Source organism: Cyprinus carpio, chromosome B7 (genome assembly GCF_018340385.1).
Source record: "Cyprinus carpio isolate SPL01 chromosome B7, ASM1834038v1, whole genome shotgun sequence".
In the NCBI taxonomy this organism is placed as follows: Eukaryota; Metazoa; Chordata; class Actinopteri; order Cypriniformes; family Cyprinidae; genus Cyprinus; species Cyprinus carpio.
The window spans coordinates 22,576,671-22,717,781 of record NC_056603.1 but is presented as its reverse complement, the minus strand read 5'-3'; the positions used below and the strand labels follow the sequence as shown (position 1 = coordinate 22,717,781).

Below are 141,111 nucleotides of genomic sequence, written 5' to 3'. Positions count from 1 at the left end.
TTGACAGTCTGAACAAGGCTTTAGTGACTAATGTCACCACTGAAAACTACAAAAGCATATTATAAGTGCCCCATTACATTTTATCCCCTTTATGTTTGTTCAGATATGTTCATGATAAGCGCTGTGTGGCAACCACTGGTGACATCACAGTATCAGTCTCTACCTCCTTCCTGCCAGAGCTCAGTTCAGTCCATCCACCACACTTTTTCTTCACCTATAGAATCAGGTACTACATAAATCCACACGTTAATTTGGCTTTATCTGAATATTTAAGAGCTAATCTATGCATGAATGCTTACCCAGGCCTTTGCCGATAGTGATAAAAGATACACTGTGATAATTTTGCCTTTTGTTTTTTGTTGTTTTTCTTTGGCGTGTAGCGTACAATTTTCTGAGATTTTGTCTATAATGATCACAGACATGACATATTTGTCCCTTTTAATCTGATTTGATCTGATTTCAAAGCAATTTTTACCTTTTATAAGGGCATTTCTGATCTTATTAAATGTATGCATCATGTTTTTTTTTTTTTTATAGAACGGTTATATTTAACCAATAAATCCAGTTAGAATAATGAGATATTATGAATTTTGATCCGAAACTGATTTTTAACGAATTTTTAAAAATCTTTATGGTTCAAGGCTTCTTTACTTTTGTCACACTTGCACCGGTAAAACACACAAAACAAATTCTGTGGATTCGAGGAGTTTATGTGCGTGTTATAAAAAAGTAACAAAGGTGTCCTTCGCGGGTCATTTTGACCGCCATAGGAATGAATGGAATGTACGAAAAACAGTGTATTATATTTGATTTTTATTATTTTTTTGGATGTACAAAATCTGGCACAATCCAGTAAAGATTTGTATCTATTCCCATAGAAACACATTATAACATGTTTGATGTTTCTGCTGGAAAATATGCCCATATCTTAAATTTTTCACTTGTTTGGCACAGTTAAAGGGGTCACATGATGCGATTTCAATTTTTCCTTTCTCTTTGGAGTGTTACAAGCTCTTGGTGCATAAAGAAGATCTGTAAAGTTGCAAAGACTAAAGTCTCAAATTCAAAGAGATATTTTTTTATACAAGTTAATAGTCATCCACACCCCCCTTAAACGGCTCGTTCTAACACGCCCCACATGTCTACGTCACGATGTGGGAAGATTTGCATAACGCTGCACAGATGTTCACACAAAGAGAGAAGGTGTACCTTTTATTCTCGTTGTAGTATTGTTGCCGCCACCGCCATGTCGTATAGACGCTGTGTGTTTCACTGTGAAAGCGAAACTACTTTGTTTGGCCTTCCAAAAGAGGAGGTTATCTGCTTCGTCATGCCTGGAGCTGATCCGTGCTGGTCGCTGAGGAAATACATCAACTTTGCACTGTGGATCGCCAGATCGGCTTTCCAGCCCGGGGTTGTCACATGTGGTTTGCTGCAAGCCTTTTTGTCGAATCCACTGGCCACGCCGTTCTCAAGCCACCGGCCTCCGCTCACTCTAGACTGCAGCTCACTCTAGGACTCCGGCCTCTGCTCACTCAAGGCCGCGGTGTGTGACGCTGTTTCGTTAAGAAAGCGAAACTGCTTTGTTTTTGCCTTCCAAAAAAGAACATGAATAGAAATCATGTTTATATCACTTTTATAATGGGTTTTTCTGTTTATGTCTCGTCGCTCCAGCCACACAGGGCATCAAAATATGTTAACGGGCGTAACATTTCCGTCACACGCTTGAGGAATTCAGCCAATCACAACGCACTGGATAGCTGGCCAATCAGAGCAAACCTCGCTTTTCAGAATGATGAGCTTTGTAAAAATTTATGTTTCATAAGGCGGGGCATAGAGGAGAAACAATAATGTACAGTTTGTGGAAAATAATGTGTTTTTTGAACCTTACACCTTACATAAACACATTTCATTACACCAAATACACAAAATGATGTTCTTTTTAGCAACATCATATGACCCCTTTAAGAGTCTCCATAGGATCCTATAGGCCCCTCTAGTGGCAGTAACCATAAAAGGCAATTTTATGACTTTTTTCAAGGTCATCTGTTTTTGATTTTTTTTTTTTTTTTTTTTTTTTTTTTTTGAAATACTGTGACCACCAAAAAAATTGCTTATTTGCTAATATTTTCTTAGAAATATAAAAAATTTAATGTACATAAAAAAAAAAAAAACTACATAGATAATTAGAAAAAAATATATAAAAATGGATCAAAATGAGCTTTCTGGACTAAAATAATAATTAGTGTCATTTTAAGCCTTCGGGTCATTTTGACCCGTGAGGGACACCTTTGTTACAGGTACGAGAGGGACCACAAAGGTCAAATAAATTTACAGTAGCAAAAACAATGTGATGTTTAATTGTATATTTAACTATGAAATTAAATTTAACCGCCAGTTACCAACAAGTCACTTTTTTTTTAATGAGTTGTTTCATTAAGTAATTTAAATGGTTTGTTTAAACGGCTAATTAATTCAGTCATTGAATCATTTATTAAACTGATTTGTTCAAATAGCTGATTCATTCGGTGGCTGAATTATTCATTGAACTGATCATTCTCTATGTGGATTCATTCAGTAATGAAGCACCTATATGTGTTACTCTGAAAAGCAAAACAGTTCTGCCTGTTGTTTCAGTTATTTAACTGCTTTATAAATTCACTATGACTTTTGCAATTGCGCTTTTATTTGGTGGAGAACAGCACTGTTGCTCATGTGATATTGCTTAACTATCTTTTGGTGTAAATATGAGACAAAAACTCAGGCATTCTACTGGCATTAAATATCACAATGTGAAAGGCAAGTTTTTGTTTGAATTTTTTTTTTTTTTTTTTTTTTTTTTTTTTTTTTTTTTTGCAAAACGAGTGACATTGTTAAATCAATAATTTCGTTATTATCATAGACGATACATATCACACATGTGGCACACTTCCTCTGTTTATTCTCCCAGTGTCTTACCAAAAAGTAGAGATCTCAGAGCTTAATTTATACACGTAGTTCTTACTAAAATGATCAAGCTGCTTTATGCTGTAACTTGCTATAATGCAACACAGCTGTACAAAGACTTGACATAGGATGATACAATGAGCTGTACCATCTTATGCATCAGGATTGAAATGGCAAAGTCGGCCCTGCCAGAGAATGCATGCCAGCTAGACAGTCGGTACTGGAAGATCACAAATGCAAACGGAAATGTGGAGGAGGTCCGTGGCCCTGGTGTTGTGGGTAAGAGCACATCCCTGTAAGTTAAGAGTAAATCAGAACAGTTTGCATCGGTAACAGAATTATCAAGTTAGGACATTCTGAGTCTGATGATACACAGGGCAACTTTTTGAGCAATTTTGCCGTCAATGGGCAACCAGGTGAGACACAGGGCCTGCAACCGCTCTAAAATATTCAGATAGAAATTTGTTACACATTCTTAATGTGAAAGTGCTCAAGCAATATTGTTTAAAAAAAAGTTTCCCCATGTATCATCAGTCTAACAGTATCTTTCTGTCCATATAATTCATTGTGACAGCTACTGTACTTTCTAAAGCATGTCCTGCATCTGTTTTTTGCTTATGATGTACATGCAGGTGAGTTTCCAGTGATGACACCTGGTAAAGTTCATGAATACGCCAGCTGCACCACATTTTCCACCACCTCCGAGTACATGGAAGGCCACTACACATTCCACCGGCTCAAGAACAAAGAGGAAGTGTTTGACGTTGCAATCCCACGCTTTCACATGGTGTGCCCAGCATTCCGTGAATCAATGGTGCGGTCGGTAAGCTGCTATTTACATCTTTCTGTAATGTCCAAGAAAAATGAATATCCAGGATGCTAATGTGTATACATTTGTCCCTCATTCTGTGTTTGCCTCTCTCATTTAGAGCTCAGTCACTGAGGTGTCTGCTCCTTATGATGATAACTCATCGGACACAGACGACTACGAGGAGGGAGAAATGCATGGCATGAACATGGCTGACCCAGGAGGACGCTGCCCTCGGCATGTCTGATGCACTTTTACATGCCCCAGCAAACCCCCCACACAGATACTGACGCACAGACACACTCGCACAAACAGGAGAGCAGGAGGACAAACAGCGCTTTTAGGCATCCATTGTTTATTGTACCACGCTCTTGTGCCTGTCACCTCTTGAACGTTTTCTCCAGTTTCTGAGGGCATGTGTCTGGTTGTGGCATATCTGTGTCTCGTGTGAGATCATTGTACGTGTGTTTGAGTCTGCAAGTGTGTTTTGTGATTGAGAGTGAGGGAGTTTATTGAATGTGTGTGAGATTCTGTGAGATTGGCTCATGGTTTCACAATGACCTGCCACTAAGCTAAAGAAATAGTTCGGCCAAAAATTGAAATGTACTCATCTTTATGTCGTTCTAAACCTGTATGTATTTCTGTCTCCTGTGGAACACAAAAGAATATTTGAGTATATTTTGTCCATGCAGTGGAAGTGGCTGTTTTTGACTTATTGTTCAAAAACAGACAAAAGACATGTTCGACAGAAGAAAGACAATCATACAGGTTTGGGACGACATGGTGACAAAATTGTTATTTTTGCTTGAACTATCCCTTTAAATCCTGACAATTACAGGGCATGAGGAGAAATTATGACACTACTATTAGCAGAAAAGTACACACACACTGTAGCACTGTGTGTGTTTATATATATATATAAATATATATATATATATATATATATATATATATATATATATATATATATATATATATATATATATATATATATATATATATATATATATATATATATATATATAGTTTGATAAACGCTAAAATACATTGATCGCATTCATTTCCTCCACTATGCCTCAGGTAGCGTGTATGTGCTTGTGTATGTAAGTTTGTTCTTGTGTTGTCTGTACTAAGGATTTCGGGGACAGGCTGAGGTCCAGATCTTGTGAAGTGAGGCTGATTTATTTAAAGAGGAGTAAAAAGCACATAGTACCAAACCAGCCAGTTCACCAAACATCCGCTAACCTGTTCAAGCAATCATTTAGCGTTTGGTTTAATTTTTTTTTTTTTTTTTTTTGTTACTTGCTCTAGTTCTCCACTTGTTCAGAGGTGATTTTGGCCTGTTCTCAGAAACGCTGGATGGATGTAAACTGAACGTCAGTCAGAATACATTGATGTAGTGTAAAGGATCGTTTTAGCTCTGATTATCTTAAGGGCTGGAGGTTACACAGACTGGTGTGAATAACAAAATAAGATAATTTTATGAGAAGTTTATGGCATTATTGTGACTTTCTGCATTTTTCTTCTTTAAATCCTGTGCAAGACGTAAATGATCAGAAAAATGTCTTTGTTGTACAGTTCAGTTTTTCAGAATGAAATCTAGGCGGACTTAAGAATTTCTCTGCTTTTTTTCTTCCCTTTCTCTTCCTAATGGGAATGTGAGCTAATCTTGCCTGGAGATATGTACGATTTTGATTTCCATGTTTATGACTGCAATTATATGTTATCATCTTTGTAAATGAATGCTGTGCAGTGAGAATTTTCAACAGTTTGCTATTATGTTCTGTTTAGGCCTATATTGAACCTCTCAGATTAGTTTAATAACTCCTGTTTTGTTTTTGTTTTTTTTGTATGTGAGGTGTTTTTTTTTTTTTTTTTTTTTTTTTTGGAGTAAATAAAAAGGTAATGGTGTATAAATACCGTGTTTCACTACTACATTGTTTATTTGCGTTATTGTTGTGATCAGGATGCTTTCTACCATCGCAACACAAAGAGGCCGTTGATCTATTTTTCACCAGCCAGTCTCAGTGCTATGGTCTCATGCTCTGGAATGTCTCTGAAAACACTTATTGTTCTCACAACACAAACGTAGTCATTTCTGTCACTCCGACCCTAACCCTATCCCTAATCCACCCTGATAGTGTCAGTTGTCATGGCAACATGTTGAAGAGGCCTTGTTGTGGTCAGACTGATGTTCCTTTGTTAAGCCGTTTTGTTTTCTGGCACACATCTCCTCCATCTCTTTAATCATTCATTTCAACTATTATGAAAGAGAGAAAATGCTAAATTTCTGTAACATATCTTAAGTACTTTGACAAACAATTCATTTTGAAGTGCCCACACTAGGGCCAATACATCAGACATGTAGGCTTTTCATGCCAAATCACTTCAAATCACATTTTGTTGCACACCAGTGTATATTTAATGGTCCTTTATGCCTACAGGTGAGTGATTTTGATCATGTGTGTTGGTTGCTAACAGCCTCACATATTTCAGCTGTTCTTGTGCTACAGCAGAATGAATCCTTGTGTGACCCTGTGTCCAATAATGGGCCATTCACTAAGCCACTGTCTACTGAAGCCTGAACTAGATGTGTGGTTAAAATAATTGTGTTTTTTAAAAATTGCATATACATAAGAATGTAACTCTTATACTGCTTCATCATTTTATAAAAAGGAAACAAAATCTTCAAGAGGAACTGAGCGTATGTGCATGTAGCATAAAGTCAGGAGTCAACAGTCAGAAAAGGTTAAAAACAAGAATTGTTAAGAGAGATGAATGACATTAAAGTAATGTGTCTTGTTCATGCAAGTAAGAATATAAACATTGTACATGTATGTTGGGATTTTCCGCTCTTAGTATATTGATAAAGCTGAGGAATAGAAAACTTTAATATTCAGCTTTCAACCACAGGATACTGAGAAATGTTATAGAAAAGGTTGCAGGTTCATTTGTAAGAACAGAATAGCAATGGAATTCGGTAGTTACAGAAATCACAATGACACTATCAATATTGTACTACAGAATAGCTCAGTTTTTAGGTGACCTCTCCCTGACTCTAATGTACAGTTGTGATTAATCAGTTCTTTTAATGATGAATTGTTATAGCTATATTATTTATTCTTTTTATCTCTTAAAATAAAATGAACACACAATACCCGATAATATATTTCATTTAAATATTTTAGGACAGTAGAATGGTATACAATAAAAGCACAATAGATTAATTGAAGAGCATTGTGGGCGTGTTTACGAAAGCTTAAGTGGCTCAAGCTCTCCAGTTTTCAGACTGGTTTGGATGTGTCTGTGGTTGGATACCTTCTTCACACTGGGGTAAGACTACAGAAGAGTAACTGAGAGATTAGGGCATACTGCTATGTATATTCTGTGCTTGTGAACCAGGCTGATTTAAATGGCATTTTTACAACTTTTAAAAATATAAGCATTAAATATATTGACTTTTCCAGGGACACTATGTTTTTTTCTGAGGTTAAAGTAGAAAATTATGATAAAATGTGACATTTGATTTAAAGTAGTCATTGGTTTCAGTCTTATGAATACTATTGATTGAAAAGAAAATCAATCCATAATTTCATGAAAGGGAGACAAGCTGTCACGGGGTCAGAGAGTCAAATAAATTCTTATCTTTTTGTAGTTGCTTATCTCTCCAAACATAATTTTAATTTTATTATTATTATTATTTTTTTTTTTTTTTTTTTGTGAATCCTACCGAAATTATAATTTAAATGAAGTTGTTGGGTAAACAATAAAACACTGGTGTACATTGTGTGTATCGTATAGTTATATTTTATATACAATAAGTATATTGTAAAGTGTTCTCAGAACAAGCATATTTCTTCTTTTTTTTTTTCTTTTTTTTTTTTTTTATAAATGTCACATTGTGGCAAGTGTTATGCCATAAATTAAACATATGTTATGTATAATATATGTTGTATTTTTATGATTCAAGATCCAGGATGTTGACAAAAGGATGTTGACATTTTCAGAATGAAGTTCAAAAGAAAAATAATACAACAGAATAGATTCCATAATGTCTAAAGCTTTATGATGATGTCAAATAACAAGCAAATAACAATTATAGTTGTGGTCATAGTTGCAGTAATAATAGTAGTAGATAGCCTAATACAGGCCAGATAATCGGTCAAAACGGGATGTATCTCAGCAAAACTATGTACTCCTTAGATGACCCACAATTCTTTCTCTTATAATTATGAAAAAAAAATGTCAAAATTCTCATCATATCCTCATCATCATGTGGTTCCAAAACTGTATGATTCTGTTACTTCTGCGGACAAAACAAAAACAAATAAATAAATACATACATGCAATTTTTGAAGAATAATGGTAACCAAGCAGTTTTGGTGATGGTTGACTCACCAAACATTAATATGTTGAGATCAGTCTACAAATTTATGAATGAAATTTAGGATGAATTTGATTTTTAAATCTAAATATTGAATGAACATATCATGCAGTCACATTCAGACAAATTCAAATTGTATTTTACTCAGATTCCTCTCTCTCTCTCTCTCTTTATCAGGATTAGACTGGTTAACCAAAGGCATAATGAAAGCTTCTGTTGGAGTGTGTGTGGTGTTCGTTCTGGCTTTGGTGGGGCTTGGTATGTATTGTCATTAAGCCTGTTTGCACCATCCATAAGATGTGTTTTTGTCGTATTTTGTGTTATAATTCTTGCAAAAAATGTATCTCTGTCTTTGTCTTTTAGGCTCTGCCATTAAATGTTACAGTTGTAAGGACTACATGGGCACATGCTCTAAAATTCGAAACTGCTACTATGATGACGCCTGTGTGTCTGTCTACGAGAGAGGTGCCAGCTCACTCACTCTTTATAATAGTGTCTTTCTGTATTCTAACAAACCATTTCCATGACCCTTTGACTTTGCATGACATATCTCTCTGCTCACCCCCTTTTCTTCTAGGTGGTGACACACACAGGCAGTGTATAAAGTACTCTGATTGTAACTACAATGTAATCAGCGAGAAATTTCCAGAAATTTCCAGCTTCAAGTTTTCCTGCTGTACCACTGATCTGTGTAACACAGCACCTGTGTCCGTGTCCAGCCGCTCTGTGGTGGGAATACTGCTCTCACTAGCACTCTTCTGGTGGGGTGTTCTCTAAAACGCTTCTGCATCGTTCCTCGTAAAGCTGGTAGTGGTATCATGCAGTGAGAATGCAGAGATCTTCTATATCTTGAATTAAGTGGTCAAAGAAGCATTCACAGCTTAAATCTCAGCTGTATGTTAAAACTGTGTGTGCTCACTGCTAAAGCTTGTAAGCTAAAGCTTGTATTTTTTTGAGTTTTGCACTTAACAGTGAAAGTGAAACCATCTGATTATAATTTATTGTATTCAGTGCTGCTTTATGTATGTGTACTCTTTCACAGCTAATCCTGTTACCCAGAAAAGTGGTACGACTGAGTGGGTTACGGGGGATGCTGACATTCTCAAAGGGTTAATGTATTATATCTTTGCCATTTAAAAAAAAAACCTTTACGCCTGCTTTTCCTCTGCCTTGTTTACGAAAGTCTCTTTTAAAACTTAAAATCTCTTGAAAAACATTGTGTACAATATGTAGACATGTAGTCTTTTCAGTGTGCTGATTAGCTTCTTGTTACCACTATAGCCAGCGAAACTTACTGAACCTTTATGTGAACAATAAAAGGAACATGCAGTTTTATGCAAATTGAGTTTGAGAATTTTGTTTAATATTTCGAATGATTCCTTATAGCTGTTTATTAGCAACTCAATATGCTGGAGCTTGGGGTTTAGTGTGTAATTTATGTTGTAAGACAAAATATGATGTCTCTTCAGCTAATGTTAACCACCAGAGTTGGGTATAAAGCACATAGTCTGTTACACAGGAACGCATTACTGTAATCAAATTACTTTTCCTGGTAACGCAGTAAAGTAATGCGTTACAATTTAAATTTATGTAAATTGATTACAGTTACTTATGTCAATAAAATTACGTTACTTTTAAATGACAAATGCAATGTTAAAAATTATGAACTAAAAAATCATGTTTTGCGGGTCAGTATTCCCTTTAATAAACCACTGGACAATGTAAGCTAAAATGCAGACGAGTCCTACAACATTTAGATGCAATGAAAGGTCGTAGCCTATTTCAATTCATATGAATCATATTTCAAAATGTTGCACTCGACATATTTTAGTCTGGCATTATAGTTTGGGAAAAGTTCTACAAGTGAATGTGTAAAAGTTTATGTTACAGTAGCCTAACACTAATAAGTAAAAATAAATGACTCCTCAGAATGAGATCATCCTCTGCATTAAGCCGCGTCGGCATCACAACTGCTTATTCCTTAAGAAGCACGTCTTCTTCCAAAAACGAAAAGTAGCCGAGATGAACTTGAATCTTTCTTTGTATACAGAGGTCATGTGGACATTTACATGTCCGCTCGTCTCAAGTCTGGTTTCGCGTGGATGATGATCTTATAGCGCGCGATGTGCGTGGGTGTGATATAGGTGAGCTCAGACGTGAGAGACTGTACCTCGCGTTGGTTTCATACAGATTATTTTATCAGAGAATATTTGTTTTAGACATGACTTACTTCATTTAATAATAGACACTTAAAGCTTTCTTTAGATATAGCCTACTGTATTTCTCATGTCATTTTCGTTCATTTTAGTGACAGGTATCAGGAAGATATTTGCAGAGACTGCGAATGCAGAAAGTGCACCCAATTTGTTTTCTTTATTTTACAAAAAAATAAAAAAAATGTTGGTAGTGTAGGCTATAAAAATAATACTTTTCTCCCCCTGTCAATATTAAATTAATGAAAGAACTATGAGTTTCACTTTGTAGTGCATTTTTTAGTTTTGATAACTTGAAAAGTAAAGTAAACTTGAAAGTAATTTAAGTATTTAGTAATCTGATTACTTTTTAAATACAGTAATCAGTAATGTAATCAAACTACAGTTTTAAAAAACTAATTAGTAATTTGTAGTGGATTACTTTTTTTAGGTAACTTACCCAACACTGTTACCCACATTACTTAACCATTAGAAAAACCCATAGGAAAAAGATTCAGCCGAATAGGGTCTTTAACAGCCTTGACTAACAAGCATCACTGCAGCACCCCAAACTGGGCCGCTGAATGCTTGAATCTGATTGGCTGACGAACGTTCTGAGGCGTGCAATTATTTTCAGGGAAACGCACGGAGAATGTAGTTCCAGGCAGCTCTCTTGACCGCATTGCAGTTCCATATCACTTCGCATAGTAAAACTATAATAACGGAAATTAGCATTACAGCACACAGGACTAACAAAAACAACAATATAGACGATTTTCCGAAAGTAAATACACATGACATTTCTCACTAGCGGGGTAACAGCGCTGTTTAGAGACGCTGCAGCAGAACACTGCTGAGGGAGTACAGAGGTAACCTTATTCACACAAGCTCTCTCTCTCTCTCTCTCTCGCTCTCTTTCTAATAACTTCATTAATAACTGCATTAGAATGCTATCAACGGCTCAAGCCTCCATTACCAGCTTTAAAATGACGTTTTGGTACTAGCAAAAGAGGCGTTGGATGAGATGCGGAAGTAATAATCCTTCTCACAATAGCGATTTAAGTACAAAAACTGGACGAATCCCTTTAAATATATCATTTGATCGATGTCTTGAGGTGTGGTAACCGTAGTATAAACGGACGACCGGCCGTTGAATTATTAGAAAAATAATGCACACCCGAGGTGTAAAGGCCACTCCGCGCCGCATCACCACCTCGGGTGTGCATTATTTTTCTAATAATTCAACGGCCGTTGTTGTGCCCAATTTTGCCCCCCTGCCAAATTATTACCCTCCTCGTTCAAATCGCTACCTGATTGCCTAATCCTAACCCCACCCCTAATCCTAACCCCTCCCCCAAACCTACTCCTAAACCTACCAATACTAGGGGGGTAATAATCTAGCAGGGGGTCAGAATTGGGCACAAAACCGGTCGTCAATTATTCATTACATAATAAATATACACAGTACACACACATATATTACATAAGCAAAAACTTTTATTTTGGAAGCAATTAATCCATTTAAATGCATATACAGGTTATATAAAATATATAGAAGCCCCAAACCATAGAGCCCCCCCACATATCAAATCCCAATTTAACCCTTGGTTATAAATACAAGAATTGAATATACACAATTATTTATATTGTTTGTAATTTTTAAAATAAGAACTTATCTTGTACCACTTAATGTTTATACATCTCCAATTATGCATGGCTCTAAAATGCATAAAAATGGTCTATCAGTTATTTTCTGATTGGAGTTATTGGACACTGATGCAAGAGATGGTACATAGTTCTGCTTATGTACAATTTATAGTTTGACCCAGTGCTCTGCAAACAGAGTGCGTTTAACTCATGGCATACATATGACCTCCGACCTTTTTATAGACCCTCACTATTTGTACAGCTGAGATCAATTGGGAACAAGAGAGAAAAATCTGTGAACATTTCTCTGGCACTGAGTGGCTAGTGTGAAGTGTATAATCTACATATATATGCTATGCAGTAACCAGGACAGTCACAGGACAAAATCTTTCGGGTGGGCCTCCCACTGGCTTAGTGTTTTTTGTTTTGTTTTATTGAATAATAGGTCTAGACTAGTTCAAATAGAGATGCAAACAGGAAATTTCATCTGCTTCTTCCACTGCAAATAAAAGTCTCTCTGAGCAGCATCTCATCTCCTGACTATTGTACTCTGCACATATTCATTACTAGCTTGAGGTACACATTACATTTTTAAATATTTGCTGTGTGTCATTGCGTTGCATCATAAATAGCTGTCCTGTTGACTCTGTCAAGATTTTCTTCAAGACAAAAGACTTTCCCTTTTTCATTCTTATTGAGTGTCCAAACACACAAAGCCCACAACAGGGAATCCCTGAGATTTAGAAGTGTTTAAACAACACAAGACTGCTCAAATAGTTCAAACATGCAGCTGAGATCAAATACAACCAACACAATTCATTTATTAGTTAAACAGAGGCAGGTGAACAGTTCACATAATTGTACATTATAATGTGAGACTGACTGTTTATAAGTTAATCTGTTATAAATTAATCTTGGATATGTTTCCCTCTAGTGTTATTCAATGAACAGTCTGTAAAACAATGGGCCACACATAATGTCTCAGATTTCCTGATCTCCCAATGTTTCAAGTAAACCATTATTTGTAAGAATGCATACTATATTTGCTAATACAACCTTATGTATTCAGTGGTAGTGTTGTCCAGGGGTATGCTGTTTGCTACAGTGAAAGACATTGTTATGTGTATAAAGCTTCTTTCAAGCCTGAGGTGTTCTGAGTTTACTCAGTCTGTTTAAGACCAGAGGGACTGTTTGGAGATCTCACAAAACTGCTACGGGGTGGTCCTATGAGAGAGGAAGAGGACAGAACAGAAAAGGGAATGGACACAAAGAGGAGATGGTCTTTAAAGAGCAGACACTTCCCAGTAGGTGAGACACAGAAAGAAGCGTTCGATTCTGGGAGAAGGACAGAAGTCGACAGAGATCAAGAGAAAACCATGGATACATAGTAACTTGTGTCCTTCTTTTAAAAAGATCATCTAAAAACAGAGAGACCAACCACAGAGAAGAGAACACTGGGCACATGTGTTAACAGAAGCAGAGGCAAACTCTTAAGAAAAACAGGTATGAGATTATTTGGTTTTGATTATTTGAGGTGTGATAGAGAAGCATTGATTTTGTGGGATAGATTTTATTAGTTTTTCTTATATATGTAGTATGTACATCACTATATTAATACACAAAAGAGAGAATGAGATGCAATTATTTTATTTGTATTTATTTTTTATTGCAGAATTATTACTGTAGGGCATGTATTTACTGATGTGGATTATCTATGTCCACGTATAACATACTCTGCCTGGCAAAAAAAAAAAAAAAAAATCACTATATTTAAATAAGCAAATACTTCTAATTCTGGCATGTTATATGTTTGACAAAAGTTCTTTTAACCCTACCTGATGCATTGTGTAGCATATCTGTCAAACAACCACATCAGAAGAAGTATCCCATGGCCATATTCCAAGAAGACAATGCCAAGGTTCATCAGGCTCAAATTGTGAAAGAGAAATCGTGAGAAGAGACTTTAACCCTACTGAAAGTCTCTGGGATATATTGAAATAGACAAATATAAACATAATAGATCAACAAGATCTCAGCCAAAAATGTATGTAACCTTGATGGAAATAACTGCTGAAAAAATGCAACAATGAATGCAGAGTGAAACCTGAAGGCAATCCAGCAAAAGCATATATAGAACATTTTATATGATAGAACTTTGCATATAATTTCTGGTTGTTTCTCATCTGTTTTTAATGCACAGCTTTCAGTAACCTTTTTTCTTGTTTATGTGATATCCCACAGAAATTGACAAGGACAGAGGAGGAAGGAAGTGTCACTGACTCTTCCAACTGTCGTGGGAAACTCCCAAATATAGAATCCAAGGAAAAGTGCTCCCATCATCATTCTTCTCCTCTCAAGCCCTTAAAAAAAAACTCTCAGTTCTCTTTCCTGTTCATATCATCCACTTGCTCTCTGCATTAGGTGCAAGTGTGTGGCTCTCAGATGTCCGGCTCTCTGCCCTTCCCTTCACCCTCGCCCTTTCCCTCATGTGACTACAAAGAATGGTCTGCAACCTGGGTGCTGATTCCGAGCGTGTACCTCCTGGTGTTTGTCGTGGGTTCCCTGGGTAATGGCTTGGTGCTATGGGTGTACCTGGACCGCCGAGCGAGAGGCCGCGGGAGGACCGGAAGCGGTTCCAAATCTTCCCAGACCACCGATTCACCTCCTTGTCCCTCTCCTACATCTTCTCGTACAGTAACAGAGTCTTTAATAGCCAGTCTAGCATTGGCCGACCTGGCCTTCGTCATGACCCTGCCGTTGTGGGCGGCATACACAGCGCTGGGCTTCCACTGGCCCTTTGGCCATGTCCTGTGTCAGGTGAGCAGTTACATTGTGGCACTAAACATGTATGCGAGCGTGTTTTCTCTGACTGGGCTCAGCGTGGAGCGTTACTGCGTCATCACACGAAAGTATGGCAGCGGTTCAAAGCAGGGACGGTCAACTACTCGTGCCAAGTGGATTGTGGGTAGTGTGTGGCTGGCGGCTGGAATCCTGGCACTTCCTGCTCTGCTTCTGCGGACTGTTAGGGAGGTGAATTTGGAAGAGGGAGATGATGGCGATGGGGAGGACGGACATGTGTCTTCCTGCTTATGTGACATGGACTACTCCAGCTTGATCTCAAGTGAGCTGGACCCAGCAGCTTCGGAGCAGGTGGAGCTGATGTGGTCAGCAGCTTTGGGGTTAAAATCAACTCTGCTTGGCTTCCTATTACCTCTTGTAGTGCTCTTGCTCTGCTATGGCTGGCTAGGGCGGCTTCTTTCCCGACACTTCAGCCTAGGCCCACGTCCAGATCATACGCGCCAACGCAGGCTCCTCCGTATCATCATCACCCTTGTGCTGGCCTTCTTTCTCTGCTGGCTTCCCTTCCACACCAATAAGACACTATCTGCTATGGTGGAACTGGGCATCCTTCCCTTCTCCTGCAGTTTCGACCAGTGGTTGGTGGCGGCCCATCCATACTCCATCTGTCTGGGCTACGTGAACAGCTGTTTAAACCCTCTGCTGTACGCTTGCTGTGATCCAGCTTTCCGGAAGCACTGCAGCGGTCTGCTTGTGTGTGCACGGGTCAAATGCAGAGATCAGAAGGGAGAAAAGAGAATGAACACCACAAAAGTTCACCAATACCATCTGGGACACATGAAGTGACAGTTAGTAAAGAAGATCAATGAAGAGATAATTATTTAGCAGACTCTATGACAGATGAACTGTTTCTGTGGAAATTTTTTAGAGGACTGTGAGAATCAGCTTATTCTTTCCATTCATCTGTGAGATTTAGCATGAACTTCACCCCCTCAAGAAAACAAGATGCCAACATAGTGTGGGAACTGATAAACAGACAGGATCCAGTGAAGGTTTTCCCATGACATTATGCCCGAAGAGTAAAGTGGAGCTTTCAAGTTCTAGATGAAATAGAGCTGCATCTCCCAACAATATGATGCAATTCAGACTATTTGCGCAGTGTGGGCATGTTGTTGAATTATGAACTACTTAAAGCATGATATTAGGCCCTATATGCAATCTTTTTTTCCCTTTTTTTTCTTTACATGTAACCAAACCTGTTTAGCCCTATCAGTGATTTCAGGATCAACAGGCATGTATTTTTATATTTATGAATGTACATTTCTAAAATAAAATTAGAAGAAAAAAAGTTGAAAACTTTCTTCAAACCCAGCAACGTAGATTGATTCCTACAAAAGGTTTAAACACATCAGCACTGTACTTAAGTACTTAAAATCTACTTAAAGTGCTGTATTTTCAAGCACTACCTTTGTACTTAATATAGTAAAAATTATTCTTTAGTAGTTCGTAAGATAAACTTAAGATCAATTAAGTGTACTCAATGGTGCTATTTTGGGACACCATGAATATGAACTTCACGAGTTCGCCGGCCCATCCAACCCTGATGGTAAATATACTGGGCTTGCTGTCCTTAATGTAGGCTCGGTTTGAGTACAGAGTTCAACCCCCCTCATTACGGTAGGCCTACTACCCAGAGGGAGAAAAACAGAAATAGAGGAGGTGGGGAGATGGAGGGATGCCGGAAGAATTGATGTTGGGACAATGCAATGAGAGCTGCTTATATAAGCTCCTAATGATGATTTACAGAACTGAATGATTAGGCTTCTCCCGAACCTACCTTTGGAACTTTATTAAAATGCACTATTTAAAATGTAAAAAAATTATTTAGTCACCCTTTGTAGTACACTTGAGTGTACAAGTGTATGAAAGATGGGTTCAAGTGTACTAGTGGTAACTAAATACATTTTTAAATACAGAGATAGTATGTTAAGTTTTAGTTCATATTCATGGTGTCCCAAAATAACACTTAGTTGATCTTAAATTTATCTTAAGTACCAAGGGATCATTTTTAGTTTATTAAGTACAAAATAAGTATGCAAAAATAGAGCACTTACAGTACATTATGGAAGTTAGCTTTTTTTTTCTTCGCAAAACCAGTGGTGTGAATTTGGGGGAAGACTAACTGTATGAGCAATGGCAGACGGGGAGCGTTTGTGAACAGTCACTTTTGCAATTAGTTTTGACACTTGTGGTGCAAAATGAATGGAAGAGCTTGGTTACAAAACTAGGATTATTCACTAGTGGTTTTCCCATCACTATTAATAAAAAAGGAACGTGCAGAAACAACACTTGACACCTTCATAGAAAAAAAAGCACAAATAATGAAAAAAAGGTTTGTTTTAATGAACTGAAAAACAAAAAGTTTAACTGAAAAATATTCCATAAGTCATCACTGTGAGGCAGTCCAATCTGATTTCGGTTGATCGGTCTCCAACAGAACCAGGTAATTACACAGTACAGTAATGGATCCCAGTAGCACAGGTTAACAGGTCTACGTGATCCTGCAGTTGGACCTCTTTCACGCCCCCCCCCCCCACACTCACACACACTCACACTCACTCACACACAGTCCTCTACTGGGTTAAGCATAGTACTGCAGATTGGCTTTCTTCTTCGCCTGCACCTCCAGAATGCCCTCCATATAGTCCTCATGGTTAAGTTCAGTGGCCCCACGGCGCAGAGCAATCATGCCCTAACACACAAAAGCGAACAATACACATTTAGCTAACATGCAATAACAATCAGGCACAATGACTATTCCCATAAGAAAAAAAACCCACAATGTTTAAGTGGAGCATTAAAGTGCGTAATTTCGATTCAAATTCCTTTTTGCAAATGAATTAAAAAAAAAATCTCTTTTTGTCAGGTATCGTCAGACAGATTGTATCTTGCATTAAAGCATGTGAATGACTGAAACACTTTTTTGGTACACATGTGCCCCTTTTTGGAATCAATATTGTAACAAATGACATTCAAGTCCTGGGCCTTAACCACAATGTTAATACCACCCTAAAAAAAAGAGGTACTAGCAGTAAAGGTAATTAATTTTAATACTTACAGCTTCAACGCAAACTGCTTTACATTGAGCTCCATTGAAGTCATCAGTACAGCGTGCCAACTCTTCATAGTTCACATCAGGACTATAGCACACAAAGTCAAAGACAGCATCATGAAATAAATGGTGGGAGAGAACACAATGCTAATTTTAGGGAATTATTCAAATTTACAAAGCTATTGATCTGTTGAGCAGTTTTACAGATAGAGCAGACAACTGACTATCATGCAATCCAACGGAACATTAAATAAGCTCTGAAAGCTCTCGTTTTGTTGCTTTAACTTTATTCTTCATTACCTTCTTGCCCACAAAAACTGTGCTCTACCACTGCAAATGTCTCATTAGTTGATGTGGAAAAATTCAAAATGACCATTTAAAATCAAATGCGCAACCTAACAGTAAAACATACCGTATATTAACTCAGAACAACACCCCGGACCAGCTGAAACACAAAAGAACAAATGTTCCATACCAGACATTCATCTTGCGTGAGTGGATCTGCATAATGCGAGCACGAGCTTCCTCGTTGGGCATGGGGAACTCAATCTTACGATCCAGACGACCTGAACGCAGCAGAGCCGGGTCAAGGATATCCACCCTGTTAGTGGCAGCAATCACCTTGGGGGACACATACATAAAACACACCTGAAAGGGCTGACAGGTCCACAGTTATGACAGAAGCATATGGACTCAAGTGTGTACCTTCACTTGCATGTTGGGCTGGAAGCCGTCTAACTGATTGAGCAGCTCCAGCATGGTCCTCTGCACCTCTCTGTCTCCAGCCTTCTCACTGTCAAAGCGCTTGGTGCCGATAGCGTCCAGCTCATCAATGAAGATGATGGAGGGAGCTTTCTCCTTGGCAAGAGCAAATGCGTCACGTACCAGTTTGGCACCATCACCAATAAACATCTGCACCAGCTGAGGGCCAGCCAACTTCAAAAACGTTGCCTGAGAAAGGACAGTAAAATAATTTTAAAGTTTAAAGCATCAACACAAAAACTGTAGTGCAGGGGTGTCAAACTCAATTTCTACTCAGGCCATATTTGCATTATTTGTATCCCCAAAAGAACTGACTATAAATCAAAGGCAAATTTAATTACCTTTTTTTGCCTCTCTTCCCTTTTTTTTTTTAAACCGCAACAGTTTTTGGAAATAGACTTAATTTATTTATTTATTTTCTTTAATAATATTATGTAACAAACATGTATGTGATGCAGATCATTGGTTCAATTTAACAATTTAATTTGCCATGATGTGATGCCATAATATGTGTTGTGTGTTTGAGAGCGAAGCACTGTGTTGCAGGCAAGCAGCTCATGATGATGTTTTCTGTATCTCAGAGCGGTCCGGTCTGCAGTAAATGCAGAGATAGATTTTATGAGGAGGAGCATCTGTTCGAATTTTTTGCATTTGGGAATGCAACATCCACCAAACAAAACTTGTAATGAGAAGTGCTTGAAAATAAATGAGACGCTTTAAGGGTGCCTGCAGTTTTGCATCAAAATAAAAGTTTGATGGTTTAACATTTGAAAAAGAAGAAATTAGTAATACTGATACTGATATTTGTAGTGTAAAATAGTTATTTTTGTCTTAAATACTATAATTGTCAGTGAAATATCACAACAGTAAGCAATCACAATTGATTTCAGAAAAATTATGAAACACAGAACACAATTTTTTGTTCATCAAATCATGCAGCCCTAACACTGACGGTTCTCTCTCACTCAGAGACACTGCACCTTGGTTTGGGCTGCACAGGCTCTGGCCAGCAGGGTCTTTCCTGTGCCTGGTGGTCCGTACATCAGAACTCCTTTTGGTGGCTGGATCCCCAGATTCTCAAACTTCTCTTTGTGGTTCATGGGCAGAACAATTGCCTCCACCAGCTGCAAAGAGCAAAGCAGTGAGCTCAGAAATAAGTCAGCTAACATTCTGTCTACGATACGATCATTGTGAGCAACTTCGATACCTCTTGAATCTGTTTGTCAAGGCCACCAATGTCACTGTACTGCTCTGTAGGCCTCTCATCCACTTCCATGGCCTTAACTCTAGAGTCATACTCAGTGGGTAGAGTCTCCAAAATCAGGTAAGAGTCTTTATTCACACCCTGTGAACAGCAGCAGATGCAAATTCAACACATTTCACAGCAGAAGAGACATTTCAAACAACATCATTTAAGGTTTTGAATATCCAGAACTAATTCGTCAAGGGAAATTAATTCTCACTTACCACAAGATCACCAGGTTTCAGTTTCTCAGCATCCACCAAACCAATCACAGGCAGGAAATAGGTCTGCAATTATAGTACTATGTCAAACACTATAAAACCATTAAGATAAAGTTATGAATCAGTATTTAAAAAGAAAAACACAGAGGAAAATGTTTGTGATGGAGGAAAGAAAAGCATAATGGCCACACAATAACAATGCTGAAGCTGTAGAAATTACATAATTGACTCACCTGCCGCGTGGAGGTTTTGATGACGGCACACTTGCCCTTCCTCTGCGAGTCCAGATCAATATTGGCTCCATCCTCCTCTTGGTCATTAGGATCTACATCTAGCAGCTTCCATTCAAACACACAACACATACAAACTTTAAATCCCATACACATACTAGACGCAGACAAAAAGCTCCTTATGTCCCATTCTAACACTTTAAATGAGACGTCTAGATGTCATCTTACCTCTATGACGTTGGAGACGAGGTAGGGCAGAGTCTTGTTCACTTTGATTTTCTCTGTGTTTTCCTTGATCTTGTCCTTCATGGCTTGCAGCTCATGAGTGACACGCAGAACCTCACTCTTCATGATCTGATATCGTAAACATCACAATGAGGCACAGAGCTGCAAGAAGACACTGAAAACAATCATCTGCACACTACATGTGAATCGCAGTATGAAGGTTACCTTAATCTCACTGTCCAAAAGACGAGTCCTCTGAACAATCTCCTCAGTGGACATCTTAAGGACTTCTTCGCCGATGCCATCCTATAAAATATAACGGAGGAGTCAAGTTTGAATACAAGCTGTCTGTTTTCAAGTCTTCCGGGCTCTAACCTCATAAACATTAGGTATCCTGTAGAGTTCCCATACTCAAACAATATCTCCCGATTAAACTTGATGTGAGGAGCAGGAAACCTCAGTTGCCATGATCACCATTAGCTCACCTTGCTAACGCTGTCCTAGCAAACCACAATCACAGTTTTACTAAAGATGTATTGCGATCGTTACGTAATTTTAGACTGAATTCATATTTGGAGTTGTCCTGGCATTATACACCACGCTGAATGCTCGTATGGGCGAAATCACACACTTATAAAGAATGAAGGAAAGTGAAATTCACTGTGTCATGCTACGCTCTTCCATCAGACCCGAAGCCAGCGCTCGAACATGATTTAAACACGCCACTCCTGATACATATTTCTGCACATGTGTACAATATTTACCGATTTTGGAAAATAGTATAGAACCACGGGAAAACCATATAACAGACCTCCACTTCATCCCAAACTGATCTGTCATTCAGCGACGACATCTTGAAATGTTGTTTCTGCTCTTTCTCTTCTTCTTGTAGACTTTTGGCGGTTGGCAAACTTGCTCATTGTGCATTACCGCCACCAACTGGACAGGAGCGTAGCGTGCCAAATTAAAGTAAAAAAACAAACAAACAAAAAAAAAAAAACAAATCCTCCAGTTACTTAACAGTGTGTGTTTATATTATATTAAAATCTTTAATCTAAATCTGTGGTCTTGGACACTACTAAGGACACTTTGTAATGTGAGGTGTTTTTTTTTCTTTGTATAGAAGCACGTTCAACAGCTGTTTTACATACTCCTGTTTCATGTTTTCATATTCTGGTTATAGAACAATTGAATCCAGTTATTATTGTGTTGTTTTTCCCTTTAACCCCTGTCTTGCTTATCAACTTCAGGACACTTGTTGCTTGTTTTGTTGGATCATCAGCTTTGGATTCCCACGAATCTGAGCAGTTTTTACATATTCTGTAATTTAAGCAGATGCAGAAGGATTTCATAAACTATATTTGATTGTGATGTAGACTGTCCACTGTGAATCTGAGCATATTACCACATTCAGTGACCTTCCTCTGCCCGTTCAAGTGCTGAAGATAATTCTGTCGTAAAAACTGAAACATCATTAGATGTCCTCTACTTTAAGCTGACTTTGAATTTTGGGATATATATTGATGAAGCTGTATGACCAGACCAACATTGCATTATGGTCATTATTAAGTGAAATGAAATGCTTTCTGTACTCTCCATACTCTAATAGTATTTAGCACAAATAGTACTGTATAAAATCTGTTTAAAATTACATCTACTCACATAAAATTAAGACTCCAGCCATATCGATATTTTATCACATGACCAACTGACTACTTTATCTGCCATGTTAACCAGAAAAAATTAAGAAATACTGAGTGCGTCTCTAAACGTACCAAAAAAAGTATATTATAGCATATTAATATATGTAAGCACTCAATGTGGTAATATCAAAGGCATTGAATATGATTGATGTACAAAGTCATATACATTACTTTATAATTATACATAATACATAATTGTAGACAGGACACTTAAACATTGAGCTTAGCTTAGGTTGTTACTAATTTTAATGCATATTTTTATCTTTTTGAAAACATTATATATCATCAAATCTGGCAGACCCCTAGTTTAAAAATCCATAGTGGTTCATAAAACCCTATTTAAAAAATCAGCTTTCATACTTTCCTGCTTGCACCATATGTGACTAATATAGACATTATTCACAGTTCTTGTTAAACTGTATTTCATTTACTTTGTTCTCCAGATAATTACAAATTTGAAAGTGAAGAACAATGTTAGATAGCTCCTGAAATGATTTTTTATGTATAGCACCCGTCTGTTGCGCAGATGATGGACGACTAAGACACAAAGACCAAAAAAGCATTCTCACATTTATTTGGATCAATTAGAACATCATTAGAAATAAAAATCTCAACTGATTATGATTGGACCAGAGCTCTGGTGGAGATGCGGCTGGAAATGCCCTCCACAACACACACTATTCTAACTCCCTCACTGATATGAATCCACAGAGGCTCTTACATGTCAAAATCACCAGGGCACAGGTAAAGCTTAAATTTATGCAAGACGCATCTGCTAGACATCAGATAGACAGACAATGCAGTGGTACAAGGTGATGCATAACCTTCCTCTCACATGAACACACACACACAATACAGTCTACTATTAACAGGGAAGAGAAATTCATGTTTCTCAGTCAGTCAGTGCATGAACCAGTAGAGACAACAGCAGGTGTATTATTACTGTTTTACAGACAAGCATTATGGTCAAGCACAAAAACGTGATGTAAGGGGCCTGTACTGGACTCAGGCACAGATGGTCTGGAGCGCCCTCGAGTGCTCCACTGAAATTATACTGCAGTTTGTTTAACTTGTTTATGTATACAAATCCCTGGGTATTAAAATAAAGCTCTTTACGTTTCATGATTTCAAATCAAATCATACCACAGTGAAAACAATGTACTGATAAAATAATCCTGGAGGCTGATGCGGACTGATTATCAAAAAAAATTGTCATCTTAAATAAGTGCATACGAAGAATTAGGAGTCCAACTTTGTGGGCCAGCTCAGTTATATTATTATAATTTTAGTCTATGCTGATAGCTTCCCATTCAAAAAAATCTCTTCTGCTCAACGGCATACGTCTTCCCTGCAGGCAACTTTCTGAAGAACAGACTGTTGCCTCTGCTCATATTGCCCTGAGAGACACAAGAAGAGAAGAGGGAATCAAAATTATATTTTCTGACAGTTTCTTCAAATGTTACCCGTTGCTAAAGAAGTCATGCCTAATAATGAAATGTCTTAGTAAGTCACTGACAAGTTTTTTTTTCTGTTGCTCAAGATGTTCTGTAACTCATCCAGTTTAACACATTAACTTGTTTGGATGACAAGAGAAACATCTTGATACTGAGCAACATAAAATGAAAAAACATTAGCATTAACATTAGGAGCTCATCAGTGGAAGAACTAAGACATTCAAGAAACGTTTAAAAATTAAAATCCCCATTCCCAGTAACTCATATCATGAAAAACTGCTCACCTCTCGGCTCAAGTGACTCCAGCAGTGGAGCCAGTTGGGATAAACGGCAGCATAAGGTGGCAGACCTCCAGCCAGCCTGGGTCAGATCAGGAGAAACATTAGTTACAACAATTCCTCCATTAAGTCTTAAATACTTTAAGGACATACAGGTAGCCTACATGCCAGTACATGTCATTTTTGGGAAACGGGAAGAAGCTGAATAAATGAACTATAGTCATAGAATTTGATCATTTGAAAGGGGTGAACAAGTTTAAGATTACAAGCTTCTTATGAAGAAACCAGCTCTCTGACTACTGAGTCGCTATTCAGTAAAATCTCATGTAATGCCATTCAAAAAATGCTTCCACTAGATTCAAACAACATCCCTTACCCACAGTTATTTACTGCCATCAGGTTGGACACCAGTACAAATGGATACGTCAGCATACTTGCAAAAAACTAAGCAAAGATGAAAAAGTACAAAAGGAAAATACATTAGAATGAGAGCAATAGCACAACTTAGTCAAACAAAACAACACTCTAAAGACATACTTAATAGAGTTGCCATTGGCTGATACAGTTTTTTTATTGTACTTGTCAGACACAGACACAAACACACATAGAAATCAAAACATAGGCTATCTTTCTAGCGTTTTCCAAACCAAGAGCTGTCTTGTTTTTTACTTTTGCATGTACTTTTTTATTGTTACAATTATATTACTATTTTTATTAATACAATTGAGACATGTAGAAACTATCTGATAAGTCCTAATCTCTTCAGCTTTTTAAGAGTATACATACATTAATACATTAATAAAAATGTATAAAGCATATTTGTTATTTTAAACAGAAATTACAGGCTGGTGGTGGGTGCTTGAGAGACTATTTGTCATTTAATGTTTCTGTAAAAAATAACTTACCCCAGTCACAGCTTGAGAGCAGTTTTTGATCTCTCCTGTATGACTCGTCTGAGACAGGCACAACAGGACTATAAACTCAGTACATAACATGCAACTACAATTGACACAAATGTTGTTCTAGCAAAACAGTATGCAACAATGAATCGGTAAATACTGAAGATTAAAAGTATCTCACATACATAAAATTTAATTTTGTACAGATTCAGGGTCAAGATGTTTTGTTGTTTGTACACAAGTTTGCATGTTTACGTACCGAGTCGTCTATAGCATATGTGTTTATGAAGTGAGCAAGCATGTTGCAGATCCACAGGGAAAGAACATCACCCAGTAGACGAGGAATGAGACCACTGTGGGTTGACAAACACATAAATGCTGAAGGTAAAGACAAACAGTTGTATAATGGCCTGACAGCATTCATGAAAATATTTAGCACATAAAAGGACAAGTACACAAGTAAGGTTGACTGAGTTTTTTTCACATGCGTTTTTAACATTGTGACACATTAAAAACAATTTACAACTTTTAAAAATGCATCATGAGGCAACCTATAGATTACCTCACGCTCATGAAAATATGTAATTTTGCACTTACGCAAAAAACCCCAGGATTCCCTCTTCTCTGTAGATGGTAACTATAGAGTCAAAGACACCACTGGAAAGAACAAAAAAAATTATTAAATGTGCAATACGGAGAAGAAAAACCACTGAAAAGAAAACAACTGACCTGTATTTGGCTTCTCTACCAATAAACTGGACCATGCATCTGAGTGTGATTACTGGGATGGGGGAAAAACAACAGGTGACATTCACAGACTGAGAGAAAAGTGAGATTCAAATCACAAAACCTGTTATTTATTGTATTAACTGTATTTACCATGAAAAGGGTGTGTGATAATTGTAGCACATGAGCGTGCAATCATCTCTTTAGTGGTCTGAGAGGACAAAGAAAAAATGGAAAAAAACATCAAAAACACACACAAAACATTTTACATTTCAGTAAACAATAACTGGTGCAAATGAAAGTCTGTTTGCAAATATTTTCTAATTGTGTCATTCAGTCACATCAGACTCATTACTATGTAAACATGCTCTGGCTGACATACAAGAAGGTATAAAAACTAGTGCAAAATTCTGCTTTAAGTGTCTCACCTCATTTACTACATGTTGCAGAGAACCATCCTCTGCTTTCTGACTGCTTGCCACCATCTGAGAAGGTGAAGAGATGAGATATGTGCTATTATATCATCTCACATGTCTAACTAACTGCAGCAATGCCACTCAAAGTTTAAATGGATTCAGGCACTAAAATAATACCTTTGAAATCAAATACGTCTTCCTACCTCAATTTTTTCATCCTGGCATTTCTGTGGGTTAAAACAAAAGGTTAGAGCCATTTCAAACAGAGCATAAATAATAACTTCTGCTTAACTGTAACCAGCCAGATAAACTCAAAAGTCACACTGCAACAGTCTGAACACTGCAACATACAGCCAGCAACACCCTGCACACATCACGGTTACTGAGGCCTGTCTAAAGGCTGGAAAACATTACATGGAAACATGCACTTTACTGACTGCAAATGTTTACAGAGGAAAAACTGGGCATCATACACCAAACAACTAAGGATTACACACTACCAGACTTTCAGAACAAAACAAACTCACTCACTCAGAAACATGCACATTTCTTATCAAAACTAAAAAAAAAAAAACCCTGAAGAACCTGGTGTGCATACTGTACCTGCAAGACTCTACTGTGAACAATGGTGCCAATGGTCCCAGCACAAAGCCTTGGGGTGAGACCCTTAAACAGGCCTGATTTCCCATCGATCTTGATGATGTGTTTGGCTAAATGAAACAAATGCAAGTCTGAACTGCAAGCATTTTTTCTTTTCTTAAAATCAAATTAAATATCAAATGAAGACTTCAATTAATGTCTACGGACACAAAAAAGAAGCAATCGGTCCCTTGATAATCTCACCGTATGCAAAAAGCCCTGGAAGCTGGTACACCTGTCGACCAAACATATTTCTTCCTAGAGTAGGAGAAAGAGGTTCATGTCCAACCTATATTTGCAAAGATACAAATACGTTAGCTCACCAATAAAAACAGGTAAACATGGCAGCAAAAACAAAAACCACATGTTGGCACTCGGTTCCCTCTTGTAGAACTGTTATATTAATATCTGTTATATACAATATCTGACTACGATATCTGAAAAAAGAAACAATCAATCTATATATATATAAACACACTATAATAACCTGCAGTAACATATATCAATAGCCCGAAAGACAGCTGACATTGTTGTAAAAATGGTGTTTGCATTGTTTTCAGTGAGCTTATAATGCATTAACACAGTACGACTTGTAAGTATATTCACTGAAACTGTCATAAAATGACATCTGCCAGACCTAACAGACTGCCCTTTAGACCATTAACTCACACACAGCAGACAGACAGCGGTCACCAACGCTGCTAGTCCAGTTAACTACCCCCACAGGGATGAGCATAGACACTCTTATCCCTCTGAACAAATGTACTCCACACAACGATGCTCGTGTCTCAAAAGGACACAGTGCAATATGTATTAAGCAGGTTACCGTTCATAAACGAACTGGCTAACGTTTATCAGCATGCTATCGAAAATACTCGACAGCAGCGCGTGAGAAGGCGTCAACTTGCCACTGCTGTCATTTTTGCGTGTATTGTGTCAATCCTACCTGAACTAAAACCTTGATGTACATAAGAGGGTGGGAAAGGACTGTTAATCCAGACCCAAGGAGGACTTGGCCACATGTGTCCGCCATTACTAAGACGATATGAAACGTCCCCCTCCTTGACAGAAAAGGTCCGTTGGTAATACGCGCAAAACAGGGTTGCCAGATCTGCTGTGCCGCGTTCCGACTCCCCTCGCGTGCGCGCGCATGACGTCATGCGATGCCGCCAGATGCGAAAACAGACAGGCATTAGACGGCGTACTGTAAGTAATACATTGCAATTTGTGTATTGGTGTTTGATCGTGTATTTGTCTTTGATCATGTATTTAACTAAACTTTTATGATTTACAACTTGGACTGTCTATCTGTGCTTTTATCGTTTGTTCTTACTACAGTAAAAACAAAACTGTGTTTTTTTAAAACAAACAAACAATTTCAGTAGTTTTATTAAATCTGCCCTTTATTACTCTGCCCTTATGCTGATAACACTGAAAAGCTGTGGCCTGAAGACCTTGTGCTTATAGTTAGTTTATAGTTACATTGAGCATATCAATAGAATGCCATTATCAGTTCGGCAGTGCTGCCAAAATCATACCCCCCAATATTAAATGGTTCCTGTTGAATCTAAACACTTGTGTTTTTTTTGCAGGTATTCTACAGGATGAGATGTGTCATCAGAATGAGTTTTATGGGTCTCTGACTGCCATTGTGGAGAATGGTTTGCTATAATGGGACTAAATTTTTTTTTGCTAACCTGGACAAATAGCCAGTGAAAACAGGAAAAAGTACTAGGATAACTGCTAGACACCTTAAGGCCCATTCACACTGATCCAACTCCAACTAACTCCAAAAAGCTCCAACGCATTCTTCCCACATACTGACGTAGATATGTGGGGGCGTGTTGGAACGAGCCGTTTTAGGGGGGTGTGGACAAGTCTTAACTTTTATAAAGAATATCTATAGATTTGAGACTTTAGTCTTTGCAACTTTACAGATCTTCTTTATTCACCAAGAGCTTGTAACACTTCAAAGAGAAAGCAAAAATTGAAATCGCAGCATATGACCCCTTTAATGGAGATGGTCGGATGGTAAATGGATAATAATGATCTGTTTTATTTGTATTTTTTTTTATAAAACTATTGAAATTAATGGTGACTTTCATTGAAAAACAACACAAGGAGATGTTAGGGAAAGTGTTACTACTGACAATTTAAGTTAAGGGGGACTTTCTCGTAGTGACTAGTGACATGATTGTTTAGAATTCCCTCACTTGTATTTTATTTAAGAAGGACAGCCTAAAAAACACCATCAAGAGAATAAATTAAGAGAAAATTGTCATTTTGCGGTGAACTATGCATTTTAACAAACTTGACAACCCCTTGGCAATCCCTGTGACAATTTTTTGTGGTGTTCCAACAGCTTTTGACAAAAGTGTTGGATAATGTAAAATTTCAGTTAGCTGAACGAGTAATTTGGAGGAATGCCATTCAGCCACTACAAATGCAACCTTTATTGCAACATAACTATTTTAATTATATAGCAACCCATTGTTGTAACTGATTGTAATAACACATTGTTTACATTACAGCCATATCATTCTCAATTACATAATCACTTTTTCTTTTTAGTTTGCAGAATGTTTCTTAAATGATGAGTCGCTTCAGTTTTCCACATCTGAAAAAAGTGTGGCTGCCCTAAGAATGACTATAGCTGCTTGTCTCCTGCAGAACACTGGTAAGTTTTATAGATACTAGCGCTTGTTTCAAAACACATAAAAATATTTCAAATATTCATTCATTCTTTGGTACTCTAACCATTTATCAGTGTTTGTAAAAATGTGATTTATTTGCCTGTAAATACTTGTGATGAAATACCTATGCTTGATTCAAAATTTGTTTGCCAACATGTTTAGATTGGCTGTGACGTGTGCCCACGTTGGTTTCACTGCAACTGTGTCCAATGCTCAAGGAAACACAGACGTTCTGTTTCTCATCTCATTTCATCATTTCTTTTAAAGTTTTGTTATTTTAAAACATTCTGTTTGCTTATTGTAATTTCTATGTAATTGTAACACTATGTAAACTGTAAATAAAAACACTTAATGATTTTACCATCTCGTGTTATTCACAATAGAAGAGTGAAATCATTATAAAAATATGATGAAAAAGTGGTACTAAAAGTAAACTGATTAGGACAACTGACAACAGATCAGTAACATGACATGAGTTGATGTTGTGTATGTGGGTCTGTGAAGGACAGTATAAGTGTAAGTGGCAAAGGAAAATAATGATGTACTGCCTTTAACTGTCATTTTGCATTACTGACACTGTTTTCCTAATTAATGTTGTTCAGTTGCATTGACACAATCTGTTTTGTATAAAGTGCTATATAAATAAAGGTGACTTGACTTGAAAAGCCTGAAATCAGTTCTAAATAGTTAAAAATAATATAAATTTACCTAAAGGCACAGGGTCCTCAGGATACTATAGTCTATAGTCAGAGGTAGCAGAAAGACCTTTATTGCCAAGTAACAGAAGGAGCTTGACAGTACACAGAAACAACAACAGCAGTACACTGAACTTCTTACACAGTACAATAAAATACACAGATAGTGTGTACATGGTTGTATGCACATGTATGCTTCATACAGCAGAACAGAATAAAAATTACATGAAATACATCATATTTGACAGCATTTTAGCAGCACTGCTGAATTGATAGGGCATTCTATTGATATGCTCAATGTAAAACTATAAGCACAAGGTCTTCAGGCCACAGCTTTTCAGTATTATCAGCATATAGGGCAGAGTAATTTGGGCAGATTTAACAAAACTGTTGAAATTGTTTTGATCCCTAACAAACAATCCTGTATCATGAAAAGGAATATTGCAAATAAGTCCAAGTTGTAAATCATACAAGTTTAGATATATACATGATCAAAGACCAATACACAAATTGCAATGTCTGATGACTGTCTGTTTTCGCAACTCGCGGCATCGTATGACGTCATGCGCGTGCACGCGAGGGAGACAGGGAATCGGAATTTGGCACATTTCGCTAAAAATGCCCTAATAAAATTAGCCTAACTTAACTAAGCCTAAAATAACCAACTACCTACACGAACAATAGGCGATCTCAGTTTTGTGCTGCTGATATTTGCTTGATTTCGTTCATCTGATTCCATAATTAGAGCATTTTACAAACAAATTAAAATGTTTCACAAACAGCCTACAGCTGGCTAACTAGCTAGCTACAAGCATCTAAATCACAAACACCAAAGGGTAAAGATGAATAGAAACAGAAATGAACTCGAAAAGCAGGTGGGGATAATTGACAAATGTTATTGTTTTCCTGTACTACATAGGCCAAGTAAGCCCTAATAACTGAATTTATCCTAGAAAGATTAATAAAAAGAATGACTAAAAATTGCCACACGACTGTCTATATTTATAACTGATTGATAAAAACCAAGAACAATGTTGCTTATAAAAATCGGATATGGCAACATCGGCTCGTCACGTGATGAGGTACCTTGTCTACATAGGTCACCTGATTAGGAGTGTTTTCTCCAATCGCCGGCAGGTGGCGCACTCTGACATCATATTATAACAGCTGTTTGCAGGAATCTTGGGTCTTGCGGATTTGCTGAATTTTCTACTCTTTGAAGTTGAAGTAACATGAAAGTATTTTATGAACAAAATATTATAGGCCTATGTCCTTAAAAGGCCAGTGCAGTTTGTCATGTAGCCTAAATGAGAGTTATTTGACATATTTGTAGGGTGTCTTTACACATGCAGAGAGTTCTTCAGGGACAGGGGCTCAAATGAAAGAAAGAGACACCTTTAATAATTCCAGTTTAACATTTATAGTAAAATTTTATATAGCTTACATAATTATAAAAATAAAGTCCTTCGCGTGCTCTTGGACTGCTCACACTTTACACAATAGGCCTGCTGTTGGCACTTGGTCTTCTTTTAACCAACTATATTAATAAGCTCTCATGATGTTGCTGTTGGTGGAGGTCTGTTTTCTTCGGAGCTCTTTTCAAGCTCAGAGTCGCTCTACACTCAAAAAAATAATTCAGTGGACTCAGTTTAATTGAGGGCAGGATTTCCATACAATAAATATGTGTAGCCCTAAAAAACTAATTCATGCAATGAAATGTAATTGAGCTTAAATTAAATTGATACATTGATGAAGTGATTTTTTTATGCTTGTTGAATTCAAACTAAAACATTTAACTAGATAATAGATTATTCTACACTCAAAAACATGATATATTGATTTACTTAACTTTAGGCATTAGCCAACTTCTTGGGTATAAAATGGTTTTGTTATATCCACAACATACCCAAAGTAACTGCTTTTTTATTACAACAACTTTGATTCATGTTAGCAAGTCCTAAAACCAAGCAGTGAACACAATTTCACCAATCAGAATTCAGGAATACTTTTCCAGAAAATATCTGTTTTAGGTTTACAATCAGAGTTACTTGCTTTTATTCTTGTCAATCAGCTATTAATCCACACTCATTAAAAAATAAATAATGAATAAGAGTAGATTTAAAAGTATAAGTTAGGTTTAATTTATATTTTTGGGCAGTTATGTTGATCTCAGATCAACACAAAATTTTGATCCAACCATATATTTAATTTAGCAAACTCACGGCAACCACCCAAGCACATGTGCTACACTTTACCACATTGGTAACCCCCAAAAACACTCACATACCAGAAACTGTTTTAAATACAAACATAAAAGAGCATTAAACATTAACCAGTCTCCCAATTTTATCATCTTAATAAAAAATGCATAAAATAACATTTTATTTCAACATTTACTCTCCTTATCCAGCCCTGTGCAAAGCATGATGGGAAGGGGAAATCCACTTCCTAGTTACACAAGTAAAATTATTTATGTACTCTCAACTCAAATGAATCAAGTAAAGTGGTCAGAAAGAACTGTGTTGGATTAAATTAATTTACTTAAGTAAACTGAACAATCATCAAATGTTATTTTTGGCCTACTTAATTGAAAAATGTTCTTTCAAAATAAAAATACTGAGTTGAATGAAAGTCAGTTTAACACATTGCAATTGTTTAAATGGGAAACCTAACATAATGGTGTTAAAAGAAAATGATTTTTTTTTTAATAAACTGAACAGTGTTGGTAAGAACAGACATGTCAGTAATATGTGAAACAATATCAGTAGCAGCCTCCCACTGTGAACTTTTTCATTTGTATTCAGGGATTTCTAACCAACATATGTTCAAATGTTTATGCATAAACAGGATATCTTGGAAAAGAGCTGTGAGGAGAATGGTAAGAAATTATCTTCTATAATCTGACTAGTGGCCATGTTGAGTTTTATTAAAATCTTTTACAGTTTAGTAAAAATGAACCAACACTGGTTCTCAGAAAACAGCACTGAGCAAGATGATATATCAATGTCAGCTAGAATCGAAAGGGCCAACAAACATACAGGTTAGACTGTTTGTGGAATATATTTATTTTAGCAACTCAGTAAGAGAGATAAATATGAATAATATTAAATAAGACTTGATGAAGAATGTATTATCTTACTTTTTATAGTAGGCAATCCCTCACATGTACAAGCTAAAAATGATGTTCCTAGAATTAGTGTTTTGAGTGAATTACTGTGCTTTATAAACTTTTGAATTTATGCTAATTAAACACACGTCAGAACACTTTACAACAATAACTAAACTCACCCAAAACAACACCGCTGCTACCAGTGTGATCGAGCTTATGCCTCGGGTTCGCTTAAACACTTTTCAAATAATAAAATAAAGACAGCGAAACTCGGGTATTATATGTATGATGTACTTTTTATTCTTCTTAACTCCAAAGAAACTCATATGGCACAACTGGGCACTCTCATTATCAAGCCCCGAGGGACAGAAAAGCAATACACTCACAAACGCAAACCTAGGGTCGAAAATAAGTATATAAGTTTTAACAGAAAAATAATAGCCAGTTTCTTGCACTGTTGGGTCTTTCTTTATTTATTTGAAGAATTTGGTTCCAATTTTTTTTTAAATTGAGTTTCCGCCAAAATCAGTATTGTAAATTAAATTTATAAAAAAACACAAAATTAAATATACGCAAAATTATATAATCTCCTATCCATTAATTCACAATTTACCCCCATAAGACCAACCCTTGGCAAACGCCAGTCTCCCTTTATTGCAGAACGCGATATATCTGCTCAACCAATCAGAGCGAACCATTCCACGCACTCTAGACAGTAATCTGGCATCCTAGTTTTCATCATCTACTTTGTACTTCGTGATTAACAAACAAGGACAGCGCAATAAATCACATGTGATTGTCATGCGCATCTCGTCAGTAAATCCGGTTCTGTGATTAATAGTAGGCTACCGGTAAATCTTTATGTGCTTTCAGATGGAAATTATTTCAATGCATTTAATACACAGAGCCGTAGATCACTGACAAGCTACGCTATATCGCGTTCATTAGATTAACTGCTTTCGATTATGAACGCGATATTGTGTAGCTTGTCAGTGTTAGTGTTTTTATTATTGCCATTTATGTTTTTGTTAATACAGCTTATAGCACTAGACAATTAAATGAATATATCATGGCAAAGATGAATGCACTTTTGGAAGTTGAATGTAAGGGAAATGTCATTTTGGAATTTCTGTGGTGTAATGTAAACAAAAATGCATAATACATGATATGTAACATTCAGTCACAATAATTGCAGTCTAGATTAAATTTCCCTGTGTATTTACCTGGTTTACACTTATAATGTTTAACACTTTTCTGTGCACTGTAACAGAAGAGCAGCACAATTTCAAGAAAACAGAAACCAATAATCTGGCAACCCCCTATGACTACAACTCTGTGATGCACTATTCAAGGTAAGTGTTCTTGTAGCTCAGTGCAGATTTGATTTGATTTGTATTTATTTTATTTTATTTCTTTGTTTGTTTTTTATGGGGGGGGGCGGGGGGGGGGGGGGGGGGGGGGGGGGGGGGGGGGGGGGGGGGGGGGGGGGGGGGGGGGGGGGGGGGGATGAAAACATAATCTTCAGAGTTTACTGTTGTTTCTTTATGTGTGTGGTTTTAGGAAAGCTTTCTCCAGGAACAATGAGACAACCATGATTCCCATTCCTGATAAGAAAGTTGTGATTGGTGAAGCTCGAAGTATGAGCTGCAATGACATCCTGCGAATTAACCAGACTCTACTGCAGTATGTTAAGTCTTTACTGTTATTTGAATTAAAACAGCATTTTGTAAGTCTTTGCTGAAAACACCACCTTAGACCACCATGAATTTACACACAGTTCCAGGGTGTTTTATGGTGGTTAGCAGATGGGCCGCCATACCCCTGCTGTTCACTAGCAATACCAGAATTTTATTTTATTTTTGGTCTAATAGTACCGGTAAATCTCTGTGCTTTCAGATGGAAATTATTTCAATGCATTTAATACACAGAGCCGTAGATCACTGACAAGCTACGCTATATCGCGTTCATTAGATTAACTGCTTTCGATTATGAACGCGATATTGTGTAGCTTGTCAGTGTTAGTGTTTTTATTATTATTGCCATTTATGTTTTTGTTAATACAGCTTATAGCACTAGACAATTAAATGAATATATCATGGCAAAGATGAATGCACTTTTGGAAGTTGAATGTAAGGGAAATGTCATTTTGGAATTTCTGTGGTGTAATGTGATGTTGTTCTTGTTCATGATGTAATTTTGATTTCTGTAATTAATTTATAGCATTAATAAGATGACCCGTTGAATTCATTTTGGGAGCCATGACTGATGAATGTATTTTTAGTCCAGTGCCTGTAGGCTATATAAGATTAGTATTGACCAAGTTCAGAGGCTGTCATATGTGGATCAACTTACTATGTTGTGTATTTTCAACAGTTTCAGTATGAAAAATAACTTTCATATTGATTTAATGGATTTATTGCATTTAAAAAAAAAAAAAAAAAAAAAAACCGCATTTATTGCATTTTGGGCGGAAAAAATAATACAATTTTATAATAAATCTTTGAAAATCAAAATCTTGATTTGAATTTTTAATGTTATTATAACCGAAAGATGCTATGTGAAAGTTTGAAACAGAAGATAGTGGTTTTCATCTTGCCACTAACACATTTTTACTTAAAATTAATCCAAATGGATTTATTGGAACCAAACTTTTCATTTATTTTCTTTACTTGGAATTTCACGTCTGCATTCTCTCTACACACACACACACACACACACACAAATACGTGCTCATTCCCTCCAACCACCTACATTTCCTGCCAGTACTGGGAATCTAACCCACAACCTTCGGATTACCAGTCCTACACGCAAACCACAACTGCCCACCACCATTTTGTCATGAATGACTGTACAGAGTGTGGCGTCAAGCTGAGTGCTGATTACCTTGACACAGCCAGATCAGGGCCCAGTTGCATAAACTTAGCCTCTATGTTAAGACAGTATCTTAAGAACTAGTTTGACCAACTAGCATTTAACCTATGGGTAAAGAATTTCAGTTGAGTTTCAGGCCCCACCATAGCACAGAAACTGCACTTGTTAAAATTACAAATGACTTTCTTCTTGCGTCAGACCAAGGCTGCATCTCATTGCTAGTTTTACTTGATCTTAGTGCTGCGTATGACACCATAGATCATGACATACTCCTAGATCAATTACAAAACTATACAGGTATTCAAGGGCAGGCTTTAAGATAGTTAAGATCCTACCTGTCCGATCGCTATCACTTTGTTTATTTAAATGGGGAGTCATCTCATTTATCACCAGTCAAATATGGAGTGCCACAAGAATCTGTCCTAGGTCCTCTGCTATTTTGAATATACATGTTGCCCCTTGGTAATATTATTAGAAAATATGGGATTAGTTTCAACTGTTATGCTAATGATACTCAACTATATATCTCAACAAGACCAGATGAAACTTCTAAATTATCTAAGCTAGTTCATGCATTCATGACCTCTAGACTGGACTATTGTAATGCACTGCTAGGTGGTTGTCCTGCATCTTCAATAAACAAGCTACAGGTAGTCCAAAATGCAGCGGCTAGAGTCCTTACCAGGTCAAGAAAATATGATCATATTACCCCAATACTACAGTCTCTGCACTGGCTACCTCTTAAGTTCCTTATCAGTTATAAAATATTACTACTTACTTAAAAGGCCCTTAATGGTTTAGCTCCTGCATACCTAACTAGTCTTCTACCACACTACAACCCATCACGCTCCCTAAGGTCCCAAAACACTGGACTTTTGGTAGTACCAAGGATAGTAAAGTCCACTATAAAGGAGGTAGAGCTTTTTCGCATTTGGAATAGCCTTCCTGATAATGTTCAGGGTTCAGACACACTTTCTCTGTTTAAATCTAGATTAAAAACACACCTCTTTGGCCAAGCATTCAAATAATGCATCTCATAATTTTGGACTGCAGTTATATCTGATCAAATGCACATTATTATTCTTTAGCTTGGGTTAAACTAATTAATTTTACTTGGCTGGACAGCAGCTACGCTAATTATGTCTCTATTTGTTTCTCTGTTTTGCCACGGATTTACACAAGCTCCAGTCTGGATCCAGAACACCTGAGATGAGATGATGCCACCCCCTCAGAGGACCTCAGATGATGCTAACCCAGAGACAACATACAGAACTACCACATTTTGCTATAAGTTTGATTGCATAATTGCTGTTAATAGTGTTAATCGTCAGTTTGTTTACGTGTTTTATTGATTTTTCCGAACATTTCTGCCGTATGCACATAAACTGACAGTCATCACTGATAAGCTACTACTAAATATTATAGGAACTTAATTTTCTGTAAAGTTGCTTTGCAATGATTTGTATCGTAAAAAGCACTATATAAATAAACTTGAATTGAATTGAATTGAATAACCAATCTGGTATTTTTTGATTCAACCTAGACTAATCAAAGATTTTATATAACCGAATTTAAAAAATTGACCAAATTTAGATGATTTACATTTAGTCTAAACAGTTTATGCAACCTAATGGTTAGAGAGTCAGACTTGTAACCCAGAGGCTGAGCAAGGCGCTGAACCCCCAATTGCTCTCAGGCTGCTCAGTAAAAATGGCTGCCCACTGCTCTGGTGGTGTGTGTGTTTACTACTTACTGCTGTGTGTGTGCATTTGGATGGGTTAAATGCAGGGCACAAATTTCAAGTATGGGTTACCACTTCGCTACACACTGTGTCACCTTTCACTATACAGTATGAAATTACAATGATTTTTGCCATTTTGTGTGTGTGTGTGTGTTTTACTGTCAAAGAATGTAACAATTTATATACTGTATTCTAACTGTATAGATTTGGTAATGTGGGTAAAGCACAATAATGCTAAAAGTTTTTTTTTTCTTTTTTTTTTTGAAACTCAAAATATTGAATTGCAAATGCTAAGCTCCATAATTGTATATAATTTTCATTGTGTGGTTGACTGAATCAAAACTACTCTCAATTACTCTGCTTTTATACCACGTGGTAATTTGGCAATGAATTCATGAAAGCTGGGTTATGGCACAATAAAAGGAAGTTAAGACTCTCAGAAGAGTATATAACTCCCAGCTCTGCTTGATCCAGAGCAGTTTCTCAGGAAGATCTCATCATGTACCTGTTGGTGGTGGTCGTCTCTCTTCTGCTGAACTCTGTTCCTGCTCAGAGCCGTCCTGTTGAGGTGAGAACAGACAAAATTGAAATGGAAAATTATATCATCAGTAGCAGCAGTTTCCTATTGGGAGCAGCTTTTCATTTTTACCAAGAGTTTTGACATACTTGTGTTTAAAATCCATCAATAGGATTTAACTGAAAAGATCTCTGGGAAAATGGGTAAGATGCTCAAAAAAAAAAAAAAAAAAAAAACTAACTTGTTATTATTTAGCATTTTATTGTTAATTTACTGATTCATGCCTCAGGTAACATCACTGAGAAAGATGACATGCCAGTGTCAACTATAATCGAGACCAACAAACATGCAGGTGATAGTATGCAAAATTTAATAGTATATATTTTTTGTGTAGCAGTTGATGGCAAATTCCTCTTCATCCTATTTATTCAATTATATTATCAGTGTCAATAGACTGAATAATTTTGTGCATTATACTGTACCACACAGGACAGCAAGTGGATGGGCCCTTGATCACATTTGGAGACATCGCCGTATCAACAGGGTTCAAGAATGCAGATCCTTGCACAGCTCGTGGGTGCAAATGGGAGAGAAGCACAGATGGATTAGTCTATGTGCCATACGTAATCTCCAAAAAGTACAGTAGGTGACGATCACTACTTTTGATATTATCTCGTCAGTGTCACATGATATTTTTTAATATTTTACCCTTGCCACAGCTCCAGATGAACTACAAGTGATTAAACAAGGCTTGCAGTCTTTTGCGGGTGTTTCCTGCATTCGATTCGTACCACATGAAGGGCAGAGGCACTTTCTCTACATAATGTCTGATTCTGGGTGAATCTTCTGATTTAAGACTCCTTTCTATCCCATTTCTGTGTATATAGTAAATGTGCTTTCCCAAAACATAAATATACAAACCGACTGCTGATGTGTCATGTGTGATCCACAGTTGCTATTCATATTTGGGGCGCCAAGGTGGAGGACAGGTTGTTTCTCTCCAGCGTCATGGGTGTGTCTATCACCGTACTGTTCAACATGAGCTCCTTCATGCTCTCGGGTTCCATCATGAACAAAACCGCAGCGACCGTGACAAACACATCAAAATCCTTCTTGAGAACGTCATACCTGGTATTTTTCTTTAGAAAAAACAAAGATGATAAAATAAAATGGTTACACTTTATTTTGATGGTCCCTTTAACACATCCTGTTGACTATAAGTAATGTTGCACCTACATATCTACTAGCTCTCAATAGAGTGCTGGTAGAGTATTAGCAGACTGGCAGGGTTAGGGTTAGAATAAGTTAGGGTTAACACGTACTTGCAAAGTTACTGATAGTCAGTAGAATGTCTTTTGGGCCACCACCTCAAAAAAAAAAAAAAAGAGTTAGCAGATATTAACCAGGCAGTCTACTAATACTCTAATGAGAGTTAGTTGACATGTAGGAGCAACATTAGTTATTGTCAACAGAATGTTTAAAAGCGACCATCAAAATAAAATGTTAAACAGAATAAAGTATCAGAAAACAAAAATGCATAATACATGATATGTTACATTCAGTCACAATAATTGCAGTCTAGATTAAATTTCCCTGTGTATTTACCTGGTTTACACATAATGTTTAACACTTTTCTGTGCACTGTAACAGAAGAGCAGCACAATTTCAAGAAAACAGAAACCAATAATCTGGCAACCCCCTATGACTACAACTCTGTGATGCACTATTCAAGGTAAGTGTTCTTGTAGCTCAGTGCAGATTTGATTTGATTTGTATTTATTTTATTTTATTTCTTTGTAAAACATTCATAAAAGAAAACATGCTGAAAACATAATCTTCAGAGTTTACTGTTGTTTCTTTATATGTGTGGTTTTAGGAAAGCTTTCTCCAGGAACAATGAGGCAACCATGATTCCCATTCCTGATAAGAAAGTTGTGATTGGTGAAGCTCGAAGTATGAGCCGCAATGACATCCTGCGAATTAACAGACTCTACTGCAGTATGTTAAGTCTTTACTGTTATTTGAATTAAAACAGCATTTTGTAAGTCTTTGCTGAAAACACCACCTTAGACCACCATGAATTTACACACAGTTCCAGGGTGTTTTATGCTGGTTAGCAGATGGGCCGCCATACACTAGCAATACCTGGTGTATCAGAATTTTATTTTATTTTTGGTCTTCTTGCTTGACCAAGGTAATCTTGCGGGCTAAACTAGTCAAGCGGGCTGGTGGCCTTTACAGTGGGATTTATAATTATTGTAACTCTTATGACAAAAAAAATCTTGTCTTTCTTTTCATGTTCATTGTTTTTTTATTTTTTATTTTTTTTCAGGTTGAAGTGCTGCCAGGCTGCATGAAGGATGTGTTTGATGATAGTATTCATCTTTTCATTTTAGCATTCATCATTCACTATCATCCTTTTTGGATGTTTTCTTTTTTGCACATCACAGTTTCAAATGATTTTTCGCATTCTATCTTTTAAAAATGAAACAACTTTTAAAATCATTTTTCAATCAGACACCTCAGTACACATTCAGTATCAGAGGTTTGTGGAAAAACAAAAGGTGCATATATTATACACTCAAAATGCTTTTTAAATGGGTCCAGTTATCTTTTTTTAACTTTTTCAACTTTAGTTAGGTTGCCATTTTTGAAAATACAAACTGTTTCATGTATAATATTCTATCAAATTGTGTACCGTCGTAAACATGAGTACATTTTTAACATCAAGTATTACCCAGGTGAAAAATAAATATATTTAAATTGTGCTTATTTGGACACACTTAGTATATTTAAATTATACTATACTAAGTGCATATTAAACATATTATTTTGAAACAACTTTAAGTATATTAAGTGTATATCAAGATGTTTAAGTTCGATTTTAATCTATTTGTAATATACTTAATATATTGAAATTGTTTTAAATTGGAACCACTTTAAGTACAGTATGTTTAGTGCAATTAAAGTGTATGTCCTTTTAATACTTCATGAACTACAGTTAGAGTATATTTGAAGCATCATTTTAATGTGCTTCAAGTACATTTCAATTGTATTTCAGCTCATTAGAAATGCATTAGCATTACACTAGTATATTATAAAGCTGCTTTTTTCAGTATATACACACATATACACACTCTGATATCTAGAAAACTTTAATGTATTATATATTGTTGTGTACATTACAAATATTCATAAAGTACACTAAAAAAAGTACAGCAGCATGTACACTTTGGTGAAAAAAAAACATACTATTAAATGTATTAAAAATGCACTTGAAATACAAGTATGTTTATAGTATATTTGTATTACTACTAACATACTCAAGTACATTTTAATACATCATACAAAAAAAAAAAAAAAAAAAAAAGACTGAACTGCTATGGCAGAGCTATCTTATTAATTTGTAGAACATTTCAGTTATACCGGTCTTACTAAAAAGTACAGAATTTTACATCAATGAAAAAATAAAAATTACAATGCAATTTTCAGAAGAAAAAGAATAATAAACTACTGAAAAACAAAGTGCAGAAGTGAATAGCTGTGTGTGTGCAAAGACTGCAGATGATAAAGTTCAAGCAACAGAACAGGGAGGGATGGAGGAGGTTTTGGAGGTGGACGAGGAGATGGTGTAGGGATGGTGAGAGGCAAAAGTGTGTGGATGATGGCAGGATGTGGCGAATGGATGGTGATGGGAGGATGACCTGGCCCTGGCAGATTAGATGGTGTCTGGCACATGGCACAGACCCAGAGCATCCCAGTGCTGACAAAACATGGCAGAATCGAAGGAGGGAGGAGCCAAGATGTAGATGGTGTGACTGGCAATGATTGATGATTTGTTTTCTTTTTAAGAACGACAGTACGCTGAGAACAATGTACCTGATCGGTAATATAGTCAAAAACCTTCCCAACCTCATCGGTTTCAGATGTACTGTATGCTCTCTTATAAGCAACCCTTCTTACAATTTTATCTTTGTTCTTGTCTGTAATGAGAAATATATATTAGAAAATAAAGTTGTCAAACTTGAACAAATATAAACACCATTTAACGAACACTACCACAGTTGGCTAATCAGTAATTATGTTCATAAACATGGTTTTTCTAAGATCATTAACCTCATTACAAAGAAGCCAAATTGTTCAGGAAATCAGAAATAAATACACAACTTCATTTTGCAAATAAAAGAATGTTAATGTTGTACATGTTATAATGACTAATTTTCTGTTATTTATTTTTTTCTGCCAATGCATGTGTCAAAAACACGACTGGCACAGACGTATAACGTTAATTAAATCTTACCTGAAGTCAGTGAGGTTCCAAAAGCCAGACGCCATACACGCTTGTAGAAGCTGGTAAAAATAACATACCGCTATATTTTCTAATTAATTTCATAGTTCCCCCGAAACAATTTGAATTCTGTAATCACTCACTCCAAACCATCTAAGACTTTCGTTCATCTTCGAAAGAAAAGGTGAGATATTTTAATGAAATCTGAGGGATTTATGTCCCTCCGATGAAAGAAGATTCACCAAAGATATTCACGTTACAAAAAGTTGAAAAAAAAAAAAAAAAAAAAAAAAAAAAAAAACAATCGCCAAAGTAATCCATATGAATTACGTGGTTTCCTCCAAGTGCCCTAAAGAGACGGCAACCGCTCTATATAATACTGTTTAAATTTAGATTTATATTCACATTCAAGAGACATTTGCACGCACATCATATTTACGAAGCTCTATGGTGGGAGCTCATTATCATACGGACCAATCAGAGCCGTTGAATGGCTCTGGAACCTATCAGGTCCCGTTTACACTGGTGCGTTTTCATTTTAAAAAGGCGTTTTAGAATGAAAACGATTCTCGTCTACACTGGCGTTTCAGCTGCGTTTCAGAAACGAACTTCGTTTACACTACACACCCTAAAACGTATGTCACGTGACCACTCATGCAGGTACAGCCATAGATATGAACAGGTAGATTCCCTATTATTTAGATCCAGTGTTGGGGTAGTTACTCAAAAAATGTAATTAGTTACTAGTTACTAGTTACTTCTGTAAATTGTAATTACTTTACTAGTTACTGCATTTGAAAAGTAACTTCACTACTTATTACTTTCCTTTCCTTTTTTAGGGCCCTATGAAATCAGTTTTATTTTTTCCCAAAAATTCCGTTTTTCCATTTAAATTTTTCTGGATTCCATTTGTTTCTGTTTTATTTTTTCTCAACTCCTTTTTAATGGTTCAGTTTAATTGTATTTAGCAAAAAGCATGTCTAATTAATTTAAATCATAACACTTATACATTTTCACAACAATTTATTAAAAGTTTAACAAAAATTACATTCGGCGCATGGTCTAAACAGGTTGTCCCTATTCTCTTAATAAGTAATGGGTGTTTTTTGGGTGTAACGTGCAATAAACCAACCAGAGTCTCATCTTCCATTCCCTTTAAGAGCCAGTTGCGCTTGTGCCATGACGGATTTGCTATTTACACAGCGGAATTTGGAAAGCACAAAGACAGAACGCATCTCCGAGATGAAACGGAGCTGCTTGTGTGCGAGCAAATAGATAGTCTAATTCTGATACATGCGATGACTATCAATTATGACATGTAGGCATTTTTATATTTAATTAGCCTACAAAAAATTAGTATGCATTGCAATCCTTTAATTTTTAATATTTGGCATGTTTGTGTGCTGCTGTGCATCCCTGTGTTTAACAAGCAGCGTGTACGTGCATTGTGGACCCGCCTATACTAACACGCTCTTTAAATAAAGAAAAAACATTGCGCCAGACTTTAGACCAGGTTTGAGTTGGTCAATGGTGCAGTCTATTTTCAGCTCCTTAAAATAGCATTGCGCCAGCAATGCGCCTGAACGCACCTCTTTTTTAGACCAGCACGCCCATGGGCGCACAAATGGGCGCAAATGCATTTGCTAATTAAACGACGTGGCGCTGGACGGGAAAATGCGAACGGCGCCGGACTGAAACTAGCAAACACACTTGCGCTGCGCCTTGCGTCTCATTGCGCCGGGTGCATGATAGGGCCCATAATATTGTATTGTATTATAGTTATTATATACAAGTTGTCTGGAACGCAGCATTAGGTTAACATCAATAAACTATCGTTTACTACAATTAAGAGCCATTCTTTAAGGTGACGTTTCAGCACTTGACAAACGGATAGCGTCTCCTAAGTAGCACTTAAAGCACAGCTACGTGCTATTGCTTTACGTGCATTGTTGGGAAACGCAGGTGAAACAATAACGAACGATCGTAAAATTACTCGTAGAAAACGTTCTTAAGCGCCAAGATCAATCCTTATCGGGAAACCCGGCCCAGAACTTTACACACAGGCAAACACGGCTTGTATAACGCAGGAAAACGCATTCCTATAGTCTAGTAAAGTAGTGTAGTTACCAATATTATTAGTGTAATGCATTACTTTACTACATTACCAAAAAAGTAATATAGTTACTGTAATCCGTTACTTTGTAACTCGTTACCCCCAACACTGTTTAGATCGCGGACACGTCTATGTGCTTGGAGCGATCGAATGGGGAATCTACGTATACATCTATGGTTACAACAATGCATAATGTTATTGTTTACACGGTCGTCAAGGATACGCAGAGCGAATGTGGACAGCCATGCCATCGTTTTCAAAAGTCTCTGTTTTGGTTTGTTTACACTGAAACGCAACCCCAGAGTTTTCAAACTAAAACGGGGTCTGCAGCGTTTTCAGAAGTCTCCGTTTTCAAGGGTCAGGTTGATCAGGGCATCTAGAATTGATGGCTCAGAGAGACTCAGGGTGGGGGTACCGTCTCTAGCATATATTTAGGCCAGACAATTAGGACCCCCAAAGTTTGGAAGAGCTGATTTAAGCGTGAGCTCGGAATGCCTGATCATACGGAGAGGATGCGGAGGCTGTATAGTTCAGGTGTTAGATGGTTAATGCAGGTTCTTGTTTTCGTAAGCCTTTATTAGTAAGAATGTGTGAGAATGAGAGAAGCTGGGCAATCATAGCCAGTGGTTATTAATAGGAGTAGTTGATCCCTGACAAGTAGGTTTAGAAATGCACGTGGGGATCTTAGGAAGGAATGAGCGTACGATATTAAGTTTTGAATGGACGGCGGGTCGGTTGATGGAAAAGGAAGCTTTGAGACAGTTCCAGCCTGAGAGGTATTCTGGAGATCATGCTTGGAGCAAGGCAATTAAGAATGGCTTCTTGGGAAGCATGTTTGGTGTTTGATCTGTGGTATGACTGGCGAGGGATGCATGTTTATTCTGGAGCCAAGTCTAACTTCTGGAAATGGGAAATGAGACAAACAGTCGGTTACGAGATTGAGGAATCCTGGTATATGAGTAGCTCGGAAGAGGAATTGTTGTTGAGTAGAGATTAAGTGGGCCTATGCATGAATTGCATAACTGCCAAACATAATCATCCCTTGTTTATAGTTTCAACTTCTGCTGCATTGTCTGAGCGGATGAGTAGATTCGGAACATTGAACCCCCCAAAGGATGGCTATTACTATGGGATATGTTTCATTATGCTGTGGAGACTGCTCTTGACTGTGGATTGTGGGAAATGAATTCCGGAGGCTGTTCAGAATCAACCCAGCAGCCACCATATTAACTGCTGAAGTCTATTTAGGGTGTTGCACCAGTATACAGTTTGATGCAGCCGGGATGAAAGATGTAGATATTATGTAATGAAATGTTGTTCCATGATGAGAGGTGTTGCTGCTGGAGGCACATTTCCATTACGTGCTTATCTAATGTGACTCTGTCATAGGGGAAGGGATGGTTTCTGCTTTTGACAGAATGTCTGACGCGAAGGATTTCCTTTGAGGTATTATCTGGATGGCATTGTTAAGGTGGCCTAGAAGTCCTGGTAGCTGACGCTTAGTACATCTGTCTAGCTCAGATGAAGTGTGAGGCTTTGAGGTTTCTACTCTGATAATGGAAGGCAGAGTTAAGTGAAAACGTAGATTGGTGTGGATACCCTCATTATGGTGGTGCAGCTGAAGGTGCAACTATCTGAAGTCTTCGAGGAGGTGAAGAATGTAAGGATTCTGTGGTTGTTAATAAGAGTCCATTGTAGCTTCGGAAAGAGAGTCTAACATCCTAGGGCTGCTTCTGCAATCGAATGTGGCTCACGGTGAATTAATGGCACCTTCCCAGAAGCCTCACCGGATTCTAGGTGGATAGGCAAGACTTGGCATTAGTGGTATCGGCTTTGGCCAGCCAAGCTCCGTGGCTTGCCAAGTGAATGAGTATTCTGGAGTTGTGATGATACTGTTAATGGTTGGAATGCGAGTGTCATGGAGAGAAGATAAGTTGATTTAATTCAGCCTCTTCAGCTAGTGGCCTGTCAACTATATCAGGTTCTTGATAGGAGTGTGGAGGTGCTTTGCAAGTCAGTCTGCTGGTGTCGTAGGGTTATGAGAGGAGTTTCTCGCATGGGCTCCATCACAGAATGCGCAGGTGTGAAGGCGCCTGCAGTTAGCCGAGAGGCAGCCATGAAAATGGCTTAAAGAAGGGTGGAAGAATGGATGCTAAGATGAAAGGATGTCTTTGAGCGGGGGGGGGGGGGGGGGGGGGGGTTGGAGGATGAGAGGATATTGGAGGTGGGAGGAGGTAGAGGGAGGTGAGGAGAGATGAAGGAATGGTGGAAAAATGGATGTTGGGATGAAACATGGTCTTTGAGTGGGGGAGGGGTGGTCGAGGATGAGAGGATATAGGAGGGAGAGGAGGTAGCGGGAGGTAGGGAGAGTGTGCGATTGGGAGTTATAGAGAGGGAAAAAATAAGATGCTATTGAGTAATATATTTTAATTTAATGCCAGATCAACATCTTATGCTATTTCCATGGCAAACGATTAAAATACAAGTATAGCAAATGCAATAAAACCTCTTAAATTCTAAAATTTTCTAAATCGCTATTGAGAATTATTAGAGATGCGAGGCCTGTATTGCTGTAAATGGCTGAAGGAAGGGTGGAAGAAGGAATGTTGGGATGAAAGGATGTTTGTGAGTGGGGTGTGTTGCAAGATGCAGGTTGGGAGGTGTTGCAAGATGCAGGCAGGAAGGAAGGGAGGGCGGGAGGGGGAGAATGAATAGAAGATGTGTAAATATAATTGGAGGTTGAAAGAGACTGACTGGTCTGTGAGAGCAAAGACTATAGAATACCCAAGACGTGTCACTCCTTTAGTTTTGAATGGGGAAAAAATGCAACGCTCAACATGGCCGCTCAATCGCAGGAAGCCCCGCCTTCTGAATGAAAGAGCTAATCGCTAATCTGAAAAGTGAGCTCGTCACTGCAGCTGCTGTTAGAAGCGTCCCGGTTGCTATAGAAACAGTCAGCGGTCTTAGACATGCGCTTAGGACTGTGCATGCGCACTGACTGCTCTAGCCTGAATAAGTAAGCCGTGGTGGTGCTGTTGTTAGCTGCAGACATGCACACTGACTGCTCTAGCCTGAATAATTAAGCTTTTAATAATGTTATTTGAGCAAAAGTAACAACATTTATGACACAGTTGTTGTCAGATTTCTTTGGTGATTTCAAATATGAAATTTAATCATAAGCTTAGTGAACAGTTTTGGAGAATTTGATGTTTCCCCTTACAAAGAGATAGGAGTTGCTCTTGCATGCCTAAGAGGCATTTCAAAGATGGCCGCCGAGTGACATGACTTGTTTTAAAAGGACTTTGGCGTGAGGGACAGTGAATGGGCATCTGGAATTTAGAAGTAGCTATAGATAATTATTAGAAAACATGAAGCCGTATTGCTGATTGTTTGTTTATTTAATTATTAAGCATATTTACATATTTCATGGCGAAAATCAGTAAATACATAAATCAATCCATACACATGTCTGTAATACATACGAGTCAAGGGGGAACAATTTAGAATGTTCAATTTAACCAGCCTGCATGTCTTTGGGCTGTGAGCCGTATTGCTGTAATCAGCTGAAGGGAAGGGTATAGGAAGGATGTTTGTGGGTGGAGTTTTATGAGCAAATTGTGAGCATAAAGAGGAGAAGAATTTTGGGAGAGATCAGATTGAGCGAGTGCAGGTGGAATTACATCTTGCCTGCCGCTAGAGGGAGCTGCTGTCTGATGCTTTGGAGGAGAATTCTCGTGACGTCACGTGTTACGGAGAGTGACTCCCTAGGTGTTGCCAGAAGTGCTGAGGGCTCAAAGTTTGTCATGACAGAAGTTGTATTGATACTGAATATAGTTGAAATAACTGTTTGTTATTTGCACGATTGAATTGGATACCTTGGATTTAAGTGCGTGTTAAAGGCGACCCGCGGTTCAGTTGTCCTCGGCTCTGGATTCTAAAAGACGTGCAATGGGAGCGCTGAGGAAGCGTCAGAGAAGCAGCTCGCGAGGGGAGCGAAAACTCCGTTTCTGCGTCCACCACGCAAACGATGATGGCGATCTCGGCCCGCGGATCCCACTGACGGAGAGGGTGGAGACTGGGAACAGCTCAGAGTCCTCCCGAGATGAGCCTGGGAGTAGACACTCGTGGCCCGGAAATGTGCGCGACCAAACGCGACCGCACGGAAAGAGACTGCGATCGGGACGATGAGAGGTGATCCTCAAGTGTCGCCAGTGACACTGAGGGTGCTTTCACATCTCTAGTTCGGTTCATTTGGTCCGAACCAAGGGCAAACAATTATACATTGTAGCATTTTTCAGCTTTTTTGGTCCCTTTTCACACCACACTGATTGCTTTGGTCTGAACCAGTTGAAACGAACCCAAAATGCAGTCACATGACAACATCCACATCACTCATTGGCCATGGCGTATTTCCAAAAACGACTTCCCATTCTTCTTTTGTCCCTGGCGGGAAAATTCCAACATAAGAGGAAAAGCCACTTAAGCCAGCAAACAACACGGAGACAACACAACTATGGAGAGACGACTGCGCGGGCTGGTTTTGTCCCTGGCCATAATCTATTACATTGTTTGTATACACCACAATATGCAAACGATACATTTCTATAATGAAACGCGGATGCGGCTTGAAAACAACGTTCTAATGCACTGCAAACGGCGAGCGGGCATCGCTCGTAACGTCAAGCAGAGGCGTGCATTAATCCACGAGCTGCCATGCTAAAGCGCAAACTGTCAAGAAACACACAAAAAAAAAAACTGTCAACAAACACTTCCTCATCCCATAATGCACAGCGCAGCTGACTACGGCAGCTGGTTTAGTCCAAAAATGATCAGTACTTTTTGCAGTTGGGTCTGTTCGAGGTCAGATCACGTTCTCACCACAAACGAACCGCTCCAGAGTTCGTTTGCAAGCATACCGAGACCACCTCTTCAAGCAGGTCTCGGTACGCTTGGTTGGTCCGCCTTTGGTGCGCACCCGAGTGCGATTGCTGCTTTCACACCTGCCCAAACGAACCGCACCAAAGGGGGAAACGAACTCTGGTACGATTCAACCGAACTAAATGAGGCAGGTGTGAAAGCACCCTGAATCGAACAGAGCGCCATCCAGGCCAGGCATGTCCATCCGTCCTTCTAGAGAATGAGACTAGCAGTACGTATGGTATAAGGTGGCCCGATATAAATGGAGGATTCGTCAGGTGATTGTTTGGGGCGTGCCCCTGCTCCTGAACATCTGTTAACCAATTAACTCCATGAATTTCTCAGAGAAAAATTGCAAAGAGTTTGAAGTTATCATCATCTACAGTGCACAGTGCCACTACATCTACAGTGTAGAAGACCTTGCATTTTCCAACATGACAATGCCAGACCACATACTGCATCAATCACAACATCATGGCTGCAGAAGAAGGATCCGGGTACTGAAATGGCCAGCCTGCAGTGCAGATCTTTCACCCACAGAAAACATTTGGCGCATCATAAAGAGAAAGATGCAACAAAGAAGACCTAAGACAGTTGAGCAACTAGAAGCCTGTATTAGACAAGAATGGGACAACATTCCTGTTCCTAAACTTGAGCAACTTGTCTCCTCAGTCCCCAGATGTTTGCAGACTGTTATAAAAAGAAGAGGGGATGCCACACAGTGGTAAACATGGCCTTGTCCCAACTTTTTTTAGATGTGTTGATGCCATGAAATTTAAAATCAACGTATTTTTCCCTTAAAATGATACATTTTCTCAGTTTAAACATTTGATATGTCATCTATGTTGTATTCTGAATAAAATATTGAAATTTGAAACTTCCACATCATTGCATTGTTTTTATTCACAATTTGTACAGTGTCCCAGCTTTTTTGGAATCGGGTTTGTAAAATGTGTTATTATATAAGTCCAAATCAACTTACAATTAAAGGGGTCATATGATGCAATTTCAAGTTTTCCTTTCTCTTTGGAGTGTTACAAGCTGTTTGTAAATAGATAAGATCCCTAAAGTTGCAAAGACTAAAGTCTCAAACCCAAAGAGATATTCTTTATAAAAGTTAAGACTCGTCCACGCCTTCCTGAAACACCTCATTCAAACATGCCCCACATGTCTACATCACTGTCTGCGAAGATTTGCATAACACCCCCCAAATGTTCGCGCAAAGAAAGAAGTCGTAACTTTGATTCTCACTGTATTATTGTTGCTGCCGCCGCGGCCATGTCGTGGAGACGCTGTGTGTTTCGTTGTGAAAGCGAAACTACTTTGTTTGGGCTTCTAAAAGAGGGCACAACTAGAAATCAGTGGTTAAATGGGTCATATGATGCTTTTTTAAAGATCATTATTTTGTGTATTTGGTGTAACAGAATATGTTGGCATGCTTTAATGTTCAAAGAACACATTATTTTTCAAATACTGTACATTATTGTAGGTCCTATGCCCCGCCTCTCTCAAACGTGTCGTTTTTTATAAAGTCCCTCCTTCTGACAAGCGCAGTCTGCTCTGATTGCCCAACTGACCCAGTGCACTGTGATTGGTCGAACACCGCAAGCACTCGTCGGAAATCTAACGCCACTTTCCATAATCCCGAGCTTGTGTAATAACAGTTAATAATGTCCTTAGTTTTACCATCAGTTCAAGCCCGAAAGGGGAAAAGAGTCGAGTGACAGACACAGTGATGAAGCTCGTATGTGTCTGCAGTACACAAGCCACAGACAGTTAAGACAGCTGACTCCACTGTGTGACCCTGTCTCTCTCTCTCCCACACACGCGCACGCGCACACACACACACACACACACACACCGCAAACTCAGCATTTGAACAGTCAATAGCAAATACTTTAATAACAAAACATACAGTAGCTGATTCAGAAGCGCCAGATTGTCGTAGCAAAGTCTGAATTACCTCCTCTCCTACGTTCACGAAATGGTCATCCATAAAATGCATTGCTGTTCTGTTGTAAGTAATCTTAAAGCTTCCTAAATGCATCTACTTTTGGAAGGCCAAATAAAGTGCTTTTGCTTTCACCTAGATACACACAGCATCTCCCTGACATGGCTGCTTCAACACTAATTTCGGTTACTGAAACCATGCCTTCTTTCTTTGCATGAAGATTTGGGTGGCATTACGCAAATATTTCCACATAGTGACGTAGACGTGGGGACATGTTTGAATGAGCCGTTTTGGGGGGAGGGGGGGGTGGGGTGGCAGTCTTAACTTCGATAAAGAATATCTCTTTGGATTTGAGACTTTAGTCTTTGCAACTTTACAGATCTTCTTCATGCACCAAGTGCTTGTAACACTCCAAAGAGAAAGGAAAAATTTAAATCGCATAACATGACCCCTTTAAGTTTCTTATTTAGAGCACTGCTCCAGAACAGTTCAACCCAAATATTCAGATGTGTGCAGCGCATTTTAGAGAGGACTGTTTCTTGATCCTGGGGAGGCTGTGCACAAAAGCTTTTTCTATAAAGTGGGGCAATTCCAATTTTGCAAGGACAGTCTGGTGCTCTCAGACTCACAGCCAATACGTTTTCATATTTAAAGAACTTGCCACTGACGAATTAAACGCGAGTTTTGAGCAGTGTAGAGTAGCGCTTGTTGTTTGTCATTTCTCCGATCACAAATGCAGACATGGTTTTATGTTTACATGGCACGATACACAGCGCAACACATAAAAAAGACGGTATAAGTCATTATAATCAGTAATTATGTCCCCACTGGATGCAACAAATTCCTCGTTTGTAAGGGGTTTTATTGGTTTTGAGTCATCGTGCAGGGACACGGTATCAAAGTATGGTAAGGGCATAACATTTCCGTCACACGCTTGAGGAATTCAGTATTCTCAAAATGGTATTTATTAGCAATAATATATTTTGATCACAAACATCTCTTTGAGTATCATTTATAGAGGAAATATGAGCTCTAACTCTGTTCACGTTAAAATGTTGTTGTTGTTGTTGTTTTATTTAATTTTTTTTTATAAAAAATTTCCACAAAGTTCAACATTTCTGTGGGGTCTTCGGAAACCTGATAATTAATTTTAAGTTTATATATACTGTTAACACTAGCATTTCTATTCTCTAAGTTATGAAAATATTTGTTATTCCTTATGTTTTATCCATTTTCATCTAGAACAAACGAAAACTTCCTGCACCAAATTCCAATAGTAATTCAAAACATATTGATATTAGTTCGAGATCTAGGCCTAATGGATCCTTCATGGCCCAGACTATCCCAAAATTCATTAAGTGCCAATGAGGTCAGTGTTCTGTTCTGTGTAGTTTCTGTAAGGCATATTTCCATATTTGGGCATCACACATGGTTGCACACACATATGAGAGAAAATTGATTTTGAGGAAGTCTATCACCCACAACCACATAACTTAAATACTCAGATGACACAGCCATCATCACTCTGCTTACAGACAACAACTTTGTACTGCATTATTAACAACCATAATAATGACTCACAGCCTGTAAGTGTGTGATCAAAATATATTCCTGTTAATAAATACCATTTTGAGAATACTGAATTCCTCAAGCGTGCACCCCTTACCATACTGTGATACCGTGTCCCGGCGCGCCGACTCAAAACCAGTAAAACCCATTACAAACTAGGCTTTTGTTGCATCCAGTGGGGACATAATTACTGATTATAATGACTTATACTGTCTTTTTATGTGTTGCGTTGTGTATCACACCGCGTAAACATAAAACCATGTCTGCATTTGTGATCGGAGAGAGACAAACAACAAGCGCTACTCTACACTGCTCAAAACTCGCATTTGAATCGTCAGCGGCAAGTTCTTTAAATATGAAAACATGCTTACAGGCTGTGAGTCAGAAGCTCCTTATTAACAACCAAGTGGTAGAAACTAGAAACAGTTGATCATTTTGAATACCTTGGGGTTACACTGGACAATCAACTTACTTTTGATCAGTGACATTCAGAAAAGGAGCCATCAGAATGCCAATTATCTGTAAATTAAAAGGACTTTATTTTGCTCCTCATCTTCTTTTGCTGCTGTTTTAGAGAATGATTCAGTCTATTTTTTTTATACAGCTCTACCTGTTCCTTTGGCATGTTATTGGATAAGAATAATGTCAAACTCATATGTATAACTATCATAGCTTCCAAAATAATTGGTCTTCCCACATCAAATTTGACAGAATTAAATAATAGGGCCACTTCAATTGAACAGGACATTACTTCTCCATTAAATTGGTACCTCACCCTATTTCCTTCAGGACGTAGATACAGGGTTCTAATAGAGGCCCTGAACAAAAGGCCTCGATGAATAGGCCAGGATGCAGACAACGATATAATGCAGACTTTGCTAACATAGTTTTTTGACATCTAGATGGTAATACTTTTGACATGATGTTGTGTCATGGTGACACTGTCTGTGGAATGGAATGATGCTGTGAAGAAGAATTTCCCTAAATGGACAATAAAGTCTAAAGTCTAGAGATGTATGATGCAAGAAGATAGATGTAAGTATAAATGACAAAATGTTGAGAAATTAAACTGATAGTTATATATACACTAGTTCCCCTTTGAAATGGTCTTTCACATTGTGTGAATCATGCTTGGGGGAAACTACATTTTCTCTGAATACTGAAGCCTGATTTGTTAACATTTGTGCAGCTGCAAAAACCAATGGAATTTTAGTCCACCAAAATGTGCATGACTGACTGCCTATGTTCTGATGAGTGCCATTTCATTAGAATCTTTCTCCTTCAGTGTGAAGATCATCTCCTTGCTGACTCCAAAGAAGAAGCCAAGGATGCTGAGGATGGAGTGGTCAGTTTGCACCTAATTTTCAGTCTTGGCCACCCTCACTTCCCTATAGCAGAGCCTGAGCTCAGACAGCACTACCCTCTTCCCGAACCCCAGGTTGGTTCCAGGAGTGATGAGGGAAAGGCTGTGTCCCACTGCAGTGAAACATCCTTCCAAGAAGTCTTGTGTGTGCCTCTCATCTTTTGGTCCAGATCTGGGTGTTGGAGCATCCGTTTATCGCCAATGCTGGGTATGCCCCATTAGATGTGTGTACACCCACACAATCCATCACTATTGTAGCGGACACAGCACTTCTATTTACAATGACAAGAATGTCAGCCCCTGTTCCCATGCAGCGATCTGCCAGTCAACAGACTCGTCCCCTTTGCTGCCTGGCTTCATGTCGAGTTGAGTTCTGCAGATTATAGAATGAGGCTATTTACTCCAATTGGCTCACTTCAGGGGTATGATCAAAACCTTGGTCCAGGACAACAATGATTACATTCTCTGATCTGAAGTAAAGTGTTTGCTGGCAAAGAGTGCTGTGGAAATGCTCCTACCAGTACTCAACGAGTCTGGCTTCTTGAGTCAATGTTTCCCTGTTTCAAAGGATGATGGTGGGCTCAGGCCCATCCTTGATCTCTGACATCTGAACCACACCTGTCAGGGCAGAAAAGGACCCAAGAGCGGATGAGGCTAAAAAAAAAATAAATTTATTAACAAAAACAGGTGATGGCCTAATTGTCCCAAAAAAAAAATCAAAGGCTACTCAGTTCGAAAAACGGACTCAGCCCTTAGCTCCAAATGGCACCGAGTACAGGCAGTGCGCTCAGCCTCCGTAAGTGCCAGAAGAGAAAAGATGTGTCAAATCCAAATCGGAAGGCAGGAGAATGGTCGAGCAAAGAGGGTCGAGCGAGGTGCAAACAAGGCTGAGGACAGCGGGCAGCAACGGGGTCAAAAACAGGCTAGGTCGAAATCCATGAGAACAGTCCAAGAAGCTCTGAGGGGAAAACACACGTTACACCAACTGGGCAGAGAACAATCCAGAGTCTAGACCAGATGAGAGAGACAGGACAGAACAGAAGCTGACAACGCCAAATCACAGAACACACTGACAAAGAGTGTTGAAACCAGGCAGAAGACTTTAATATTTAGATAGCCCCTTATCACAGACTGTTATTGAGATTCACGTTCGAGAAGATGGCTTACCCAAGAAAAGCGACTCACTGGCAGGGAGAATTTTTGTTTGAATTGATTCTGAGCCCAAGGCATTCCAGATGACTGAGGAGCAGAGCTATTGCTCTTCCAACCAGGCTTATACTAGCCAGTCATTGAGATAATTCTGTCTCAGTGACAAGAGATCCATGACCATTCACTTCGTAAAAGTGTGTGGAGCCATGGACAGTCCGAATGGAAGGGCTGTATACTCGGAAGTTCTCGACTCGGCACAGATACGGGCCTGCTCATGCAATAATGCTCACTGATCATTCAGTGTTCAAATTAGAGGCTTTTCAACTGCATATTCTGTGGTACCACTGGGCCTGCTCCATAAACGGCCCCTACAATACTGGCTGAAAGCCTGTGTCCCATCCCGTGCTTGACATAAGTGACGGTGACCCATTGCTGTTTTAGAGCCATTGCCCCTTAGAAGGCCCCATGCCTGTACCAGGCAGACGTCCAACTGGGACTGACCTCCAGAAGAAAGGTAGTCATGACAGATGTCTACAACTCAGGTTGGGGGGCACTGTGCTAGGGCAGACGGTGTTTGGATCCTGGTCCAGCCTGGAGCAGCACCTGCATGTCAACTGCCTGGAAAGGATGGTGTTTTTTCTGGTACTCAAAACCGGACAACATGACTATGGTAGCCTTTATAATTCACCAGAGAGGTCTAAGGCCATGGTGCCTCTACAGAATGGTGAGGTGCCACCTCTTGTGGGCACACTGAAGGGAGAAGTCCTTAAAGGCAGTGCACATGCTGGGCAAATTGAATCAAGGAGTGCACATGTGGTCCTGGGGCAGTGTGTCTCCTCTACACGGTTCAGATGATTTTAGAGAGAAGTTAGATAGGTCAGGTGCTCAGTCCTTCTAGTGGCACCATTCTGACAGAACCAATCATGGTTCCCTGAACTGGTACAGTTGTCAGTGGCGGCTCCTTGGCAGATCCTACTGAGGAAGGACTTTCTCTCCCAAACGAGAGGATCCCTATGGCACCCCCAACCCGAGATGTGGAGCCTCCATCTCTTATCCCTCAATGGGAGCATTTGCAGCTCCCAGTGAAGGTAGCCAACACTGTTTCAGAAACTAAAGCTCCATGTGCAAGATGCCTCTATTCCGTCAAATGGTCTGTATTATATGACTGGTGTGCCGCTGAGGATGAAGACCCATCCTTCTGTGATGTATCGTCCATCATGTGCTCAAAGTATACGTTGCAGCCATTGCAGCGAATCACGCTCTTCTGGCAGCCAGTCTGTAGGTAGGCATGGTTTAATCATTAAGTTCTTAAGAGAAGCCAGGAGACTGAACCCACCTCACCCTCATGCCATCCCGACCTGATATCTGTCCACTCTCCTAAGGGCCTCTCCCTCGCATGGCACTTTTGGTCATCATTCCCTAAGCGTGATTCACACAATGCTTGTTCTTGTTATCTCTAGGTTTGCAATAAGTAGTACAAACAGCAGAAAATCTTGCTATTTTAACAGTGCAAATAGAATAATTGTTTTCACTTTGTGTAAATAGCATCTAACTAACATTAATAAATGCTGTAGAAGTATTGTTCATTTTTAGTTCAAGTTATCTAAAGTAGTTAACTAATGAAACCTGGTTGTAGAGTGTTTCCAAAATATTGTTTAAATTGTTACTGCCTTTAGTTATAATTGTGGAATAAATGTAAATATTCACAAAAACACTATGAAATGTATTTTGATTTAATGAAAATGATGTTAATAAAATACAAAATAGAATTGTATTTGTTTTCTCTTTTTAATATAATGTTTAACAAAGAAAATGTAACAACATTAAGTGTATCAGGGACATGAATGTGTGTGTGTGTGTGTGTGTGTGTGTGTGTGTATATATATATATATATATATATATATATATATATATATATATATATATATATATATATATGTGTATGTGTGTGTGTGTGTGTGTGTGTGTGTGTGTGTGTGTATATATATAAATATATGAAACTGCCTCCTTATTTTAAAACACTACCGCACCCCATTGATTCACACCATACACATCATTTGTAATAAGAATAGCCAGTTCTTTGGGAACCTAAAAAGAGAAGTACTCTAAAATTCCATTCTCTTTCTGCAGTTCCTGAAATTACTGTAATTACGATAATATGTGCACAGTTTTTTTTTTTTTTTACCACATCTTGCTTGACCACAGTCTAAAATGCTCAACACACACATACTCACATGTACATCTTACTTGCATCTTAAAACCAACACCTATATTTATTTCTATCCATATAGGGTAATATGTAACTTCTGAATACTTTGATTGGATGTCTGAGACATCTGGGCTGATATTGTTTGTATAAATATTAACCATCTTCCTTAATAAAGTTGAGAATGCTTTGGTAGTGCACCGACTCTCTGTGTCTGCTCATTTATTCTTCCAGGCCTGCACTGCAACAGAGCACACTGGGGTTTGTGATAAAATAATAAATAACTGATAATCTTACAGGCACATAAAAGGAAGTTAAGACTCTTAGAAGAGTATATAGCTCCCAGCTCTGTTTGATCCAGAACAGTTTCTCAGGAAGATCTCATCATGTACCTGTTGGTGGTGGTCGTCTCTCTTCTGCTGAACTCTGTTCCCACTCAGAGTCGTCCTACTGAGGTGAGAACAGACAATAATATCTGAAATGAAAAATTACATCATCAACAGTTTTCCATTAAGAGTAGTTTTTCTTTTTCTTTTTTTTTTTTTTTTGTTTTTGCCAAGAATTTCTAATATACATGTTTAAAATTCATAAACAGGATTCAGTCGAAGAGATCTCTGGGGAGACTGGTAAGATGCACAGAAAGAAAAATAAAAGCTAACTTGTAATTTTTATAGTGTTTTATTAATAATTTATTGATTCATGTCTCAGGTTACATCACTAAGAAAGGTGACATGTCAGTGTCAACTATAATCCAGTCCAACAAGGATGCAGGTAAGAGTATGAAAGCTGTATGATTTGATAGTATAGGCACATCTTTTGTATAGCAGTTGATGTTAAATTCCTCTTCATCCTGTTCATTCAATTATATTATCAGTGTCAATAGACTATATAATTTAGTGCATTATTCTGTACCACACAGGACAGCGAGTGGATGAGCCCTTGATCACATTTGGAGACATCGCCGTATCAACAGGGTTCAAGAATGCAGATCCGTGCACAACTCGTGGATGCAAATGGGACCGAAGCACAGATGGATTAGTCTATGTGCCATACGTGATCTCCAGCCAGTACAGTAAGTGATGATCACTACTTTTGATATTATCTCGTCAGTGTCACATGATCTTATTAATAGTTCACCCCTACCACAGCTCCACATGAACTACAAGTGATTGAAAGAGGCTTACGGTCCTTTGCGGATGTTTCCTGCATCCGATTCGTACCACGTGAAGGGCAGAGGCACTATCTTTACATAATGTCTCATTCTGGGTAAATCTCCTGATTTATGGCTCCTTTCTATCCCATTTCTGTGTATATAGTAAATGTGCTTTGCCAAAACATAAATATACAAACCGACTGCTGATGTGTTATGTGTGTTCCACAGTTGCTATTCATATTTGGGGCGCCAAAGTGGAGGACAGGTTGTTTCTCTCCAGCGTCATGGGTGTGTCTATCACCGTACTGTTCAACACGAGCTCCTTCATGCTCTCGGGTTCCATCATGAACAGAACCGCAGCGACCGCGACAAACACATCAAAATCCTTTATGAAAACATCCAACCTGGTATTTTTCTTTAGAACTCTTCTGAGAAATTGAAACAACAAGAACAAAAAAATATTAATTTTATTTTTAAAATCAAACAAAATGGATAAAATATGGCATGTTACATTTAATCACATTAACTGTAGTCTAGATAAAATTTCACAGTATAATTACCACGTTTACATTTATAGTCTTTAATATTCACTGTAACAGCACAGAGGTACAATTTCATGAGAAGAGAAACCAATAATCTGGCAACCCCCTATGACTACAACTCTGTGATGCACTATAGAAGGTAAGTGTTCTTGTAGTTCTGTACAAAACGGTTTTTTTTTTTCATCAGAGTTTACTGTTGTTTCTTTATGTGTGTGGTTTTAGGAAAGCTTTCTCCAGGAACAAAAAGGCAACCATGATTCCCATTCCTGATAGGAATGTTGTGATTGGTGAAGCTCAAAGTATGAGCCGCAATGACATCCTGCGGATTAACAGACTCTACTGCAGTACGTTAAGAGTTTACTGTCACTTGCATTTGTGATTCTCTGCTGAGACCACCATGAATTTACACACAGTTCCTGGGTGTTTTATGCTGGTTAGCAGATGGGCCGTCATACCCCTGCTGTTCACTAGCAACACTTACCTGGTCTAAATGGTCTTTATTTTAGTCCTTCAGGCTAAACTCGTAAACAAGTCTGGTGGTCTCTTCAGTGGGATTTATTTTTTACTGTAACTCTTATAACAAATGCTTGTCTTTCTTTTCATGTTCATTGCTATTTTTTCCCCCTCAGGTTGAAGTGCTGCCAGACTGTATGAAGGATGTGTTTGATGACAGTCTTCATCTTATTTTCAGTCATCTTTTTAAGCTTTCCCTTTTTGCCCATCACTGTGTTAAATGATTTGACTTATTCTATCTTATTCATTCAGACATCCTTGAAATCACACACCTCTCAGTAGCCTACATAAACCATAAAGATAATACTATGTTCCAGTACAAGAAGTTTGTGACAAATAAACAAAAGTTGCAAATAGTGTGAACTCAAAAAGCTCTTTAAAGCTAGTTAAAATGTTAAAAAAAAAATTCAACTCCTATGATTGATGGCTTCTGTGAGAGAACTGTTGTTGTTTTTTTAACCAATTTATAATTTAGAAAAGCTTTTCTATTTCTCATTCTTGGCTTTTGGTAATCCTTTTGCAATAGTAAAACTGGTGAATGCAATCAACATTACTGTGTCCTTGTCTTTATATTAATATCAGTAGTTCATGCAGAAGTAAGAACCAAGCACTAAATCCATACTGTATGTACATCAATAAAACTATGATACAATAACCATAATACAGTATGTTCTCAATACAAAGAACAATACCACACTTTCTAAAAAATAGCAGCAGCAATTTTATATGACATAAAATACCTTGAAGAAAATTAAAATATAATCTATATAACCTAATTCATTCACTAATCACACAAATTCACGTTATTTTCTTATCTAACCAGAGAATCATATATTATAACATGAATAAATCCAATAAAATAAACCACAAACTATCCAAATCAAGATGTCTGGCTTTTACAGGGATGTTAAAGGTACAAATATTGTATATTTTGTGTAGTTTTTAAAAGACTTTAAACACACACACACACACACACACACACTCCCATATTTGTGTATCACACAGTGCACAAAATAAATGTCACATACAGTAAAAGTATTCATCAGACCAGATGATCCTTTCTCTTGGGTTAGAAGCATTGCTTAGCACACACATATGAAAGAAAAATGATTTTGTGGAAGACAGATGTAGATATATAGGAAATGACAAAATATTGAGAAATTAATGTTTAAATGACTCCCTCAAACATCTGTACCTGCAAAAATCAGCTGACTGCATTAAAGGCTATCAATTTGGTAGAAAATTATTGGGTAATTTTCATTCAACTGTCCCTAAAGTAACAGATTAAAAATGACAAACAATTGTCAATGTATTGTGAACAAACAACTAAAATTTGAAATTAATTGATAAATAATGTTTGAACACAGCAGAAAGTGTATACACATTTTATTAAAACACAACATTATACAATTCACAGAATTATCCTGTAAGTAAATAAAAGGGCATTTTAAAAAGTTTTCATGCTTATGCACGGGCACGCTGAAGTTATTGTATGATAGCACTTATTCCTAATGACTTTCACACATAACAGCATAACAGTACAGTAAATTCAATGCCTGTCATTAAATTTATATGAAAACAACATTAATTTGGCTTTGTCTTACTAGCACATCTCCAGATATGCAGGGGTATGTAGCGAGTTACTCAATAGGATTCTCTAGATATCTGAGCTATAACACCTAAATGAATTGATGATTAAATTCAAAGAAAATAATAGGAGATTTAACACAAGTAAGGATGACAGGATACTTAATGAAGTAAAAACTCTTACTGTTTCTGATTCATCTGCATGTGAAGGCACCATACTGTGACAGGGAAATTCACACCTGTTCTTGATTGAAGACTGAAGGTTACACAAGACTGAACTCACTGACTAAAGAAGAAGAAAAAAAACACTTGCATGTTTATCATGTTTTCCTCAAATGTTTTAGAGATAATGTTTCTATTCATACCAGCATGTACTGTTCTGAGCATTCCCCACCTCTGAACATCTGGCCACAGAAAAATTGCTGTGGTCACAATTTTAAGAAAATGTCAAGTATTTTTATATTATTGCATTTGCACTACACAGATTTGAGCTGATAGCTACAGATTTACGTTTACGTACACATAAAAAAAAAATATATATAATAATAATAAAAAGAAGGCAACAGCCCAAATGTAAAAGCAATAGTTCACAGCTGTTGGTAGTTTTGTTTGCAGCTATATGATTTTTGTGGTATAGTGTCAGTGCAAAGTGAATGTGAATTGAACAGCTTATCCTTTACCCTCTCAGACTCCCATGATCTGGATTCCTCTCAATCTAACCTCTGTGTCCAGAGCTGCATCACTAAAAGAAACTACAACAGCATTCAGTCCTGTGGTACACAAAAGAATCTTAGACAAGACCAGTTGCTACAAATTTGTTACTCACTGAATAAAAGTAAAATAAATTAATGAATAATAATAATAATAATAATATAGATACCTAAATCTAATGTATTGCAAATACTTTTCTATATGGTGGACAGAATACAAAATTGTAACATATCTTCATGTTAATTGTTTTGGTTTTATATTAAAATGTTGATCGACTTTTAAAATAAAAAATACCATATAAATTACATATGAAAATTATATATTGTTTTAAGAAGGGACAAAACAAAAATAACAGATACGTTCTGATGCTTTCATCAGAGTTGTTTATGACACGTGTTCCAATGAAGGGAATCTAACACCTGTTCTTTTTCAAACAAGGTTAAACAATCTTACCTCTTTTGCCCATATTTGTAAAGAACATTGTGATATAAACTCGCACCTGGGTATAAAACGTGTTGCTCTATGAATCTCGAGGGATTGGGGTGAGAATATTGGTATGTTTGAGGTGTCTATTTAAGCTGAATGCCATTCATGTGGTTGCTAGATTGTAGGAAAGGTGGAAAGGAACATATATTTACTGAAAACTTAAATAAGTTGTGTACCATTTGATCAAGTTATGGCTATGTATTTGATTTCAGACTTTGGTTTCATATGACATTACTGTATTTACAGTATCTGTAAATGTCTTACCAAACAGCTGTGCCCTGGTTCTTTCTGCAGGTCTTTGGCTGCCATGTTTGTGACTAAGGTTACTTTTGGCCTGTTGGCCTTCCTGCTGGTTTTCTCAGCTGAGGGGAAGGTAAAACACATTTTCATATATGCACATACACATATATCACTTGTTTGCAAATGATGCATGCAATTTCTTCATACACTAACTCATGTAATATTTAAAGAATTAAATGTAATGACCTGATCAATATCAGTCCTTTTGTTATTTTGTTTATTTCTGAAATATGTGGGTTATTGTATTTTGTTTGATAAAGTGTTTAATGCATATGCAAGAAGATTTATCATTTAATTATTTCTATGCTGTTCAGATGTGCCTGGTAATTTAACAGTTGAGTTGTGTTTTCTTTAAAATGTTTTAAGGATGGTTCATTACATAAGAGAAGCTCACTAATCAATATGTTAATGTTAGAGATTTAGTGATTAATAAAGTATCCTGTTGAACTACGTGAAATCCCGTGAGAGAGGAGAACGGAAACGGGAAGTGGGAGAAAAAAAAACCGAAAAACTGAGCACGAGAGTGAGCACGAGGGCTAGTCTGCTATTAACACAGAGTTTGTGGGCTTAACGCTTTAAGTTGGACTATAATTTGTTTCATCAGAAACCGCGCTCTCTGCGTAAGTGAAAGTGAAATACTGCCGGAGGTGTGGGTTTTTGGACTGTGACGTGAGCTTAGGCCTGTTAGCCTCTCTGGCTAAATTAGCTCGTGGTTTTGCAGTAACGTTACTGTCATACGGTCGCGGGAGTGACCGCATACACTTTGTTTGCCTGGTGGACGAGAGAAGACAACATCGAGAAGAGAGTCGCAGGCTGACGCAGATGTTTTCTTCATTGGGGACCGTTTGGCTGTCGATGCGGGACGGATGACGCTGATTAACCCTCGCTGTGCCGCTTGCAAACGGAGTTCGTCTGACGAGAAAGAGAGTTACAATCGCGGTAGGATCCGGGTTTTTCACTCTACACCAGGAGGTATTGTTGCTTTCTTCATTTTATGAGCTCCAACATTAAGCGCGCCAACGAACTAACTTAATGCAGGCCTGCTAAAAGAACTGAAAAATAAGAGTGCACTCAGGTTATCACAGACTATTGACTTCATTACCCAGGTTTTTTCCCCCTCTAAATTGGGTTTTATTTTCATATTTGCTCTTTGCTGTTCAATTGTTATGTGAGTTTGTATAATACAAAAGGAGGAAATTGAGCTATGGCGTTCTTGTTGTTTATTCTTTCACCAGCCATTGTATTTGTGTAGCTCAGTGTTTTCTGTGGTAATATTCTATATTTTAAAACCAAGAATATTCTTTCAGGTACCCATTGATAAGCAAAGAGATAGTGAGAATCATAGTGTTCTTAGACAGGGTCATTATACAATGGAATGTCTCTTTCACCATTTTACCAAGCATTAGGGTTAAGAGGGTTCAATACTTTATACGCTGCTGTATAACGTACTTGCCTCATCACGAGCCTATGGTGGAAAGGGTTACATTTTTGGGGGCTCGTCCGGGATATTAGTAGATTTGTAATATTCCCCAGTTCTCACTTATCTATTCTAAGCACACAAAATGGATGTTGATGAGATTGAAGCTTGGTGTAAAAGGAAGCAAATAGCTCGTGAGAAAGCAGTAGTGTTAAGTGGTTTTGATGCCAATGTCACAGATGATGTTCTGCTTCAAGCTTTGAGTCTTGTTAAAGCTTTTGGAATTGCTAAAATAGTGGATCGCTGTCTAGATGTAGCTTCCAAAACCCAGTTTGTGCTGATTCAGACATCCACTGATCTTACTAAGCAGACTATACCTGACTGTGTTGGGCTCCCTGGAAAAGCTGGTCCTTGGCCTGTTCATGTGCTCCCTGTTCTTGCGGAAGGTGAAGATTTCGAAGCCAAGCTGTTGTCCTTTTTGAAGCATGAAGGAAAGACTATCACTGATGTTAAAGGCTTGCTTAAACCTTCGCCTCTTGACATGAACACTGCTCTGATCAATGCCATAAGTTCCCTGGTGGACAAATGTAACACTGCACCTGCTGATACTCAAAGTTACAGGAAGCTCCGCATGTTTTCTGGTGTGAGGCCCACCCCCAGTGGGGAAGAAGAGTATGACGCTTGGGCAGAGCAGACTATGCATTTATTGGAGGAATGGCAATGCAGTGACAATGTGAAAAAACAGAGGGTAGTGGAAAGTCTTAAAGGTCCAGCTGCTGACATAGTGAGGTTTCTACGAGCACAGAACCCTTCTGCTACTTCATATGACTACATTCAAGCTCTGGAGACAGCTTTTGGAACAACTGAAAGTCCATCTGATCTTCTTATTAGATTCCGACGCACACTCAATGTGAAGGTGAGAAGCTGTCCGCCTATTTGATGAGGCTAGATAAACTGTTACACTGTGTGTTCAGGAAAGGAGGGGTGCAGCTGTTGGAAATGAATCGACTTCGCATCGAGCAGATTGTGAGAGGTGCCTTGCCACAAGACATGATTGCCCTTCGCATTCGCATGACACATAAGCTGCGTGAACCACCTACCTTCAGTGACTTATTGAAAGAGGTCCAAGAGGAAGAGGACATGCTTCAGAGTAGGAATGATGTCAAAAGCCCAGTGACGTCACTGACTGTTACTCCTGTCCCCAGGACCACTCCGGAAACTAAAGTTGATCCTGAAGTGGAACAACTCAGAAGAGACATTACTGTTATGAAAGCAGAAATGATTAGCCTTAAAGCTGCTACAGTAACATCCCCGCCAAAAACCCAAGGTCCACAATTTGAAATCCCTGCCAAGGTTAGAAACAGGAGGAGTGAAACCTTGCAAAGAGCTGGCACTGAGGAAGATAGACCAGGGATATTTTGCTATAGATGTGGGGAGGATGGACATTTCAAAAGGGAATGTGATGGTGAAGAAAATCTCAAGAGGGTCAACAAGCGCCTCATCAAACTGACAAAGAAGTCGGGAAACTACCGCGGGAACCAGTAAAGGAACGGCCTGGCTTCCCTGTGGTGAAAAACACGTTCCACCAAGTGCATTAAACCAGATGAGAAAGTGGAGGACACTATACCTGAGGGCTTAGTGGGGCCAAGTTCTGCTGTACCAGTACAGATTGAAGGCATCTATGCTAAAGCCATACTCGATACTGGTTCTCAAGTGACTTTGCTGTACAGATCCTTCTACGACAGATACTTGACACACCTGCCATTGACACCTATCAGTGCCTTGCAGATATGGGGCCTCAGTCCTGCTGATTACCCATATGATGGCTATTTGTCACTTAAGCTGGAGTTTTTGGAAGCTGACGTTGGAGTGACTGAGATTATTGATGCACTTGTGTTGGTGTGTCCTGACCCAGGTTGTGAGAGGTGAAGCGTTCATACTCGTTGGCACAAAACACACCGACAGTGAGACGACTACTGAAGAGCTGTAAAGAGAGAATAGGAGAGAATTTCGTCAGTAGCATGCACATTCATCCCGCTTTCAAAAGGGCTTTTGAACAGCTGTTAGAATGCCTACCTGATGATGATGATGACAACCACAAGAGAGGAACTGTGTGGTTCACACAAAGTAAACCCATTACTGTGCGCCCTGGAGGGGTAGCTCGAGTGACAGGTGTGCCAAAGTTTCAAGGGATTCCACGTGCTCAAGCCATTCTGGTGGACTCACCTGAAGAACCCGGCGATGATCCAAGGTTTTCAGGAGAGTTTTTGGTCAGATCAGAGTTGCAGGTACCCACTGTTGTAATGTCAAAGAAAATCACTGTGCTGGTCAGGAATGTATCGAAAAAAGAAGTTACATTGACCAGAGGAATGCCGGTTGCTCACCTGTTTCCAGTAGATGTGGTGTCCTCGTCTTCTGTAAGCCAAAATCCTAACACCGAGTCAGCAGGAAAATTGACCCCATCTTCCTTGAACTTCGGAGATTCACCAGTCCCTGAGGAGTGGAAGGAGAGATTGGTGGGCAAAATGATGGAACGACATGAGGTTTTCTCAACCAAAGACATTGATACTGGTTGCTGTAAAAGTGCACATCACGCTATCAAAACCACCGAGGACAAACCTTTTCGAGAGAGGTCTCGCCGACTGGCGCCTGCTGATTTAGAGGCATTGAGACAACATCTGTCACAGCTTAAAGATGCTGGGATCATCACCGAATCAAGAAGTCCGTATGCCTCACCTATAGTGGTGGTGAGGAAAAAGACAGGTAAAATAAGGATGTGTGTGGACTTCAGGACCCTAAATCGACGCACTGTTCCAGATCAGTACACCGTACCGAGGATCGAAGACGCACTGGCCTGTCTCAATGGAAGCAAGTGGTTTAGTGTGTTAGACCTCCGGAGTGGATATTATCAGGTGCCCATGAGTGACTCTGATAAAGAGAAGACAGCTTTCATCTGCCCAGCGGATTTCTACCAATTTGAAAGGATGCCACAAGGAGTGTCAGGGGCTCCAGCAACCTTTCAACGAATCATGGAACAAACTGTTGGGGATATGAACTTGCTTGAAGTCTTGGTATATCTGGATGATCTCATCGTGTTTGGAGAAACACTCGAAGAGCATGAGGATAGGTTGTTAAAGGTGCTGGACCGCTTGAAGGATGAGGGTCTCAAGTTGTCGCTGGATAAATGCCAGTTTTGTCAACCATCAGTGACTTACGTGGGGCATATTATATCTCAAGACGGAGTGTCTACCGATCCAGAGAAGACTGAAGCAGTAACACCATGGCCCCGACCAAACACTGTGACTGCTTTGCGATCATTTCTTGGTTTCTGTGGATACTATAGGCGCTTTGTGAAAGATTACTCCAAAGTTGCCTATCCGTTGAACCAACTGTTGTCTGGTTACCCACCAGTTGCCAAGAAATCCAAGGGAAAAAAGGATAACCTCTACCTGAACCCATCAGAGCCTTTTGGTAGTAGGTGGGATGACAAGTGTGAGGCAGCCTTTGTAGAGTTGAAGCAGAGACTTACTCAAGCCCCGGTGTTAGCTTTTGCAAACCCTCAGCTTCCCTATGTGTTACATGTGGACGCCAGCCAAGAAGGGCTAGGTGGCGTGTTATACCAGGATCAAGGTGAAGGGTTAAGACCTGTTGCTTTCGTCAGTAGAAGCCTAACCCCATCTGAGCGACATTACCCTGCTCATAAATTAGAGTTTCTGGCTTTGAAGTGGGCGGTAGTGGACAAACTGCACGATTACCTGTATGGGACGAAGTTTGAGGTGAGAACAGACAACAACCCATTGACCTATGTGCTGACGTCGGCCAAGCTGGATGCCACAGGTCACCGTTGGCTTGCGGCATTGTCCACGTATGACTTCAGTCTCAAGTACAGGTCAGGAGTTCAAAACATAGATGCAGATGCTCTGTCTCGTCGGCCACATCCTACGCTCACTCAAGTACCGGAACGGAAAGACATATCTGCAGCCGGTGTGAGAGCCATGTGTCAGATGGCTGAAGTGAATAAACGTAGAAATCCATGTCCTAGTAGGGCAATTGACCAATTGGGACCCTCTTCACATGCTATCCCGCAAGCCTACTGTAATATGTCTACCTTGAGTGTAAAGGAGATGCCCATTCTGAGTTCTACCGAGCTGTCAAATGCTCAGCAAGAATGTCCTGGCATTGCCGAGATATGGTCAGCTCTCAACAAAGGAGATTTGACACGAGTTGACAAGACAAAGCATCCAACCTGCTCTCTGTTGTTGAGAGAATGGGATCAGTTAAAGATACGGAAAGGAGTCATGTATCGAGTCACAAGTCCTCCTGGAAAACCCCCTCGCTCTCAGCTAGTTTTGCCAGAAAAGTATAGGAAGATGGTAACCACATCTCTGCATGATGACTGTGGTCATTTAGGCCTTGACAAAACCTATGGCCTAATTAAAGATAGATTCTACTGGCCACGGATGAAGTCAGATGTGGAAGACTACTGCAGGTCCTGTATCCGTTGTATAAAGAGAAAGACGCTACCCAAGAAAGCTGCTCCGCTGTCTCATTTGCAAAGTGATGGACCACTGGACCTTGTATGTATGGACTTTTTGTCCATTGAACCCGATTCAAGCAATACAGAAAATGTTCTGGTTATTACTGATCACTACACACGCTATGCCCAAGCTTTTCCAACGAGAGACCAGAAAGCCTCTACGGTGGCGAAGGTGTTGATAGAGAAGTACTTTGTCCATTATGGATTGCCAAAGAGGATGCACAGTGATCAAGGGAGAGATTTTGAGAGTCGGCTTGTACATGAGGTACTTGGCACACTTGGGATTGAAAAATCAAGAACTACGCCCTACCATCCTCAAGGAGACCCCCAGCCTGAGAGGTTTAATAGGACTTTGTTAAACATGCTCGGGACTCTGGAGCCAAGCAGTAAGAGGAAATGGAGTCAGCACATTGGACACCTCGTCCATGCCTACAACTGCACTTCGAATGAGGCTACTGGGTTTTCGCCCTATTACCTTATGTTCGGGCGTGAGGCAAGGCTTCCAGTGGATTTGTGTTTTGGGACATCCAGCGATGACACACGGCAGGAAACTTACCTAAAGTATGTAACTGAGATGAGAAAGGAGTTAAAAGCTGCCTATGAACTTGCTGAGTCCATTGCTGCCAAGCAAAACGAAGGAAATAAACGGAGGTATGACCAGAAGATTCTGTGTTCACAGCTGTTGCCTGGAGACAGAGTCTTGATAAGGAACCTAGGGTTGCAGGGAAAGCATAAGTTAGCAGACCGCTGGGCTTCAAATCCTTATGTGGTGGACAGTCAGATGCCAAACTTACCAGTGTTTCGGTTGAAACCAGAAGATGGAAATGGACCTATCAAAATTCTCCACCGAAATCACATCCTGCCTCTTGGACAAAATGCATGCCTGGATCCGACACCTGATGTTGACCCTGTACCTGGTGTGAGAGTCCTTCGAAAGAAAAAAGAAAGAGACTTCATAAACTTCTAAGCCATGTGTCAGAGAGAAGCAAGGTTTCATCGAAGACATCAGAGAACAAAGACAAAGAAGAAAAAAACCAGATAATTGTCATGGGAAAGAGTACACAGATTCTGAGGATGAAGGAAGTGAGATGTGCTATGACTTATCTGCCCAAGCTAACAGGACTGGAGTAGGAAAAGAAATGTCAGAACCATTTAGTTTGGACCTGGATATGGTGTGGGATGAAGTGACTGAACGTCAAGAGGTGACACAGCCAGAAGCAATCCAAGAGGTTACAGAGGAAACAGTAACAGACAAAGGAGGGTCTCAACCAGAGTCTGCTGAGATGACAAGTCGAGAAACAGGGACACATGAAACAGGTGAAATGAGACAAAAGACTCCAAGAAATGAAGTTGTTAATGAGGAAACTCGAATGTTACCAGATGGTACAAAGCCTGAAACTCTGACCAGCAGAACTCAGAGAGTCAGAAGAGCTCCATCCATATTAACATATGACACACTAGGACATCCAAGTGTCATAAAAAGCTCCTATTACTAGATATGTTTCTTGCCTTTATAAGTGGATAAGTGCCCAGTGATCTTTCAGGTGTAAGTCACTTAAGGTTATACTCACTAATATGTTGTGTTGTGTTTACATTGCTAAAGCACCAAGTCATGAGGGCATGTCTTATATTGGTGGGGGGAGAGTGTAATGACCTGATCAATATCAGTCCTTTTGTTATTTTGTTTATTTCTGAAATATGTGGGTTATTGTATTTTGTTTGATAAAGTGTTTAATGCATATGCAAGAAGATTTATCATTTAATTATTTCTATGCTGTTCAGATGTGCCTGGTAATTTAACAGTTGAGTTGTGTTTTCTTTAAAATGTTTTAAGGATGGTTCATTACATAAGAGAAGCTCACTAATCAATATGTTAATGTTAGAGATTTAGTGATTAATAAAGTATCCTGTTGAACTACGTGAAATCCCGTGAGAGAGGAGAACGGAAACGGGATGCTATAGAAAAAAAAAACGAAAAACTGAGCACGAGAGTGAGCACGAGGGCTAGTCTGCTATTAACACAGAGTTTGTGGGCTTAACGCTTTAAGTTGGACTATAATTTGTTTCATCAGAAACCGCGCTCTCTGCGTAGGTGTTTGTGACTGAGGGAAAGTGAAATACCGCCGGAGGTGTGTGTTTTTTGGACTGTGACGTGAGCTTAGGCCTGTTAGCCTCTCTGGCTAAATTAGCTCGTGGTTTTGCAGTAACGTTACTGTCATACGGTCGCGGGAGTGACCGCATACACTTTGTTTGCCTGGTGGACGAGAGAAGACAACATCGAGAAGAGAGTCGCAGGCTGACGCAGAGGTTTTCTTCATTGGGGACCGTTTGGCTGTCGATGCGGGACGGATGACGCTGATTAACCCTCGCTGTGCCGCTTGCAAACGGAGATCGTCTGACGAGAAAGAGAGTTACAATCGCGGTAGGATCCGGGTTTTTCACTCTACACCAGGAGGTATTGTTGCTTTCTTCATTTTATGAGCTCCAACATTAAGCGCGCCAACGAACTAACTTAATGCAGGCCTGCTAAAAGAACTGAAAAATAAGAGTGCACTCAGGTTATCACAGACTATTGACTTCATTACCCAGGTTTTTTTCCCCTCTAAATTGGGTTTTATTTTCATATTTGCTCTTTGCTGTTCAATTGTTATGTGAGTTTGTATAATACAAAAGGAGGAAATTTGAGCTATGGCGTTCTTGTTGTTTATTCTTTCACCAGCCATTGTATTTGTGTAGCTCAGTGTTTTCTGTGGTAATATTCTATATTTTAAAACCAAGAATATTCTTTCAGGTACCCATTGATAAGCAAAGAGATAGTGAGAATCATAGTGTTCTTAGACAGGGTCATTATACAATGGAATGTCTCTTTAACCATTTTACCAAGCATTAGGGTTAAGAGGGTTCAATACTTTATACGCTGCTGTATAACGTACTTGCCCCATCACAAAACAAAAGAAGAATGGATATAAAAATGAAGAATGTAATATGATAGCATTGATGTCACTGAATGTTTCAATGTTTTTTTTTCTATGTCCATTTTGTGTGGTGTTCTGGCATAACTCACATGCAGCCTGGTAAGTCAAATACTCCAGCAGGCTGACAGTTTCTACATGATGAACTGATTGAAGTAGAGGTTCCTTAGTGGACATGTTGATGTGTTTTTATTATAGTTGTTGAGGACAAGTCTGCTCAGCTGTCTGTGTCTGAACTGCTGCACAGAGCCAACAGAGGCATCAGTATGTACTCACCACATACTCACCAAAACACATCATTATGCTGCAACTGTTCTTTTTATTTTACTAAACGGTCCCAAATGAACTGTTTATGTGTTAGTTCCTAAACCTGATGAGCCTAAGCTAATGGATGACATTGCTGTGAATGAGAGAAATGCTGATCCCTGCACCTCCTATGGCTGCCTCTGGCCCAAATACAGCGACGGCAAGATTTATGTGCCTTATGTCATCGCTAACCACTACTGTAAGTCACTAGTATAATGATATATGTTTTTACTTCTTACATAAAAAGTTAAAAGTAGGTCAAATTCTGTATCCTTGCTGAAGTAAGTACCTTGTGCATCCTGGTGAGATGTTAATTAAAAGATGAACCTTTCCATAGCCAGCTCTGACCTTTGCCCTTTCAGCCTCCCGTGAGCTGGAGATCATCCAACGTGGTCTGGACTCTTTCTCCTACAGCACCTGCATCCGCTTCTTCCCCCGCAGCAATGAGAGAGACTATATCAGCATTGAATCTCGCAGTGGGTACATAACGCAACCAATATCAGAAAAACATCACAAACCAACACAGAATTAGTTTCAAGACAATGTAAAAAATACTGAAGTAAAAGTTAAGGTTGAGACTACAAACAAACACGTTTAGAAAAAGAATCAGAGGAAGACACTGATTTCCATCAAAATGAAAACTACATTCAAAAAAGTGCATCAAGATGATGAAGAGATAAAGATAATATGCAGAGATGAGGCAAAAATGTATATTTTATGTAATATATATATATATATATATATATATATATATATATATATATATATATATATATATATATATATAATATTTTTTTTTTTTTTTTGTCTTACAGATGCTACTCGTACGTTGGTCGTCAGGGTTATAGCCAGACTGTGTCTCTGGACCGTTATGGTTGCGTTTACCACAACATTGTCCAGCATGAGCTTCTCCACGCTCTTGGCTTCAACCATGAACAGACCCGTAACGACCGTGACAATCACATCCAAGTCATCTGGGAGAACATCAGGGATGGTACATTGTTAATAACGAACTCATTTCTGAAGAATACATGTAGCGATTAGTTCAGTACTGTAGTGCACATCTAGTAGATTAATGTTTTGTTTGTTTATCAGACATGAAGTACAACTTCGACAAAATCAACACCCTAAACCAGGGAACTCCCTATGACTACAGCTCTGTGATGCAGTATGAGAGGTGAGGGAGCTTACAGTATAAGGATGCTGTTTCTCTGGTGTAACACTGTCTTCTGACTGCATCTGTCACTCGCTCTGTCAGATACGCTTTCTCCAAGAATGGCCTCCCCACCATGGTTCCCATTCCTGACAATAATGCAGCGCTGGGCACATCTACTGAGATGAGCCAGAATGACATCATCCGAATCAACAGGCTCTACCAGTGCTGTGAGTGTAACGACACACACATACATTTTTCTCATCCTTGTTCCAGAACTCATGCAATACTTACAAAAGAACTACAAAAAACACATTACATTTGGTGGAAGGTTGTTGAACATAGCACATTAAAATGTTATATATGTAAACTGTTATATATATGGTTTTCTCATTCATAGGAACAACAGAATGTGTCTTCAGCACCCAGACATGTCGCCTACACTACAATGAAAGTTGACTCAAGTATCATGGATGGTGTTGACTTCTGTGCTTACTTGAATCGCCAATAAATTTTCAATCATAGAGAACATAAAACCTTTTGTCAGTTGATTTTTCTCTGGCCTGACTGACTGTGTGACTTTGTTTTCAGATATAATGGATTATTTACACTGATTTATTAATTGTAAACCAGTGTGGATGATACATTTTTGATGTCTTCATTTGCTATTTTAAATATAACAGTGTAAATAAAACATGAATTTATAGTAATAGTTATCTTTTATTGAATAGATGTGAGAACAAATAGTTTCCAAAAGTTCAGTAGACCTACCATATTCCTAAATCTAAAACACTGAATTTCACTGTAGAGCTGTTGGGCCACATTTGTTGAGAAATGTCTTGCTTACGTCATGTATGTAAACACAGAAAGGGGGTAGTGTTGGTTTGTAAAATTTGAACAAACTGTTCTCATTCTCAACCCTTCCTGCCATCTGTGGAATCACCCACCATCAAAAAAAAAAAAAAAAAAAAAAAAAACTCAAACTACTGCTGTTGCTCCAAGTATCTTGCTTTTCATATTCATACAAACAGCATGATTTCAAGAGTGATTTTATTTTGAATACAACAGCTCAATAAACAATAAATTAATATTGAGTAATTACCTCCATTACAAGTGCTTTTAAAAATATTAAAAGCAGTTGTAAAAATATTATGGCTGTGACCAGAGATATGGATTTAGGATAAATTGCACTTACAATGTGTGGTCACAAATTAGAGAATTTCTGCTTTTATATTTTCCCCAAATAGATTTGAGTCAATAACTACATATTAAACTAAACATGTATATTGCAACAGCCAAAAAAAAAAAAAAATCTATTAGTCATGGCATTGTATTTCAATTCAATTCAATTCAAGTTTATTTGTATAGCGCTTTTTACGATACAAATCATTGCAAAGCAACTTTACAGAAAATTACGTTTCTACAATATTTAGTAGTAGCTTATCAGCGGTGACTGTCAGTTTATGTGCATACGACAGAAATGTTCGGAAAAATCAATAAAAGACGTAAAAAAAAACAGACAATTAACACTATTAACAGCAATTATGCCATCAAACTTATAGCAAAATGTGGTAGTTCTGTATTGTTGTCTCTGGGTTAGCATCATCTGAGGTCCTCTGAGGGGGGGTGGCATCATCTCATCTCAGGTGTTCTGGATCCAGACTGGAGCTTGTGTAAATCCGTGGCAAAACAGAGAAACAAATAGAGACATAATTAGCGTAGCTGCTGTCCAGCCAAGTAAAATTAATTAGTTTAACCCAAGCTAAAGAGTAATAATGCACATTTTATCAGATATAACTGCAGTCCAAAATTATGAGATGCATTATTTGAATGCTTGGCCAAAGAGGTGTGTTTTTAATCTAGATTTAAACAGAGAAAGTGTGTCTGAAACCCGAGCAGTATCAGGAAGGCTATTCCAGAGTTTGGAAGCCAAATGCGAAAAAGCTCTACCTCCTTTAGTGGACTTTGCTATCCTAGGTACTATCAAAAGTCCAGCGTTTTGTGACCTTAGAGAGCGTGATGGGTTGTAGCGTGATAGAAGACTAGTTAGGTACGCAGGAGCTAAACCATTAAGGGCCTTATGAGTTTTATTATCATTTTATTATCTGATGTTTAAAAAACAAATAAAGTATTTGTACAGTACATTATTTGTTAATTACTCAGTTCATCATGAAGGACATACATTTATTTATTGCACTGTGATCAGATTTTGAATGTTGTGGTTCAGTATAAACATAAAATAAAAACACGAGAAACATTTTATTGTATCTAATGCAGTTTTAATATTCATAAACCTGAAGACCTGGTGATGCTGTTGATCACAACAAAACCTTTAATACCAGACATGAATCAAGTCTTAATCTTATCACTTGAGATCTGAATCTTCTTTAAAAGCTATGAGCAGAGATTGCTGAGAATTCAGACACACTGCAGTGTGTTACTGATGTATGCTCGCATTCAGTGCTCATGACAAGGAGTAGGCCAGACTCTGCCATGTAGCTTGAGAGGGGGCAGAACCTTTGGTTTGCTGCAAAGATTTTTGTTGCATTTTATAGCCAGTGAGTAAACCAGTCATTAAATCCACAGCAACATTCGCTCTTTGCCCTTCCAGACTCCAGTGAGCTGGAGATACCAATGTTTAGATTCTACAGCTCCTGTATCTATTTGGTGAGATGATTACAATGCATTCAGTCCTGCAGTTACATACAACAGCACAAGACGATCAGCAAGAATCACAACATATATATTTGTTGAAATAATAGCAGATTAGATTTATGAAGAAAAAAGAAAAGAAAATTCATAACAAATGATATAAGAGACAAACCAACTGAATTAATTTCCAATTTATGTATTAACCCACAAAAACAATTATAGCAAATGAATGAATACTAACTTAATATTATATAATTATGCCCCAAGTGTTTACATGTTTATGCAAATAACACTGATATGTTGTAGATATAATTCGTATAATGAAAGTAGCCTACATTGTGTGTGTTGTTGAATGGTACATGCTGTTTAGTGGTTCATATCAAACATATAGTGCAAATGTTCTCACTAATACATAGGTTTGTGTGTGACGTGTTCCTATATGAAGCAACAAATGAGGGAATTTCACACCTGTTCTCTTTCAAACAATGTGTCAACATGTCTACTGCACTTCTGGCCATATCTGTAAAGATTGTATAGATACAGTCTAGGTATAAAACCCTCTTGTGGCTGTAGTGTTGCACTTGCTTTGGACATCTACGGTAAGAGAACTGGTATGCTTCCTTCTCTCTGTTCAAAGAAATGTATATTTTACTAAACTGTAACATTGTTTGAACATTAGATGAAGAAAGGCACATATTTATAATAACTATACAGCATGTGATTATAAAGTAGATCAAAAATGTATTGTATCCCATTTTGTGTTCTCCTTATGGATCTGTAGTATTACTGTAACACACAGAATTCATCAAAGTTATGTTGAATATCTTTGTTATGGAGACATATTATGATATGAGCCCTGTGATGGACTGGACAATTCTCTAGGGTGTTTTTCCTGCCTGTGACCAGTGACCATATACAGAACTAGAGGGTAGAAAATGGGTGGATATTATGATATGCTGAAAAAATGTTAGTAAAAGAGCTGAAGTTGACCTTCATTTGAGGCATTCTGCCTAAACAGCTGTGCCCTGGTTCTTTCTGCAGGTCTTTGGACACCATGTTTGTGACCAAGGTGACTTTTGGCCTTTTGGCCCTGCTTCTTGTCTTCTCTGTTAGAGCTGAGGAGATGGTAAGACACACACACACACACACACACACACACACACACACACATACACACACACACACACACACACTTATATCAGTAGGTTGTTAATAATGCATGCAAAAACATTGCATTATGCATTATGCATGCACCTCTCTGATACTAATAATTGTTATAATTAAGAATGTAAATTTATGAGTTTGACAAGGTAATGTTTCTCTTCCATGTCCATTTTGTGTGGTGTTCTGGCATAACTCACATGCAGCCTGGTAAGTCAAATACTCCAGCAGGCTGACAGTTTCTACATAATGAACTGATTGAAGTAGAGGTTCCTTAGTGAACGTGTTGATGTGTTTTTATTATAGTTGTTGAGGACAAGTCTGCTCAGCTGTCTGTGTCTGAACTGCTGCACAGAGCCAACAGAGGCATCAGTATGTACTCACCACATACTCACCAAAACACATGATTATGCTGCAACTTTTTTTTTACTAAACGGTCCCAAATGAACTGTTTATGTGTTAGTTCCTAAACCTGATGAGCCTAAGCTAATGGATGACATTGCTGTGAATGAGAGAAATGCTGATCCCTGCACCTCCCGTGGCTGCCTCTGGCCCAAATACAGTGACGGCAAGATTTATGTGCCTTACGTCATCGCTAACCACTACTGCAAGTCACTAGTATTATGATATATGTTTTCATTCAAAGCCCAAAGAGAATAAAAAATAGGACAGACTCTACTGTTTCTGATTTTAGGGCAGAGCCTTATGATAAAGTCTTACAATCAGTGCAAAAGCATGTGAGTGTGAAATAAAAAAAAAGTACAAATTTCCATAGCAAGCTCTGACCTTTGCCCTTTCAGCCTCCCGTGAGCTGGAGATCATCAAGCGTGGCCTGGACTCTTTCTCCTACAGCACCTGTATCCGCTTCTTCCCCCGCCGCAGTGAGAGAGACTATATCAGCATTGAATCTCGCAGTGGGTATGTAAGAGAGACATACTGAATGAACATTTCATATTATTGTAAAGATAAAAATGACAGGTAGAAACCTCAGAATGAGAAATACACTTACATTTTAGAATGACGACAATGAAAAGGATACGTGATCAAGAGATGGATTTTTTTGTCTTACAGATGCTACTCGTACGTTGGTCGTCAGGGTAATAGCCAGACTGTGTCTCTGGCCCGTAATGGCTGCCTATACCACAGCACTGTCCAGCATGAGCTTCTCCACGCTCTTGGCTTCAACCATGAACAGACCCGTAACGACCGTGACAATCACATCCAAGTCATCTGGGAGAACATCAGGGATGGTACATTGTTAATAACGAACGCATTTCTGAAGAATACATGTAGCGATTAGTTCAGTACTGTAGTGCACATCTACTAGACTAATGTTTTGTTTGTTTATCAGACATGAAGTACAACTTCAACAAAATCAACACCCTAAACCAGGGAACTCCCTATGACTACAGCTCTGTGATGCAGTATGAGAGGTGAGGGAGCTTACAGTATAAGGGATGCTGTTTCTCTGGTGTAACACTGTCTTCTGACTGCATCTGTCACTTGCTCTGTCAGATACGCTTTCTCCAAGAATGGCCGCCCCACAATGGTTCCCATTCCTAACAATAATGCAGCGCTGGGCAAATCTACTGAGATGAGCCAGAATGACATCATTAGAATCAACAAGCTCTACCAGTGCTGTGAGTGACATACTTTCTAGAAACAGAACCAACATTTAGTGCTGGATATATAAATGAGTGATTGCATACATTTTCACTGCATTGTCTAGCAAATCTGTGATGATGTACTACACAAAAAAAGATTTTTACTAATGAACATATTACCTTCATGTATATTTATGAATGCTTTTTTACTTTTAGCACAAAAATAAGTAAGGGGAACTTTAAATTGACATTTGGTGATTTCCCTGTCCTTTAGGAGCAGTGAAAATGCATTCAGCACCCAGACTTGCAGCGCAGAGGAAACAGTTCGCAGAAGATCCAAAGTCTCTTGGATGTGGTTGACTACTGTGCTGAACCAGTATCATTCTATCAGATGTGTTAAGAAAAATAATACACCAATAAATTTTCCAATAAAAAAAGTGAATTTCTGTGAAGAAATGTATCATTCACATATTTTTAATGGTAAAGTATATCTAATAATAAATGTAATCATTTAAATTGATTATACATTTAATTTAATAATAACACACACACACACACAAACAAATTCTTCCACATGGTTCTAAAAAGGCTAACTGATCCTGACTCAAGATCAGTGATTATGATAATTAATGATTGATTTGATGGGATGTTTGCTTACAGAATGCAGTTATACAGCAGAGACAGTTTCATGAAGTAGTTTAAAAAATAGCACAGTTATTTCATTGAAGAATGCATACATTTTTACAAAAAAGGGACATCTTTGTAGTCTTACATTTTTTTCTTTTATTAGATTTTGATTTTTAAGATTCATTAACTTTGAACTTTGACATCCTATGCATAAAATAATATTTTTATGGCCATAAATAAAGACAGCAGCAAAAAACAAATGTGAATTTTATTCAAATATATTTCACTTACAAATCATTACAGTGAACCATCAGTAATAAATCTGCACTGCAGAGAAGTTAAATGAACAGTTAGGTTTATATGTAATAAAGTTTCTTCATTCATCACAACTAATGCTTTAATGACCCAACTCTTCCTTAAACGTAGCAGAAAACAACAACACCAACAACAACAAACAAACAAACTGTAAACTACCTCTCAAAAAGGGGATCCAGCACAATGCTGGATATAATATCAGAGACTGTAAAACTGCACAGAACAATATAAAAGCATAAAAACATTTAAATAAACTCCTAATATGAACTATATATATATATATATATATATATATATATATATATATATATATATATATATATATATATATATACACACACAAAACACATTCACCCATAATTCCTTAATTCCTGTTCGACGCCCCTCCCTCACCTTTCAAAACTCACTAGTTGACGTTTATATTCTCCTGTCAGTGTTTTTCAATAATTACATGGGCAGAGACTTAGAACAACACAAAACCATTTGATACTGGCTGTTTTAACAGAGGTCGTCTGCTATTCAATCGCTTCAGTCGTCGTCTGTGTACGTATCGGAGAGATGGAGAATTCACCTCAGCTAAGCTTTTCTAGCCATCACTCAGCTTCAGCTGCGCATTTTCCGTTTCTCGTTTAATGCGGAAACATTGTAAGTGTTAAACACTAGGCCATAGATGACTGAGCAATGTTCAACCTTGTAGCTAGTTATAACTCAAATATTGACATTAATTGTAACATAAAGGTGCTAGAAACACATACCATCTCTGTATAAGTAGTTTTCATGTTAAAATTGAGATTTCACTGTTGTTGGGGTCCTCTGCATTTAACTTATAAAACTAGAGTTAAAATATATGCCACATTATGGCTTTGAACAGAATAGGCCTACGATATTACTATACGAAAACAGAGAGGCTACAGCTATCACTGAGAGGACAAGCCACATTGCTTTTCATACCTGTGAGATTTAATATTTTTTATTTCATATTTTAATGTAAATTATACTGACTAAAATGTCTTGTGCTGAATAAGTACAGATGGAAGTCATGTCTTAATTTGATAGAATCGATCTTGGCACAATTTAACGGCTGTTATGCTGTTTGTTTTTGCCAGACCCATATAGAATCCACATTTTCTGCACTGATTTTGCCAAAAAAAAAATTATGTGGAATTCTACAGATTTTATTTAAACATGGTAAAAAAAATATGTTGAAAGCATAAATCTCTTGGTGATATCTGAAAGTATAATAAAATTTGCTAGCCAAAATATTTACAGGAGTAATTTATTGCTGGTAATATGGGTTTTAAATCAAACCAGGCTGTCTATACAGTAGATAGGCACACTTTCTTTTGCATGACGAGAAAACAGAGCAAAGTGAATTAAAATGATGCATTCCTGTCAAATAAACAGATCTGGGTGCAGACAAATCAGTGGGCACGGATTCCATGTGGGCCTAGTACAGTATTGCATTCTTTAAAACAATAATGTTCTTTACCAAATTGTTTAATTTGTATTGTATTCTAGCTGTGATTTATATCCTTTAGTCATCACTTTAATATGACCACAGTATAACTGATCTATGCTGCCCTCACAGCCTCCTCTAAACTAGAGATCATCCAGCGGGATCTGGGATCTTTTGCTTGCATATCCTGTATCCATATCTTCAATCCCTGCACCACTAAAAGAGAAGTCATCAGCTTTGAGTCCCACAGCTCTATACATCATGAGGCGCTTTTGGTTTCTAGCATGAGCTAACCAACAGACAACTGTATCTGTGTCACCTGGAAGAGCATCATAGAAGGTACATGTTCATACCACAAACTAACCTATTGTTTCTTTTAATATATATGGGGGTTTTGTAGTCATAGATTTCACTAGGCAAGCATTTCTAAAGCATTATTTTATTTCGTAAAATTATGTTTATATATTCAGACAAGACAATTGTGGTGTGATGTGAAATTTGAAAGTGGGTGAGCTATCTGGATTTGCTCTTTCCATCAGAGAGCATTTGACATTTATTCACCATTATTACATCCATTTTCTTGTGTTTATACAAAAAAATAAAAAATAAATTACTGACACTGATGCCTGTCCTTTTGATGACACCCTGTGGATTGGTTTGCCATTTTCATGTAGTCAACCAAAATATGCTCCAATACAAGTTCTCATATTCAAAATAATGCGTGATCTTGTCACTACTTACAAAGCTTATGAAAAATATTTTTTGCAAACAAACAAAAAGAAAAATGAAAAAAAAAGAAAACCACTTAAATCCACCATAGTATTTTGAGACATGTTTCGTTAAAATTCACACACCATCTGACACAGGGTTCTGTGTTAAGGTTGTGTTTGGCTGGTGTTTCATCAAAAGAACACAAAACAGCAGAGACCAGTGTTTTACGCTGTGTAAATTGGCTTAGTTATGAGAAAATGGAAGAAAATTACATTTTTAAAATACATTGAGGTCACTTAAGGGTCACTGTCATGGACTGTTGAATAAGGTGTATCACAGAGTCTTGAGCAGAAACACTTTATGAGTAAACATGGAAAGAAGATAACAAACATATATATATATATATATATATATATATATATATATATATATATATATAATTCAATTCAATTTTCTTATTGTTTGAATGCAGTAATGCTTTTTATTGTTTTGAAATTCTGAAAATGACATCACCGTTTTAGAATTCATGCATGTAAGAGAATGTTTATATGTGAGAAATGAGGGGCGTGATTTGACTGTAGGATGAGATTCCGTGTGTGGTGCGAAAAGAAGGTACAGTTCCCTCTCTCCTGGCAGAGGGTGTGAAACAAATGCACGCGGGGGATGCATGAGGTGGTATGTGGCAGACTGCTGGTCTCTTAGCAACAGCACACGTACAGGAGAGATGAGAGATGAATTCTCTCTTCAAAGTGATAGGCCTATATCTTACATATACCGATGTGATGATATCATCTTTAAAAAGATATGTAATTCTGATAGTCAAGAGGGATTTCCTTGTCTAAACTCATATCACTCACAGGTGCTAAACAGCTGACCTAATCTAACCCCAATATTATGAACAGTAACTGTGAAATTTTAATCAAAGACAAAAGATACTTCACGTTTGAGTGATATTGTGACACTGAAGGTTCTTGATCCCTGTGTAGTGATGTTGTAAAAAGCATAGTTTGCACAAAAATGAAAATCCTTTCATCATTTGCTTGCCTTCATGTCATTGCAGTCCTGTATTACTTTCTTTCATCTGTGGAACATAAAAGAAGACATTTTGAAGAAAAACTGTTTTGGTTACCATTGACTTCCACTGTATGAAGACATTTCTCAAAATATCATCAGTTATGTTCCACAGAAGAAAAAAAGTCTTACAGGTTTGGAATGACATGATGGGTAAACAATGACAAGATTATTTATTTTTGGGTGAACTAAAGAGTGTGCTAGAGAAAGGAACTCTTTAGTCTCTGGAATCATCTACTAGGCTGAAGTGTTATTGTACACGTTTCATTTTATAATAATAGAATAATTATTCTGCCTATTAACAGCGTGGAAAGAAATTGAGAAACAGGATTATGTAGTTTTGATTTAATGCTTTGATTTGCAGATGAGTAATGAACAAATTACCCACAAAAATAGGTCAGACGATGAAATGTGCACGCACAAAATTTCATGACCTATTTACTCTCACCTCCAGACAAATAAAGAACACTCTCTCTCGCTCTCACACACACACACACATACACCACACATTTTTCCATACAGTGAGCACATTCTCTCTTTTTCATTAGCTTCTCTTTAAATAGAGCAGAATATAACAGAATATAATTCGTGGTTCTCAGTTATCCTCTGCAGTGTTGTCTTCAGCAGCTCCTCCTAGACATCAGTGTGTTCCAGTTCAACCAATACTGTCCCTCTTCCTCCCCCATCTGCTCCTCAGGAGGTGAGAATGGGTTTGAGAAGTCCTCCTGGGGACTGGATAAGCTACCTCCCTCTCTCTCTGATCTTTTGCGCTCTCTCGCTCTCCCTCTGTCTCTCACTTTGTGGCAGATGGCTGTTTATCAGTCAGAGCACCAGATCAAGACTCAAACAAATGCTCATAACAATCATGAGTCCCCTACGTCTCCTTCTCTATTCATTTCCATTTGGCTAGGAAGCTGTAGATTCGATTTTTTTAGTTCTCCCCATGAACACATCAGTGTGATTTCCTGGCCTAGTGGGAGGTGTGTCTTTGCTCTGATCTGTAACATCAGTAGTTCTGATTGTGAGATGTGAAGATACACATTTGTGTGAACAATTCAAATCACATTAAACATAATGCCAATTATCTATGAAATTTTGGAAATAGAAACACTACCAGACTACAGTATGAAAACTAAGAGAAACCAAGGTCTTTTCATGACTTGTTTAACAGTGTAACTCAGGTGTGATGCAGTGCCCACAGGAGTGTTTGGGTGCTTGTGGAAAATTTGAGGAAATGTTTTTTTTTTTTTTTTTTACAAAATTCTGAACTTAAGATATGAATATGTTTAACAGTAATTAAAGGTCATAATTTACTAACTGACATGTTATTTTAGACCTGTATGAGTTCCTTTCTTCTGTAGAGCATAAAATAAGATATTTTGAAGAATGTTTGTGGGGAAAAAAAATATGATGGAAGTCAATGGAGACCAGAAACTGTTTCTTCAAAATATCTTCAGCACAACAAAGAAACTCATCCAGGTTTGGAACAACCTGATGTTTAGAAAATAATGACAAAATGGTTGTTTTTTGGTGTGAATTATCCCTTTAAGCAATAAATATTTTAAATTGCTTACTGAACTTTATGATGTTCCTGTTTTATTCTACTTTCTATTCATAAAAAGTGAAGTGACAAAAGTGAAAAAAGTGACGTGACATACAGCCAAGGAATTTGTGTTCTGCTTTTAACCCATCCAAAGTGCACACACACAGCAGTGAACACACACACCGTGAACACACACCCGGAGCAGTGGGCAGCCATTTATGCTGCGGCGCCCGGGGAGCAGTTGGGGGGTCGGTGCCTTGCTCAAGGGCACCTCAGGCATGGTAGAGAAGGTGGAGAGAGCGCTGTACATTCACTCCCCCCACCTACAATTCCTACCGACCCGAGACTCAAACTTGCAACCCTTGGATTGCAAGTCCAACACTCTAACCATTAGGCCACAACTTCCCCTCATAAAGCATGAGATTAATTCTACTGACAGCTCTAACAATAGCACATAGATATAGATATTTGCTTTATTAAATGTTGCTCCGTTAACTTCCCCTGGCTGCCATCCCTTACCAAAAAGTAGTATACTTCAAGTTTATTTTATTAAGTATACTTAAGTAAAGTTCAAGTATATTATGACTTTTTGTAAGTATAGGTCAAGTATACTTAATTGTCATTATAAGTATATATCTTAGAAGTACATAAAGCCCATTTCTGAGAAGTACATAAAAAGTAAACTAAAAGTATACTTTGCTATTTTTAGTTTAAAATAAGTATACTAATAGCACACTTGAATAAACTTCTTTTTCGTAAGGGATGCTCATGTTAAATGGTTAAAAAATATATATTCTGCAGTCTGCAACATGCATAGTTTGTTTGCAGTTCCTTTAGTTAAAGATGTATAAATAGCCATAAATTACCAAAAATAAATCAGCCACAAAAAGAACATTCCTCCTGAGTCTTGACAGACCAGGGACATTTCACAGAAACCATTCAACAAGACACAAACACTCAATAAGCCACACAGTCACCCTGCTTGAAGTGACAAACTGATGAGGTGAGAAAGAAAGAGGGAGCGGAGGGATGGAGATTGCATGAGGTGAGAAATTTAATGGTCTGTAGATTAAGCCTGAGAACATACATCTACTTATTCTATCGCTTTATTGCTCACTATCTCTGACGTTCCCCCTCTCTTTGAAGGAGTTATTTTGAGGAGATGGAGAGAAAATGAGCAGTGTCAGAGAGAGGATGGTGGGAAACTGGAGCTCAGGAAATTTGTTCCATCTAATCCCCGTAACTGGAGAGATCTGTCAAGGAAAATTCCCTCTCTGTCACTCGCTCCCTTCTTGATACACACACAAACACACAGACACATTTCTTGTCACGGATCACTGCCATGAGGCATGAGTTTTGGCATCTCTCCTTCCAGAGCATCTTGTCATGGTCTGAGCGTGAAATTGAGGGGATGTATTACTGATTTCATGTTGCTCAGTTAACTTCCCTTGGCTGCCATGCTCATGTAGTGCTGCTAGCAATGCTAATAAGCTAAACAACAGTTTGTGTTTGCCTTCTGACTAAACAGATTACAACTTGCTTTACTAGTCACCTCGTAAATCAAAAGGTGTTTCATAGCTCCTTTTGAAATTTTTTGTTTGTCAAAGTATTTTTTTTTCCCAGTGAGAAGTAGGAAGACATGCTTTTGATTTTTTGTTACTTTATCATATACTTTACTTTATCAGCCTTAGCACCATGGATAATGTACTATTAAAAAAATTAAATAATAGTGCATAATTATAATACTTAAAGGAATAGTTCACCCAAAAATGAAAATTTTGTCATCATTTACTCACCCATGCTGTCCCAGATGTTTATGACTTTATCACAAATAAAGATTTTTAGAAAAATAATCCATCTTTGTGAGTCTAAAATAATGCAAATGGATAGTAACTCAAAAGCTGATGCTTCATAAACCACTCACAGCAACAGAAGAATGATGTCGGTGAATGAATGTCTTCTGAAGTGAAACAACAGGTGTGCTAGAAAAATACTAATATTGATAACTTTAATAACTTTTTAAACTATAAACCATCAGTTTCTGCCACCTGTCATACCTGCATGATCGTGAAGTGCTACATAAGCATGTTGTGAAGCTTTCACAAAAAGTGATCTCTTGAAGTGTGTACTCATGAACGCATAAAAGACATGTTTTGTGTGCTTTTTGAAGCATCAATTATTTGGTTACTGTCCACTTGCATAACATGGACTCATAGAGAGGGTAAAAATCTTTCTTCGTATTCATCTGAAGAAAGAAAGTCATACAAAACTGGCATAAAGGTAAAAAAAAAAAGAGAATTATCATTTTTGGGTATCTCTTAAGTGTAATGTTGCGAAAGACAACTCATGCATTGTCATGGACAAAATAATTTTAAGCTCTTAAATGTAGCTGTAAATGGTAGATTAGGAGGAGCTTGTTCATCTTGTCCTGTCAATCACAGCGCAAGTGGCTGCTTACTTCACCCCGTGACAATTTTTCCACACCCTTATACCACCCAAGTCCCTACTTTGTGGACAAATGTTTAAACTTCCATTTCTAAAATGTGGGTATGAGAGTTTGTGTTTAGAAGGAGTGTCCCATCTTAAAATGACCACCATTCTGCTTTTTCACACACTTAAAACATGGGAATCTAAGATGTCAGGCTCTTAAGAAGCTTACTAAAAAGCTTTTTTTTCCTAATGGATTTGACCAACAGATATTTACTGATATAATATGATAATATGATGAATCATTATGACAATCATGACATTATTGTCAGCGTAGCTCACAGATCAAAATTGGATCAGGGTGAATAAACCGTGAGTTCAACAGCTAGAATGATATCGCTGTATAAACACCTGCTTCAGTGGAATGGCTCAATTAAGAGCTCAGACCAGGCAGGCTCTGTGTCTGAGGAGCTTTAAAGTGGCTGCTACTGAAGTTTAGAAAGGAGTCTTTCATCATAATAGCATTTCAGTCACCATGAGTTTAGTCTTCACGGCTGAGTCTGCTTGAAGGAGGGGTTTGAGCAATCTGCTTTCTTCAGATGCTCATTTCAAGCAGCATTGAGTCACAGGAGGAGAGAGAGAAAGCTCGTCTCTCCACATGACCTGTGTGAAAGTCATAGAGCAGCCTTTTGCACTTTAAAAGGGGCGATTCAATTTCACATCTGAATGATCACCTTCAAATCAATTACGCAAGAATACCCAACTGTATAATAACTAAATATAGCTATTATTATCCCAAATGCTCATCTTCCAGAGACTAGATACAAGCATTTATCATGGCAAACAACAAGAGAGGTCCAGAATGAATGTTATGGAAACAGATTAAACCGCTCAGTGCCAGAATGATCAGGATGGGGTGGGGGGAACTGCTGGGAACAGGAAGATAGACCCAGTCCATATGGTGCCTGCAGAGAGAAAGCAAGAGTCATACAGACACTGAGCAAAACAGAATGGTCATTTGTGTTTTAAAACAAACATTTACACTGCAAACAATCTGAAGTGGAATAGCTAACAAAATCAGTCTCTTGCTCTGTGTAAAATGTCTCTCCTCAGGGATTCTGAGTAATGACTATGATTATGTGCAGAGGTGTGAAATTACTATAGTTGTTGTGGTAAAACTAAAACCTGTGTGTTTTACAGTCTGCCATTGCAATTGAGTCTTGTGAGAAAATAAACTCGTATATGTAGGATTAGTCCATCCAGCTGTTTTCATATTGAATAAGTACATGCAAACACATGCATATTAACAAAATAAGATCATAAGAGATCATCATGTCCAGTTTGGCTTGCTCTTAACCAGATGTTTGCTCATGTACACACAGGCAACACCCCCTGGAGTCTCCCTATTGATAGTCCTTCCAGAGTGGCTGTTCATTCGTCTGCTCCAGAGCCCCCCAATCAGCTTGCAGCACCCCGATTGCTCTTAAATCCTCCAATGCCTGTATTGGAGTGTGTGTGTGTGTGTGTGTGTGTGTGTGAGTGAGAGTGTGCGCGCATGAACGTGTGGGTGTGTGCTGCACCAGACATCAGCAGCAGGTTGAGAGCCGACACACAGAGGAAGCAAGAGAGAGAAGAAAAGAATAAGGGGGAGAAAGAAAAAGAGAAAGAGACTGCTTCATTCAGTCCTCTGAGAGAACTTCAAGACAGCCTCCTGCAGCTCTGACCGCACAGGTAAGGACATCAGCATGGGGATGTGGTTTCTCTTTATCCCTCTCTATCTTGTGATGCAGTGGCGATCGCACCCCACCGCTTTGTATTCGTCTTTTATCTGATCGGCGTAAACACTCCATCAGAGGTGCAAACTTGTATGATCGGTCTTGTACCTCTCTGTGCTGCAGTTGTCACTGTCATTTTATGACCATATGAGATGAGGGGAATTGATCTACTTTTGTGATGATGCTCTCCGCTTCTCTCTGATGCTGACGTTGCTATTGTTGAACATAGCAGAGAGCAGAGCTGCAACAGAGGTAAACCTTTGGCTGAACGCTTTGAAAACAGCACACGTGGGGTTGATACTGACAAAGCCAGGTCATCTGCTCTCCACGCTCATATCTACATCACCTCGGGACAGTGTGAGCGGGGGATAGAGACAGAGAGGGGCTCTTTGTTGCTGATAGTGATCTGATATGGATCTGCACTGCAAGGGAGATTTCCCCGAAGACACTAAAAACCCATTCAGCTTGCGCATATGTGTGCGTGTGGAAACAGAAACTGCCTGCTATCCGGTCAAAGTGAATATTTACACAGATAAACTCATTAAATTTGTCTGAAATGACTATCTGGCTTCCCGATAAACATTGGTTTCCCTATTTATTTTTTACTATTTATTTGCACATTTCCATGGCAAAATTCAAACACTATAAAGCACATGCGCATTTATTTACAGCATAAGTCAAAGACATTTTATTGTGCAAGGATCACTGTAAATGAAAACACTAATTAGCTTTGATTCATATCCACGGCATGTTTAATTGGATGTGTGGAGAGTGAATGCATACGGTCTATTGAAAGCACACAGAACACTGATTTTATTATACAATTCCTGATGCATACTAAAAAACAGCATACATATTTATAGGATAGTTCATCTTGCTGTAGTCTAACAGAAGAGGTGTTGCTGTGTTTTATTGGCAGCATGTTGTTCGTTCGCTGGGTCATTACCCATGTCACAGATTACACACACATATAGGGCAGCAGGTGAGTCGTGCTGTTTTCCACCTTTATTCAATTTGACTGCTGCAGATTACACAGTAAAATATTGAAGCATGAAAAATATTCAAATTGATACTAGTTCAATTTACAACCACTTAGTAGTCTAATGGAATGCTGTAACTGTGGAGAATGACTGATTCTGTCTGTCGCTGGGAGTTTCCGGAGATGCCAGCTGTCGGGTTCAAGCCCTCATTACGCTCACAGAGTTGTGACTGTCATCGTCCCAATATTTAAATGTCTTCTTACTTGTCTTTCATCTTCTTCCTGTTCTACTTTTGTCATTGACTCATAAAACGTGTCCCTTTCTTTCTCCTTCTTTTCTCCAGCACCTATACCCCCTTCTGTAACGACTGCTGTATTTAGTCTGTGTGTGTTTGAGATTTAGACTGTGCTGCCAGAATAGAGGGTGTGTGTGCGGATTTGGCTGAATGGTTCAGTGAAAGTGGCAGTATCAGAGTGTGGTACCAAAGGCTGTTAGGGAAAGAGAGAGAGAAAGAGAGAGGAGATAACTGGGCCCTGGAGCACACGCTCACAGGTGCTGCACTCTTGAGTGTATGCCGATACTCCACAGACCCTCATTAAACAACACAGCTGTGTAACACACACTGCCCCTCAGGCGCTGAGTGGAGTCTCACAAGCAAACTGAGGCCAAGTATGTCCACTCATCTTTACCTGCATTCACATTTTGCTTTAAATCACTTTAGTGCTCCTGATGATGAATGTCATTGTTTCCTGTGATAAAAGCGACTGTATACACAGGCTGGAGTATCAATAATGTATCACCTCTCAAAAGCTTTGTGAATGTGACAGGCCACCTAGTATCAGTCCATGGGGAAATGTTCCATTGGTGTCTCTGTGTATATTTACAAATTAGTGCTATAGCGCAATTCACGTGTTTTATGTAGCTTAGAGTTTACATGAAGCAAAAATTCTAACCATCTATTGTGACGTATATCCGAGTGAAACACCTTCTTGAATGAGAAATAATGTAAGATGGGACATGATTTTGTCTGATTTGGAATCGATTGGATCGTTAGATTATTGTCATTCGCTAATTGCTGTGATTTCATGTGAGTGACAGGTTGCTGGAGAGGAGAAATTATTACCCGGTTTTTACACTGGTCCACATGTCACCGGAGAATAAAAAAGATGTCTTCGTGAGGGTGATGGATATAAATGAATATTTTTGTTTAAAGATAACAAGGCCATACGAATAAAAAAGTAATAATGCCTAATTATTAAAAAGCTTAACAGCTAAATTGTTTATACTAAAAATATCAGTCTGATCTTGAAAGACCAAGTACTGAGATGCATACAAAATGCTATTCAGACAACTGTGAATCTTGTTTTTCAGTTCACATATGTAAAGTTCAGTCCTGACAAACGTTTGATGTCAGAATTGACAAGGAGTGTTTACACCAGCACAAACGTTCAGTTTAAATGAGATTATAGCCAGCCTGTAGCCATGAAGTGACCATGTTTCAAAGAAGCCAAATTAAATTATACAAATAGTAATGTACAGAAGCAAACATGGGAAATCAATTGATGCATTAACTTTACATTAGACCTTTTTCTGTTGCATATTGACATTTTATGTTTTTGCTTCACTGAGCTGAAGGGATTACTCTGTGTGTTCTCAGAGGACGTTGCAGTTCAGCATTCGGTGAGGAAAAAGGTGTAGCTGAAAACACAAGAAAGGCATTGACAAATATTGATGTCTCCCTCCCCAGTGTTCGGATTGTAAGGGCATGAAAGCATTGCTCAGCTAAAAATAGAGATAAAACAACAGGAGGAAAATGTTATTTTGTTGTTGTTACTTAACTCGCCAGCACATTTTAATATCCTGTAAACACTCAGTCAAACATTAAATGTTAAACAAGTATGTAATCAGTAGTAAATGCTCCGAGGATATTTCATGAATGATTTACATGGTACTAGGCCATTTAGTTTGAAACAGATGAAAGGTGCAGATCACAATCAGATAAAATCAAATATTTCTTAAATAAAACACACTTCTTATAGACTAGATAATTGTTTTTAGGTCAGCTAAGATAATAATATTTGTTAAAAATTCTAACATAAAGCCACCTACAAATGCTGATTTACTCTGGCGTTTCACATGAATATTCTTAAAGTGTTCAAATACCAAACAGAAAGCGGGCACTCTATTTTTAGCATGGCTTAGCTCAGTGTTTCATCCGTGAAACAGAAGTCCAACTTCTCTGGCATCTCAAGAGATCTCATTAAGAGCAAAAACCTCTTTGCATTTTATTCTCTTTTTATTCATCTTTCAATGTGGCAGAGGGATGATGAGCTCCATCCATCATTAAATCAAACGGAAGCTGCTGATTTAAGGTTTAATGTCTCAATTCATGCAGGAGGCACCATCAACAGTATAATCTGTATCTTGTGGATGTTAAGTCTATTAAGAAGAAGGAAATGTGGCAACATACAGTGGCATTGTAGATTGCGTGGGATTTTTTTTCCAGTAGTGTGGGCGACAGTATAGTAAAACGGAAAGAGGCAGCGTTGTTCCATTATGGATCTCTGAATTTGTTGATCTGGTTTTAGAGAAACATTATGAAAGATATTTAACAGCAGTGTATAAACACAGTAGTTACCAGGTGTCCTGCAATATCGCATATACACTGCTCTCCCCTCAGGCATATGCTCCTATTGGGCGTAGATCAGCGGATGGAGGGGTGGCGATATCTGCGTCACAATAAAGAAGTGCTGAATGTAGCCTAAGCTCATTTGCAGTCTATGTGCAATTCTATAACAATCACTATCCACCCCTTTTAATATGAATCATTTGATGAATCACAACAAATGGGGTCAATTCACAGCAGCTCTCTTGATTTAAATAAAAATGCTTCAGAAATGCATTTTAATACCAATGGTTTTGTATTGTTCACCATGATATTAGATACACTAAAAATGGGGTGAAAATTTGCAGTGGGATTTGGGGATGGGACCCCCTTGAAAGCTGTGAAGAACTGATCTGAAGTTTCAGTCTCAGTGTTCTGTCACCTCCAGTGTTCTGCTGTGATGTGCTGATCCAGTGTGTGTCCTATTACCGCTTATCTCAGGGGAAAAGAGAGAGGGTCTGATAATACAGCTCTCATCCTGCTGTATCTACTAAAGGCACTGATCCGTTCTGTTTTGATCCCACCTCCCGCTGGCACTTGTATGCATAATGATTGCTCTTTTTTTGGACCTGATGTTTTGCTAACGAGCAGCAGCTATCATTTACAAGCTTAACTGATTTAAATGAGAATGTTTTTGTTAAACAGTTTTTGTTTATGTTAACGGATACATTGACGATAATTAACAGAGCTGTTTTATTGTTCTTTATTCCCTCTGCAGTTAAAATGTTGCCTGGTACCAGGCCCTTGCTGCTGTGTGTGCTGTGTCATGTGACCACCGCATGGGCGTTTGCCCGCATGTCTGACGCCGTGGAGCTGCGGTCTGCGTTCTCTGTGGCACGTACCAGCAGCATGGAGGGAGGGCCCAAGATGGTCATCACCTTCGACAAGGTGTATGTCAATATCGGTGGTGATTTCGATCCGAAGGCTGGCTTATTCCGCTGCAGGATTCCGGGTGCGTACTATTTCTCCTTCACGGTGGGGAAGTTCCCGCGTCGAGACCTGTCGGTCATGCTAATGAAGAACCGCAATGAGGTTCAGGCGATTGTCTACGACGAGAACGCCGGAGAGGAGCGGAAAGTGCAGAGCCAGAGCGCCATGCTCCAGCTTGATTTCGGAGACACCGTCTGGCTTCGTCTTCACGGAGACCCTCGCTACGCTATCTACAGCAACACGGGTCATTACACCACCTTTAACGGTTACCTGATCTACCCCGATGTGTACGGCTACCAAGAGCCCACACACAAAGATCATAACAGTGACCATCAACCACCGAAAACCAGCGATCACTCACTAACTGAGCATGAAAATACAATTACCAAAGACACTAGTGTGAGTTTGAAAGAAGAGAGACGGGATGAAGAGATAAAAGAGGAGGATGGGAGAGAAGGAGAGGAGGAAGACGATGACCAGCGGTCAGCATTCTCAGTGGGCCGCACTCAGAGTATCGTGGGAGTGGATCAAGGATACCCTGAGCACCAGCCCATCGTCTTTGACACAGAGTTTGTCAACATCGGCAACGACTTCAACTTGAGCTCTGGTCTGTTCAAATGCAGAGTAGCAGGAGCCTATTACTTCTCCTTCAATGCTGGCAAGCTGCCCCATAAGACCCTGTCAGTGAAGCTGATGAAGAACCATTTGGAAGTGCAGACCATGATCTACGATGATAGCGACACTGAGAAGGCCCTGCAGAGCCAGAGTCTGATGTTGTCACTGCAGGCTAGAGATACTGTCTGGCTCTACAGCCACCAGAGGGATGGATTTGGTGCTTACAGTAATCACGCCAAGTATATCACTTTCACTGGCTTCCTGGTGTATCCTGAGCTCCACCGAAGCCTTCCTCAGCAGCAGAAACCAGATAAGACACTGTAGGCCAGCCAAGGAGCCAGTCAGTCTGGGTCTTTAGGAAGGTACTAGTTTCGAGCAGCGCTTGTGTGGAAAAAATGTGAGTTCCCTTCACGTAATCTTCTAAACTCTAGAGATTCTTCAGATCCCATATTAGAAATCCCTTCAGCTCTTGTTTCTACCCTGTTTTATCTAGTTTTAGGAAATGACTAAGTCAAGCAAGCAGCACCTGTAACAATTTAGTTTAACTCAGCATCCCTAAAGTCACCATGAAACGGAAATTGCGATTATCTTTTCTTTCCTATTGTGACAACTTCTCGAATGAGAAAAAAATGTAGGGCAGCACTTGATTTTGTCCATCCGGAATTAATTGGATCATTGTTGTTTGCTAACTGAGTGATCTCATGTGAGTGGCAGGTTGCTGGATTATTGCCCAGCCAGAGCATACAGAGGGATGTTTTCGGGAGGGGATATTAATATTTGTTATTAATAATTACGACAGCACATACCATTTTTTAACCATTATGTGCATGGCTACATCAATTATAATAAATACTTCAACATTCCATAAAAAATAAGAATTGTCTGTTTTGATTTTATGGTGACTTTAAGCCCTTGGATGCTGAGTTCTCACAATAATATAATGATAAAATACAAACAGGTCACTTTTAAATAAAAATAATTTGTAAAAATTAAAAAATTAAATACATTATTAAAAAAAAAATATTAATTAAAAAGGGTAAGTAAAAGTCAATATAAAACTAAATACACAGCTTGACTGAATGATCTGAAGTTCTTAGCACTAAAGCACCAATCTCCACAGAGGCGCAGAGTGTTTCAATACGATTGTTAAATGCATGCATGTTTCAAATAAGAAATTTTGTTGTCTTTGAAGCTTTTGCATGAAAGATTTGCACGAGAGTACTGTCTTCTGCTTTTCTATCTATTATTTCCAGTGTTAAATCTGTTAATGTCTCAAAAAAAAAAATCATGTAGTCAAATTCATGTAGTCAGTCAATAATCACTCTGGTTTTGGAACAGCACTACACATTTGAACTGAGGACCGCTTCTGTAAATGTATTATGTTTGGCCAAAAACTTTGCCAAATGTAGCACAGGCTGACAGCTTCTAAAGAAACAATGATTTTATTCACTGCCAAATACATGTACACCAACTGATGCTAATGATTTTGGGAAAATAGTTCAGCAAATATTAATGATTATATTTTGTAACAAAAATCTATCAAAGATGTCGATCATTTTGTAGAATTCACCTGGTTCATGCTTTTGTGTGTATATGGCCATAAAGATTTATTTAGTTGATGAAGCATTATGTAATATGAAGTGCACAATTCCAAAATGTAAATACTTCTGTGTTTTTTATCCATTTCTATTTAAGTAAACGTTTGCATTTCTAATTCTGTGCCTGGTCTTATGTACTTTTCTGTATGCGTTTAATCTGATAAATAACCTTTGTGAACGAGTGCTGGATAAGCTTTTCAATGTTTGTGCAGTATGAGCTACTTTGTAAAGTACCGTAAAAGTGGTTTCAGTGTACGCTGGATTCTTATTGTGGAAGAAGCCAGTCCTCAGAAGCAAGCCAAATAAAAACTCTGAATGTAAACTCTTTCTTTTGTCTTGTATTTCTCATTAGTGTAAATACATCTACAGTGCTGTCACTCCTACCAACTATTTTTTACCCTGTGGAAGGATTTTTCTCTGATGAATAAATGAAGTATTCAAATATCTGAATCAAGTAAATATTTTAAAATCCCTGCTCAAAACACATTTGAACAACATAAATCAGTTGAGGTGATTAATTGCTTTAAGTAATAATGTTAAAGGGATACTCCACCCCAAAATGAAAATTTTGTCATTAATCACTTACCCCCATGTCGTTGCAAACCTGTAAAAGCTCTGTTGGTCTTTGGAACACAATTTAAGATATTTTGGATGAAAACCAGGAGGCCTGTGACTGTGACTGTCCCATAGACTGCCAAGTAAATCACAGTGTCAAGGTCAATAAAAGGTATGAAAGTCGTCATCAGAATACTCCATCTGCCATCAGACGTGCAATCTGGGTTATATGACGCGACAGGAACACTTTTTGTAAGCGAAGAAAACAAAAATAATTACTTTATTCAACAATTCCTTTGTCAAAGGTCTCCTCTGTGTCATACGGTGATATGGAGAGACACAGAGGAGACTGTTGACAAAGGAATTATCATTATTTTTGTTTTCTTCGCTTACAAAAAGTGTTCCCGTCGCTTCATATTACCCAGATTGCACGTCTGATGGCAGATGGAGTATTCTGATGACGACTTTCATACCTTTTATTGACCTTGACACTGTGATTTACTTGGCAGTCTATGGGACAGTCACAGTCACAGGCCTCCTGGTTTTCATCCAAAATATCTTAAATTGTGTTCCAAAGACCAACAGAGCTTTTACAGGTTTGGAACGACATGGGGGTAAGTGATTAATGACAAAAATTTCATTTTGGGGTGGAGTATCTCTTTAACATGGCACACCTTTGCATTGTTTTTGAATTTACATAAGCTTGATTGCATCATGAATGTCACTGCCTTTATGAGGTCTCAGCAGATCAGATTAGTTTTCTTACATAAAGACTAAAGAGAGGCCTGGGGGATTTTAAGATGAATTTGTTTGATTCAAGTTGGAAAAAGCCTGAAAGTAAAGCAATGTTTTTGGTGCAAACCATATGCAGCAACACCTAGATAATACCCTTTGTATTGTAAAGCATGGTGGTGGTGGCAGAACATTGAGGGAAAGGTTTGTATTCTAAAATGATGTCAGGGACCAGACTTCAGTTTAAATGAAGGAAAAACTGATGTTTTTTCCTTTAACTTAGAAAAACTGTTCAATTCAAATTTGAAAAAAATAAATAAATAAAAAACTCAAGTGTACTGTACAAAGCTCCAAAAGATACACTCAGATGTATCAAATGTTTACAAATGTAAATGCTGCTAGCAAACAAAGTTAAGGAGATGGGAAATAAATCTTTCATCCTAGAGAAATTAATGTTCTTGAATTGTTGAAATGGTCTTCTTGGAGCATTGAGCAAATGGCAGTGAATACTTCAGTACACAAATACACTACATTTAATGAAGACTAATGTTTTTAAAGTCATCAGTAGTAAATGATAAATAGTAAAAAGAAATCGTAAAATATTAAAGAAATCTATATGCCAGAACCAACGACTGCAGCAGAGCACAGCTCATGAAGGGATGAGAGAACACAGTAGCAGCAGGCAGCTGATATGCTGGATGATTCGCGTCTATCAAGAGCTCATTTATGTGCTCTTACTGAGTAGCTGACTTGCCACAAACTGTAATGAGATAAGTAAATGGGAAAGCCACAGTTAATTATGGAGGAGAGATTCTTATACCTATAATTATTTTGCTGTGTGCAATGACATTCCTGAATAGCAATTAAATAATTTTTGGGTAAAACCCATAATTTTGTTGATAAAGATCTTTTTGGAAATAACCTGTCAATATGGCTTATTCTTTGTAGTGGTAACTGGAAATATGTAAAAGCTTGAAGGCATTTGGCAATATGCACATTTACCTACCAAATCAGAAAAAACTAACACAGCAGGAACTTGACTTGTAAGCATTATTCAAACACACACAGTTTTATAGGTTAACATTTTCATTAGAAAACCTGAGAGAACTTTCTATATATCAGTTGAATATTTTCGTGACACTTCTCAATTTCAGTTAAAAGTGTTTCCACAAAAAGATTTGTTTTGAATATCATTTGCTACAATTTTTAACATAAAACTCTTAAAATTGTAGAATATAAATGCATAATCTTGATTTATAGTTCTTGTGTGTCTCTGCCTTGTTGTGTACACAAGTACAACTCTCAACAGTTTTTAACAAGTCTCAAGTGGTAGACATGTTTGCAAAAAGTGTATAAATTAGAAATGATATGCAGAAACAGGAGCGTTTTTCATTGTTTTATTTAGATGTAGCACAGGGTCTTATTTACATAAATATGTTCTGAGGATTTATCTGAGGGTATGAGTAGAACTCTCAAGGGTCAGAGCACAGAGCAGGGTTTACTTTGCTGGTTTATCCCCAGACTCCAGCTTAGGAGCGTCTTTAGGCTCGCGGTATGCGGGGAACGCTTCCCATGGACTGTTCAAGTCAAACTTACGGAACTCCTGGGCGAGCTCAACAGGTTCAGCCACAACCCGCTTCACTTCATCATCATAACGTACCTGACAAAGAAAGAGAAGAAAAATAATCAACATTAATGAATATACACCCAGTAACGGTGCACTTTTTTTTATGTGCAATTGTTCTGTACCTTTGAACACAATTATTTAAAAAAAAGAAAAAGAGGTTCAATTTTTTTACAATAATTTTGAAAGAAGTCTCTCATGTTCATTAAAGCTGCATTAATTCAATCAAAAATACAGCAAACACTAATATTGTGAAATATTATTACACTAAAAAAAAAAAAAATAACATCTGTTTGAATAAGTTTTAAAATGAATTTTTTTCCTGTGATGTCAAGGATGAATTTTCAGCAAACATTACTCCAGTTTTCAGTGACACATGATCCTTCAGAAATCATTCTAATATGCTGATTTGGTGTTTAAGACACATTTCTTATTCTTATCAATACTGAAAATAGTTGTGCTGCTGTTTAATATTTTTGTGGAAGCCATGATACATTTTTTCAGGATTTTTTTTTTTTTTTTTTTTTTTTTTTTATGAAAAGAACATTCAAAACAACAGCATTTACAGTGCAACAACAAAAACATTTCTGAGATGGCATTCAGTAAACAATATTCAGTGCATTTACCTCAACATATCCAGACAAAGGAAAGTCTTTTCTGAATGGATGACCTTCAAATCCATAATCTGTCAAGATGCGTCTCAGATCTGGATGGTTTGCGAAGAAAACTCCAAACATGTCCCAGATCTGTAATGAAATATCATTTCATAGTGAAACAACGCTTCCTCTACAATCTGATAAAACAGACATAACAGCTGCATGCAACTACAGCTATGTCGCAAGACCTCATGGACCACTGACTAGACATTCACAGTCATTTGCAGTCTGCAGAGTGTCATAGCAGGAGGGAAGCAGCTCGGGGGCTCCACTGCATGAGCACTGCAGCTTGTGTCTGAGTATATTACAGACTAAACAGACATCTATTTTTGTAGTCTGTAATACACAAAGCTCAAAATTTGTTCATGAAACCTTAGCTGATCACAATAAGACACATACCTCTCTCTCATACCAGTTAGCTGCCCGGTGCACAGGCACAGAGGAGTCAAGAGGAGTCAGCTCATCAGTGTAGGTCTTCACTCGGATACGAGAATTATAGCGCAGGGACAGCAGATTATACACAATCTAAAAAAGGAAATATTGGATCATCAATCCTTTGCAGAACAGTTTGAGAAATGTTTGATTCTGTTAAATCCATGAGTATTTCCCATGCTTATAGCTTCTCCCATCCAGACTACCAAAGCATGTACTTTTTGCATGGTATTTTTACATTTATATATTGTGGGGGCACAAAGATGCAAATGATCTTATTTTGGACATTTTTTAATTAAGACTGAGCATGCTCACCTCAAAGCGGTAGTGCCTTGTAGGGACATCCACGGCTGTCAGATCAATCATGTTGTTGAACTGAGAGTTTGTGTGATCCTTCAAGAAGGTGAGAACAGGTATAATCCCTTCTGGATGGATCATTACCTCCAGCTCATTAAAGCAGGTCACCTAGAATTCAAACAAAAGGACGTACATGAGAGAACCATTGAGAGCTGCAGAGTGCATCGCCAAAGTCACTTAATTGGTAATCTGAAAACGCTACATTAGAGAATAACTGACCTGCACTTGTTGCACATATTTGGGGAGAATCTCTGCAATGTATTCTCCAAACTCTGACAGCTGAGTGTGTGTGACTGGATCCTTGGGCCTCACGGTAGCTAATGCAAAAACGACATTTAAACGTGAAACATCAACAACAACGACAAACCCAACACCCCAAATCTACTCACGTCTGGTCTCAGTTGTCGTTGCTCTTGTCTGGACGACAGCAGCGCTCTGTCTAGCAACTATGAGAGAGTTTGAGAGAAAACAATGCATCACAACACAGCGCTGATATTATGACAGGTTCAAATCAAGACTTTAAAATGAATCAAATTATTTGCATGTGTCCAACTAAATTCAAAATTAATGACATTCCTGCAAAAAAAAGAAAGAAAAAAAGGCTGTACTGGCATAATAAAGCTTGAGTCGACACTGTATTTGTACTGCCTTCTAGAGCAAGAGGAAAGGTCAACAGCGAAGAAAAGCACAAACATAGAAGAGTGGGTTTTGAGTCCTGCACAGTGTCAATAATAGTGATTAAGTAAATAATTCACCACGATGATGTCAGTACTACCCATGCTTATTTCTTACCGTTAAGACTTCTTCCAAAACCGCTGCGGACAAATCTAACCAAGGAGGCCGCCATCTTTGCTCCCACACCGCGTCCTTCCTCGCGGGACCCGCTGACGCTGACGCTGACGCTGACGCCACGAGTGCATTTCTCAGAGCGCTGCTGCCATCTTCAGGAGGAACAATCGAGCCCTTTACATCAGGCTTTTGTGGTTCATATATCAATAAGATAGATATAGTGAGACTTATAAGCTCACAAAAATACACATATTTTTTAAGAGGCCCAAACTGAGCAAAAAAATACATTTTGGTGCAGTTGTTAATACTTAGGTAACACAATTCTGATTGTAGTGTAACACAGTGAGATTTTTATTAAAAGGCATTTTACTTACTAAACATGTATGACTTATCAATCTGTCAGTCAGAGGGCAGAAAGCATGTAGTAGATTGTATATGACAGGTGTTTGAGCAACATTTTGATCATGTTGATAATTTAGGCGCACTAGAAATTCATTAATGTATCAAATATGGCACAGTACAACTTCTAGGGTTAAAAACACTGACCCTGCATTTCACTAAAAAAGACCATCAAATACTGAGGGTTGTCATCATATTTATTCAAATGTACTGCAAATGGTCTCTCTCAGTTTCTTTATAGTATATAACCATTAAAAAAGTCATTAAATGCATTGGCTCTATTTCCTACAAAATACAACAATTACAAAAATTTCCTACAATTTCCTACAATTATAAAATATCATGACCTTAAAGATAACATGCACAAAGAAACAAAAATGACCAGATGCAGTTTTTTAACAACTCCTAGTACAAAGAAGTCCGTTAGAAGCTCTGGATTTAAAGAGAAAAAAAAAAAAACACTTTAAAAACTTTAAAAACATCACATCACTAACTCAATCAAAAATAAATAGCATTTGTAAATTCACTGTCTCTAGAACATCTGAGGTAATAGAAATGGCAACAATATTGTTTTATTCACACTGTAATTTTTGATGCAGATGGATGTTATCATAGCTTTAAGTCTGCTTCTCAGTACAGTACACAAATTCTTAGAAGAATATATAGAAAAATATGCACTCCAACAAGGAAAAACAATGTATTACAGCTGTACAGTATATCAGATTTAGCATAACTGTCAGCAGTTGTAGACTGTGTATCTTCTAGCTGGACTCAGAGCCGCACACTTGCTTGTAGTATTCCTGCAGTATCTCCAGCTGGTCTGAGCGGATCAGCACATGAGGCCGGACTGAGGCTAGCACCTTGTAGGCCTCCTCTGGACTCCAACAGTGCAGCTGTGAAAGAAAAAATAGATGTTTAACTCATGGCTGTAACCACGATAGACACCGAGCAGGAGGATACCCCCTTCAATAATCTGACAGGGACAAATTTCCCCCTCCCCCTCAGTATTTGATATTCTTCTTCTGCTTTTCTGCACTTCTTTTACGCACAGATCTTTTTGTTGATAGGATGACAAAAAGTTTTAAAGTTACATTTTTAGTCAGGTCTGCCTCAGTGATCTAACAGCAATCATTACATTTTTAATGATGAAAGAGGACATATGTAGCTAAACATTTAATATTATCGTTTTACAATAGAAATGTAAAAAATATCCATTGATTCAAGCTACCCGACTTAATCATTCAATTCCTTTTAAAAAATATATACTGTATGGAATTGTGTAAGGTTTATTCTTAAAAAAAAGAGAAGTGAAACTAAGGTATAAAAGTCCCTTTGAACTCTGCTTATGTGGGTTTTATTTAGAGAAGTGATCAGCATCACTTGAATTGACCTACATGTCATTTTTTCCTCTTCAAAATTTCCCACCAATAAAATTAAGAAACTAAAGATTATAAATGCTCCGTTAAAAAAGTACCAAACACATATGCAACCACACAATGACAAATACTGCTCACAGTGCTGACCTATGACATAGAGCTCTGGTATATATTGCTGCTGGTTTTGTTATTGTTCATGGTGTATGTATCTCAGACTCATACCCACCCTGATGAGGTATGCGGCTGCAATAGTCGCACTGCGTGAGCGGCCAGCCTTACAGTGAATATAGACACTGGTGCCCTGCTCTCGATGTTTCAAGGCAAAGTCCACACCCTTGTGAATGTGCTCTAGGCTGGGAACACCTGTCAGGTCCACCGTGCTGAGTCTGATCTGCTCAACGCCAACATCTTGCCACTCCTGTTATGTGACCAACAGGAAAAACAACATCCTCAGATGTACACTGACAGATGAGATTATGGTTGGTAATGAGAGACGGAGGTGGCAGATGCACTTACCTCAGCTGAATTGCAGAAATATTTTGTCTCATATTCTTCATTCATGGTAATAACTCCTCTGACTTTCTCTTTTTGGACCAACTAAAACCAAATGAGACAAGAGTCCTGAAACAAGACTGGAATTTAGCAAATGGTAAATGGTAAATGGCAAATCTTACCTCCTCTGTCATTGACCTGAATGGAAGAGCACCGAGAATGACAGTAGGGTCCACGCGATTATACCACTGCCTGGAAGTGATCTTCTCCATGACAACATTGTAAGCGAGTGTGGGATAAAATAAAGTCCTCGCTAGAACACTCGACATCGTTGCTTGTGTAAACGAACGACACGCACGACTTCAAACGTGTCACGAGAGTTTCATTCTCACTACTCCTGCATTTCTACTTCACAAGAAAGAGGCTAGGGTTTCTTCGACGCCTGTTGCAGATCCTCGACATTGCCATCTTCTGTTTTGGAGGTTGATTTCCTAAACACAGATTGGGAAGGGGAATAAATTCACTGAACCTTTAGTTAGCCATTCAGTGAAGAAACACATTTTGTGTGATGAGACTTAAAATTAAAGTCATGGCCTACATTTGAAGGAGTCTAGTGACATTTTGCAGTTTATCGTGTGGTAATGTTTATGAATGAACATCAATGAATCCATTTCATTATAGTGTACTTATTCAAAATACTACAATACAGCGCAAAAGAGGCATAATGATGAACACTGGCAGTATGTTCATAAAGAAAAAAAGAAAAAACAATGTGTTAAATCTGGGTTTATTTGGAATACTCTAGTTACACGTGCACAGCAATATCCCAATAGAATGCAACTTTATTTTAAGATGTTCTTGTTACAGTATAATTATACATTTAAGTATCGAGTAGTTTTTAACTACATGTACTTGCTATATGGTCAGGGTTAGGATTAAGGTTACTTGCATGCAATAATGCACAATTATTTGTTATTATAATAGTAAGTACATGTTACATGTGTAACAGGACACCTTAAAATAAAGTGTTGCCGAATGCAAACCTATTTTTTAAGGTTAAAGCCAACATATGGACATCACTTGTACAATTTTGTGCATGTAAACGTGGTTAATGTCCTTATTGCAGTGTGTTTGTTTGTGTTCCCTTAAATCGTCTGGTATTGTGAATGCATTACGTAGTAAAATTTGACTATTAAACCCCAAATAATACACAGACGTTAAAAGCACACTTCACATTTAAGCAGCCTGTCAATTACACACGTTTGATGTTTATCTCTCTTGGGCTTTTATTGACTTGAGCGACCACGTGAGAGAAAGGCACATCTGTGTCTTCGAGGAGGGGGAACGTATTCTAACCAATTGCTTTTAAATGTTACTTTAAGTATTTCTATGCGAATTCACATAAAAACACAAATAGAAGTTAACGTCAAAGTCGCGTCTATCAACGCGTTGACACCAGAATCACACATTTATCCGATTCATTTCGACAGAGGCTCCACCCCACTCCCCTTTTAATAAATGTGATGGTGCATGCAGGAAAGACAGCCATTTTGCACCGTACCTCTTCAACCCAGAATGTAGGTTGTCGTGGGAAGACGTAATCAGAGAGAACTACTGACTCACAAATCCCACTGCACGATCATTCCTCTGTGTCAGCACACCATACCTACTCAGTTTCCTCCGTTTGCACAAGGGGCATCGAGGGTAAGTGTTGCTTATTCATGGTTGTGTCCGCGCGAGCTTACTGGCGGTTGTTTACGGTCGCTAGCACGCACTAACATGAGTCATTATGTAAGAGCAGATCGACCACCGCGCGTCGTCGTGTCGCTTATAACGTTATCTCGTTCGTCGGAGATAGAGGAAAGGCGGCTTTAGATGCTGTTTGATCAGTAGTGCATGCACAGCTGCGTCGAGAGTTACCTGAACTTGTGTAACTTCGGCGCGCTCTTCTGCTAAGTTTAGCATCATTGAGAAGTGTATCGATGCAAAGCAGTTAAAAAGATGCAGATGCTGAACAGGATCTGGACAGGTCGCTCCCTGTGTTGCACATGCGGTCTTTACATTGCATGTATTTTCACTGCGATCGCTCTGGAAATTAACATACTAGAGGTCCTGTTGGAAAACGCATGGTCACTCCCTGCTTAATGAACGCAGAAAGTGTGTTGGTATAGTAATAGTGTTAAGTTTTTAGCACAGGGGCCCTGTCATGTTCGCCCGTTTGGAAATGATCCTTCTGCGAGTAAAATGCAACTTTGTGGCTTAATCTCATATCGATCAAAAGGAGGTATCGATCCCAGCAAAAGTTAGTCTCGCTACTCTCCGAGCGCTAGCTGCGAATAGAAGCGTCTCTTGCTTATAGAGCTTTTGCTCTCTTTTATTCAATGCTGACGTGCTAATAAAATAAATATACACCACACGTAGCTGCTTCTGAGGTCATCACATTCAGTGGCAGTGTTTGTATAGCTTAGTGCTCATATAGCTGCTTGCTTCCACTAAGTCTGTCAATAAAATGGGTAAGGTTATATGTAGTGAGAAATGTAAGTCTCTGGCCTTCTGCTTTGAGCTAAGAGGCCTGTTGAACTGAAAGCTGCTGCTGTTCAAGACTGTCACGTGAGCTATCGCTATCATTTGATAAGAGCTTCACAATGGGCGATTGTGCATTTACTTCCAAGCCCAAACCCTTGTATAGTTATGATGCACAAAGCTCTCTGAAAATGACTTGAGGAACCCGTAAAGTCGCATTATAGTGACTATGGCAGGACCAGTCAGTGCTTAATGCAATGGTAATCTAATGTGGACTGTGTTCTGCTGGGAATGCTTTATCATGTTAGAAGTGCTGCGGCCTTCAGTTGTAGTTTAGTGTAGAAATAATGAGTTATGTCTAGAATGGGAGCCTTGTAGGTAAAAGCTTTTCAGGGAAAAGACAACATAAGCTGATATCACTGAACAAGACCGCTGCCGTTCAGAGCAAGAAGGTCCGTTTTGCTTGATGTGATTGCTTGTTAATGAGTTCTTTGGGGTATTTGTGTAATCATTGGGCCCCCAATAACCAAAACTAGCCAAGTACAACGCCCCAATATTTATACCATGGTTAATGGAAACCTCAAACCAAGAGTATACTTTGCGCGCGTTCGAGAAGTGTGATAAGACTTGCGCGAGCCATTCCTGTCGCGACGCTGATGGTCAAATATGTGATCTATTTGATTTTTTTTTTTAGAGAAACAGCCACTTTAAAATGTTATGAAGAAAGTCTAGCGGTATCAAATAAATGCAAATAACCTAAAAAGACTGATGAAAAGAGGAGAAAACAGTATTGAACCAGCACTAATATATAATAAAATTTTTAAATCTTTTTAAACTACTCATGACTGCCTTTACTAGAATTTAGCACTTATTTATTGTGTAAAATTTAGTCTATAGCGTACAATTTATATTTGATAATCTGTTAAGGGAATAGATTTTTCCCTATAGAATTTTATTAAAAATGTGACATGTTGTAGCTATTGGCTTTAAATGTCCAGACGGTTCCCTCATAACAAATTCTATATTGATTAATTTATATATAAAAAAAAGTCATTATTGGCCTTGTAATAATTAATAGGCTAGTCTTATCATAACGAATGCTACAGTTAAGAATTACGGTATGGCCTTCAGATTGGCCTATTCCAAAAGATGGCATAGATTAAATCATTAAGAGCCTGCTGAACTGTTAATGAGTAAGAAATAATATCAATATGAGAAAATGTTGTTAGACTGGCTTCCCATGGTATGTTGAATAAGAACAATTGTCAAACTATTGCCTATAAGTGCCTAAATAATATAAATAAATCACACACACACACACACATATATGTATATATGTATGTGTGTGTGTGTAATTGTTAACTATGTTACTTTATTGCACCAACTTTGCATAGATGATAGCACAAAAATAAATATATAAGCAAACAGATAAATAAACCTTAAGAGTGAACATAGCCCGGGACTCTACTAAAAGAGTTCACACTTCAAGCCCTCCAATGTTCAAACCAAAACTACACCCTTGTGTGTAATTGTGCTCTGTTTGATAATTTATTGGTGAAGTTAATGGGATATTTTAGCCATAATGTTTTATGCAACTAATTTTAAGCACACAGGTAACCATTCTGAAGGAACACCCAAAATTGTGAGAATAAAGTGAACATGTTGCACTGAAGGTTTATATTATCTTAATGTATATAGAGGGGCAATATATGGCTGTATTGTGCTTTTGCATTACATTAGGTTTTATTAGATAAAGCCAGTTGTAACTGACCTGTTCAGGCCTTATCAGACATTGGCAGGATGTGCAGCATCGACTCTCTTGTAAGATCTGTCCGTCTCTGTGGCTTGATTGTAAAGGCAAAACCCAACTCTAATAGAGCCAGTATAAATAATACACGAAGACAGCAAATTAGCCCCTGTGTCTTTCTCAGCATGGTAAAGGATAGCAAGTCCACAAATACTGGGAATCAGCACAGATGTTCATTGATAATGTGCAGGTCTAACCATACGGCTGTTCTTTCTACAGATTGACGGGAGCAACATTTCAGAAAAGCAAGGCCACTGAGAGGGTAAGTGCTTCTCACTTTTGTGTAAGGATGTGTTACAATGGCAAGCAAGACATCACAATGTCATGCGTTAATGTGGGAAAGGTAGGTATTCATATTCCAAATAACTGGCGCTCAGAACATGATTTGACTAGAATCATCATACAGCTCACACAAAGCCAACAGATTAGTTTGAGAGGTTGCGGATGAGTTGAATTTCACTCCATATGAAGCCTGACAACACGTCTGATCAGAAAAACCACTATACTGGTTCTTGAACTAAGGTTTCTATTCATGCCTCTGTCATAGAAATGAGCAATTGTGGCCTGTGGTCCTCAGACTGTTTGTAGTTCCTAGAGTATTGAACTTTTAATGAGAGCCACCCGTGTCATATCTGTAAACTCTTACACGACAATGCTGCTAGTGCTTGGATAATTAGTGTCCTTTTGTGTCAGCTTGTAATAAAGTATTAGTCAGACATGTGGAGGTCCCATGTCATTTAGGATTTTGCACCTTCATTTCTGTCAGTTCATGTTGTGCTGTTAGAGAGCTGCATGAAGCAAAATTGCATGAAATGAACTCTCTGTTTAGTGTTTAGTGCTCTGAATTGAAGACAAACTGTTTCCTTGGTTACTTGTTAGTACACACACACACACACACACACATACTCTCGTGTGTTGATGCTGCTAAAGTGGGCCGTTCTTTGCAGTTGAATTTTTGTCCTGCATGGCAACACCTCCATTATCTGCAACTGCAGGCTGGCAATTCCAACAGACTCTGTACTCATGTTTGTGTGTATTTACATAAATACTGAGGGATTTCAGAAGAGTGTTTGACTGGAGGGTCTGGAGTGCAGTTGTAGGCGTGAGATTGCGAGTGCTTAGTGCAGCGTCAAGGGGGTTTATATCTCCGTTACAGGGGGAGGGATGTGTGTCAGAGTGCAGGCTCTTTAAAGGAGCCATCAAGCATCTGCAGCTTCGTCTTTAAGAGACTCACAAGGAGACCAAAATACTTGTACTGAGCTACTGAAAGTCTTCAGTTTCGCTTACCATACTAACGCTTTAAGGCAAGAAGCTTTTTGGCTTTGACTTCTGTCAGATTTCGCTGTAGTAAGTTCATGTCTGACAGTTGCTGCGCCACGGCAGCTGTTAAATCGTGACAACGCTCTCCAGGAGGGAGTTACCACATGGAGGTCAGCAGCACCTGTCGGGAACATTCCTGTTTGTGCTCCTGCTAATGTGGCTAATGAATGCCATTAAATACCCAAGTGATTATTCTGATACATTTAAACATCTCAAATATGACACTGTTGTTTTTTTCATTCTTTTCTTTAGTATTGCATGTAAGGGACTATATCTTGTAGTATGGCTGGTTCTACTCTTTGTGCTGCACAAGCTTAAGGGGGTTTCATTGGTAATTTTGTCTGTGCAAGTATTATGATACACATTTCAGTATCCTTAGACAGAGCTTGACTTTCTGTTTGAGATGACTTTGCACCGGCATTGATTATGAGGAAGGGTTGCTGGTGGTCAGAGGTTGATTTGGCTGTGATGAGTTTTCTTAAGTTTGGCGGTGAAATGAGTGATTCTGCAGGAGGCAGGATGAGTCTCACTGTCACAAACAGTGTCCAAAACTGACAAACAGTTCAGAAAGAAAACAGGAAATGGCCCCAAAGCACGTTCTTCTGCCATATGGTAGAGTCTTTAAAGGCCATATCATGAAAATCTAATTATTCTTAACCTTTTGAAATAAAGTTAACTCAGATCCCTTCCCAATCCAACGAGACCATTTTAGTGAGACAAAATTAAAAAAAAAAATCTGTCTTGCCTACATTTGAGACGTCTCTGGGATGCACACATTAAAATGGATAGTTTCTTAATTATTTCCTCAGTGTCATGTTGTTCCAAACCATAAGACTAATGTTCATTATTGGAAAACAGATGAAGACACTTAATATTCTCGCATCACTTTTGTCCATGCCTTGAAAGTCCACACAATCCAAAACTTTGATGCTTCAAAAAGCTCGTAAAGATTTTGTAAAAGTAATCCATATGAATTGAGTGGTTTAATACAAGTCTTCTGAAGGAACATGCTTTATATGATGGAGAGGTTTTGTAGGTCTTTACAAAATAACCTTTCCAATTCCACAATCAGTCTTTTAAGTGTGAATGGCTCATAGTCTGAAAACTTCAGCATTTATTTTATTAATGTTCATTTATTTTATTAAACTGGATAAATTACACCTTTTTATATTTCATGTGATGTCATGATTTGATAAAAACAAAGGTTTATTATTGTATGTTCCTGTGCCATTTCATTTATTGTATACCTTTTAAATTTGTTTATTGAAAAAACAGCAGCAGCAGTATTTGAAACAGATGTATTTGGTACTTGCTACCTTTTATCTTTACTCTTTCCTTTCATTCTTTTCATGGCTTTGGAAAACTTGCATCTGAAATGCAATGAAGCTTGGTGCTGATGACCCGGAGTAACGCAAAAAGTGACTTAACTTTTTGCGTTACTCCGGGTCATCAGCACCAAGCTTCATTGCATTTTTTTCTAGAAATTAAATGCTTTCTCTGAATCTTTTAAGTCTCTCCATGAGCAATCGTTCAGGTGCGGATATATCTGTGGCAGCTCAGCTATTCGACACAGTGTATTTATGTTGCTAGTGACTAGATGTTGTTCTCTTGCCGCCTGCCTTCCGGTGAATGAGAAACGACCCGGGGGGAAAAAATTGCACGTCAAAGAAGGTGGAGTTTCAGAACACACCCACCGATTGTGTTACTGCCACGGACCAGTGGAAGCTCAAAGGTGTTTAGGAGCAAAAACAAACTCCCCCAGAAAGATTGCTTTGGTGAGCTGTTTCGAACTGCCGAAACGAACTCAAAACTAACTTAGTTTTGGCCTGATTTTGTTTGAAATTACGTCTCATCAGTTCGTTCTTCGATTTCGTTTGAAGCATATCAGGGCCTTAATAGTGTCAACAATGGATGCACTGACTTTTTATTTTATTTTAGCAACCAGAAAATTGCTCTGTTTTTGGCTGAAATTGTTTTAAAGCAGTGAGTTCATTGACCGAAACTAGGGATGCACCAGAATGAAAATTGGACAAAAACCAAATCCGAAACTGAAAATGCTTTGTAATGATTTATTATTTTATGAATTAATATAAAGTATTTTTATTATTTAACTCAATAAATTTTAATAATACTGAATTGAAAAAAAAAAGTAACAACACAACTGGACAGAATTTATATTAATACCTATATATTAATTATATTAATAACACTTCACAATAAGCTTCATTAGGTAATATTAGTTAACTACTCTAGTTAGCCTAACATGAACTGAATGAACAATACTTCTGCATTCATTAGTCTTAGTTACTGTTAATTTCAACATTTACTAATGCATTATTAAAATCAACTGTTGTGCTTGTTAACAGTTAAAGGGGTCATATGATGTTGCTAAAAAGAACATTGTTTTGTGTATTTGGCGTAATGAAATGTTTATGCAGTTTAAGGTTCAAAATACACATTATTTTACACATACTGTACATTATTATTTGTCCTCTATGCCCCGTCTTCTGAAACACGTCGAATTTTACAAAGCTCATCGATCTGAAAAGCGAGGTGTGCTTTGATTGGCCAGCTATCCAGTGCATTGTGATTGGCCTAATACCTCAAGCGTGTGACGGAAATGTTTCGCCCATTACCATACAAATTGCATCATATGAATCCTTTAATGCACTTTGAATTAACGTGACCTAAGAGTGAACAACTGTATTCTCAATTAACATTAAGAAAGATTGATAAATACTGTAGTAAATGTAGGCTATTGTACATTGTTCATTCATGTTAGTTAATATTTCCATTAACTAATGGAACTAGGGCTGGACGATATGGCAAAAAATTTATCTCGATTTAAAAAAAAAAAAAAAAAAAAAAAATTTATTACTAGTTAACTTGAAAATGTAACTAAAACATGATTCAAATAACTTTCTTTAACCATCTAGCTACGGAAAATTCTATTGCAAGTGCACTACACATGAAATTGTCAACATAATGTAAATGTTAAACATCACTTTTTCTCAGCAGAAAAGATGCATTAACTACAACTACATCTTGTACAGACTTGTTATACATATTGTTTGTTTGGCAATAATGTATAAAATGCTTTAAAATGATCAAAAGTCAAGGTAATTCAAATTCAAAATCACTGAAGGTATAACACCAGTAGACTTATCTATAAATGTTCTGTAAAAACAATAAACGGCAGCTTTCAGCCTGTCACCATGATGCAAACATGAAATATCAGACATAGGGTAGTGGTTCTTTACAGGTTTTTTATTTAATTGTGCTGCTTTTCCATAGTTTTTTCCGTGTAAACATGTGACTGTTGCGCTTGCATCTCTTGCAGTGTCCCATGCATGAAACGGCATTATAAAAACACGGCCCTCAAGTTAAGACTCAACTCCCATCTTCTTGTAATTTTTTTCCTATTCCACTGCCCGCATTGCATCTTTGTCAACACAAAAGTGCATTCTGTGTCAATGGCACCTAACGATATATGCGTGTCACACATGAGAGGTGAAACTTGTGCACCTACATGGGGTAATTGGATCGTTCTTTTCTCTTTACTGTTATTGGCATTTTATGGCATCTATTTGTGTTCTGTTAAATAGTTCAATAGTACAAATTCAGTCATCGTAAAAATATTTTATGACATGACATCCATATGCTACTTGAATAAAAAGATATAATATGTAGATAACACTAACATTAGGTTGCTTTTAGCCATACCCTGGAGTTGGTTCACTCTCCGGCTATGAAACCAAGTAAGTAAATAGTTAAATAAATTAACGCTAAAATAGTGTATCGGCAAACTAATGGCCAAGCTTCCACTTTTACCATGTTGACAACATTTGATATCCTTTAAATTTTTGGGGTGAACTATCGTGTTGAATGTCTAAATTTATGTGCTGCGTGAAATTGGTGTAATGCTGCATCCCATGTCTAGTTAGAACACACATAATACTTTGCTGGTGTAGGGAAAGGTGATATTTCTAAATGTGTAGCAAAAAATGCCCCCCTACAGACTGACTGCTTGTGTTCTTCATCACCTTTCTAAACCTCAACAAGTCTATACAGAACACTCTGCTCCACCTTAGCTTGAGATATTTTGAGATAATATGAGCTAAAAACAACTTAAAAATACTAACATGCAAGTGTAACTTAGCAGCAAAATGAAATAGTATATTTAAGATGTGACTGCTTTAATGTAAAGATTACAAATAAATATTTAGTTATTTCAGATACTTCACTTTCTTCTTTACATCATGGTAAAAATTGAGCTTGTGAAACGTCCAGTACAACAGAATTAATGGAGGGTTAATGCATTTTTCTACCATTGATTGCTCTAAGCTGCTCTGGATCTTGGCAAAGATGCTTGCTGTATTTTGAAATGCTTCTGTGGCATCTAATGCCCTGCGTATCACCGAAATCAAATATGCACTCAAGGCAGTGAAGTGAACCAGGACTCGGTTGATTTAACAACTCCATTCGCATTTTTTACACACTCTTTGCTACACTTTGGAAATTCTAGTTCCAGTAGAACTGTTGCTGTTTTAATTTCTGCCATGAAGTAATCTTCTTTTTTGGACAGTGAGCTGCGCCTGTTGTAGGTCGCCAGATTCTGACCCATGGCATTCTAAACTGCTGGCTCAACGTGCTGCTCTGGTCAGGATGTAGTCCTATAACTTGATATTTTGTTGTCATACAGAGATAAATGAGATTGAGGTGCCTCATAATAACTGACTGACAGGTGGTTGGTAAATGTCCACCTATGCGCCCCTCTCTGATCAGTCAGCTGTGTGTGTGTTGTATTCTCAGCTGCTGGGTTGTTCCAGATGCTTCCGTATGACTCCATTTGTCCGCAGTGCTGTCTGTCTTTGCCAGTGTTCGAGAGTGAGTTTGTTGTTAGATGAACTTGGCTGACCATATGCTCTGCCCCCCCACCCTCCACCCCAAAGGCCTATAACACTGCCTTACATAGACAGTCCATGAATAAGCCACACGGTCACTCAGCAGTCATTAAAACGTGGCATGGCCTATGGTCTTCTCGGAGCATTCTCGCTATGCTGCCCGGGTCAGAAGACACATCACAGCTGCATGGCATGAGTTTCTCAAAGGGATGATAAATCATTAATGTGCACAGCATTGGGGAGTAACTAACCAAAAGTTGAGGTGCTGCTAGTAGTAATTGGTAGTTTGGGAGACTTGCTGTAGTTTAGAAATGGTGTACATTTTCTGGGAAAATTTTAACAATGGAAAATTTTCCCACATTTGCTGTTGTTCTTCTGATGCTGCAGCGACGCACTCAAAATGTGTTGTTGGAAAGGCAGGTTCATTCTAGTAAATTGTTTTATTCGGATGTGAATGAACACAAAAGATTTAATGATTCAAATCTCTGTCTGTATGTACGGTTGGCTGTTTTACATCTAGTTAAGTGCTGATCATCCTTTTTTTTTTTTGTTTGTTATATTAGGGTCTATTCTAGTTTGTATTTAAAGTAAATTTATCTCTTCAAGTGTCATTCTGTCACTTCAATTAAAACTCTCTTCGTTGTATTATAATAATAAGGGATTTTTACATTTATGGCACAAAAACATGGCTCAGGTTAAATTAACAGGTTATATCACTGGTTACATTTAGAAAGTTATTTTAAGTAGCTAAAATGTAGCCCCAAATAGTCCCTCAGGTTGTTTTTATCTCTCTTGTAACGGAGATCCTATTTTGGGTCCAAATGGTCCTGTGTGTTTATTTATATTTTGATAAGTTGTACAGAATGTGAGTACTCGAAACACCAATATTATGTTACTGCTGTATCAATTATAGTTGCTTATGTAGATCAGGTTTTTTTTCCTTTCAATATGAGAAACCTTTGTGTTTGAGCCTCTACAAACTGATTTCCTCTGATGAAAGTGAGAACAGCTGCATCTCAGATGATAGTCTGTCGTTTACATGATAATATTCAGATCATCCAGGAAGTGCCATCTTCTTCTCTTACATGTTTTATGTGTGCATGCAGTTTAGTGACATGCAGTTTGCATGCTGTCTATTCTGTCAGAAAACGTCTCTCTTGTTCTTTCTTTTTTCCTTTCAGTATGCGTTTACCTGTGTGTGTGTGTGTGTGTGTGTGTGTGTGTGTGTGTGTGTGTGTGTGTGTGTGTGTGTCCTGTAATGTTTGGTGTGTTTCTGTAGCGTTTGACAAAGGCACTGGATGGATAGCATCGACGCTGAAGCCCTCTACCTGACCACAGCGCAGCACGGGCAACCTCAATGCGAGCTTTCCCTTCCTGCTGTGGAAGTACCTGCCCTTGGCGGGTAAGAGCACATACACTTCATGTCTTTTCACCCGGGGTATGAAGTTACCCTCCACCTGCAGGTTTTCCCTCAGTGGGAAACATCTTTCAAGCAGCTTCATTTTGAAGCTGGAACGAGAAGGAAAAAAAGAACTTGCTCTTTCTTTGTTATTGCTCCTTTTTCTAAACAGAAACCATGCCTGCAGTGTGCAGCCCACCAGATGTCACTGCATGGCTAGCGATGATGTCATGGCCTGTTTGAATGTCTGACAGGCCATTGAGGAAGAAATCAAATGATTACATTCTTATTAATTGCTGAGATAATTCTCTTTTTTAGAAGGGTATTCTTTTATAAATTTCTATATATATGATTTATGTTGCTTGCTTTCTGAATGAATTGGCATATTATAAACTATATAATTTGGATTTTTTGTAACTAATGTGTTGATAGAATGTTGTTTGTTACATTGTTGCATAGGTCTATTGCTGTTTTTGTGCTAAACAAAGCCAAACAGTGGACCTCAGCCTGCCTGTGGCTTGTTTGTTTGTTGCCTTTGACTGCGAGCTTATAACGCGACCCTTGTCACATGACCCTGAGCAGCCTGTTCCTCCCTTCCGCCACCCCTCCATGCTGGAATAGTGTACAGCCCGTGGCCCGCTGCTGGAACCCGATTGTGTCCTGGGGGCGCTTCAGCTCAGGGATTACCAGAGAGCTGCTCGTCCACATTCATTCCTACCGCTCACTCACGCTTATCAGCATCAATCTGACACTTTATTTATCTGACACTGCACTCAGTTCTGCTTTGCTAAGAGAAAAACTCACAAAAAAGTCCCCCTCCATCAGCACTTTTCTTTGTGGGAGCAGGGGTGCAGCTTTTAGTGGCCTGTCCGGCCCATCCTAATCCTCAGTCCCAGCCCAGTGACCAGAGCTACGGCCTGTGTTTGTCATCCAGCACAGTGCCGAGCCTCATCGTTGTCTCTCTCTGCTCCATGTCGATTTGAGTTTTGTGGGGTCTGATCGCTTCCCTTTCTTACCCAGCTGTTCCCATGTCACTTGTGACTGAACCTTGAGAGACGTACTAGACGGATAGTCGCTGTGGCTGTTTTAGTGTTTTAAGTGTGAGCGAGTCTGTTTTTGTGGATTCTGTCAGTGTTCATTTGAGATTTACTGACTAGTGAAGTGCTGAAGAAAATGGCTTCGTTTAAGCTGGATTTTCTGCCAGAGATGATGGTGGACCATTGCAGTTTGAGTTCCAGCTCAGTGTGAGTACACACTTGACTTTAGCTTGGCGTAACTTGATTTGGGTTACATACTAATACCTTAAATTCTCCTTTGTTTGATGGTCACTGTATTAGGGTGGAATGTTCTGTAGTTTTAATAGCTCTTTTTATTAATCTGTGTGGTTTAACTGATTAACTGGTTTGTTTACTTTTTATTTGGAGCTGAGAGTAGCTATTTTAAATGTCAGGCAGTATTCTGTGTGAATGTAAGTTTGATTCAGGGTTCATTCAGGAGATGACAGTTAATGCTCATTAGAGGCCTGCAGTAAGGGCTGCTAGTACAGGTTCACAACATAATCCTGTAGTAAACATGTTGTTTTCAACTATTAGCATGTATTGGCATTCAGATTCATCAGCACAGTCTCTTTTCATAAAAGCAACATGCTGCAGAATGAACAATGAAATGATTTGGATATTTCATAATTGTTGCTCTGCTGCCTAGGATAGAAAGAGCTTGTTGGTGTGGTCTTGGAAATATTCCTAAAATATTTCAGCAGTCTAAAATGGAAAGTGAAACCCTAGTTTCACTTTTTGTTGGAGCACCTTGAGTGGCTGTTCCTCGTCTGTTATAGGATGGACTGTGTTGCTCCTGATATTATTTATAGGTTTACATGTGAAATGCAAGGGTTCATTCTTTGCCATCTTAGGATATTTCAGTAAAGTGTTTCAGTGTTTTGTCTTATTAAAGTCATAAGGGTTGTTTGTGGGAGGTTTTACAACCTCAAAGGGAACAATTTAACCAAGAACGGGGCAAGAAACTGCTGACTGAGCCATGGTGAATTGTCTTCTCTTCTGTTTATATGTTGTTTGCTGTGTAAGGAATGTAGAAAAGTTCATTGTTGCTATTAAATATTGAAGGCAGCATTCATATGGTATTAATGTTAATTTCGGGAGATAGGAAAGAGATGACTACCATTTAGGACTGGGTATCATTCAAAAATTTGATACCGGTTCCTTAGCAATACTTTTTCGATACAAATTTTATTAAAATCCGTTTTAACAAGATTACATTACCTCAAAAAAACTTTGCACAAAAGAACGAAAAGCACAGTGGAACTAGATGTAACCAACGCAATATATCAGTGCAAATAATTTTAATAAGTTTAAATAGTTTTCAGTGCAAAATGAACCGTTTCAAGTCAGTATGTAATGCTCACTGCTGCAGATTTTAGATCTTCAGATCACTCGGCTGTTCAAGAAAATTAGCATGCCTGCTTTTTCAGAAGACAGACAAGCTTTGGTGAAATCCAGCCACACTTTTGATCTTTTCCACATTTTTTTAGGCTATGTTTACACACCGAGCACTGTCTTTGTATGTTTCCTCTTCCGCCATCACTGTTCTGACTCAGAGGAAGCTGCTCATGTCACTCGTATCATGTGTTCATAACCTGCTCTGTCTCCGATGACAAACATCCAGTACACTTTGCGTTCTGTTCTATACATAAAACAGAAGAACATTTCTAATAAACAGAAGCTAATAAACACACGATTATGATGGTCATGACTTTTTTTTTATGAGATTCTGCCTGTTTTCATAACAATATAGTGTTCTTACTTGAGAAATTAAGTGTAGCGATTAGCTTGAGATAAAAGGCTACAAATTACATATTTCAGAAGCAGACTTTAAAGGGTTAGTTCAGCCAAAAATTAAAATTGTCATTAATGACTCACCCCCATGTCGTTCCAAACCCGTAAGACCTCCGTTCATCTTCGGAACACAGTTTAAGATATTTTAGATTTAGTCCGAGAGCTTTCTGTCCCTCCATTGAAAATGTATGTACGGTATACTGTCCACGTCCAGAAAGGTAATAAAAACATCATCAAAGTAGTCCATGTGACATCAGAGGGTCCATTAGAATTTATAGAAGCATCGAAAATACATTTTGTTCCAAAAATAATAAAAATTATGACTTTACACCGCATTTACTCCTCTTCCGGGTCCGTTGTGAGCGCGTTCACAACACTGTAGTGACGCTGCTGACGTGTTTTCTTTGTTATTGGGCGCACCAGAGAACACGTCAGCAGCGTTGTACGTCAACAGTCACAGCAGTCACGTTCACAACAGACCCGGAAGAGAAGAAAAAGCGGAATAAAGTCGTAATTTTTGTTATTTTGGAACAAAATGTATTACATTTTCATCAATAAATTCTAACGGACCCTCTGATGTCACATGGACTACTTTGATGATGTTTTTATTACCTTTCTGGACATGGACAGTATACCGTACATACATTTTCAATGGAGGGACAGAAAGCTCTCGGACTAAATCTAAAATATCTTAAACTGTGTTCCAAAGATGAACGGAGGTCTTACGGGTTTGGAACGACATGAGGGTGAGTCATTAATGACATAATTTTAATATTTGGGTAAACTAACCCTTTAACTTGCATTTAGAAATGCCGGTATGGATGAGGATTGTTTTAATTTTTCAAAACAAAAACGTACAAGTGTATCCATTAATCACATTTATGGGGGTTGAAGAAGCTTACACACTACAGCCTCACACTACTTCTCTGGGCGTAACTGCCATAAACTAGTGTTTTTCCTTGAGGCCTCACCAGAGCCAATCACCAGCACTTGATTTAGCACATCAAGCATGCTGTATGCTTATTGGCTGATGTTGACGAGATTAACACCTTAGTTAATGAAAATTGGTAATGAAAGATGAGATACTCTGTGGTATTGAGGCAATTCGGTTGGTGCCTAATAAGTAAATTGATACCCAGCCCTACAATCTTGATTATTTCTCATCTCTTCATAGATGTCAGATTGTTCTTCCATTCTGTTTTTGTTGAATCGATAGTCTTCTGCAACATCATGTTATGATGTGCTGTGACAGTGGCTTCTTCCCTACAGTCAGTACTGGTCAGTTCACTAGGAAAAAGAGTTTACGATCCTAAAAGGGTTTCGCCCCAGTGAACACCCAGCGATCCTCTGTCCCTGATTGGATGATCTTCTGGAGAATCTGTGTTATCTGCTTGTCTGAACAAGTTGTAGTTGCTGGAAAATCGACAGAGTAGGTTTTATTAGCTCTGCTGTCCTCGGATCGATAAACGCCATTAATCTGGCTTTTAGCTGCTAGCTAATGCTGCTCTTTGTCAGCAGCACAATGCTGTGTTTATCTTAAAGTGGTCTGTCACTCCACTGATCAGCAGCTGCTAAAGAGACTGATGAAGCAGTGCTTCAGGCCTGTCAGTGACGTCCCTCACTGCTTGCCCTCATGCTCCACTTTGTCAAGCAGCACTGTGAAGATGTTCTAATTCATTCTCATCACAGACTTTTATTCTTTTAAGATATCTGACCTTTTCCTCTCTTTTTAAAGTCTAGTTTTTGTGGTTTATTGATTGAAGTTTGAATGAAATTCACCCCATCTATTTTCTAAATGCATCAGATCATAATGTGAACAATTTTTGTTCTTCTTTTTTTTAATAATCGGTTGCTCTCCGTTGCATGACATGATACAGAATAAAAAGATCTGTTGTTGTTTCTGTTTCATCACAATTTTAAATTCAGTTAGTAGTAAGCTATTTGTTCATGAACATTTTTTCAGTTATTTCTCACCTCAGAAAGTCTTGTGTATGACCTGAGAAAACCATTCACAGATGTTGGAGTAGGGATTTTACTCTAATGTTTGATCTTCACATAGTGCTGAATTTATAATGCAGTGAATGCTTTTGTTTTCTTCTAGCTTGCATTCCTAATCACTAGTATTCATTATTCTTAACGTTAGAGCGGATGCGGCTGTTTGTAAATTGAATGTGTGTGGCTTCCGATGTCATAGGCTTCCTGTTATGTTAAGCTATACGACACGGCCTGTGCTGCTTGACATTGCAGACTGGTATTATTTTAATGTATTGTTGTAATTATAACTGGATTGTAGTGCAGATAGTTTACGGTTTACTGCACTGTTATTCTTCTAATGATAGACCTATAGCGGCTAATGAATCGGAGGTCTCTCACATTCACAGAAAATAGCTTAGATATACATTTGCAAAATAAGTTAAGTAATTTTCATGGCAAATAAGATGTGCACAATTGTTTAAATGAATAATTATTTTGCATCATCTTAACCTGCCAAACATCCAGTTAATCAGTTTGAGCAATATACTGTCAGTCTAACACTGGTGAACTGTTAATAAATGAAGCTAGTTGTAATTTTAGTGTTTTCATTCTTGGGAATGATATGAGATTGTTGTGTGCATCCTTTCATTTGCAATGTTTAGGTTTTATCTGTTAGGGAGACTGGAGACATTGAGGGTCGTGTCCTTAAGACTCGTTAAACAGGCATGTATGTATATATTTTTTTGTAGAACCAAGAAGATGAATGGGTCTCTGGACCACCCAGACCAGCCCGACATTGATGCTATAAAGATGTTTGTGGGTCAGATCCCCCGGACGTGGTCAGAGGATCAGCTGCGTGAGCTGTTTGAGCCCTATGGCGCAGTTTATGAAATCAATGTTCTTCGGGACAGGAGTCAGAACCCCCCACAGAGTAAAGGTACTTGACAGTCAGTACACTGCAGATTGAGAGATTTTCTATGTCAGTCACTCTCAAAAATAGTCTGTTCCCAAACCTAGTGAGCAGATAGCGCACACACACAAACACATGCAGAGCTGCATAAAAGCAAGTTGTCTTAGATGGCAGCCTAATTAAGTAGCCTGCTTTTTGGAACACTCCTTACATTAGAAACGTGCCAACGATTCCTTAAAATGCTGCTCACTGGGATTTGGAACAGAGTTCTAGAAATTGGTCTCAGTGGAAATGTTGTCATCTTGGACTTGGTTTACAGACCATTTATTGCATTTGCAGGTTGTTGTTTTATCACGTATTACACCCGTAAATCTGCATTAGAAGCACAAAATGCCCTTCACAACATGAAGATTCTTCCAGGGGTGAGAAAAGGATCTACTTTCTTTTTTTTTTTCTTTTTTTTATATATATATATATTATCAATAATGCATTAATCCTCATGCGTGTTGTCAGATGAGCAGGCCTTCTACTATTTATTGCTCTTAAAAATGCATCAAACCTCCACACGTATTGACATGCTTTTATAAAAGCCTTTTCAGTACACCCAGTGGAGCTGTTAAAGCTTTTCAAACAGCTGATTTCTCATGGAGGCTGGGAAATGTCAGTGTTAAGTCAAATGTGAATTTTTTTTCCCCCCTCTCTGAACAGATGCATCATCCCATACAGATGAAGCCTGCAGACAGTGAGAAAAACAATGGTGAGTGACTTGAATGTGTAACAGTATTATGACAGTCCTTCCAAAATTTAGGGTCAGTTTTTATTTACTTTAAGAAAGAAAAAGCAAAGATAGTTAACTGATAACATTACAAAAAGCAAAACTGTTTTCAGCATTGATAATAATTTATTAAGCCCCACTTTAGCATATTAGACTGATTTCTGCAGAATCATGTGACACTAAAGACTGAAATAATGATGCTGAAAATTCAGCATTGTCATCACAGTATTAAACTACATTTTAAATATATTAAAATAGAAATGTATTGTACATTGTAATTTCACAGTATTTCTATCTTTCTGTATTTTTGATCAAATAAATTCAGCCTTTGATGAACATGTTTTCTTCAAAAACAGTACAAATTCTTATAGACCCCAAACCTTTGAACAATAGTGTGTTGCTTAAAGAAATTTCCACAGTGACTGTCAAATAGCTGCGCAGAGGCTGTGCTGCAATAACAAGCTTTTCTTGTATTTCAGCGATAGAAGACCGAAAGCTGTTTGTTGGAATGATTTCAAAGAAGTGCAATGAGAATGACATAAGGCTCATGTTTTCTCCATACGGCCAAATTGAGGAGTGCCGCATACTGAGAGGCCCTGACGGACTGAGCCGTGGTGAGAACTCAAACACATGCATATCATCACTACCGCCATCCAAAGCAAATTACACACACATGATGGGAAACCATACACACAAATGCGAGAATGGAGGCAGTACTGTGAATGTTTTGACTTGTAGCGCATACAAGAATGAATTTAGCTTTAGCAGCTTCTGGTTTTTCCCCTCAGGGCACTAATAGCGCACTAATAAATAAGAAGTACATCTTCACCAATCACTCTGCTCACTCTCATTTTAGTTATTTCGAGAAAGCATTGTTTTGCGTAACTAATAGTTGCAGACACAACCCATCAGAGAAAAATGAGACTCAATTGGCTCCCGTCGGCCCAAATGAAAATGACTCAACGTGGCAACTGATATCAGAGGTTATATAACTGGGACTGCTTGCAACAAATTGATAATATATGCATGGTCGCTTTAATGATTCATTTGGGAATGTTATTCTCTTAGTTTCTAGCTGTTGTTTACCTGCGGTGTAGAGAATCACTGATTTAAGTGTAACCAAAGTGTAACCAAGGGAACTAACGCACACTGAGGCCCACGCTATTTATTTTAGAATTGGCTTGAGTGAACTTGCTGTCCATCACCATGGGAACTGCTTAAGTGATAGGCACAACCCATATTGACTCAGCAGCCCTCGAACCCATTCGCTTTCCAAAGAGACCGGGCCTGAACCCAGTTTTGATTGAGGTTGTGTTTCTGTGTAGTAGTTCAGTAGTATTTTAGTTTATGCTGTTATGGTTTTATCACAGAGGTTGGTGTCCTTTTGTGATCTACTTTCATACTTGTCCGCAGGCTGTGCCTTCGTCACATTCACAGCGAGACAGATGGCCCAGTCTGCCATCAAATCCATGCACCAGTCACAGACCATGGAGGTAAACACAAATTCACACATACACGCATACCATTTCTGCATTTAAGCTTGATATTTCTGTACTTAAGAGATGATAAATGCTTATGCCTTAATGCATAGTATACAGCAAGTACTGTTTCTATGTTTTATTGTGTAGAAGTTACACTACCATTCAAAAGTAGTATCATTAAGATGTTTTAAACATGTTTTTGAAAGAAGTCTCTCGTGTTCATCAAAGCTGCATTTATTTGGTCAACAATACAGTATAAAATATGTATATATTGAGAAATTTTATTTTTATTTCATGATAAGCACTGAATGAGTGACAGGCTTTCTGTTGTAACATTGCACAAGGTAAATAGGAGGGTGACATCTTGTGGAGAAGACTGATGAAAAGACTCACATTAATCAGATCTTCTTTTAAATGTTTGCTGAAATAAATACCGGGAAAATATTGATTCGCGGCTTTTGAGAATCAATATCGAATCGACGTCATTTAAAAATACGATTAATTTAAAAATCCAAAATTACAATTTTTTTGCCTAGCCCTAGTGAAAACTTTCTGTTTATTGATATTTTCTTGGCTGCGTACATTTTTTTTTTTTTTTTATTAAATTCTATGCTGCATTTTAATTCCTGTTTGCCTGTGTCCCGTAGGGCTGTTCTTCTCCCATTGTGGTAAAGTTTGCAGACACGCAGAAGGATAAAGAACAGAAACGTATCACCCAACAGCTGCAGCAACAGATGCAACAGCTCAATGCTGCCTCCATGTGGGGAAATCTCACAGGACTGAACTCACTAGGGCCACAGTATCTTGCAGTGAGTACACAGGACAGATCCTGTTGCATCTGAGGTCTGTGCATCATGTAGAAACCATGCCTATATTGAGGAGAGTTTAAAACATGCAGACTCCACTACATAAATTGCTAGAAGCACTTGCAGAATTGAAAGCATTTGTGTTTAGTGCACGAGGGCTGGTGTTTGCTACATCTAGGAGTGTCACGATAGTAGAATTTCACTATGATTTTCATGGCCAAAAGAATTCACAGTAACATTCTTATTGTGATATCTGTAGTAATTGCTTTCAGTCAAATTCATAAGCATTATTTGTGTTTTCTTTCTTTTGGCCAGTGAATCTCATTTAAAACTTAAGTGTAGGGAGGTGAAGAGTTTTTAACTGTAACTGTATACTTCAGCCTGTAATCTCCTCCATCGTGATTAGTGCAGCATCAGTAGCTAGGTGACTTCATCTTTTTTCCTGTTTTATGACGGTTGAAACCAGTATGCAATACTGCCATCTATGTTAGAGTATCAAGCAAATAATTGTACAGGATTATTTACAAGATTATCAAGAAGCGTAGGTTTAACATGATATCAGTATTTTATTTTATTTTTTAAATATCACTGATGTCTTTAGTGCCACTATATTGCAGCACCCTTAGCTCACTCTAAAATGTATATATCTTTTTTTTTTTTTTTTTTTTTTTTAGACTGTAATGCATTATTATTTGCATATTATTTAGATTCCATTAGAGCCTTTTAATCAGAGTCTAATTTGCCTTGTAAATGTTGCTGTGTTTTTCTGCTGTGTTTGAGCACATGGGCTACAGGTCTGTGTTTGGCCATTATTTAGCTGCATTTAAATTGGCTTCTCAAAACCCTTCTTGATTGTTTATGATTGGCTACTCCTAAAACTTTTTCTCATGTGGGCCAGCATAGATGTGTAGCCCTGTTTGAATGTGTTAGTGCTGCTCCATGGGTGTGCTGTGAAAACTATTTCTATCATCATCTTTCTCCCTTCTAATTCTTCTCAGTCCCCTTCTAATTTTTATATATCCCTTGAATGTCCACATTTCCCTTCTCTTTGTTTCTGTCTCCACTTGTGCTCCTGCTTGTCTCTATTTTGCCTTGCTGCCTGATTTATCCTCCTCTCCTCTCCTCTCCTCTCCTCTCCTCTCCTCTCCTCTCCTCTCCTCTCCTCTCCTCTCCTCTCCTCTCCTCTCCTCTCCTCTCCATCACAGTCCTGGATGCAGTCCTGACTATCTCTGTTCTCTGTTTTGATGTAATGTCTAGCTTTATTTGCAGCTTCTACAACAGTCTGCATCCTCTGGAAATGCGCTCAACAATCTCCATCCAATGTCAGGTGAGAGTCTGACGCGCTCTGCTCCACTCAGACCCGTTAGAGAGCATGGTGGCTGATAGTTAGCCACTTGTAAACCTGTTATATTGCATGCCTATAAAATCAGTTGAGACTGCCTGTTAGTTTTAGGACAATGAAAGGAGGCTGTGCGTGTGAATGTTGGCGATGATGCAGTTTTGATGTGGGTGGTCTGCTATCTGCGGCAGGTCTGAATGCCATGCAGAATCTGGCTGCATTGGCGGCGGCAGCAAGTGCTACGCAGGCCACCCCTACAGGTAGCAGTGCTCTGACCACTTCCAGCTCCCCTCTCAGCGTCCTCACCAGCTCAGGTACGCCCTCCGGACAGCACGCTCAATCTGCCTGGGACGCCTACAAGGGTTGGTCCCGCTTTTTAATCTCCTCCTGTCCTTAACTCTGCTTCTTATCAGTCTCTTTGTAAGGTTTTTGGTCAATAACAAATGTTCCAAGTTCAATACGTTGGCTATAGTTAATGCATTAGGTATCACGAACTAACAATTAACAACTACTTTTCTTTTTTCATTAAATAGCAATTATTGAGGCTGCACCATGCATTTTTTTTTTAATTAAAAATATTGCCATTTTATTATTTAAATAATGAGCAAGAAAGATCAATTGTTCAATTTTGGTGTTGATAGTGACAATTGCGCAAGGAAGCAGGTCCGCCCAAAAGTCATCAGTGCCAAAAGTTACATAGTGTAGTTTTTATTAATCTAGGTTAATGTTCATTCATAATACTTTAACATCAAACATAAACTAACATTTGTTCAAGGGGTGGTTGATTGCGATTTCACTTTTTTAACTTTAGTTAGTGTGTAATGTTGCTGTTCGAGCATAAACAATATCTGCAACGTTGCAGTGCTGAAAGTTCAGTGCAAACAGAGATATCGTCTTTTAAAATTCTGGCAGTTTAATGCCTACAAAAACAGCTGGCAAGGGACTATAACATGTTACTTTCCGTGTCCGATAAACCCCAACCCCGGGAACACACAACAAACGGGGCGTGGTCATGTTGTGCTGCTTTAGAGAAGAGGAAGAGAAAACTAGGGGTGCACATAAGAATCTGTTCATATATGAATTGCGATTCTGTGTTCTAAGGATTCTAATGGATTCACAAGTTTCAAAATCAATGCTCTTCAATCCTATTCCTCATGTTACCCTGCTCTGCATCTCTCTCTCTCTCACATTCAAATCGTCAGATCAGCTCCAACAAACTGTTCCATTTATACACTGATTTTCACATAGCAATTAGAAGCGTTATACATTGACACGCGAACGGTTGCTGTGCTGTATTAAAGCTTTAATCAGAATAAAACCGTATATTTAAAGCTAACAGAAGCAGTAGCATTTACAAACAACAGCGTATCTAAAAGTATGAAACAACAACAACAAACAAACAAACATACCATTAAGAGCCGTGCTTGCACAGGTTCTGCGTGATCCTCTTCATTAATATTCTCTGCGTCTTGATCGGGCTCAAATTGATAAGCAATATAGAGGACGTCATTGTTTAGAATACAACCAGACCACATTCTGAGCTTCAGGGGCGTGATGTTCAGATGCGCTCTAGAGGCGGTTTAGCGAATCACAACACACTGAGCCAGCTGAACAATCTCAGCCCATCACATATTTCTGAGGGAGGGGCTTCATAAAAACAGGAAATAATCGAGGCGTTTGTCAGAGAAGGCACAGTTCGGTGTGGAATAAAGGTAAATTGTGAAAAATAATGCGCTTTTTAAAAAATGAAGCATGAACACGTTAGACTGCATCCCATAAACACAATCAAGCCTAGAAAAAAAAGTCAACCACCCCTTTAAAAATGTATTAGCATATGTAGAAATTTGATCCAAGATTAATAATAAGTATTCTAGAAGTATTGTTCAATGTTAGTTCATGACAGTTAATATTAAAGGATTAGTTCACTTGCAGAATAAAAATTTCCTGTTAATTTACTCACCCAAGAGATGTTCATGCCTATGGTTTTTTTTTTTTTTAAAGGACATTTTTATTCTAGAAGTGAACTAATCCTTTAACAAACTGAACCTTATTGTAAAATGTTTTTGCAGCCCATGCATCGTTCTACGTACCCTTAGTCTTGATGCTTCCCATCAGTTGCTTCAAAAAGCTGTCTTTTGTTATTTGATCAGTGACATTGATACTGTCAGCTGTTTCTTCTGTCTGTGAAATTTGAATTGGCAAGATGTCTGTTTGCTTAGAGATGTGTCAGAGCTGGTTCTTGTTTTCTCTCCTCTGCACAGCGGGTTCCTCTCCCACCTCCAGTACTAGTTCTTCTGTGAACCCTATGGCGTCTTTAGGTGCTCTTCAGTCTCTTGCTGCGGGTGCTGGAGCAGGTCTCAACATGAGCTCCCTAGCAAGTAAGAAAAACAAAGCTTTTTAAAAAAAATAAAATAATTTATATGAGGTCAGATGGTTTCTTAAAGATCCTGTTTACACCAGTGTTAATTTCGCTGTCAAATAAATTGTCAACGTCATTTAAAAATTGTTTTGAATGAAAAAATTATGATGATAAATCTATTGGCATTTTCGTCAACGAATAAAAATTAGATGAAAATATTAGGGAGGTACTATTTGGGAAGAGATTGATTCAGAAGGAATCTGCTGCATGGTTTGGAGGTTTGATGTGTACAGTCTAACTTAACATAGCCTATTTATCTATCTGGCGGGACATAAGCTAACATACACATCTCATAAAATGTTCAAAAATGTCAATATCTGGGAGTAAGAGAAGAGCAGACATATGGATACATTTGATGATGCAAAAGAGCACTCAATTTGGGACGGTTTTCTGAGCACACACACTGAAGCATACACACACAGAAAGCGTGTCTCACACAACACACGAGTACTCTTTTGTGTGACTTAAACAGAGAATTAAACGCAAAATGATGTTGAATTGTCCACTTTGACGAGTATTCACGTAAACACAGTCGATTAGGTCTTAAGTGAGCGTAAAAAGTTGGGAGAATATTGGATGTGTATCAGTGAATTGCATCCGTGTATTCAGTTTTAAAGGGACAGCAGCCTAATTTAGTTGCTTTTGTTCGAATCATTTGTTGATCAAGCAACAAAAGAAAGGTAGAAAATCACTTGCTGCTCTTGACTGAATCACTTCAGTAGCCCTAATAAAGATTAATCTAAATTCATTTATGAAAATAAATATGTCTGCTTGAAAGAATGAAGAATATGATAAACAATTTATCATATAGAATGCTAATTCGCCTATATAACCACTGGTATTTAAAAGAAAAAAAGACCATGTTCTTGTTCTTTATGAGAATTGGCTTTATTTAATTTTAATATAAAGGCATGTTGTGTCATTGCAGTTAAATTAGTGTGTTTGAAGTTTGAAGACCACTCGTGTTTGAAGTGCCTCAGATGGATGTTAAATGGGATCTATGTGTCATTCCTTCCTTTGCCTCTTTTCTGTTTCTGCTCTGTCTCTGTCTTTAATTGCGGTTTCTCTGGATCCATCAGTAGTTGTGTGTCTGAATGCTGAGCTGTGTTTCTGTGTGCGCAGGCATGGCTGCTCTGAATGGTGGTCTGGGCAGCGGAGGTCTCTCGAACGGCTCGGGCAGTGCTATGGAGGCTCTGACTCAGGCAGCCTATTCTGGGATCCAGCAGTATGCCGCTGCCGCTCTGCCCAACCTCTACAGTCAGAGTTTACTGTCCCAGCAGAACGTCAGTGCCGCTGGCAGCCAGAAGGAAGGTGAGCACATGAAAGATCTGTTGAGCTTTGAGCAGTTTTTCAGGCTGGGAGATTGCGAGCCTCTGTAAGTTAAAACTGCTAGTTTATGATAGCAGGGTGAGTTCTTAGGGCATGTGTTGGCCCATGATGCTTTTCAGTGTGTGTGTGTAGATGTGGCTCTTGTGATCACCATCTTAAGGATTCATTCTTGTTTTAAATACGCTGCAACAGCAAGTCCCAATCAGAGCGCGGGTAAGAGAGAATTATCACTGTCCACAATGCCCATTTTCTACATTTTGGTTTGTTTAAAAGTACATGGAGATCCATACCAGCAGCCAATGAATTCATTGAGCATTCTGTGATAAAACAACTTCAAGCCTGCTGGAAGATGCTTCTATGCTGCTACTTTGTTAACATTTGCGATTATCAGTGTTGAAAACAAAGGGTTTCTATTTTTGTAGAAACCAGGATATGTTATTTCATTATTCTTTGTTGAGCTCTAAAGCTACTTTTCTAAATTATAAAATTATAAATTACATTATAAATGTATTTTCTGTCACAGTCAATTGCTGATTAATTGCTGAATAAAAGTTCAGAAAAAGGCCACATTTGGTCTTTTTTTTTTTTATGTGTTCATGTGTGTAAGTATGTACAGTCGCAGCTATGATTTCAAGTCTGTAGCAAAACTTGCCCACAGTAATTGTGTTGGTAATGTTTAACCAGACCTTCATTAACCTAGAAAATTATTCAACTTTACAAATCAGGCAATAAACATGTTTTTAATTAATTCAGTTTAAATGTTTTGACAAAATACAAACCCTCCAATATGATAGTTTTGCCTACATGAGTTTTATCAACTCGGGGATGCTGTAGTGATCAGCAGCATGCTTAAATGGTATTTAGCACAGAATGTTCTTTTAACTAGGCAAGGAGAAGAAGTGTCAAAGCTTCACTGAAAATAAAAAGGTCGCTCTAGGCTTTAAGAGTCAAAAGTGTTCTTTGTTTCTGTCTGTCTTTCTAAAGGCCCCGAAGGAGCAAACTTGTTCATCTACCATCTGCCACAAGAGTTTGGTGATCAGGATTTGCTGCAGATGTTTATGCCTTTTGGCAATGTGATCTCTGCCAAGGTCTTTATTGACAAACAGACCAACCTTAGCAAGTGTTTTGGTGAGTTGAGCCCCGTTCCAGAAACATTGTGCATGTTTTGTGTTGATTTTAGAATTCTGAAATCAGAAGCAAGCTTTAGGGTGCTTTCACACTAGCACTTTTAGTGCGCACCCTGGTTCGATTTGACGTCAGAGTTCAGTTTGTTTGGATGATGTGACCGCTGTCTTCCGAACTCAGGTGTGCACCCACGAACCGTACCGGAGTCCCTTTTAAAAGGGTGGTCTGGGGTACGGTTCATGTGAATTCTGGTACGGTTTGCTGTTGATGTGAACGCAATCTTATCAAATCATGGAAGTAAGCCACTATTAATGACGTATTATTTGATAATGTGTGTTTGTGTGTGTGCTTCACTCACTTTCCTGACAAGTGTGACTGACTCGATGCAGACTGAACTCTGGTTCGGACCAGGCAAGCGAACCAAGTGTGAAAGCACCCTTAGATGTGTGTTCTATGCAGTCCGTAACTAGAGTCTGGCTCTTTTTGTTTTGTTTTGTGTCAGGCTTTGTTAGTTACGACAATCCAGTTTCGTCCCAGGCGGCCATTCAGTCAATGAACGGTTTTCAGATTGGGATGAAGCGGCTGAAGGTGCAACTTAAACGATCCAAAAATGACAGCAAGCCATACTGAGTGATTTTACTCTCAAATGGACTTGGTTTGAAATTGTTTTTCTGGTAAGTGGAGTGTGACGTTGCAAAGTTAGAATGACCCCACCCACCCTTAACACCCGCCTTTCCTAATCCTCCTTTTACTTCTCTGGCCTTTCCTACACACCTTCTCTCTTAACCTTCAAAACAAAGACAACATGCAAATTGTTAAGAATTTGTTCCAAGGAGTAAAGAGTTCAATTTTGTTTTCCACATTTATAGATCTAATTGTTTTGTTGATCTTTTATTTTCCCTTGCGTCTTTTTTATTTTTATTTTGGTGCCATATTACAAGTTTGCTGTGTATAAATCTTGCATCAAAGGATGTTGCACAATGAAAGCCAGCCTGTGTGACTGCTTTCAGTCCCTGTAGATGTCCTCCTGTGTTTACACTAGACTCTTGTAGTACATTCGGACAGTGTAATGCTGATGCCTCCTACAATGCTGCCTTTCTAGAAAACGAAGGAGGCTTGCTGCATCAGTGCAAAAGATAATCAGTCAGTCACCTGAATATTGTTTTGAGCATCTGGAAGGTCAGGCTGCACTCCACTAGACTCCGTTTTCATGGATGCCTTTTTATTTCATTCATGTATTTATTTCACTAATTTATTTATTTATTTTTAATGTATCTTTGTCTTTACATTGACGGTGATGTAACATTGCTTCAAAGTGTGTTTTATGTATTCTGTTGGAGGGCTTAGCTAAAAACAGTGATGTTGATGCTTTGTTTGTTTTTAATCACATTCATATTTTTACATTCTAAAAGGACAAACACTAAGCAAGGGTATTATATCACATGTTGGTTCATAGATGGTGGTTAATCATTCAGTATTGCTAGTTTGCAGGAGATGCTACACTTACTCTCAGGACATTCTCCCCATTCTGTCAGACCAAAACTTCTCGCCTATTATTCTACTCGCCTGGTACATGAACATTTCTAAAGAATATGTATAAGAATATGAAATAAGTGACGGAGTGCTTCATTTCAGTTCACCTATCCTTTCTTAAAGCCTCAAATGAAAACGAAACTTTTTTTGACCCAAGATTTTTGATGAAGAATCACATTATGGTAGCACATATGGTTTTAAAATGGCATTTGTATTGATTTTTTTTTTAGCAAAGACACAATCTACAACACGCTTTTTACTTTGATGGTCATTTGATACGTTATCCTACGCCTCAATTGAGGAGGTTGCCGTTGAAGCTTTTAGCAATATTTGCATTCTGGAGAGGAGTGAGAGACGATACTGCCAAGAAAAGAAAGAAAGAGGGAAGTTTACAATTGCTGAATTCACAGCCGCTTAATTTGAGTCCGAATAATTTGAACCGAAATTTCCTAACTTTGGTGGCAAGTGTTCAAGAAGTATTTTATCTCTGTGTTTGCAGGTGGTCTCTTGTACCCTGGTGTATGGAGACTCGTCCTGCAATCCTATTCTAGTTTGTATTTCTTGCTTCGGTTGATCATGGCAGTAAATAAGTGTTCAAATCCTAATCAAATGTTAATGCCAATCTGGGTCCTGCAGGGTCATGAGGTAAGATTGTTTTTATGGCAACTGAGAAGAAAACGTTATCCAGATAGTGTATATTACTTAACTATTATGCCTTTTTCTATTTTTATAGAGGTTTTATAATATTGCCTAAATAATTTCTCTGAATTAAAATGGTTGTTTAAAAAAAAAAATCAACTTAAAAGATTCAACAGTGTTTTTGTAGAATCCTAATGTGAAGTTTTGTGGATATATTCACCGATTGTTTAAACAATCTGATGTGTGGCCCTTTTCACTCGTAGTGGCGTCTGTTTAGTCCAACAAAAAAAATATATATAATTTTTTTTTGTACTATTTTTAATTTTTTTATTTATTTATTTTTTTTTAGTCTGAGGCAAATCCATGGTTCAGTCTAAAGTTTATACTTCGTGTAATATCTCTAAACTAAGTACATCATTTACATGTGTAGTGACGAATGCTGAAATGTTATCAGAAGTCATTTGTTTCATTTCCTCACAACATAACTTGAGCTCGGAGAGTGGCAATTAGTGAAAATTGTATATTTTAGACTATTTTCTTTTGTTTTGCCATTTACCTCACTATTGTGGTCACTGTTCGACACGCTTGTATTTATTAACGGTGCTTTTTTATTTTCTTTGATTATTTGCAAATAAGCCAATTCTTGTTAACCTCACTATCTATTATGAACGAGTGCAGACACTCATCTCAGTCCGGTGTGGAAACGAGTGTGCCACCATCTGGCAACTTGTACAGAGATGCCGGTCTGTACGCCTATCAGTTTGTTTCATACATTAGAGACGCTTTAGACTGAACCCAGGTGTGAAGCGCTTAGATGCTAGTGCAGGGAACGTCCACTCCCTGATCTGTGCCTCTGTTAAAATAAACACATGATTTACATGCATTACAAAACCATTTAGTGGAAGAAAAATGGGAGTGCAACACAAATCACCATTTTGAGCAATCCAAAGATTCTCGTGAACTTGTTCTAGGCAGGGATTTTTGTTTGTTAGGCAGAATTTTTTTCATAGTTTTGTTCCTTTTTATCCGGAGCAGATTGCCTGGCGTTTGTGCAGAGGTCTGCGGATTTGTGCGCCTTAAAACAGCTCACAAGTGCAGAGTCGTTCCACGAATGTGCCAAACACATCGAGTCTTAAATTTCTGTATACGTTTAATGATGATACTCTGTGTCCCATCATGTTGTTGTCCTTCACGGAGTTCAATGTAGCTAAATTGTATCCATTTGTGTTTCCCATGACGGGTGTTTTGTGAATAAGAACCAGTATGAGCAGCTCCAAATATGCATTATTCCACAGTCCCTCACAATTCAAAATTGAAGCACAAAATAAAAGGACTTTCACTAAAGAGCTGAAACGTTGAAGCACAATTTTTCTTTTTGTTTCTCTCTCTTTCCCTTGGTCTAAAATCGAAATGCAGTTGTGAGAAACATTTGAAATGTTGTCGTCGTAGCTGTAGTAGGCAAGTTGTGTTGTCTCTCTCGGTGTTGTCGTTGATGTTTAATGTTATTCCCTTTGTTCACTATTGGCACGGTGCTTATCTCTCCATCTTTCTTCCCACTTTTCTTCGTTTCCTGTGTTGCATTCAATGTTTTGTGTTTAGATGATGTGTGCACCTTTGAAAGCCCCCTTCTCATGCAAACATAATCATTCATGATTTTCTTTTTCATCCCCTCTCCTTTTTCCATTGTGCTTTAACCTAGGTTTATTCGTTTTTTTGTTTTGTTTTGTTCTAGATGTGCCCGTTTGTCATCGTTTGCCTAGCATGTCGATGTGACGTCAAAAGTTCATCGTCCAGTCCGTTGTCCTCTTCGCTTCTCTGACGCTTGAAATTTCACACTTGACCTTTTTGTTAACTTTTGACGCTTATTGATTACTTAATTTGTTTCTTTGTGTGATGTTCATTTGTCATTTGTGCTGCCAATAGGGAGCGTTAGAAAGACTGCTAAAAGTGTAAAAAGTTTCTTGAAAATTGTTCTGAGCAAAGAGTCTATTTTTCTAGAACGTACAAACATAACCACTAGATTTTTGCAGAAGCTTTTCATTTTTCAGATTTTGTTCTTTATTGATTTTTATCGTTTTCCAGCAGTCTTCCTAGTGCTTCTAATTGTACTCCTTTTTGATTTTTGTTTTTCTTCTCAAAGCAGCCATTCAGTTTTATAGAATCACTTTTGTGTGTTCAAGTGTGGGTGTGTTTCCCTCTTTCTCTCACTTGTTAGTTCTAAACCTTTTAGAGGATGTTTTCGTCACATTTTGCTGAAATCGAGGATAAACTTTGTAATTTTGTGTTAGGTTAGTTGGCATGATGTAATTTTGGGAGTATCTATTAACAGAGTGACATTACAATAGACACTTGAATTGCCTTTTTCTTCTTTGTGTGTCGAGCCAACACAGGCACGTTTTTCATTTCCTTATTGTGTGAAAATCAGGATTAGTCTGAAATAATGCATAGAATGAGCAGAGTGGAATTTCTTGTCACAGGTAAATATTAAGCGTGCATGTTTTTTTTTTTTTTTTTTTTTTTTTTTTTTTTTGTAAGTGCACTGAAATCCTCAGCAAAATGTGATCTAGTTCTGTTTCAAAAAGTCAAGGAAGTGACTTAAAAATAAAGTGGTGCCAAAAGTTTTGCATGTTGCTGTTGGTTACATTTACAGCATGTAATTTTTACTGCTGCAATGACATGTGGTCTCATTTTGATGGTTTACGATTTAAAAAAAAACAATACAGTGTATGTTTAGGTTATGGGTCAAAAATTGAAGTGGGTTTCAAATGAGTCCTTTGAGATAAATTGTGCCTACGACAGCTAAAACATGCTCTTCTTGATGTTGTTCAGTTAATGAAAATGTGGTACAACCTTATAGTTGGACTGTTTTACAGAGCTTGCAAGCATTTTTTTTCTTTCCCATTCTGACATCTGTATAAGTTGTGAAGTGTGATTGGTAGAGCTCAACTGCAGCTTTGCCCCCTTAGCCTTTAGTTTAAAGGCATATCTCCACAAATGAAGAGCTACATTTTGGAAGTTTTTTTTTTTTTTTTTAAAGATGTATAATTTGGGGGTTGAGGTGGTTGTTTTCTATTTAGATTTTAAGCTGCTGTTTTGTGAGTTTAAATGTACTCTGAGAAAATTTCCTGTGGGATGTTTGTCATTACTGGTACAGAGTGATTGTATTTAACATTTAAGATTTGTACAGATTTTGCCTTTTCTACTCCATAAGTTGTTTCATAATGTAAATCCCAGTAAGTAGAAGCATGTAGACCGTAACACCATGACCAAACATCAACCTGTACAAAGTAACCAAAATGCAAACAAAAATCAACTCCACAAAACAGCCTTTAACTGAATTAAGATGTTTTTAGTCGTTTTGTCATTTAAGTTGTGTGTGGTTTTCATTGGAAGTGTAGAGAGTGCAGAATTGATTAAATGTCTGAAACAAATGTGTTGTATAAGGTTGGTTAAGGATTTCACGCTACTGTCTCTACAGAAATCTAGCAAAATGGACACCCATGAAGCAGTCATCTGGTAGTTTATCTTTAGTTTATGTATGATTAAACTGTTTGAAAACATTCACACACATTGTCTGAATTCATTTTTTCTGAATTTAAAGATGCCAGAAATGCACATCATGCTTCCGTTTCATTTAAAACCCTTCATGATTTACTACTCACTGTACTTCACCTAGATTTAAATAATTTATCCTAGCCAGTACTATAAATAAATGTGCAATAGCTGCTGCTACAGTCAGATTTGTTGTAATTGGTTGGTTATATATGCTAGCCATAAACCAATCAGATAAATGCAATTTTTGTACACAATTGTTCAGGTTATTGTTTGCTTGTAGTGTCCTATATTAAGCAAACGCAAAAAGCATGAAGAAGTTAAGTGCTTTCAACAAATGAAAACAACTGAAAGTGCCATTTACCCTTTTCTGCCTCATCTACAATATTACATTAATGAAGAACTGTGCCAATTTAAAAGAGCACTTCAAAAGTTTTTTTTTTTTTTTTATTTTTTTTTGTAATCATGGTACCAGCAGTTGTCAAACTAACAAGGTAGTCATTGTTTATCATTTTCATATGACAGAAGTTAGGGAGGCCATATGTTGAACTACACTGAATGGCTCAGGTGCCACATCAGTAGGTAGAAATGAGTTGATTTAAAACAAACACAAAATTGAATAAACCTTTGTCCATCAGTGCTGCACCTGTTTGGCAGGTAAGTGTCAGAGTTTACTATGGTTTTTGGTGGGGTTGTCCACATCTGTACCACAGAGAGGGGGTAGGTGGTTATACTTGGGTGTGATGTTCATTTGGACAGTTATTGAATATGGATCCTGACCAATGATACGGTGCAGGTTTGCACTGTCCCGCTGGAGCTCTTCAAGACTTTTCTCAGTCTTCATAACGCCGCCACTCTTTCCAGAAGGGTCCACTTTTTCCGGGTACAGAGCATCCCCTATGTATTAATGAAGAGAGAAACTGTTTGAGGCGGCGATAATTAACAGAAATGTCTATTAGTTTATTACCTGACGTAATTACCTGGTAAAATGCTTGCAAAGCAGTCAGGTGCCACCAGGTGAATAGGCAGCCACTGTTCGCAACCCTCCAAAGACCTCTGCCAGGCAAAGCGATGGAGATCCCTGAGGGCTGGACACTGGCACATGCGTCCAAGCTCGTAGACCTGAGGTGGAGCGATCCAGATCTCCTTTGATCTATAGCTGTGCAGCACTTCAGCGGGACTGGACCACTAAGACACGAGGCAGTGTGTATTTCCCAAAAGTTAAGCATTATTTGTACGAGCTAGGATGAGACTGAATGACTTAAAAGCTACTATAAATATATTATATTAATGAACAATAATGACTTTACGTGACGTTTAGCCACTTGTGTCAAGTGCTAGCGAATGAGACCTAACCTCATGAATATTAATGAGCTCATAGGAATATGCAGCATGTCGTCAACACTGAGAAAAGTGAAAATTATTTCGCCGGCTGGACACAATTGGTCGCGAATGCGTTAACTGATCAAATATACCTTAAATCCAACGTAAAAGTCTGACATGTGGTTTTAATCTAACATATGACAGTCCAACATGCTAACTACTGTTCAGAACGCACCTTGAAATGAACGATTTCCTTCTCGTCTTGAAGCGTGTGCGGCGCGTCGCGCAGGAAGCAGATGTAAAAGGCTGTGTCGTAGCGCCTCTGTTTGGCGTGCGTGCCTATGGGGGTCAGCCAGTTGCCCCACTCGTGTAGAGCCCAGATGTTGGGCAGACACTGCAGCTCCTTGCACATCTTAATAAAATTCGCCGAGTCACCAATAACCAGAGACCTCCACTTGGACAGCACGTCTCTGTCCCACAGTCCGCTCAGTGTGGTCAGGGTTGGCTGGGGGTCACTGTCCCGAGCATCATCTGTGCGCACGCGAATGCCGCTTTCTTCGTGTTTGGGGACCGCCAGGAGCACACCGGACTCCTCAAACGTCTCCCTCACCGCACATATCCTGAAAGCCACATCTCCAGGGATCGGTGATCCCAGCTGCGCTCTATCAGTGGCGAAAATGGGTGGCCTGGTCTCCGGCGGCTGCCTCACGACTCCGATGCCGTAGTTGGGCGCTTTCGTGAAGGACTGAAAGACCTCCTGCCACTCGCTGGAGAAGTCAGACGCGTCCGCCAGCCCCCCGGGAAACACGTAGGCATTGGGCATGAAGCCGCTGCTGCTGCTCCGCTTTAGCAGCAGCACTTGATAATCAAAGGCGGATCTGTGCGCTATGTCAGAGACTTTCTCCAGACCTGTTTTGAGAGAGTCCGCGCGCCAAGATCACCGTCGCCGCCTGTTCTGAAATATTCGGTGTCTGAGATTTTCGGTGACGCTGGGCGGGAGCTTACATGAATATTCATGTGTTTCTGTTTCGCGTTAAAGCGACTCTGATAATATTAGTACGTTTTCACCGGATCACAAAAACTGTTCAACAAGGTAGGTGTTAATTACGTTTTCAGCTTCTAACGAAGATAAGCAAATGTTGAATATAATTGTTCGTTTGTGCACAAAATGTTATTGTTTGCTGTTTTAAATGTTTACTCAACGATTACAGCCACTGATTTGCCAGAAGCAGCCTATCGTTAGAATACGCTACAAGTAAATGGGCCAGTAGCTGTTAAATATTTTTTTCATATTCCTCTGTTTTGCTATTAAATGTATGTCATTTGAAGTTGTGTAGCATATGGTGGCACAAACTTGCTCACTGTATTGTAAGACTGTAAGGTGAGAAATGAAGAACGATATAAAGACTCTTATGTAGTAACAACTATTTAACTTTTTTTTTTTCCTTAAAAAAGGTGTCACATGGAAGTGCATGACAGCCTACAGTTCATGTGGAGAAGCTGTTTGTTTGTAATTAATATATATCTGTTTACAAATCAGCAGCAGAGTTTGATACTTTTGCCTGTTATTGTTTTCCTATAGCTTACAGAAGCTCTTCTAATGGGGGAGACTTATATTTTTGTCAAGTTATATATGAGGCCACTATTGCACACATACATAAAGACATGCGTAAACGTTCTCAGAATTAACTTTTGCTTTTTTATCTGATGCAGGGGATGGTGGATGTGTACTTTATCAGTGTAATAGTTAAACAAATCATATGCAAAATAAAAAACTTGTATAGCCTACTATTTGATACAAATGTTGTATTATGTAACCAGTTTTAAAGTTTTACTACATTTTGTTCCTGAAATCCACACTTTTGGAATCAAGATAATCAAAGGTAATCAAACCAAGCACAACCTAATAAAACATGTTTTCATGGATAAAGGGTTTTGTAAAAAAGATCATGTTGGTGGATATTCCACTAATATTAAAAACATGTGGGTCATTCTTGAATGGCTTATTCTGCAGTGGTATAAACAATATGATCCCATTGATTTGAAAGCATGTTTCTTCTCCCAACATTTAGACTGATTTCATTGAGTTTGTTCATGGTGCATAAATTTCTGTTTGCCATTTCTTGTTCATATAGGAATTTACTTTAATAATGTATTTAATAATTTACTTACAACAGAAATCATATAACATGTGCTTGCTTATGTTGATCAGTAGGCCTATCCCTGAACACATATACAAGTTGTTACATCCTCCTGTAGCTTTCACAGTTGTTTTTTTTTTTTTTTTTTTAAAAAAAATGACCATGTATTTTATATTTATACAGGTGTGTAGTAAATGTCATTTATGTAATGCCTTCACCACATCGGTTAATAAAACTTTTAACACACCGCATCAGTTGAAGTCTTTATTCAGCAAAAGCAATCTACTTTTATCTTTGAAATGAAAATATACAAATTACTGTATGTTTTGATATAGCCACTTTCTATTAAACTACAAAACATTTTAATTGTTATAAGTTTGTAGAAAATAAGCAAAAAATTGTTAAAGTACTGCAAGGTTGTGGATTTCAAAACTTGACCAATACACATTTGAGTCAAAATGATTTTCAAGTGCACCCACAATGTGTATATGATTAAAAACAATAATAAAGTGTATAAAGACATTTGTACATTTTTTTTTAACTATATAGTGCATATATAGTGCATTTTATGTACTAAATGTATATTTTTTTAGACAAATAAATAAATAAATACAGAGATTAAGAATGTTTATATTCCAGTTCATGTGTGCATTAAAAAAAAAATCATCTTTTGCTTTGTTATTAAAAACATTTTTTTGAATGATTGAGCAAACGATTAGGAATGACACAGAATAATCATCATACATTTTATTATGGCACAACAGATACATTTTGGAACAGTTATTAAACGACACATTTTAAAGGACTCTTAATATTATAAAAATGCTTAATTGTTGTAGGCTCATTTGGAGCATAGCCTACCTCAGGTAAATCATTACGACAATCACAATCTTTAAATTATTTTGCATATTAACAATAGTAATAAAAACAACAATACACTAAGCATAATGTCATTCTAGGCTAAAACATACCTTTTTGAAAATCGTTTATGTTTTTTAGTGACAACGTACTAATATTTTCAGAGACGCTTTAACGCGAAACAGGAAACTCATGAATATTCATGTAAGCTCCGCCCAGCGTCACCGAAAATCTCAGACACCCAACATTTCACAACACCGGCCGCCAAGATCACCGTCGCCGCCTCTCTCCAGTGTTTCAGCGCGGTGTTCATCCTGGCCCTCGCTTACATGCTCACCAGTGCCCTATCCCAGCAACTTTCGACTTCGATCAACTGACTAATCATGACATGGTGTGAAGGACAGCACAGAGAAAATAACAGTATTTGGTGATTGTCGCCATCTATGGCAAGGGATGAACGCTTGATTTTCATAACTTTGCCATATTCTTAAAGGGGTCCTATTATGCTTTTTCACTTTATTAATTTTAATCAGAGTGTAGTGTGTATGTTTGAGCATAAAAAAGATCTACAAAGTTACAAATTTCAAAGTCCACTCCAAAGGGAGATGTTTCGTTTTTTTAAAAAAAATCCCTTTTCAAGAACTACAACGAACAGTTCGTTTGGACTACATTGTTGTTTCCCGGGTTTTTGTGATAGCAAAGTGGCCCATTAGAATATAATTCAAATACTTTGTACTCCAAACTCAGCCCAGATCTTCTGACTGATCTGACTCGAGTTGCTATATCTTTTCTAACTGATCAGACTTATGGTTTTCATAAAAATGAAGATTAAAAATCATAAAAATCCCATAGACTTTCATTGACGGAATGTTCAGATGAGCCAAGCTCCAACTGTCAAAATTCAAATCTAAACAAACTGAAGCCCATTAGACTCAGTCAAGCTTCGCTTCTTTGTACTATTTCTAATCCATTTAAACTCATTCAAACTCATCTAATATTTCTAATCTATCTATCTATCTA

General features: G+C 38.2%; 14 protein-coding genes and 1 long non-coding RNA gene across 29 annotated transcripts in view; 10 read left to right on the top strand and 5 right to left on the bottom strand.

Moving 5' to 3' along the window:
- The window catches only part of fbxo3 (F-box protein 3), a 9,221-nt gene extending 4,533 nt beyond the window's left edge, over nt 1-4,688 (top strand). Inside the window, exons 8-11 of one of the 2 annotated variants that reach the window (XM_042727956.1) lie at nt 104-226; nt 3,110-3,225; nt 3,579-3,760; nt 3,876-4,688. In XM_042727956.1, the coding sequence (XP_042583890.1) occupies nt 104-226; nt 3,110-3,225; nt 3,579-3,760; nt 3,876-4,001 (547 nt within the window). In that variant the 3' untranslated portion in view covers nt 4,002-4,688. Of the gene's footprint in view, nt 1-103; nt 227-3,109; nt 3,226-3,578; nt 3,770-3,875 lie in introns of both variants that reach the window. The other variant, XM_042727955.1, reaches the window with a different exon arrangement.
- Nucleotides 4,689-6,956: 2,268 nt separating this feature from the next.
- On the top strand, nt 6,957-9,479 carry LOC109057725 (CD59 glycoprotein-like). The gene is made up of 4 exons (XM_019074964.2): nt 6,957-7,087; nt 8,316-8,396; nt 8,502-8,603; nt 8,716-9,479. The coding sequence occupies exons 2-4, from the start codon at nt 8,342-8,344 to the stop codon at nt 8,913-8,915; spliced, it is 357 nt and encodes a 118-aa protein (XP_018930509.1). The 5' UTR covers nt 6,957-7,087; nt 8,316-8,341; the 3' UTR covers nt 8,916-9,479.
- Nucleotides 9,480-13,077: 3,598 nt separating this feature from the next.
- Nucleotides 13,078-16,198, top strand: aplnr2 (apelin receptor 2). 2 transcript variants are annotated; one of them, XM_042727954.1, is made up of 3 exons: nt 13,078-13,285; nt 13,391-13,480; nt 14,219-16,198. In XM_042727954.1, the coding sequence occupies exon 3, from the start codon at nt 14,420-14,422 to the stop codon at nt 15,620-15,622; it is 1,203 nt and encodes a 400-aa protein (XP_042583888.1). In that variant the 5' UTR covers nt 13,078-13,285; nt 13,391-13,480; nt 14,219-14,419; the 3' UTR covers nt 15,623-16,198. The 2 variants fall into 2 exon arrangements, with proteins under 2 accessions (XP_042583888.1, XP_042583887.1); XM_042727953.1 differs by having other exon boundaries at nt 13,078-13,480.
- Nucleotides 16,199-17,155: 957 nt separating this feature from the next.
- Nucleotides 17,156-21,515, bottom strand: LOC109057710 (26S proteasome regulatory subunit 6A-B). Its single transcript, XM_042727952.1, has 11 exons — nt 21,381-21,515; nt 20,795-20,875; nt 20,573-20,698; nt 20,348-20,452; nt 20,118-20,180; nt 19,858-19,995; nt 19,631-19,774; nt 18,594-18,839; nt 18,364-18,509; nt 17,895-17,976; nt 17,156-17,528 (listed from the first exon to the last, which is right to left on the bottom strand). Exons 1-11 carry the CDS (start codon nt 21,420-21,422, stop codon nt 17,418-17,420), a joined length of 1,284 nt encoding a protein of 427 aa, XP_042583886.1. The 5' UTR covers nt 21,423-21,515; the 3' UTR covers nt 17,156-17,417.
- A 1,314-nt stretch (nt 21,516-22,829) lies between these two features.
- Nucleotides 22,830-27,783, bottom strand: mtch2 (mitochondrial carrier homolog 2). 2 transcript variants are annotated; one of them, XM_019074962.2, is made up of 13 exons: nt 27,631-27,783; nt 26,889-26,973; nt 26,649-26,755; nt 26,249-26,272; nt 26,058-26,114; nt 25,783-25,840; nt 25,633-25,684; nt 25,501-25,560; nt 25,163-25,256; nt 24,910-24,957; nt 24,381-24,448; nt 24,011-24,086; nt 22,830-23,669 (listed from the first exon to the last, which is right to left on the bottom strand). In XM_019074962.2, the coding sequence occupies exons 1-13, from the start codon at nt 27,715-27,717 to the stop codon at nt 23,583-23,585; spliced, it is 903 nt and encodes a 300-aa protein (XP_018930507.1). In that variant the 5' UTR covers nt 27,718-27,783; the 3' UTR covers nt 22,830-23,582. The 2 variants fall into 2 exon arrangements, with proteins under 2 accessions (XP_018930507.1, XP_018930508.1); XM_019074963.2 differs by lacking the exons at nt 26,889-26,973; nt 27,631-27,783 and having other exon boundaries at nt 26,223-26,272; nt 26,649-26,740.
- LOC122137980 lies at nt 27,737-29,979 on the top strand. The gene is made up of 3 exons (XR_006155197.1): nt 27,737-27,890; nt 28,277-29,361; nt 29,540-29,979. It is a non-coding gene; the product is annotated as an uncharacterized LOC122137980 (long non-coding RNA).
- An 8,297-nt stretch (nt 29,980-38,276) lies between these two features.
- On the top strand, nt 38,277-40,909 carry LOC109088480 (low choriolytic enzyme-like). Its single transcript, XM_042727951.1, has 8 exons — nt 38,277-38,361; nt 38,483-38,513; nt 38,600-38,662; nt 38,800-38,952; nt 39,030-39,147; nt 39,263-39,441; nt 39,961-40,042; nt 40,187-40,909. Exons 1-8 carry the CDS (start codon nt 38,293-38,295, stop codon nt 40,338-40,340), a joined length of 849 nt encoding a protein of 282 aa, XP_042583885.1. The 5' UTR covers nt 38,277-38,292; the 3' UTR covers nt 40,341-40,909.
- A 17,131-nt stretch (nt 40,910-58,040) lies between these two features.
- On the top strand, nt 58,041-60,622 carry LOC109096904 (hatching enzyme 1.2-like). The gene is made up of 9 exons (XM_019110589.2): nt 58,041-58,321; nt 58,462-58,492; nt 58,575-58,637; nt 58,786-58,938; nt 59,015-59,132; nt 59,248-59,426; nt 59,619-59,700; nt 59,784-59,905; nt 60,191-60,622. Exons 1-9 carry the CDS (start codon nt 58,253-58,255, stop codon nt 60,193-60,195), a joined length of 822 nt encoding a protein of 273 aa, XP_018966134.1. The 5' UTR covers nt 58,041-58,252; the 3' UTR covers nt 60,196-60,622.
- A 2,202-nt stretch (nt 60,623-62,824) lies between these two features.
- Nucleotides 62,825-74,079, top strand: LOC109096905 (low choriolytic enzyme-like). Of its 2 annotated transcripts, none has more exons than XM_042727949.1 (10): nt 62,825-62,926; nt 63,153-63,231; nt 72,183-72,186; nt 72,283-72,348; nt 72,446-72,589; nt 72,753-72,870; nt 73,206-73,384; nt 73,486-73,567; nt 73,649-73,773; nt 73,944-74,079. In XM_042727949.1, coding segments are annotated over exons 2-10 (786 nt in total). In that variant the 5' UTR covers nt 62,825-62,926; nt 63,153-63,165; the 3' UTR covers nt 73,946-74,079. The 2 variants fall into 2 exon arrangements, with proteins under 2 accessions (XP_042583883.1, XP_042583882.1); XM_042727948.1 differs by having other exon boundaries at nt 62,880-62,914.
- A 2,683-nt stretch (nt 74,080-76,762) lies between these two features.
- Nucleotides 76,763-79,004, top strand: LOC109096903 (low choriolytic enzyme-like). The gene is made up of 9 exons (XM_042727950.1): nt 76,763-76,806; nt 77,237-77,321; nt 77,563-77,566; nt 77,663-77,728; nt 77,820-77,963; nt 78,157-78,274; nt 78,428-78,606; nt 78,708-78,789; nt 78,872-79,004. The coding sequence occupies exons 2-9, from the start codon at nt 77,250-77,252 to the stop codon at nt 79,002-79,004; spliced, it is 798 nt and encodes a 265-aa protein (XP_042583884.1). The 5' UTR covers nt 76,763-76,806; nt 77,237-77,249.
- Nucleotides 79,005-88,626: 9,622 nt separating this feature from the next.
- Nucleotides 88,627-95,995, top strand: c1qtnf4 (C1q and TNF related 4). The gene is made up of 2 exons (XM_019110590.2): nt 88,627-88,841; nt 93,249-95,995. Exon 2 carries the CDS (start codon nt 93,254-93,256, stop codon nt 94,397-94,399), a length of 1,146 nt encoding a protein of 381 aa, XP_018966135.2. The 5' UTR covers nt 88,627-88,841; nt 93,249-93,253; the 3' UTR covers nt 94,400-95,995.
- A 2,348-nt stretch (nt 95,996-98,343) lies between these two features.
- Nucleotides 98,344-100,983, bottom strand: ndufs3 (NADH:ubiquinone oxidoreductase core subunit S3). Its single transcript, XM_042727947.1, has 7 exons — nt 100,822-100,983; nt 100,419-100,475; nt 100,249-100,346; nt 99,988-100,137; nt 99,640-99,765; nt 99,211-99,330; nt 98,344-98,620 (listed from the first exon to the last, which is right to left on the bottom strand). Exons 1-7 carry the CDS (start codon nt 100,874-100,876, stop codon nt 98,459-98,461), a joined length of 768 nt encoding a protein of 255 aa, XP_042583881.1. The 5' UTR covers nt 100,877-100,983; the 3' UTR covers nt 98,344-98,458.
- Nucleotides 100,984-101,532: 549 nt separating this feature from the next.
- On the bottom strand, nt 101,533-103,563 carry ptpmt1 (protein tyrosine phosphatase mitochondrial 1). The gene is made up of 4 exons (XM_042727945.1): nt 103,268-103,563; nt 103,110-103,190; nt 102,820-103,011; nt 101,533-102,110 (listed from the first exon to the last, which is right to left on the bottom strand). Exons 1-4 carry the CDS (start codon nt 103,412-103,414, stop codon nt 101,979-101,981), a joined length of 552 nt encoding a protein of 183 aa, XP_042583879.1. The 5' UTR covers nt 103,415-103,563; the 3' UTR covers nt 101,533-101,978.
- Nucleotides 103,564-104,616: 1,053 nt separating this feature from the next.
- Nucleotides 104,617-135,781, top strand: LOC109096908 (cugbp, Elav-like family member 1). 11 transcript variants are annotated; one of them, XM_019110591.2, is made up of 16 exons: nt 104,617-104,789; nt 107,635-107,677; nt 114,919-115,041; nt 120,611-120,798; nt 121,111-121,193; nt 121,480-121,528; nt 122,026-122,160; nt 122,960-123,039; nt 123,675-123,836; nt 125,091-125,160; nt 125,364-125,534; nt 127,434-127,550; nt 128,714-128,902; nt 129,905-130,048; nt 130,548-130,719; nt 133,950-135,781. In XM_019110591.2, the coding sequence occupies exons 3-15, from the start codon at nt 114,938-114,940 to the stop codon at nt 130,673-130,675; spliced, it is 1,620 nt and encodes a 539-aa protein (XP_018966136.1). In that variant the 5' UTR covers nt 104,617-104,789; nt 107,635-107,677; nt 114,919-114,937; the 3' UTR covers nt 130,676-130,719; nt 133,950-135,781. The 11 variants fall into 11 exon arrangements, with proteins under 11 accessions (XP_018966136.1, XP_042583868.1, XP_042583871.1 ...); XM_042727934.1 differs by having other exon boundaries at nt 132,078-135,781; XM_042727937.1 differs by having other exon boundaries at nt 125,103-125,160; nt 125,364-125,486; nt 130,548-135,781.
- LOC109096911 (nucleoside diphosphate-linked moiety X motif 19-like) lies at nt 135,193-140,506 on the bottom strand. The gene is given in 4 exon segments (XM_042727946.1): nt 135,193-136,666; nt 136,750-136,957; nt 137,328-138,047; nt 140,348-140,506. Coding segments are annotated over 4 exon segments (1,218 nt in total). The 5' UTR covers nt 140,405-140,506; the 3' UTR covers nt 135,193-136,433.
- Between the last annotated feature and the right edge of the window lie 605 nt (nt 140,507-141,111).

Excerpts from the sequence above, each read along its gene's own strand:
- LOC109096903 (XM_042727950.1), top strand. The coding sequence starts at position 77,250 with ATGTTTGTGACCAAGGTGACTTTTGGCCTTTTGGCCCTGCTTCTTGTC. Across the intron at positions 78,607-78,707 it reads CTGGGAGAACATCAGGGATG|ACATGAAGTACAACTTCAAC; the intron begins GTACATTGTTAA and ends TTTGTTTATCAG. Across the intron at positions 78,790-78,871 it reads TCTGTGATGCAGTATGAGAG|ATACGCTTTCTCCAAGAATG; the intron begins GTGAGGGAGCTT and ends TTGCTCTGTCAG.
- LOC109096904 (XM_019110589.2), top strand. The coding sequence starts at position 58,253 with ATGTACCTGTTGGTGGTGGTCGTCTCTCTTCTGCTGAACTCTGTTCCC. Across the intron at positions 58,493-58,574 it reads AGAGATCTCTGGGGAGACTG|GTTACATCACTAAGAAAGGT; the intron begins GTAAGATGCACA and ends TTCATGTCTCAG. Across the intron at positions 58,939-59,014 it reads CGTGATCTCCAGCCAGTACA|CTCCACATGAACTACAAGTG; the intron begins GTAAGTGATGAT and ends CCCCTACCACAG.
- mtch2 (XM_019074962.2), bottom strand. The coding sequence starts at position 27,717 with ATGGCGGACACATGTGGCCAAGTCCTCCTTGGGTCTGGATTAACAGTC. Across the intron at positions 26,756-26,888 it reads TCCAGGGCTTTTTGCATACG|CCAAACACATCATCAAGATC; the intron begins GTGAGATTATCA and ends TGTTTCATTTAG. Across the intron at positions 26,273-26,648 it reads TTCACAGTAGAGTCTTGCAG|AAATGCCAGGATGAAAAAAT; the intron begins GTACAGTATGCA and ends TTTAACCCACAG.
- LOC109088480 (XM_042727951.1), top strand. The coding sequence starts at position 38,293 with ATGTACCTGTTGGTGGTGGTCGTCTCTCTTCTGCTGAACTCTGTTCCT. Across the intron at positions 38,663-38,799 it reads CGAGACCAACAAACATGCAG|GACAGCAAGTGGATGGGCCC; the intron begins GTGATAGTATGC and ends TGTACCACACAG. Across the intron at positions 40,043-40,186 it reads TCTGTGATGCACTATTCAAG|GAAAGCTTTCTCCAGGAACA; the intron begins GTAAGTGTTCTT and ends GTGTGGTTTTAG.
- LOC109057725 (XM_019074964.2), top strand. The coding sequence starts at position 8,342 with ATGAAAGCTTCTGTTGGAGTGTGTGTGGTGTTCGTTCTGGCTTTGGTG. Across the intron at positions 8,397-8,501 it reads TCTGGCTTTGGTGGGGCTTG|GCTCTGCCATTAAATGTTAC; the intron begins GTATGTATTGTC and ends TTTGTCTTTTAG. Across the intron at positions 8,604-8,715 it reads TGTGTCTGTCTACGAGAGAG|GTGGTGACACACACAGGCAG; the intron begins GTGCCAGCTCAC and ends CTTTTCTTCTAG.
- aplnr2 (XM_042727954.1), top strand. The coding sequence starts at position 14,420 with ATGTCCGGCTCTCTGCCCTTCCCTTCACCCTCGCCCTTTCCCTCATGT.
- ptpmt1 (XM_042727945.1), bottom strand. The coding sequence starts at position 103,414 with ATGTCGAGTGTTCTAGCGAGGACTTTATTTTATCCCACACTCGCTTAC. Across the intron at positions 103,191-103,267 it reads TCAGGTCAATGACAGAGGAG|TTGGTCCAAAAAGAGAAAGT; the intron begins GTAAGATTTGCC and ends ATTTGGTTTTAG. Across the intron at positions 102,111-102,819 it reads CAGCCGCATACCTCATCAGG|CTGCACTGTTGGAGTCCAGA; the intron begins GTGGGTATGAGT and ends TTTCTTTCACAG.
- LOC109057710 (XM_042727952.1), bottom strand. The coding sequence starts at position 21,422 with ATGTCGTCGCTGAATGACAGATCAGTTTGGGATGAAGTGGAG. Across the intron at positions 20,453-20,572 it reads TCGTCTCCAACGTCATAGAG|CTGCTAGATGTAGATCCTAA; the intron begins GTAAGATGACAT and ends TTTGAATGGAAG. Across the intron at positions 20,181-20,347 it reads TCAAAACCTCCACGCGGCAG|ACCTATTTCCTGCCTGTGAT; the intron begins GTGAGTCAATTA and ends CTATAATTGCAG.
- ndufs3 (XM_042727947.1), bottom strand. The coding sequence starts at position 100,876 with ATGGCGGCCTCCTTGGTTAGATTTGTCCGCAGCGGTTTTGGAAGAAGT. Across the intron at positions 100,347-100,418 it reads AACGACAACTGAGACCAGAC|CTACCGTGAGGCCCAAGGAT; the intron begins GTGAGTAGATTT and ends TTTTTGCATTAG. Across the intron at positions 100,138-100,248 it reads AATATGTGCAACAAGTGCAG|GTGACCTGCTTTAATGAGCT; the intron begins GTCAGTTATTCT and ends TTTGAATTCTAG.
- LOC109096908 (XM_019110591.2), top strand. The coding sequence starts at position 114,938 with ATGGATAGCATCGACGCTGAAGCCCTCTACCTGACCACAGCGCAGCAC. Across the intron at positions 121,529-122,025 it reads AGACAGTGAGAAAAACAATG|CGATAGAAGACCGAAAGCTG; the intron begins GTGAGTGACTTG and ends CTTGTATTTCAG. Across the intron at positions 125,161-125,363 it reads CAATCTCCATCCAATGTCAG|GTCTGAATGCCATGCAGAAT; the intron begins GTGAGAGTCTGA and ends TATCTGCGGCAG.
- LOC109096905 (XM_042727948.1), top strand. The coding sequence starts at position 62,895 with ATGAATCTCGAGGGATTGGG. Across the intron at positions 73,385-73,485 it reads CTGGGAGAACATCAGGGATG|ACATGAAGTACAACTTCGAC; the intron begins GTACATTGTTAA and ends TTTGTTTATCAG. Across the intron at positions 73,568-73,648 it reads TCTGTGATGCAGTATGAGAG|ATACGCTTTCTCCAAGAATG; the intron begins GTGAGGGAGCTT and ends TCGCTCTGTCAG.
- c1qtnf4 (XM_019110590.2), top strand. The coding sequence starts at position 93,254 with ATGTTGCCTGGTACCAGGCCCTTGCTGCTGTGTGTGCTGTGTCATGTG.